This window comes from Poecilia mexicana, unplaced genomic scaffold (genome assembly GCF_051168715.1).
Source record: "Poecilia mexicana isolate PSO_F unplaced genomic scaffold, ASM5116871v1 scaffold_23, whole genome shotgun sequence".
Lineage (NCBI taxonomy): Eukaryota > Metazoa > Chordata > Actinopteri > Cyprinodontiformes > Poeciliidae > Poecilia > Poecilia mexicana.
Genome location: NW_028263392.1, coordinates 5,963,593 through 6,080,058, shown reverse-complemented (window position 1 = coordinate 6,080,058; position 116,466 = coordinate 5,963,593). Strand labels below are relative to the sequence as shown.

The 116,466-nt window shown below is 40.7% G+C and overlaps 8 protein-coding genes across 13 annotated transcripts; 2 read left to right on the top strand and 6 right to left on the bottom strand.

Moving 5' to 3' along the window:
- The first annotated feature begins 1,335 nt into the window (after window positions 1–1,335).
- On the top strand, window positions 1,336–9,645 carry wnt7ba (wingless-type MMTV integration site family, member 7Ba). The gene is made up of 4 exons (XM_014985018.2): window positions 1,336–1,536; window positions 2,410–2,636; window positions 5,791–6,062; window positions 8,700–9,645. The coding sequence occupies exons 1-4, from the start codon at window positions 1,454–1,456 to the stop codon at window positions 9,177–9,179; spliced, it is 1,062 nt and encodes a 353-aa protein (XP_014840504.1). The 5' UTR covers window positions 1,336–1,453; the 3' UTR covers window positions 9,180–9,645.
- Window positions 9,646–11,747: 2,102 nt separating this feature from the next.
- Window positions 11,748–26,171, bottom strand: atxn10 (ataxin 10). Its single transcript, XM_014985016.2, has 11 exons — window positions 26,015–26,171; window positions 25,006–25,200; window positions 23,842–23,927; window positions 23,607–23,703; window positions 23,314–23,478; window positions 22,410–22,490; window positions 22,129–22,285; window positions 21,910–22,027; window positions 21,420–21,604; window positions 18,443–18,506; window positions 11,748–15,111 (listed from the first exon to the last, which is right to left on the bottom strand). The coding sequence occupies exons 1-11, from the start codon at window positions 26,143–26,145 to the stop codon at window positions 14,927–14,929; spliced, it is 1,464 nt and encodes a 487-aa protein (XP_014840502.2). The 5' UTR covers window positions 26,146–26,171; the 3' UTR covers window positions 11,748–14,926.
- A 1,278-nt stretch (window positions 26,172–27,449) lies between these two features.
- LOC106916618 (fibulin-1) lies at window positions 27,450–41,561 on the bottom strand. Its single transcript, XM_014985012.2, has 22 exons — window positions 41,492–41,561; window positions 41,313–41,418; window positions 40,037–40,172; window positions 39,783–39,930; window positions 39,183–39,242; window positions 38,503–38,592; window positions 37,900–38,031; window positions 35,452–35,589; window positions 35,228–35,371; window positions 35,025–35,147; window positions 34,791–34,916; window positions 34,194–34,328; window positions 33,234–33,371; window positions 33,009–33,152; window positions 32,039–32,161; window positions 31,785–31,910; window positions 31,576–31,695; window positions 31,313–31,435; window positions 30,921–31,044; window positions 29,245–29,387; window positions 29,012–29,152; window positions 27,450–28,935 (listed from the first exon to the last, which is right to left on the bottom strand). The coding sequence occupies exons 1-22, from the start codon at window positions 41,544–41,546 to the stop codon at window positions 28,796–28,798; spliced, it is 2,715 nt and encodes a 904-aa protein (XP_014840498.2). The 5' UTR covers window positions 41,547–41,561; the 3' UTR covers window positions 27,450–28,795.
- An 825-nt stretch (window positions 41,562–42,386) lies between these two features.
- Window positions 42,387–55,270, bottom strand: trim24 (tripartite motif containing 24). 2 transcript variants are annotated; one of them, XM_014985006.2, is made up of 19 exons: window positions 54,637–55,270; window positions 53,685–53,803; window positions 53,399–53,546; window positions 52,472–52,604; window positions 52,198–52,314; window positions 50,150–50,264; window positions 49,922–50,068; window positions 49,381–49,495; window positions 48,487–48,629; window positions 48,160–48,405; window positions 47,515–47,628; window positions 47,287–47,437; window positions 47,150–47,207; window positions 46,950–47,070; window positions 46,565–46,857; window positions 45,712–45,823; window positions 45,491–45,565; window positions 44,607–44,762; window positions 42,387–44,489 (listed from the first exon to the last, which is right to left on the bottom strand). In XM_014985006.2, exons 1-19 carry the CDS (start codon window positions 54,881–54,883, stop codon window positions 43,971–43,973), a joined length of 3,129 nt encoding a protein of 1,042 aa, XP_014840492.2. In that variant the 5' UTR covers window positions 54,884–55,270; the 3' UTR covers window positions 42,387–43,970. The 2 variants fall into 2 exon arrangements, with proteins under 2 accessions (XP_014840492.2, XP_014840493.2); XM_014985007.2 differs by having other exon boundaries at window positions 48,160–48,378.
- An 845-nt stretch (window positions 55,271–56,115) lies between these two features.
- LOC106916617 (aldo-keto reductase family 1 member D1-like) lies at window positions 56,116–61,702 on the top strand. 2 transcript variants are annotated; one of them, XM_014985010.2, is made up of 10 exons: window positions 56,116–56,301; window positions 57,310–57,544; window positions 57,630–57,797; window positions 57,938–58,054; window positions 58,162–58,239; window positions 58,413–58,535; window positions 60,732–60,841; window positions 61,201–61,366; window positions 61,461–61,543; window positions 61,624–61,702. In XM_014985010.2, the coding sequence occupies exons 2-10, from the start codon at window positions 57,452–57,454 to the stop codon at window positions 61,664–61,666; spliced, it is 981 nt and encodes a 326-aa protein (XP_014840496.2). In that variant the 5' UTR covers window positions 56,116–56,301; window positions 57,310–57,451; the 3' UTR covers window positions 61,667–61,702. The 2 variants fall into 2 exon arrangements, with proteins under 2 accessions (XP_014840496.2, XP_087859433.1); XM_088003307.1 differs by lacking the exon at window positions 57,938–58,054.
- A 417-nt stretch (window positions 61,703–62,119) lies between these two features.
- On the bottom strand, window positions 62,120–84,598 carry usp15 (ubiquitin specific peptidase 15). 3 transcript variants are annotated; one of them, XM_014985000.2, is made up of 22 exons: window positions 84,376–84,598; window positions 83,633–83,760; window positions 82,089–82,219; window positions 79,951–80,077; window positions 78,440–78,585; window positions 77,508–77,569; window positions 77,030–77,119; window positions 73,784–73,934; window positions 73,534–73,707; window positions 73,232–73,390; window positions 72,190–72,414; window positions 72,023–72,106; window positions 70,774–70,868; window positions 70,447–70,635; window positions 70,244–70,362; window positions 69,288–69,569; window positions 69,141–69,211; window positions 68,292–68,407; window positions 67,048–67,197; window positions 66,789–66,892; window positions 65,815–65,903; window positions 62,120–65,008 (listed from the first exon to the last, which is right to left on the bottom strand). In XM_014985000.2, exons 1-22 carry the CDS (start codon window positions 84,462–84,464, stop codon window positions 64,688–64,690), a joined length of 3,102 nt encoding a protein of 1,033 aa, XP_014840486.2. In that variant the 5' UTR covers window positions 84,465–84,598; the 3' UTR covers window positions 62,120–64,687. The 3 variants fall into 3 exon arrangements, with proteins under 3 accessions (XP_014840486.2, XP_014840488.2, XP_014840491.2); XM_014985002.2 differs by lacking the exon at window positions 77,030–77,119 and having other exon boundaries at window positions 84,376–84,596; XM_014985005.2 differs by lacking the exons at window positions 77,030–77,119; window positions 77,508–77,569; window positions 78,440–78,585; ... (2 more) ...; window positions 83,633–83,760; window positions 84,376–84,598 and adding an exon at window positions 74,627–76,962.
- A 940-nt stretch (window positions 84,599–85,538) lies between these two features.
- On the bottom strand, window positions 85,539–91,645 carry LOC106916612 (sodium- and chloride-dependent GABA transporter 2-like; the record flags this gene model as incomplete). The annotated part of the gene is made up of 14 exons (XM_014984998.2): window positions 85,539–86,281; window positions 87,010–87,180; window positions 87,266–87,366; window positions 87,458–87,560; window positions 88,025–88,162; window positions 88,253–88,365; window positions 88,731–88,855; window positions 88,957–89,060; window positions 89,655–89,789; window positions 89,967–90,099; window positions 90,188–90,275; window positions 90,363–90,503; window positions 90,763–90,897; window positions 91,393–91,645. Coding segments are annotated over 14 exons (1,890 nt in total), but the record flags the coding sequence as incomplete, so codon positions are not given.
- Window positions 91,646–92,736: 1,091 nt separating this feature from the next.
- On the bottom strand, window positions 92,737–111,046 carry kdm5a (lysine demethylase 5A). Of its 2 annotated transcripts, none has more exons than XM_088003380.1 (28): window positions 109,970–111,046; window positions 108,931–109,008; window positions 108,510–108,632; window positions 108,203–108,373; window positions 107,861–108,094; window positions 107,622–107,700; window positions 107,431–107,522; window positions 107,164–107,322; window positions 106,022–106,141; window positions 105,749–105,907; window positions 104,961–105,142; window positions 104,340–104,502; window positions 104,129–104,248; window positions 103,852–104,046; window positions 103,586–103,767; window positions 103,356–103,480; window positions 102,958–103,108; window positions 102,283–102,403; window positions 102,010–102,186; window positions 100,785–100,963; window positions 100,362–100,680; window positions 98,728–99,288; window positions 98,476–98,634; window positions 98,075–98,203; window positions 96,050–96,197; window positions 95,733–95,953; window positions 94,383–94,856; window positions 92,737–93,669 (listed from the first exon to the last, which is right to left on the bottom strand). In XM_088003380.1, the coding sequence occupies exons 1-28, from the start codon at window positions 110,114–110,116 to the stop codon at window positions 93,391–93,393; spliced, it is 5,247 nt and encodes a 1,748-aa protein (XP_087859506.1). In that variant the 5' UTR covers window positions 110,117–111,046; the 3' UTR covers window positions 92,737–93,390. The 2 variants fall into 2 exon arrangements, with proteins under 2 accessions (XP_087859506.1, XP_014840483.2); XM_014984997.2 differs by having other exon boundaries at window positions 107,903–108,094.
- Window positions 111,047–116,466: the final 5,420 nt, after the last annotated feature.

Genomic DNA, 116,466 nt, shown 5'->3' with positions numbered 1-116,466 from the left:
TCTGACTGCTTCTGAATGTGACTCCATTAAAATGAAGTGTCAATCTTGAGAAAATAAAATAAATAAAAATAAAACTTTCCATACTCAAGATTTCTCAGGCGATTCCTTCAGTAATCCTTAGTGGAAGATAACGATAAGAAATGCCTTTGCTGCAAATACGTTTTCTGTGAGTTTTTCCTTGATGTCACCACAAGAGGGCGTAATGTTCGAATACGAACCAGAAAAGTTCAATGACTTTGCAGCTGATGAAAACCAATTAAATGACATTTAATACGGAAATATTGAAAAGTATGCCCATGTCGGTGCTCCTTTTGCATGAATTACTTCATGTAGGTGATGAGTCTGTGGCTCCGGCTGATTAATGGTGACATGGATCAAATGCCCTAAATGTCCTGGAAGATAGTTACATGGACTTTGGACTTTATAGAAACACATTGGACCAACACCAGCAGAAGAAAAACTGTTTTTTTTATTTGTTTTTTTTATTGGTCATAATATTCTAATTCTTTGATAAAACACTGAATATAGTTTAGAGAGGTTTTCTTTACCTCTAAACTATAATTATCTGAATACTGAAATGCTATTATAAATCTTTATGATTAGTTTAAAAAAATCAAGTTATTGTGATTAAATAATCTAGCAAAAAAATCTAATCTTTACTCAGATGCAGCTATAACTGACAACTGGTGCATTTATAGTCGCAGGGTTTGTTTATACATCAGGCTGACTACATACTGTTTCTGCAGTCTGGACGAAGTCAGCGGAAGAATGACCAATGACAAAGAACATCAGCACTAATTATTTTTTATGTTGTAACATTGACATAAAAAATAACTAGTGCATTGAATGACATGTTGCAGTTTTCGCAACAGAGCTGAAACTAAGTCTGCTAACGTTTAAGAGACATTTAGTCAAAACCTAAGGATTATTCGTGTGAATAATTCTAAACGAAACGTGAAAACCACAATGTCTTGAATCGAGATGTGAAGGGAGGGCAGGGGTGTGTGTTTGATGGGTGGGGATGTGGGGGTGTGCAGGCTCATTCCAGTGGGCTGGTGCACTCCCTTCCATCTCCACAACATTCCCACTTTTGGAGACCTGACCAAAGCGCGTCCGGACTCGGAGCCACGTGTCCCCCCCTCCTCCCCAATCCCACCTTCGCCTCCCCTCCCTCCGTTTCCTCTTTTTCTTCCCCCGACCATCACCCTACCAAGCCCTCTTTCAGGCCAGGTGTCAAGAGCGCGCATCGGCCGGGAGATGCAGCGTCTGGTCTGCCGCACACGGACAGCGGGCTCGGAGCTGCCGCAGAGCGCCTCGGCTCCCTCCGGACTGCTTCTAACACTTCTTTGAATCCATATATAAGGACATATTTCTTCATAATCTTTTTTTTTTTCCCAAAAAAAAAAAAAAAAAAAAGAGAGAGGGCAAAGCAGTCTGTGTTCAATGCGCAGCCATGCTTCTCATCTCGTCTCGCAGTGCGCTGCTGTCCGTCTACTACCCGCAGATCTTCCTCATCCTCACCAGCGGTAGCTACCTGTACGTTATTCTGAATGCGCATGCTTCTTTTGAATTTGATGCGCTTTTTATTCCCTGCAGCCTCTGTTACGTGCGTAAATTGTGAGCCAATCACGCACAAACTTGGAACGTCAACACGAGAAACCAAAACATATTTTCGACCACGTTGTTTTAAAAAAAAATCTATTTTAGATCATTATATATATTTCTTTACTTTTACGTCATTTGTTATTGCTGTCATTTTCCTGGGGAATACTTTGGAAAGAACCGGTGGAAAAACGCGCGACTTCTTTTTTTCTCGTTTAGTCATTTTCCTCCTCAGTGGAACACGAGCTGCTGATTTCTCCTCCAACACGCTGGCATTTTCATTCAGAAATTGAGCCATAAAACGGCTGAGTGAAAACTCGATCGAGTGCAGCCAACATTTAATCTGCTGACCAGCTGATGAGATAACCTGCCTTCGTGGATTTACACATTGCACCAGAACCACTCGGTCTTGGAAGCACCTCGTCAGAACCGGGCTATAACGTGGGACAGCAGCATATGGAAAATAGTTGTATTAAAATGATTACTTCATGCTTTTTTAATAGAAAGAGGGGCCTTTGTAAGGAGCGTTTGGGACCTAAGGGCCCCTCAATGAGAGTGATTGCTACACCATATTTGCCTCTCATTGAGAACAAGGGCAGGTTCTGCTATGAAATCTATACCATAAACTATAGAGTGCTTTCTGCAGGGGTGGCGATCAAATGAGCTCAATATCAACTAGCCTGACTTAATAAAAATTATAACCCTCCATCAAATTTGGGTCCCCTTTCTGTTTTAAGAGAGAATGTTCTCCACATTTTTCTATAAGACTGTTCTGGTAAAGTCTTTTCACAATCCTCATTCCTGCAGGGCGTTGTCCTCCGTGGTGGCCCTGGGCGCCAACATCATCTGCAACAACATACCAGGACTGGCACCCCGTCAGAGGGCACTCTGCCAGAGTCGCCCGGATGCCATCATCATCATCGGCGAGGGCGCCCAGTTGGGCATCAACGAGTGCCAGTACCAGTTCCGCTACGGCCGCTGGAACTGCTCTGCCCTAGGGGAGAGGACGGTCTTTGGACAAGAGCTGAGAGTAGGTCAGTCTAGTCTGGGACTTGGCTCCTTTTAGGGGCGGGGGGGTTATTTTTATGGTTGCTTTGTGACGTTTTAACAGTGGGAGAGCGTTAAAGAAAACATCCGTGGCTCAGGTGGGAAAATCTGTCCACCAAATAATTGTTAGTCGTGCTCTCTGCAAATGTGGTCGTGATGAAAAGGTGGTAAGAAGAATCTTGCCAGGTATGAGAGGTCCGGTTTAAAGTTAAGCACCTGAGTTTAGAAAACATGAGGAAGGAGAATGCTGATCTGACAAGACCAAAATTTGACTTCCTGGCAGAAAACTAACACTGTACCTGTTGGAGTCTATGTTGGAAAAGTCCAATCGAAACCTAATTTGAAACTTGTTGCGAGAATAGACGCTTTTATCCCGTCTGACGGAGCCTGAGCTCTTTACAAAATAGATTGTACATAAATTTCAGTTTCTAAATGATACATACCCTAAACCTCTTGGTAACTCTATGGTTGTCTGGTTTACATTACATTACATTAACGTTCCAGAGTTGAAACTTTAAGGGTTTCTTCTCACAGGCGTACATACTTTCAACATTCAACGGAACAAGCTCAAATGCAAAGTTTTGAAAGATTTCAGCACCCAAGCAAACATTTAATCTGAAGCAATATCCCAAAGTGAGTGAAGACATTTTTGTGTCCGGTTTCTTAAATTCATACCTGTGTAGTCCATTAACACCAACTAAAAATTCACTCAGTTCGACATTCTTTAAAATTTGGACTCCTCACAGGCGCCTCTTTGCTCCTAATGTGAACCTCATCCATAAATTGCTTCGGGTCCAGAATGTTTTGTTGCGGTTTTGCTGTGGGTTTGGATGCATGTTTAATCTAGCAGTTCTGGGAGCGATCACTTTCTGCTGTCTGAAGATCAGTTTTCTCAGAGTAAACAAATTTAAAGAGACACTTGAGAGCCTTTTTTTTTGTCAAGTCCAGTTAAGAAAAACAATTAAAGAATTTATGTCATGATCGATTAAATAAGGTCTTTATCAAAATGGGCTGGAACTTTGGGGTTGGCTGTCTAAACCAAGACTACACAACAATCTCGTCCTGTAAGTGATTCTTACACAATTTTACGATGGCGACCTTTAGGGCCTGTGAATTCATTAAGCTTAGACCAGAAAGATTCATACAAACCACTAATTAAAGGCAGATCCAGAAGCCGGATGGCAATGATGGAACCCTGAATGCAACGGCATTCATTCAAAACAAATCACAGCGGGAAGAGATGGCTGTTTGGCCACTGCTTTTGCCCGATACCTTGAGAAATACTCAGCAGCGAACAACTTATCTGAATCGCTCGCAGATTTAGCTTGATGAGGGAAGACTTCAGCGTTTGTGGGGGAACCGCAGACTTGACGGTTTCAACGAAGGAGTTTTTTTATGTTGGAAGGGAGCCATCTAAAGGATACACCATAGATTAATACCCTGGGGTAAACACTCGAAGGGGGAGGATATCTCATATCCCATTAACAACTTTCGCACCAATAAATTAATTTTCCCCCTTTGACTCCATAAACATGAGGCTCTTAGTTATGAAGTTCAAACAGTACATACAGAAAAGTTTGTAAATGGGTTAAGGCCATCCACAGATTATCTGCCTTTGTTACACACCATCATTTGCTGCAATTTCCTTAGTCAGAAAAAGAAAAACACTGTATGACACAACAAAGCACAGCAACTCATAGTCCCAGTGCAGAAAGTCAGCCAGCAGATGTCACTTTGTTTCCTTCAGAGTCCTGATGTCCGCTTTAACAAGCCAAGTACTAACTCCTGAGACAGAGCCATCTGAGGCAAGACATGCAGACAGTCTGCTGCCTGTGTTAAATACTTCTGAGCAATGATCTCAGAGAAGCAACTGCTGCTGCTCATCAATCTGTGGAAGGATTAGAAGGCCGTTTAGAAAGCAACTTGCATTGCGGACTGCTGTGGTGTTGTAGGCAGCGCTAGTGTTCTCCAAAACCAACTTTTTCTACCTGCCTGTGGTCATAATGTTAGAGCCAATATATGTGGAAAACATTCAGCGCAGTTGCCAATGCTTGTGGCTGTTAACATCTACGCAAACTCAACAGCTGAGACCAAGCAACGTTTAGAAAAACTGCTAACAAACCCCAAATAACACTTCCTAGGCTCCAGAACTTGTTTGCACGGTTCACCAGACTCAAGAACAGGACAGCAGAACAAAATGAATCTGAATAAACCACAAGACTTCTGTCTCCTTTAGACCAATGAGGCCAAAGTGGAGATTTTCATAATACGCAGTGCCACATTTGGTGAGTCACACTGTTTAAAGAGCCAGTCATTTTTCCCCCTATTAGGAATATACGACCATTGGTTTTAGTTCCTCAAGACACTACCAATAAAAAAAATAAAATAAAAATACTGACAAAGTGAGCCATCAGAATAACACTGTCCACCTTAACTTCTCAAAAGAGCAGTTGTAATGCACTAAAGCTTTATAGAGACATTAAGAAACTGTAATAACTTCGTAGAAAAAGGTTATATTGGGTCTACCTTAATGAGAGTGATTTTGCCTCGCATTTAGGCCTCACATTGCCAAAGACACTGTGACAGAGGAAATCCAAAGGGGGGGAATGCCTGGCCATCAGCGAAGGGTTTGGAGTGGCTTAGTTATAGTCCAGCTATAAAACCAAACTTTAACGAGGTCGCTCATGCCTAAAAACCCAGAAAAGTGGCCGTGTTAAAACAATTCTGCAAAGTAGATCAAGATAAAATTCCAAGATGTGAAAACGCTCATTGCAAAAGAACTGATTCCGCATTCTCTGTCCACTCATGCAGGTTATATTAAAGTTCAGTGTCTTCATGATGATTCTCATTAACAAAAGTGGCTTCAATGCTTCAAGTCTTTGCTTGGAGCAAAGATTTGAAGTTTCAAGCAATTTTGTACCATAGGACCAAGTTCAGACTGCTTTAAGGTACTGGATATCATTTTAGGGTTATGTGGAAATGCTGGACACTGCTGTGACTGTCTGAATCACTACTTGGTTCAAGACCAAGAATCCCTAACAGTAACCCAAGTCAAAGAAATATCTACATTAGTACTCTAGCCTAGACTCTCAAGTATTTTAATTATTGATTTGTATTCCAGTTCTGTTCTCCTTTCTCCAGGCAGCAGGGAGGCAGCATTCACCTATGCCATTACAGCCGCTGGAGTTGCCCACGCGGTGACGGCGGCCTGTAGCCAAGGCAACCTAAGCCAGTGTGGCTGTGACCGCGAGAAGCAGGGCTACCACGACCGGGAGGAGGGCTGGAAGTGGGGAGGCTGCTCGGCAGATGTCAAGTACGGCGTGGAGTTTTCGCGACGCTTCGTGGACGCTAGGGAGATCAAGAAAAACGCCCGCCGGCTGATGAACCTCCACAACAATGAGGCGGGTCGAAAGGTAACACACCGAGGTCCAATTTGATCAAGCAGAAAGAGGCTATTAACGAGAGGTGTGGACTTGAGTCACTTGACTTCAGACTCAACTTGGACAATAAAAATCAGTGACCTGTGATTTTATTTGTGCTTGAGCTTTCAAAAATACTTAATACCTTACACCAAATAGAAAAATTATTTTGAGTAAGTTATACATTTCTTGGGGGAGTTGACTGCCACATATGACAATTTGCTACGAATTGGGAGATCAGACTCCCAGTGATCTGCCAGATGATCTCTGGAGGTGACTGTTATCCTGAGAAATCTTTGCTTCTTTTAGCTAGATTGTCTGAGAGCTCTCTTTAGTTCCTCTAAACTGGGTGACATAGCACATGATGCAATCATGTCATTACTGACCAAATCCTATGAATGTATCCAATATCTCACTGATTCTATGCCACAACAAATTGGGGCAGTTCTGTTGGCATAAGAGGAACCAACCTAGGTGTACCAAATAAAAAAATGGCCTCAAGAGTTTAAACTTTCCGATAAGTCTGTACTCAAAAATTTAATTCAAGTTGAAAAATACTTTATTGATCCCACAAGGAAGTTAAATAAAATATGAGGAAGGAGTAGCTAATGGAGCGGTTCGTTGATATTTAATTTGAAGGAAATGCGTTTTCTACAAACTGTGACTGTTTCTGTCATTGTTATAGAGGGACTGGAATCAGCAAAAGGAGTGGCTCACCCAAGCTCCATTTTTTCAGGAACCGCCACTTACAACAAATATTTCATGTCTGTGATGTCGGTTTTTTCCCAAAAAATAGTGAGAAATGACAGTCACATTACGTTTTTTTCCCTAAAAGGTCCAATCATCTGTGAAAAGTGTCAACTATTGTTAACTAAAGCTAAGAAAGCATCTTTATTTAGCAACAACATTTACCATTTTGTCACATGTCCTGAATTATTCAGGAATTATTTAGTCTGGTGTCAAGTTTAATGGGCTGCCTTTTTTACTCATTTCATTTGTTACTCCCATTTTTTCAATTTGGAATCATAAGACTCAACGTTTAACAGGGAGAGCCATCACTTGAAACTGAATTCATCGAACTATAATGCCATACTCATTGATCCATCTATCCACCCATGTCTTCCGCTTATTTGAGATAGTTTGTGATTTATCAGGTTCAAGATGGAGAGCAAGAAATCCTGTTTCAGATTAACACTCTTCAGTTCATTCTGAGGAATCCTAAGGGATCAGAAAGGGCTGTAAAACCTCCAAAGGGAGCGACATAGAAGGCATTCAGATCAGATACAAGAACTTTAACTTTATCTCTAAATCTGATCCCAGCCATCCTTACAAATGAAGCTTGTTTCAGTTGCTTGTATCACTCATGATTTGTATCACGTAGCCACAGGTGAAGGGTAGAACATGGACCAACTGTAGAGCCTTTGCATTTTGGCCCATCTTTTTCTTCACCGACAGACGGAAGAAGCATTGCTTTTCCTGCTTGGTTTATCCATCACTCGTGAACAAAGCATTCAAGTCAAAGCAAAGAATATTCTTGCAATCCTCCCTCTATTCCCTTCTCAGCGACCGCATGCCTGCATACGTGTGCGCGCTGATCCATCCGGAGTCGAGAACCGCTTCCAAAACCTTGATAACCCACCTCTGATTTGAATAATGATGTGTACGAACAAGCAGCTCTCTGTTAAAAGAGCTTCAGTGACATAACAGAAAAAATATATCAAGTGTGGATCTTGATCAAAGGAGGCTTTCCTCCCCCCCTTTACATTGAAATCAATCACCTGTCTATTTTGTCATGTGAATGCATTTATAGGACGTTATAATGTATATCTGACTCAAACCACCATGTAAGAGTATACACATGTAAAGTTACGCAACAGTTCTGGTCAGTCGACTCCTGTCACTCCGTTCTGTGGTTTGAAGAAAGGTAATGTTAATTAGAGACTCCAGCTCGGAGCTACGAGCCTTTTTCCCTGGACTTTTTGACACAAAGTTGGCCCGCCAGCTGCTGTGCTGAAAATTAAAGTGGTCGCAGAAATCCCAGCTCCCCAAAAAGAGACAGGCCTGACTGTTTACAATGACGTTACATTTACCTTGCACAGGGTTTATAGTTTTACATTCGAATTCAAATGTAAAACATTTTAAAACCATTATCAGTACAATTTAAGATGCATATCACAGCAGTGATGTACAAAAGAAATACAGGGGGCCAAAATTATGAAATTGCTTGGGCCTTTTTGTGGCTCTTGGCAGCAGCTTTGTGCTTCTCACATGGCATAAAACTCTCTAGCAAGCTAGCAGGCATTAGCAGCTTGTTACCAGTAGCCTTTACCACCTCGAGTCAGAACATAATGAGTGAAGATGTTTGTGCGTGACTCAAACTTTTATCTAATAGAAAGATCACATGAGAAGGATCTACATAAAATGTGAAATTAAATAGTCTTGTCACAACAAACTTTAAGACATGTGATTAACATATTTAAGGTGATCTTACATTTTCTTTAATCGAATTAAGACATCTCAAGCCTTAAAGTTTAGACTAATGAATTTAAGACTCATTAAGGACGCGCAGACGCCCTGCTGTTAGTTTTCTTTCTCTAAAACATGCTGAGCCTTCACTCTCTGTGTGAGCAGATCCTGGAGGAGAGAACGAAGCTGGAGTGCAAGTGTCACGGCGTCTCCGGCTCCTGCACCACCAAGACCTGCTGGATCACCCTGCCGAAGTTCCGAGAGGTCGGCTACCTGTTGAAGGAGCGCTACGGCGATGCGGTGCAAGTGGAGCCTGTCCGGGCCTCGCGGCTCCGCCAGCCCTCCTTCCTGCGCCTGAAACAGGCTCGAGGCTACCAGAAGCCCACGGACACGGACCTGGTGTACCTGGAGCGCTCGCCGAACTACTGCGAGGAGGACACGATCACAGGAAGCACGGGGACGAGGGGCAGGCTGTGCAACGGCACTTCCACTCACACGGACGGATGCAACGTGATGTGCTGCGGCCGGGGCTACGACACACACCACTACACGCGGGTCTGGCAGTGCAACTGCAAGTTCCACTGGTGCTGCTTCGTCAAGTGCAACACCTGCAGAGAGAAGTCGGAAGTTTTTACCTGCAAGTAGGCGCAAAGAAACGGGGACTCGGAAAAGGAAGGGCCTTAAGATATTTATTACATTTTGCACATTTTGGCATTGCATTTCTAAAGAAACAGAAACTCAAGCTGAATTTGAGCGGTGGAAGTCACTGGGAGCAACAGAGACAAACAACTTTGCAAAGGTTTTCAACTTTTTCACATGAACATATTTTTTAGGGATTTTCAGTGATAGACCAACAATAAGTAGTTAGGTGACTACCAGCTTTGCACAAGCATGAAAACATTTCTTTTTCTTTTTTTTTTGCAAAAAAGCTACAAGTTAGATTGAATGGAGAGTGTGGACAGTAATTTTCACAATTTGGAAGATTTTTTTTTTTTTGTTGGATTTAGAGCTGAACTTTGACCGGACCACTAACAGTTGCTGTAGCTCTGGTTGTATATACTTTTACATGGAAAAGTCTGCATACAATTTTCTTTCCACTTCACAATTAAAACATTACTTTATGTTGGTCTATCGCATGAAAACTCTAAAACATATTTAGGTTTGTGCCGATTATTTTTGCTTCCATACTGGTGTTAGAAGACGTTGCAGTACGAAGACAAATTTTTGGCATCGAGTTACGGCTGTTGGTTATTATTTTAACATTTATGTTCAGGGGAACATAACTCAGAAATGTACTTTGGACTGCCCTGGAAGAAGCCTCCACACGCGACCCGAAGAAATGGCAGCCGAGCATCTTCTCACACTGTATTCTGTTTAAACACTGAGAGAAAAAATTAAAACTATTATTTATGTAGAACATCTTGTAGCCGGGCATCTCATACCACTCAAACATATTTCCTTCACATTGATCCTCATTTGTTATTTAAAATGAACTGTACCTTCTTTGGCACATTCAGACAGTCACGTTGCGCTATACTTTGCCTTAAGTTTTACACTAAGGGCCGGTGTTAAACTGGCACATTTTACGCATAAATCACCATCCCAAGGGCAGATGGGTTTGTTCCGCCAACAAATGCATTGCTTTAGGAATCCAACCTGTGAGTCTCAACGGCCCTCCATCCTGACTGCGCTCATTGTCTGGCTGCTGGACGAGCCGGAGCTTAGCAGAAAACCACGCAAGCCTCGTCGGGAAATCCACGGAGGAGCGATTGGGTCCAGAAACATCCAGCGTAGCCGCGAGCAGGCCGAGACGAAGAGTCCCACACGGCGGCCTCTGCTTACACAAAGCCTTCCAGCGTGGTTTAGGCCTGCTCAGGCAGATGGCATCGGACCGAGACCACATGGAGAGAGAGGGGGGGAACGCCAAAGGCTTGCCATTTCTGGACAGCACCCTTAATGTATTTACACTTCTGTTGTTGTTGTTTTTAGGCTTTGTATGAGTTTCAAAACAATTGGAAGAATATATTTTTATATGAGGAACGTGGCACTTTATGTCATTTCTAGCTGGAAAGAGTGTTTCTTATTCATGTCATTTTATTCATATTTGAAAGCTATAACTTATTTGGAATTGATGTTATTTTGGAATAAAGCTCCTGAAATGGAAATACTCGATTGTACTTGAAGGGACTTGTCCACTTAAAACGGGAGTTTAACCTTCTCAAGACGTCCACAAAAGCTGAGTTACGTGATGTTATGCCAGAGACGTTTCCGGAAACATTACTGGGACATCTCAGTCATTAAGAATGCCATTGAAAACTAGACTTATTTCAGTAATTTAATTCAGAAAATGGAAACTCATATTGCATAGATATGAGGTATGACACTGTTAATTTGGATAATTATTTTCATAATTGAATTTCGTAGACAATTATAAGACGGATAGCATATTTTTAAAACCCTCCACAACAAGGGTAAGCTGCTAAAGTGATTGCTGAATCCAAGCATATTCATAGAAGGTTGAGTGGAAGGTAAACTACACGAGGAAGGAGGATAACAATATATATCTTCCAATATATTGGAAAACAGCAGCCTTACAAGGCATTGGAAGCCTTACAAGGCATCGAATGCAGCTGCTTTCTAATCAGAAAGGGCGTCAAGAGGAGTTTTGTCTGTGCTAAGGAGAAAAGGACTGCTCAGTGGTCCAAATTTCCTACAGAGCAACTCTGGAGGATAAGAGACATTACAGCCAACAATGCAGACGACAAGGCTGCTGCTGGTAAAACTTAACACCTTGGCAGAGTGAAGCTGATCGCCTCCATGCCACGCCGCACTGATGCAGTAATTCATGCAACTCCGTTCTTTTCTTGCTACAGAGGTTTTTGTTTTGTTGAACTTTGTTTCTGCCACACCATTTCTTCCACAAAATTTTCCATTTGAATTCTTAGATGCATCGGCTTCTTTAGCATGGACCTTTTACCCTCCTTGTGAAGGGAGTCGCTGGCTTTCCTAAAGACTGCGTAGATCAAAATACAACATTTCTACATTAACAGATTTTCTATCATATTCCTGTTTCTTGTAGAACTGAATTTGGGGTTTTACCAAAGCACACAAGCTTTTCAACGATATCCTAATTCATTGAGATGCACCAGTAGTTGAAAAGTTTGGAAACTTTAAAGGTTCATAAGGCTTGACAACTAAAGACAAAAAAAGCAATTTTTTAAATTCACACACACTTTATTAGACCTTTTCTCCCAAATTTAAACATGATCTGGATGTTATGATGCAAGACGATCTCTGTAGGCTTCAAAACAGCGCAGTAGAGGTCTGCGATGTAAAATGATGACATTGGAAACGGTAAAATTCTTGCATTGTCTGACTTGGCAGATGAACGCTCGGGTCCCAGCCTTGCCACCTCTTTCAGCCCAGCTGACTTGCAACACAGCCCTCTTTCCTGTGGGGCTGAAAAGCATTGCGGCCGGCCAGTCAAGCGTGAACTGTTATGTTGTTATGTTATGTTAGCCGTCTGAAATCCTGACGACCGGAACCCCGTAAAGCTCCCTCTACTGTGCTGCCGGATCGGCGGGGATAGTCCGTCGGATTGTTTCAGCCCATTTTGTCATTAAAAATCGGAGGCAGAGCAAACAGGGTGGAGCAGGGCGCGGGCTGACCCGAATAGCGCCGCATTGTCGAGTTGTCAGAACGGCTCAGCTTATCGAGCAGCACGAGGAGGACAGGAAGGAGTGTCGTTTTGCAAACTTGACACTTCCCATCCGATTCCCCTCGGTCTCTCATGCGTTCGTACGATTTACTCTGTGGACATTTTCGAAGCATGCTGTGATTAAAAAGAAGAGAAGAGCGGGATATAATGACCGCCCATCAAATAACAATAGAGTCAAATATGAGTTGCTCTGCCAAGAGACGTGCTGTATGAATTTGATTTTAATGAGATGGTTAATGATTTATGATGCATGCCATCAGCTTGTTATACATGGAGGACGTAGTGGAAATCCCCACTATCAAGGAATAAACCCTGCAGTGCCAAAGCACGTAGAAGTGCAGTTATAAACTTATGTTAGGCAATTTTGTTTTTATAAATATATATATATATATATATATATATATATATATATATATATATATCTTAAAAGCATGCATATGGACAGATGTTTTTTCAGATGTGCAAAACAGAAATCTTGAATACTTAAACACAAAACAAAAGTTTCAGAAAAGACGACAGTAGTTTAGAAAAATGACAATTACTGGAACAATGATCTAAAATTGTCATCTTGTCTTGCAGTTGCACAAGCTCACACTGAAAAAGGGGGGGGGAAAGGCAATAACTTATTGAATCTCTGTGGATAATCACTGGAGATAAGTTTGAGAGTGCGTTCACACCAATTCCGTCTTAATCAAACTAGTCCGTTTGCGTAAGAAGGTTCGGTTAATTTGGGGAGATGTGAATGCGCAATGAAACTCTGATCCAAACCAAAAAGGTGAACTCTGGTCCACCTAAGAACAAAGCGGATTAAATCGGAGGGATAATACAATCAAAACAAATGCGGGAGACTAGCGCTAGCGACAGAAACGGCTCCTGGTTGTTTACCAAAGACAAAAGAGAAATCCTACAAGTGGAAGTTACGCTGCGTATTGTTCAGAGGTTTCTGTATCGTTTCCTTCAGTGATTCTTGTTGCAGCGCCACCACAAGGAAAGCAGTAAAACAGGTTTTTCAATTGGTTTGGATAGTTTGACACAGAGCAGTGTGAAAGCGAACTGCACCGGCTGAAAATGCAACAAATGTTACACTTTGGTCTCCAGTTGAACTAAAGCTACTGGTCCATCAGGTGTGAAAACACCACATAATTTCAGGATCCTCTTTTAAGATTTCTTCTTGTCAGTCCACCCCAAAGCTTTTCTGGTGAATTCAGGTTAGATAGTTGTAGCAGAAGATACATTTTTGTCTGGTCAATCATTTCTGTGATGATTTGGCTGCATGATTTAGATTCCTACTCTACAAAATGAACCAATAATGGTTGATTTTTTTAAGTTTGCAGTTAAGAGTCCACCAGATTGTTGTTTAAAATCTCCTGCTGTTCCAAAGACTAGGAACCAGTACAGGATTCCTAGGAAAATTTAAAACAAAAAAACAAAAATCACAGGCCTACAGCTTCACAGATCTACCAGTCTTCTTTGTCACAGTCTTTTTGGGATCTGGACAAAATACTGAAACACAATTGCATACACTACCAAAGCACAAAGTCTTGCAAAGTGTTTTTGGTCTAGTTTCTAGTGCCAATACCTTAGTATACTTGAAATGAGACAAAACTAACTTACACATAACTTTCCAGTGAGATAAAGGAGCTTGTTTTGAGTAGAAAAAAAAATAGTTCCACTGAAATTATTTAACTTAAAGACACAACATTTTCCTCATAAGTAAAACAAATCTTCCAGTAGAACTAGTAACAAGATATTTGTACCAGAAACTGGACCAAAAATACCTGACAAGATTCGGTGTTTTTGCAGTGTAAGGCTAATTGGGTGAAATATCTAGTAGACTTTTAACACAGCATTTAAACTCTGCTTACATGTAGCATATTCTGTCAGCTTGATTTTACTTAAATTTTTTCAGTGAGAATATGGTGCTGCAGTAAATGATGAATTTCTAAGCTTCTTACACGTCTTTACTACGGGTGCCAAGAATCTATAGGTTGCTATGCTTTTGTTAAATTTTTTTTTTGGTTGATTTCTGAAAAAAGAGAGGGAAAAAAGTCTTCGATTATGATGCATTTTCCACTTCACAGTCACAGCTTCAAGTTTTATTCGTGGATTAGATGTTTTCTCCCTACAATCCTAATAATAGGTCTAGTCGGACACGCAGTTATTTTAAGCGGTTTAATAAGCAGAGCTTCATCCTGCGGCCATGATATTTTAATTAGGCGAGGCCGCGAGGGGGTAGATTACATCACATTTCAGACATTCTCTTTCATGGTAACGGCAAAAAGCCACGTTTGGGCCTGAGATTAAACGCCAGCTCCTGCTGGTAACCCGAACCGTGTTTGAAAACCCAGAAAGCCTCGACCCCGCGGTGCTCTTGTCTTTGGATTAAACCACAAAACATCGGCGTCTCCGAGAGGTGCCAGCGTGTGTTTGCCACTCACCAACTCCTCATTCCCCAGACTTGGAGCTCCTGACATCTGTGTCTATAGCATGCAGACCTCGTAGGGTTTCAGTCAATGTGGAATAACTTTGGAGAGGTAGAAAAGTTCATCGTACAGACTTTTCTGACTTGGGTATTGCGAGTAAAAGCATCTCTACTGGGTAAATGCACATTTCTTTAGCTGCTCTGCTTTAAAACCTGCTGACGGGTCGAGAGAACCTTCATCTTCCGACGTCTTTAGGAATCTTTCCTCACGGTTTTGAGCAGCAAGCTTCCATCTCGCTCCTCAACGAGGAACCCCAGCTCCCTGAGTGCCGAGTAGTCCACCGGGCCGCGCCTCTCCAGAGCAGCCACCAGCTCCTGGTTCTGCTGGTTGTTTTCCAGAAGGTTCCTGATGGCGAAGATAGCCCACTGGCTGATAACTTAAGGCAGTCGGTTAAGGGAAGACAGAAGACGAACTTTAACCAAGATTCTTCTCGTGTCATTTTGTTTGTTAATATACAGTGCCTTGTAAGAGTATCCCTATCCCTTGAATATTTCTGAATTTTGCCACATTATAAAAAAAATAATAATAATACGTCGGTGGATTTTAAGTACAGAGTTTTTTTTAGGATTCCCCCAATTAAAATTTAAGACTTTTTAAGACTAGTAGTAGTGTCGAGCTTTTTTTTTAACAGAATGAAAGTAGAATCGTACGACTCGGCAACAGAAGTGAGGCAGTCGCAAAGATGAACGGTGTCCAGAAAATTGATGAGAAATTTACACTTAACCAAGATAGACACAAAAAGTTAGCAGCAAGTTAGCAGTAGCCTCAACTACCTAGAGTCTAAGAAGTCTAGGTGGTTGTGTACAACTCAAAGAAAAGTCGAACAAGAAAAATAACCTGCAATATGAGATAAAATAGTCCTGCCACCACAAAACTTAAGACCTGTGATTAATGTGCTTAAGGTCAAAAAAACAGTTTCGATCCAAGACTGTTCATATGTTTTAACTTATTGCTAAATAGAAGGGGCAAAAAAAATTTCCATCTGCAAAACTCAGACGTACCCGGAAGGATTTGCTGCAGTAATTTCACCAAAAGCTGGTCCTACCAAGTATTGACTCAATGAAGCCAAATCCAAATACCTGCAACATTTTGCAGATCGTTTAAGAAGTAAAAATTCAAAAGAATGTGAAGTATTCACTTACCAAAGTGCAACATGTTTCTGGTCTGTGCAGTTATTGAAGAAATTATCTCTGTCCAATCGTCGTCAAATTTGGGCTTTTTTTGTTGTCGAACTAAAGTTTTGAGTCGCCTTTTTGTTCATTTCAAGGGTTTACTCGGTTGGCTTCAAATGCAAGAATCTTTACAAAGTTGAAAAATAAAAAATAAAAACAAAAAAATCAAACAGATATTTCTTAGTTAGAATTCTTCATATCTCGCAATTTTTTTTTCCAGATTTGAAGAATTATGGCAACCCTGAACATGGTACCGCCTTCAAGCACCTGTTCTATTTGAGTTTTGATTTTTTTTCTAATAAGCTGCAGGGAATACGCAGGATGGATTCAAAAACAGTTTCACAGCTCAGAGGGAAACAATTATTCAAGGAACTCGAGCAAACCCCCCCCCCCCCCCACGCCAATTCTCCAGCTTGGGATGTCAAACTCCTGTCCGCACTGTGTTTGTTTTGGGTCGTGGCGAACACAAGCATCCCAACCCAAACAAACCAGTTTTCCAGACGTGTTTTGGGATCTCAGTTTTCCCACTCTTATGTTTTCCAGATTTTTTTTGTTTTTTGTTTTTTTTTTCCTCCCCACTTTGCCAAACGTTTTGTTTTTGAAGAGAAACAAGGGCTGACAACATAGACAGGCAGACAGAGTTAGCACAGTTTACAACAAGTCTGTAAAGAGGGCTGCATGGGAACAAAGGATCCCCTCGGCTCAGACTGTTGGCCTGGTAAAAAGCCAGAATTGCAGAGAAATCCGTTTTAGTGGACTAACAATAGTGGCTGGGTCGACGCCCAGCGCAGTGTAAGCTTTCAGTTATGAGACCTGATGCAAACAGTGCAGAGAATGCAATAAAAGGGGCATAAGACGCTTCTGTAAGATCATAGAACAGATGAATGCATAAGAACTTTTCAATAAAATTTTTTTTTTTAAAAAGTCAATTCAGGATAATTTCTGGAGAAATGATTAGATCTCCTTCCCTCCAGATTCAGACCACAGTGGTTGTTTGAACATCGTAGGTTGAAATAAATTTCATCTCAGTCTATTCGCCTTTTTTACAGCTATCCAATCATAATGCTACAGCCATGGGAAACATAGCTGTATGAAATTATCTTTAACCGCCACAAAGGTATGTGTAGATATAATCATGTGTAAAACTATGCAGACCGCAGTGGAGTTTAAATTACTTTCGTTCAAATTTGTTTACAGTAAGGAATGACAGAAAAGCTTCAAATAAAAATCAAATAATATAAAAAGGAGTATCTATTTTTTTAAGTATTATTTTACGTCACATATTTCAAAAAGAATGGTATGGAAAATACCGTTTTCAATAATCAACAAAAGAATCTCTCTAGGCATTACATCGAAGCCTTCTTCAAAATACTGACCAGCTTTTCTGAAACATGTTGCTAAAATTTAAAGATTACATCTAAATCTGCCATGGGATATGAAAAATTTAGGGCCTAATTGTAGATGCCAGCACATTTTCTCCTTTTCCAACTCCGTTTTATAGATTTGCGATGGAAAAATACGTTTTGAATTCAAGCAGCAGCCTCACATGTTCCTTCGGTCTCCCAGCAACCAGCCTATCCACAATTACCAATCCGTATGTGCCAGAAGCCTAATCATGGTGCTGTGTTTACTGTACAGTGGTTTACAGTTTTGGTTGGACCTAGAGCTTTGGCAGGACACCATGTGCATTGCTTCCACAACAATAATAATAAAAAAAAGCCCTACAGAAGGTAATGACTAATGGGATCCCGGAGAAAACTCCACATTCTGGCCGAAGCTTAATGTTGTTATGTGGTAGTCCAGTAGGAAGAAAGTCTTAAAAATTGTATTATATTAGATTCACATGATAATTATGTGTCTTGTTCCCCAATGGTACATAGTTAATAAAAACAAAAACAAAAGTGGAAGATAGGTGTAATTATTTCCAAATAAAAGAAAAAGACTAATCAATGCGGCTTTAACATCTGACCACATCTAAAAACCTCTACAGCAGAAATAATGACGAACTGACATTATTTGAGAGTATATCATTCGAAATGTATTGACAGTTGATTGCAACATTTAATCTTCTGTGGGTTTGTTCTCCATGATGTTGTGCAAGACTTTCCACATATTTTAAGCCTGACGGGCCACCAGGCTTTACTTGTGCCCCCACCAGGCTAAGCATTGCTTATTTTTTTAAGTCTCTTTAAAAGTTTTCCATTTTTTAAGGCTTTATAAGTTGGTGTTCAGGTATAAATCTCCCAATCTTTCAATAACGAATAATTATCAAGTGATATTTTCAAATTTTCTTTCAACTTTAAACATTTTTTAACTCAAAAACATTCCGGGCCGCTGGATGACCAGGCTTAGCAAGTTTTCTGGCATTATATGCATTTTGTACATTTTTTTTTTTTTTTTTTTTTTACAATTTAACAAGATCTTTCTATGTATAATACAGTGTGGTCTCTCATTCTGAGTGGCATGCTTTTCCACACAGAATAATTAAAGAAAATACTTAGGAAACATGTTGGAATGCACATTTCGGAAGGATACAAGGGTTGTTGCTGTCTATGTTGCAGTTGTCCAAGATGAGCGGGATGCCATCCAGTTCCCTTACCTGAGGACACAAATATTTCAACAAATTACATCAGAAACATTTGCTACTTAAATCAACGGGAAAAAACAAAGTGTAATATTTCTGCTTCTAAGACATAAAAGCTGAAATCCAGATTGAAAAACCCATTTTCATCTCTCAATGTCTTACTTTTCATCTTCTATATTTAGAAGTTGCGCATGCAACTTGAATCTGATACGTCTTCCCTGTCCATTTTTGGCAAATGTTTAAAGCAATAATAATAAAAAAAGTGAATGTAGTAAAAATCCAGACTTCACAGGAAACATGGAAAATTCATTCTTCATTGTGACCAAAAACAGAAGACGAAAAAGATTTTTTTTTTAAACTGGCAACTAAATAAACAAACAAAACTTACTCACCATATAAAACATCCATGGTTTTTTTTTTAAAAAAAAAAACACCAACATTTATCATCTTTCGTTTATAAATTCCAGTTTATTTTATGACTCTCAAACAAAAGAAAAGGTGGGCTGTCTGTAGCAGAGCCTCAAATGTGAGGAAAGGCACCAGTGTTAGTCTACGACCACCACACTGGGTGATCTGCTCTTCATCAGCTGTCTGATCCTATTGGCTTAATGACCATGTGTTGCCATTGTGGTTCTCCTCCAAACAGACTGGCAGGGAGCAGAAGAACGGCACCAAGTGCCGAGTTTCAGAAAATGGAATAGTCATTTAGAGCATCGAGGAAGCTCACGTCTGTGCTTCTTTCCACTTTGAGAACAAAAGCTGCTTACATTACGTCCAAACCCATAAAGGGATGAATAACAAGCGAGCAGACCCGTGACTCTCAGGCCGGTACGGGCCGTTCAGAGCTTCGCATGCACATCTTAAATTACCCTCTCTGCCAAAAGGTGAACAGAATGACATTTGGTTTACTGGAAGAAATCCTCGTGAAAACAGATACGGGGTGATTTCTGACCACTGACGGACCACAGATCAGCATCCATAAATATTACGGAGAGGCCAGCTGAGGGTGGTCATCCCACAGGCATTCCACAAATCTGTTTCTATTAAGTACAACTGGGTGTATGAAGAGGCCAACTCTTCCCTGACTGCTTCGTTAGCCGTCTGCGAGATGTTCACAGGCGGGAAGCAGACAGGATCTCCACGAGTAGCTTCGAGTTGAAACGGAGAAAGAAAGGAGGAAGGAAGGGGAGAGAAAATCATACTTAACCTAAGAAAAGAGAAAAGTGTAGACATGAAAATCGGCATATTTTCCAGCTATTTCTTCTGAAACCCCATCTCAAGGTAGTATTTTGGGGAAAAAGGAGGCACAATCTGAAATCTTAAAAAGCAACTAGTATCAGATCTTTATTAAACTTCCAAACTAAGAATGCAAAAATAAGAAAATTTGGGCCAATATATCATAAAAATACAAACATAAGAAGTCACCAAAAACAACAACCAATCACCAATTTAAAAACAAAAAAAAACTATCATTTTTTTCTACTTTTTCCGACACCTTTGGAGGGAAAAAACCGGCGAGAAGCAAAATGAAATATCGGTTATTAATAATCGGCGCAGTTTCATTTATCGGCCCAATACTAGCGATGTGAATCTTTCAGTGTCTAGCCATTTTATCCAATCCCTATTTCTGGGCCAGATTCAGAAACAATTTTTGATTCAGAAACATAAAAATTGTTTCTGAAAAATTGATTCAGAAACCAATTTTACTATTCAAATGTTTTAAAGATTCTTTAGACCGTTTTATTTAAAATAGTTCTACAAGGTTCCATACTTGTTGCATTAGTTTATATTTAAAAACAAAAAGTGATTTGAGCGTAAAATACTGTTACTTAAATTTCCTGTATTAGCAAGGCTTATCCTTAAATTAAAAAAAAATATATCAAAGTAGCAGTCAAAATAGAACTTTACAAAAAATTAAGCAAACTAAAATCAATTTTTGAGCATTTTGAATTGATTCAAAATTCTCAGGACTAGGAACTGAATTTATTTTTTGCTTCACCTCTAATTGATATGTTAACAAATCCACTGCTATCAGTGTCAGTGTTGATATATCATTTATAACACTTCAGAAATGTGAATTTACAAAATACCTCAAGTTCCGTCAGATTGGATGGAGATCGTCTTCAAACATGACTTTTCAGATTCTCCGTTGGATTTAGAGGAGGGCTTTGACTGAGCCATTCCAACACATGAATTGATCTAAACTGTCATTGTATCCATTTTTCTGTGTCTGGCTCAAATTACAGACATGCTGGTCCAGATATGCTGGAGAAATCTGATATATTCCTATGGGAGACAAGTCCGCATGTTTGACTACTTTAAAGGCAGATTTTTGGCATAACTGAACCTCCATACGTCCATTGCTTTATGCGTGATATAGATAAGACAATGGCTGCAACTAAGCATTATTTTAGTAATCGTTTTGTACAAGTAATCGTTTAATCGGCTAAAAAAATATTTAGTACTTTGTGCAGATTTTTCCTTTTATTTCCATCATTTACCGCAGTAAAAAATGGAAATAAACAATTCAATTCCTTTTTTTTTAAAGTAAGCATTTCATTGCCTAATATGCAATAACAGCATTCCTTGAGTGAACACGTGATAATTTGTAGATTAATTGAATAATTTTTGCATTAACCAATTAATAATTAGATAGCAAAAGATGCTTAATAGATTTTAATTTTTACAGAATTTGAACCAGGTGAAGCTAAAACTATGCCACTTTAAGAGTTCTGGGAGGAACATATTTACAGAGGTTTTTTATGTTAATTGTATACACTTTTGCACAGTTTTGGCTTAATTACTGTTAAGTGATGGCCTTTTTTGGAGTCTGCATACTACTCCTAACAATCAATCGACTACTAAATTAGTTGATGATTACGTCAATAATCGATTAATCTGATTCATCGTTTCAGCACATGATCAGACCTTGTTCTGGTTGCTGGCGTTGCTGTGGCAGAGGTTTCCTATGAGCCTGATGAGGTGGGCCTTGAAGCTGACCACCGGGGAATCCGAGGCCGGGTCTTCCTCTCCGGTAAAGGTGGAGAAGTTCTGAGTGGCGCTGAAAATATTCCTACTGGCCTTCCCGATAGCATGCACTTGCTCCAGAAGCTCTGCATAGGGGGGGGGGCGGGGAAAGAAGAAGAAGAAGGTGGACAGACAGGAAAGAAAAAAGTGAGAAAGCACAAACTTCTACAGTTTAGTTGTGTAAATCTTTCACTCCCATCTCTAAATTAGGTGGTTTGCTCAAAACAATTTTTGGGAGGCGTGGGGGGGTATTTGTGCTCTGATTTCATTACTTATCCACACCGAGGAGGTTTTTTTTGGCAGGAATCTTAAGTGTCTGTCCTGATGAGGAACTGATGGGAATCAGGATCTCTGGCCCCCAGTCAGGGAGCTTGTCTGCTTTTTCATTTACCAACGGTAGTCTCTAGAAGATCGGGATGGTCCTGTAGGAACATGAACTGCTTGTGATCTGAGGTCATCTCACACAGCACGTCCAGCAGACTTATCACTGTTAGCGCCTCCTGCAGGACCTACACAGGATTACAGCAAGCAGATTTAAGAAAAAAAAAAAAATGTCTCAGAAAAGTAGAAATGTTTTGGTACGAATTTAGCAGGCTGCAGCATTTGTGACCTCGTTGCTGGAAGCAGAACCCGTTGCGAGTGTGAGAACCGCCCCGCAACCTTTCTGGAAGGAACTGGCCAGGAAATGGGCCACACTGGGGGGAACGCCACAGCCCTCGGAGGCCTCTTCTCTTAACTGGGCCAACAGCAGCTCCAAGAGAGTTACTCTGAAAAAAAAAAAAAAACATTTATTTTCCCTCTATTCTTCATACGCAAGCTAAATATTTACCAACATTTGAATCCAAATTAGTACAATTTTAGGTCAGATTTTGACAGGAATTTGATCTGTACCTGTCGTGATGGGACATCCCGGAGTACATGCTTTCCACCAGAGCTGAAGATTTGAGAAAATGCTGAGTTGCCATCAGGACACTGGATTTGAAGAAAAAGCAAAAATGTACTCTAAAGATCATTCAGTAAAACATAAAAAAAAAAAAAGAGTGTTTCTTCATAGAACATTAGTTATTTCATTTGAGATTTTTGTTTACAACATTGCAGGTGTTGAGGAACAAATATCTTCCATTACAACTATGCAAAGGAAAAAAGTAGACTTCATTTGCAGACTGTTGGAAATCGGAAAGACAAAAGAACATTCCGTAAAAGAAGCTGGATGTGGGCAGGAGACGTACTTACCAAAACTAACATTTTAACAACATTAGTTAAACAACTGGAGGTCTCACAGACAGACCCGTGTTTATTTTGTAATCAGATTAAGAAAAGGAGGATGGTGAACTAAAAGAGAAATCTCTAAAACATCAGATTTCAAGTCAACATCTTTACCAGGGTTTACCATAAATTTAGACTTAAAGCCAGGCATTAAGCAAACTCAATAAATAAATAATAATAACTAAACAAATAATTGTTTGCAGTTTCTTACGACAGAGGATTAAAACTACTTTTGATTTATGGTTGCTTTCTCTCTGTTAAGCCAATAAATCAATCCAGACCTGAATAACCACAGCTATTCTGACACTTCAGTGGTCTTAAGATTGATGGAGAATCTTTTCTGGGCCCACTCCCTTTGATTTCTAGTAAATATTATTCAAACTGAATCCGATTAAAAAAAAATAAAACTGTCAAAAAAAGAAAACCCCGCAGCAATTCCTCAGTAGTTTCAGGCTTTAGCAGCTTCGACAAACATTCTCTAAGTATTTTGTTATTATAATGAGTTCAAACGTCTGGAAGCCACGCTTACGTCCAGTCCAGGTCAGGCTGGGTCCTGCACAGCTCCATCACTTTGAGAGCCAGCTTGATGTTCTGCGGCTTTGACAGATCCTCCACTTTGGCCTCATCCAGACAAGTGTGGAGAACCATAGAGGTGTAGTTCACCACCTTCTCATCGTCAATACAGAGCAGCTGCCTGTTCACACACAAATCTGGTTTAAACAAAACTACATAAGGTCTATGAGAGCTAAAAAAAATAATAATAAAAAAAAAAACAGTAAAAAGGCATCCATTCTCTTTGAATAAAAATAAAACCGTTCTCACAGGAGGACGTCAGGGAAGCTGAGCTGCCAGACTTCATCCTTGCTCATCTGGTTTCCGACAGCGAGGTTTCCAAGAAACTGGATCCCACAGCGAAGAGCTGAGCCGCAGACGGAGACAAATGAGTAGATGATTAGATGGGAAGACAGAAAAACAAATAAAACACAGATCGATGTCGCAGTAGTCATCTTTTTTTCCCCCCTTTTTTGTCATAATTTAAACACTGCATCAGACTTACGTTCATATAAGCCGTCTTTGGTCTCCAAATTTAGGGTCTGGAGAAAACTTAGGAGTTTAAGGGATATACCAATGAATCCAAGCTCCCTAGAGAATAAAAAATGCAAAGTATTCATAAAAGTACCTCAAAAACAGCATTATTTAAGTTTACTGGAATTCCAAATTGTTTTACCAGCCAACACTTGAACCTTCAACACAACCAATGAACTTCTTCACATTCTGTTTGCAACAACCGCAAACGCCAACGTGTTTAAATGGATTTTAAAAACAACAGAGAAACACAAAGTAGCACATAATTAGAGAGTCAAGGGCATTCTTGAAAGAAGGCTACAAAAAAAAAATCCCATTTGAGATTCTGAAACACGGTGACGGATACATTATGATGTGGAAATGCTTTTGTTTAGCAGCTATAGTAAATCTGGTCGGAGTGGATGAGAGTTAAACACAGGGGAGAGCTGGACAAGCAGATTAGAGGCGAGATGGGATTAAAAACTATAATCGGATTAAAGGCTCTGATTAAATAATCACATTTTTAATCACTATTTATTTTTATTCCAATACATTTTGAATAATGACTGATTTAATACACTGATAACATTTGGATTATGATAAAGTGAAGCAATTTCTACCTTTGTTTAGTGGAATCTGGAATGTTTTGGCTTTGACTTTGTCCCACCTGCTGGATTAAAATGCCTTATGGGGATTTAAACCAGCAGCTCTACACGTCATTATCTTCCAAATTATACATTAAAGTTGAGAAAAATGTTTATCTTCCATAGAAAAAGACTTTCTTCCTTTTAGATTTTTGGCATGTGTTGCTCTTTACAGTTCACTGTGTTTTAGTACAAGTGTGATTTTGGTTTTCCTCCAAAAGGTGGTAGAAAGCATGTTGCTATAGCAACACTAACATATTCAGCAGTCTCACCTCATCAGAATGTCTCAGACTTTCACTGGCTTTAGATTTAGAAGATTTTGCAGTTTACTCTCAAAACCTCAACGTTTACAGTTTAGAGAACAAAATGTGAAGAGATTCATTGGGTCTGATAGAGTCTCACTGTGCGACTGGAGTTTACCAGCTTTAATCAGACGCAACAGGAAGAAGAGGCGGATTGGCAGCTCCATTTAAGCTCTCATCTTCCTGCCGCTGCACTCTCGGCGTAATCACCTGAGGAGATTCTGGTTGCGTGGGCTTTGAACACAGGAGTTCCTCTGGGACCTGAAGCACTCAGCTGCGAGCTGGAGCTGCAGGGCAGAGGGCCGTGCGTCGTCATCGCCGCTTTCGCTCGCACTCTGCAGGCCTTCAAACACCCTGGTGAGGACCTGGAGGAGATCAGAGAAAACGTCCTCCCCCACGGCATCCCTGCGAAGAGGAGAGTTTGAGAGAAAATTAATTAATTTTTGATGAGATTTCAAAACCAAGAATGATATCCTTTTATTTGCAGCCTCATAGAAAATATTTCTATGCCATGACCATCTTTGTGAAACAACCCATTCAATCGTCTTAAATACTAGAAGTGGTGTTGACATAATTAGTGTTGAAATCCTCAATTTAACTTAGAGAGCAGCTCAATATTTCTCTTGTCCAAAGAAAAAAGCTCTCTTCACATGGATTTTTACTGGTCAAGATGGACTGCTTTAGGTTTCAAAAGACCCTGAAGGTGGTGATTTTAGAATAGGCTCAATGTTTCTATCTTGGTTGGCAACCTTCCAGTCCATTTTGATGTCAAACTGTTTCCTCCTTGAAAAGTAGCACAGCAGCTTTCTAACAGATTTCAGATGGTAGAAAATTACTGCGGTTTAGAGAAGAAGCATAAAACGCAATTCTGTGTTTACGTGTACTAAAATTACAGTTTACTAGAACAACGGGGCAACTCATTAACCTTCATATTTTTATTTATTTATCATTGTTGCCTCGTGAGACAGTAATATTTCAGTCAAGCTTACTGTAATAAACTTCGTTCATGCTGTGGGGAAGCAGCTGAACTTGCTCTCAAACCAACAATTTACGAACAGTGTATCAAAAGCAGAAAGGCGTAAATTAATAAAAACAACCAAACATGTTTTCCGGGCATCACATTAAACTGAACACACTTCAAGCTAGCTTTAGCTTAGCTACCGAGCTAACGTCTTCACGTTTATACTAAAGCAAGAGAGAGTATTGAATGAAACAGTACCTGTATTCTGCATCTTTCAACGCACTTGTAAACGTTTCCAACACCTGCAAGTGTTCAGAGCTCTGTTTCTCATTCAAAATGTCAGCGAGAACCGCTGATATTTTCTGCTTGTCATCGGTAGAATCTGCCATGTTTCACTAGCTGCGTCATGAATGTGGGCGGGACACGCAGGCCAAACTCTGACTTCTTACTGGCTCAATTTATCGCGTAGGCGGAGTCTAAGCATGTGCTCATGTTTGCATGTGTTGACTCGCCGCCTTCTGTTATTAGTGACAGAAGTACCGCATTATCAAGCGCAAAACAAAAAAATGCTTTTTAAAATGCAGTTAACTAAAATTATGCCGTAATAAAAAAGTGTATTTATTTACACGTACATATATAATAAATTAATGAGGCAGAACATTTTTAAAACTATTTGTCTTACAAATCATTTTTAATGTTATGTATTTTTATTCAAGTGTCATTATTTTTGTAGAAGTCAGTTTTCACTTTAACACAAAGGTTTTTTGTATATTTTTATTATAACTGTGGGTTTGAAAAATCTATAAAAAAGACAAAACATCCATTTATTAGGTTTAAGCGTCGCTTTTTCCCAGTAACATCTGAAATCAGTATTTGAAAACTTCAATTTGCATTTACTGAAGTTATCTTTGTCTGTTTTTTTAATTCAAATGTCTTAAATGATCTGAAACCCGTGAGACAAAAACACAAGAAATTCATAAAGGGGCAAATAACTTCATGTGATTTGTACAGAAAAGGTATGTCTCAATTATCCCCTAAAAGACGTAAATGATGGCATTTGGAATGAAGGATGTGAAGTTTGACAAATAGCAACCCCTGTAAGCACTTCAACATGACACAGGTAAATCAGAACATTCAAATATGCACCGTCAAGTCTGCATGTGGAGCAAGATCTTATTTTCGTCAGTGAATGTAGAATTTCCCCAACCAGCATTGGAGCAAACCTTACAGCTGGAGCAACAAAATCACATGGAAATCACTTGTGACTTCGAAGAATTGCGTTACACTTCAGATCACAAATCTATGATGTTCCCTCCGTTTCTCCACACAGCCAAAAACAGCACAGCAGTGGCTTGAGGAAGCTTCTCGTTTAGTAGAGTTGATTCAGGATGGTAAAAGGCTTCCACCTCAAGCAATTTGTCAGTTTAAAGAAGTAGTATTAGAAGAAGCAAATTTTCCAGTTATAGAAATCCCATTATTTATACACTGGAGTGGAATAACTGGAAATACACCCACAAACTGGAAGCGGAGCAGCATGATGGGAGGAATCTGAGCAGTTGGATTACAGGAAAGCATTCTATTGGATTTTAGAACTGTAGGAAACCTCAGTCATGCCAACTAGTTGATGGATGGTTTAGTCTGTTGCAGAAGACAGTATTTATGGGGGGGGAAAAAAAACATGAATGCAACAGCACACTACTGAAGGTTTTTATTACTCACAGATGGTTTCACAATTTTTTTATTCTTGTACAAAACAATTGCTTCAGTTAAATACAAGCACTTAAATGCTGAAGTCTGGCATCAGAGGAAGCAAGCCCACAAAACATGGAGTTAATTTCCGGCCAAAACGTTGCAAACAAATAAAGCATGCTGCACACAAATAAAATATGTTTCACAAATTGTTCTGCCAAAAAAACATTGCAAACAAATAAAGCATGTTGCACACATATAAAACTTATCTCACAAACTATCCGCGAGTACAAAACGAGCTCTATTTGCATACAAAACGCTCTGCGCCAAATTTCTGCCAATAGTTATGTCATACCTTAGACAGAACCTTGACAGCACAGGAGGGTGACATTGAGACAAGTGAAATGCTGTGTACTCTATAACCCAGTACAGTAAATTGCTTTGTTGGGATAACAGTTTGCAAAGTATGTTTTATCTGCATGCAATGTTTGAGGACAGTTTGTGTGCTTTATTTGCTTACAATTTTTTTTGGCAGGAAAGTAATGATAACATAAAAACAGGAAGTTAGCCAAAAAAAACCCAAAAAAAAACAAAAAACCTTTTCACAAACAGTACAAACAGTAAAGGCAACAAACTCTAAACTTTTATGATGTAAAGAAGAAATTACTGGATGCATGAGAGTGCAGCATTGTGTTACCTTGTGGTGAAAAAATGAAAGTATAGCATTGTATGAGCAAGTGTCTCTAGAAAGTTACGCAGTGACTAGAGCTAACTAAAATATTACAAGTATGTGTGAGAAGGGGCAAAATGATCACTTTCACTGATTCCAAATTTCACATTTAACATCAACATCCTTCATGTTGTTCACAAAGAATCACAGAAATACTCTAATTCGCCTGGAAATTTAAAAAAAACATTCTGGTTTTTATATTTTTTCCAAGTAACTTTCGTAATATATCTGGGAGATTTATGGCTATTTGCATCTGATCATTTAGAATGACAAAAACGTTCATCTGTAAATCTGCAATTTCCTGTCAGGCATAGTATCATCTTTGCAAAAATAAAAAATAAAAAATGCAGTTTGCCTGAAACATAAACCATGTGGTGCATACGTACGACCTCACAGAGGCTGAAGACTGTGGAGCATAAAAATCTCTCCTTTCATGTTAGTAACCTGCACTGGTTACCATCAACACCTGTAACTGAATTCACTGTATGCAAACAACCTCCACACAAACTGAAATCTGCCACTATTTTCCTTGTCAATGTATATTTACATTAATTATGTCATGTTTTTTTTTCCTAATTTTTTTCCAGTAGAATTATCTAGAAAACATTTACATTCCCTTCTCAGAACCAGAACTCGGAGATGAAGACGTGGATGAGGACGATGTTTTGTTGAGAAACGACTCCTGACTGGACATACTTCATAGTCACCTCCAGAATGAGCTCCTTTGGGCCCAATACGGGCTTGATCTGGCGGATTACCCCTGAGGGGAAAAAAAACAGTAATCAGGACAACAAAGTAAATGTGACTTTATAAAGCGAAATCCCGTGTCTCCTTACCGACAACCATGCCGTTTTGCGCACCCTTTATCACGTCGAAAGAGAGCAGCTCGTCGGTTTCTAAAATGTCAAACACCACATCTGGCTCGTCTGGGAGAAGATCTTGTTTCGCTTCTGCGGACGTCCGCAGCAACACGATCTCTGTTGGAACAAACAGGTAAAATAAAGAAAAAAAAAAAAAAAGGTGGGGTCATCTGATTGGCTGAAGAAAGTTTTTCTTCTGCCGGTCTCACCCTCGGGCTCCTCCAAGCGTTGCGAGGTAGGCAGGGACAGGGCTGTGGAGGTGATGATGTGGACGGGGTCGCGAGCGCAGTCGCCGTCGCTTTCCTGGCACGCTTTGACGCAACGCACCACGGCGGACGCGTTACCTGCGGATCTGAGAGACGAGGAAAGGTGAAGAAGCAGAGTAGGGCAGCGGGTTCTTGACAATAAAGGAGGAATACAAAAATGTAATTTTGAAGTGAATCCTGCAGAACCCTGTTCCCAAATCCAGACATTCCTGGAAGTTGTTTGCCAGACACAAGGTCAAAGTGACAGTGATGAATTTCTGCCACCAAAGTGAAACAGAAAACCTTAAGGTGGAGAATCTAATGATAAATGTATGAGTTTATTCTATATTATTGATGCATCTGAATTACGCAACCCGGCCCACAAAAACAACCACGACAAGATGGTATGTCTGCTTACATTTATCCTGCTGACCAACGCAGGCAGTGGCCACTCGCTATCGCTTTCAGCGACTGAACCAATAGCCACCCAGCGCCAACACTGAAAAGCCCATTAATCATGCTAACTACAACACCGTCCCACCAATAATTGAGCCTCAGTGAATTGGCCGAGCCCCAGGTGCCCCAAAATAAATGCCACGTTTATTTTTCTTGCTGTCCACTAAGACCGCGTTCCTCTTTGATGTTTTGGTAAGGCAGCTTGGATCGCTCGGTTTGGAAATTTTGGTTTTTAGAAGTGACCACAGCAGAGGAAGTACAGGAGAACTGGTGAAAAGGAGACCAGAGAGACATTATTCTCTGTCAATTTTTTTGACTCCATGTACATAAAAAATAAACAGAAAAGAGGCTAACGATCTGCCGGGAAGTAGAGAGAAATAATATAAAGCTGAAAAACTGATACCGGACATGTAGTGCTCCAAATCCAGCTCTTTGTCAAAATCTTCAATATCCAGGTGTTTGTAAATCAAAGTGTTCAATATAGAATACGAATTTGATAGTTTTCTAACACAGAACTAATTCTGATCGCTCAAACTCACAGCTATGAACAATTAAACTAGGTCTAATCTCAACAACAAAAACAGCTGAAAATGTGGAGTAAGTGGTTATCACTGCTAGATCAAAACCAAAAAAAGAAGAGCCAAAACATCAAATTTTGGGAAGTGGAGAGCTGCAGTCGCTCTGCCCCCGTGTGGTGGCTGAGGGGTGTAGCAAAAATATATATATTTAAGACAAAGAACTTCAAATTTTACACATTTAAAATGCTTTAAAAAAATCTTAAGCTGCTTTAGAGATCAGTAATTAAAAGATAGGCGAAACTGGATCTCCACCTGTTGTTCTATTTAAGCTAGCGATAGTGCTACAGCACAGCCGGATGGAGCAGGACGTTAGAAAAGCAGAAGTTTAGAATGTGAAGGTTGTGTCACTTTCATTTAGGCAAGGGATCACTGTAGCGAGCGTGTTGAGGTTTAATGCTCTAATATTAGTGATTGATAGCTACCGGGCTAAAAGCGATGAATCTAACTCCTGCCAGTCGTCCGATTCTGGTAATGCTGTGAAAATCTAAAACAATGTCACTTAGAGACATTGGAAAAATGAACAGAACATAAGTTCAAACTTTCTGTTTGTTGTGTGATGATCTCAGGGAAATATCTCCTGACTTTAGCAGCCTTCTGGTTTCTTACCCTTTTCCTGCTCGGCTGAAGTTTGGAGGACACTCAAAGAACAGACAGCGAAATCCTCCCTGGACGTTAAAGCAGGTCTCCTTGGCAGAACAAGAATGAGTTCCTGCAGCACATTCATCAATGTCTAAAAAAAAAAAAAAAAAGATCAAAGACGCTTAATCAAAGTAAAACTCTTGGAACCCCATGCAGCAGATAATGGTTAGTTCATATTACCGGCCATTACAGCAATTAATTTCAGTGATGCTCAAAATTGCTTAGAGTGAACCACAAGATTCCTGACTTACTGTTTTTTTTTCCCCTCCTGATATTCTGCTGTATTTCTAGTAGTTCTGGTCTAATAATACCTTTAAAATGCTTGTTGAAGATGCTTTAAGATGTTTTTCCTCCCTTACCCTGACAAGTACGTCCGTCGTACAAGAGTGTGTAACCGCTGCTGGGGCAGGTGCAGTTAAAATCACCAGGCGTGTTGACACATTGGTAAGAACATACGTTTGGCAGCATGCATTCATCAATATCTGAGAGGATGTAGACGACAAAAAGAAAAAAAAACAAAAAAACAATGTTAGGACACCTGGCGCACTTCCCAAAATAAAACATCTTCTACAGCCATCTTCGGTTCTCGAGAACGTCTTGCTCTGCTTTGCAGCAACGACACCTTCACAAGTCATCCCGTCGACGTCGTTCAGCTGGTAACCACGGTGACAGTAGCACTGGTACGAGCCGTAGACGTTGGTGCACTCCTGGCTGCAGGGTTTGTCCTCACACTCGTTGATGTCTGTCGTCAAGCAGGCGGAAGTTTGGTAAAAGACCAAAAAAAAATTTTTTTTTAAAAATGACAAAGGTTTCTTTGAAAAATATGTTTACCTTCGCAGTCTCTGCCATCATAGGCCAGCTTAAAGCCGGTTGCGCAGCTACATCGGTACGACCCCTCTGTGTTCTCACACTTGTGGGCGCAGAGTCGACCGGGATAATAGGTGCACTCATTGATATCTGAACAGAACGGGGTGAGAAAAGTAACTTTAAAACTATTATTCGACTTTAACGACAAATTCATAATTCTGTCACATGAAGAAGCTGTTAGTCCTCTAGCAAAATTAATCAAGTTCTTGGTTCTGTACCTTCGCACAGTTTGGTGACGCTGTTGAACATGTAGCCACTTCTGCACTCGCAGCGGTACAGTCCTTCCAGGTTGACACACACATGCTTAGCACACTTATTGCCAACCCGACACTCATTCACATCTGTATTGAAATAAATAAAAAAAAATTTACATATTATTGAAAGTTAAGAGTTTTTCACCAATAAAAACTACAACAGAGAATGAATGTCCTGAAGAACATCTTAAGCAACGACTGAGAAGGGATGAGAATCAGTGAATTCAAGGATTCAGTAACTTTTTGAATCACCATAAAATGTTGATAAAGAAATCTCCGGACATTTTAAGTCAAAATATATGACCAAATCCAAGATGAAATGGCTCACCAGACACACAATCATAAAAAAAATCATTAGACCTAAAACATAAAGACAGAATATGGTTGTTTATATCACATAAAACTGCTGGATAAGCTCGGGCTGGACGATATGGACCTTGGATTTTATCGCATTATTTTGTGGTACTACTACGACAACAAATTATGGTTAATAAAGAAACAAGCTTCATTTTTTAGGCAACTGTTTGGTTGCCATGACACCACAAACACAAATACTGTTCTTGAAAAGAATTCCCCACTTTTGAAATTATCTTGTCCAGATACTTAAAAACAAAATTGTGATTTATATCACCAAACCTCACACAGTAACCGCATTTAATCATACTACTTTTGATATTTATTGATACTCTCGTGGAACACACATGGAGAAAATAGTAAAAATATCATCTCAAAACAATACGAGTTCTGTCTTTTATCCAACATCATTACCTGAAATTTATGGAGTCAATGATAAATCCAAATTTTTATGAGAAATTTGTCATTATAAAAGCCCACTCCTACTCTCAACCCTCAGATTATTTATAAAGCCCACATAAATAAACATTCATAAGCAAAATAAAGACCTGAATGGGCAGCCGTGCATTTCTTAAACTACCTTCACACCGTGTGCCGTTCACACTCAGATGAAACCCTCGTGGGCACGTGATCGCATTGGCGTGGCAGCTATAGGAGCCCACCGTGTTGACGCACGTCTGGCTGGGCTGGCACGGACTGGTGTGGGCAGAGCACTCATCAACATCTAGCAAAAGAGAAATTATTAAGAGAGCTGACCCTTAACCTGGGAGTTGCTTTCGCTTGGAGTGTTGAAAGCTCAACGTACCGGTACAGCCGCCGGCAGCGTCCAGAGTGAAACCGTCTCCGCACACCAGCTTTTGCTCGCAGCGGAACGAGCCGGCCGTGTTGACGCAGACGCAATTTGCCCCACAGTCATGTCTCCCCAAAGCGCACTCATCGATGTCTGACAGAGGGAAATATCTGTTAGAAGGGCTTTCTCCTCAGCAGGGATGTCTGACTATTTCTTTTTGGGGTTATGTGAGAGCAACATGTAACCCTAACCCTAAAACTCATTAACAAGCTGCTAAAATAGTAATAAATAGCATTCTCTGCATCCAATAACTACTTTTTAAAATCAAATATATTAGAAAATGTTTTCACATTGATGTAATTTGTCAGCAAACAGTTAAAAAAAACTCTACTTCTGTCTTGAACTTTCACAAATTTTGCCTAGTTACAAATGGATTTTGTTTGACAGATGAATACAAAAAGCATAGTGGACTAAAATGATTAAAAAGTTTTTGCTTTGTAGAAAAATGCATTTATATTGAACTCCCTCCACAATAAGACTAAATATCTACTGTGTTATCTGGAATATAAGTCACAGGAGCAGGAGCTACTTTTTTACTCTTCATGAGGGATTTCTTTTTGACAATGCGACCTTTACCCTGGAGCAATTTATAGTCTGGAAGATCCGGTAGAATGAAATCCAGTCCAATCAAATATAACAAGCAGCATCATAAAGGCCAAGTACAAATCTGGTAGGAACAACTGCAGCTGAAGGTTATTCTACAATGTTCTGACTTTCATTTGTGAAAATTACTCCAATTGTTTTCCTTTATGCACTACTTTGCATCTCTTTAGTCACATAAAATCCCACTAAACCACACTGAAACACATGGTTGTAAAATGACAAAGTATGAAAAGGACACTTGATATCCTAGATTTAGATACCAAAAGTGCATCTAAATGTGGGATAGAAATCTTTTGGAGGTTGTTTTTCCACCTTGGCAAAAGCTGCCTGTGAGTTTATAGCCGGTGTTGCAGGCGATTTCGCGCTGGCAGTGAAACGAGCCCTCGGTGTTGAGGCAAACCTGACCTCTGGGGCAGTTGTGACGGCCGGTCAGACACTCGTTGATATCTGAAGGAGAAAAAAGAACGTTGCAGTAACCGAGTAAGGTAGCCAGAGCTCAGCCACAAGATACTGAACACGGTGGGACAGTCAAAAATAAAATAAATTTAAAATACTTATTTCAGTCAGAGTCACATACTCTCTGACTGAAAATGTTACTTTCATAAAGATTTGTTCCTTCTACAAAGTCAAAGCAAATAAATTCACATAAAAAAGTGCCAACCATTTGTTGAAAAGGCTTTTCTGCCGCCTGCTGGTACTTTAACTGTTGTAGTCTGATGTGACCTAGTGCCTAATGTCAGGTAAAGTAGAGGACATGTAATCCTGAGGGCCTGCTTCTCTTGAATTAACTCTTTATGTGAAAGTTGCTGTAGTAACAACTGTCGTGATAATATAATTTATAATCCCAAAAAGGAAAGAGGTGCATCAGCCATTTGAAATGTGAAATCAGTTGCGTAACAGAGAGCTTACCTTCGCAGGTCCTTCCGTCCGGAGCCAGCCTGAAGCCGGATATGCACCTGCACCGATAAGACCCCTCCGTGTTCTCGCATATGTGCCCGCAGAGTCGCCAGGAGTAATACTTGCATTCATTTATGTCTGAAGAGCACAAAGCAACACAACAAATTCACCTCTCACATTTACTTGCCGATGCGCGGCAAGTAAACGATTCCCCTCAGAGAAACGAGCCGAAAACTGAGCGAGAACCTTCGCAGGCTTCGGTGACGTTGCTCAAGCGGTAGCCCGCTCTGCACTCGCAGCGGTACGACCCGTCCAGGTTCACGCAGGCGTGGCTGCCGCACACGTTGGCAACGAGACACTCGTCCACGTCTGGAGCGAAAGAGACAGGGAGGACGTGAACGGGCGGAAATTGAAAGGAAAGGTGGATTTTAGACGTCTTAAACTCAGACCTTCACAGCGGGTCCCGTCCGCGGTTGGACGGTAACCCTGCGGACAGACGACCGGATTCCCGACGCAGACGTAAGAGCCGACTGCGTTGACGCAACTCTGGCCGCGTCGGCACGGGTTGGTAAGGAGCTGACACTCGTCGATGTCTGGTGGGAGAGGAATAGTTGGGGAGAAATCATCTTTAATCTACGAGCTGCTTTTAACTGAGAGCGAAAGTAAAACGTACCGATGCATTTTCCGGAAGCGTCCAGAGTGAAACCGTCTCTGCACACCACCTTCAGGTCGCAGTAGAACGAGCCGGGTGTGTTGACGCAAGCGTAGCCCGCTCCACAGTTATGGCTCCCCACAGCGCACTCATCTATGTCTAAAAAATTATATATATCGTATATAAAACATATAGAAATGGTGGTGTTCCAGACACAGAAAAGAATGAACCTCTAGATTTAAGATTGTTACACACTTTTGCAGGCACGTGCAGAGGGGGGGGTGCTTGAGCACCTGCCCTTTTTGCTTGTTTTTTTTTTGTTTCTTTTTTTTGTTTTTTTTTGGTATTATTATTTTCAAAGCCCTCTTCTGACACATAATAACATGTACTAAAATTATTTTTTTATTTTTAATTTTTTTGTACAACATAATAAGCCTTCCGGTCACCTTGTTACCTTTGACCTTTTGCCCGTGACGCATGACGCAGTTGCCTCTCGCGCAGTGAGATAAGGCGGCTAACTGGAGCTCAGCATAGCGAACGTTCCAGATTACAGAACAGTTTTTGGTGAAATATATATATATATATATATATATATATATATATATATATATATATACACACACACGTTTTTGGTGAATAAAGTGGAGTAGACTTGCTACTTGTCAGATGACGGAAAACGTTGAAGTATCGTTTCTGCTTCAGCACGGAGTAGCGGTTTAAGCAGAGAGGTAATGAAATACAACAGACACCGACAGGCCTTTGCGTCTGGCTTACTCTGAAGAACAACTGAGCGGGAGGAGACAGCCAGGTGAGGAAAAACTGTTCTCATCTATTGATTCAGTATTTTTATCATACAGACATTAGGCTGCTGTTGTTGTGCCATTAGCTAGCTGCTAGCTACGACTTTGCTAGCAAAGCTAGATAAATAATCGTGTACGAGGCACATTGCCCGTCCAAAACTTATCATCTCCATAATGGATATATGTCCGATCTTCTAATTTCCTTTGCTGCATAATGTACATTGCATTTATTCTGGCGTTAGGTAAATGTGTCTTGAAAGAAAATAGCACTTAAATAAAAGTCCAACAAGGATATTCATTTAGACTTAAAAATAACTCACCCTGAATTACCATGATAGATATAATGTATGTCATTAATGAAGGGGAAAAAACTCAACCCAGACTTTAAGTTTAGGGTCTGGTTCGCAGAGTATGTAGTTAAAGTTTTTCCCCAATTATTCAATGGGAAAAAATAAACTAACCTCAGTTAAGTAAAATAAAATTGTAATCAAAACTTTTGGAATTGTAATGATTTCTTTTTTTAAAAACAAATTCTTTTGTTTAAAAAACTTTTTTTAAATTAAATAACTAATTTTTGTCTTGTGAACTTAAGAAGTTATTTGCCAATCATAAACTTTTATTTGCACACATCAGAAATCTTTTGTTGTGATTTTGGGTCCTGCCCATGACGTCATGTGAGAATCACAAGCAAAACTTTGAGTCAAACAAAAACTTTGAATATCAAGAAAATATTTCTGACATGCACAAATAAGTTTGTTTTGCAAAAAAATTCACTTCATGAGACAAATGTGTGATTTAAGTGTTTAAAAAAGTTGTAAGCAAAACTCAGCAGGCTTTTCCCATAGTGACATGCATTAACAATTCAATTTTTGCTTTTTTTTTTCTTTTTTTCTGCAGTTCCACCTTAAAGTTTGATGCAGCTCTGCTTTCCTGAATGGACCATCGTCATCTCCACTGCAGCAAACAGGCAGCTCTTTTTTTTTATAGATTACAGTACACTAAAAGGTTGCATTGTGCCCTTGTTTATATTTTTAATAGTGCAATTCTGTAAAGACAAAATATGTAAATCAGAACTAAACCTCCAGCTCTAATTTACATATCTTGCTAAATTGCAGGTTTGAATATTGCAATACTTTCCTATAACAAAATAGACCTGCAGAAAGAAATTACTAATAAAATATCTTACATATGCATAGGTGTATGCTCTGTATAGAGATTTACCTTAGCTTTGATTGTATATTTCACAATTTTGTAATTTATCATTGTTTATTAAACTCTGAAAGCTGTGTGACTTTGTTAATATTCTGTCCTAGAATGCGGTAAGATGTGCCCTTTTTTTTTTTAGCAGCTGCCCTTTTAGTGGTCTCTGCACGGCCCTGCACTTTTGGTATGATTATACTCCTATGTGTTGTAGGCTGTTTGGTTGTAATGCGAAGATAAAAGCAATATAATTAATCGCCATTGGTGGCGCTGTTGCTGTGCACAAGAGATGTGAGCTGGACCTGTAAAGAAGAAGACGAAGTTCCCCGTTCGAAAATAAACGTTGCCATGTGCTACCTCCAGTTATCTGCTTGAATATTATTTTTATTTGACCTAGTGTATCATACACAACAGAAATCTTGTTATTTTTAATTCTTCCACGAAGACTTTAATCTACGAGGCTGCTTACCTTTGCAAACGATGTCGTCTGTGATTGTGAATCCCGGGTGGCAGCTGAGCTGACAGTGAAACGACCCGTCTGTGTTCACGCAAACCTGCTCGGCGCTGCAGTTGTGGCGGTCGGCGAGACACTCGTTAATATCTGAGGAGACGAACGTCAGGAATCTTCAGAGAACTTTAGCGAAACGCTCAACGACGAGTGAAAAACAAACAAAACCCAAACAGAAACGGCGTAAAAACCCTTTCGTTTGCATTACGAAAAAAAAAAAAAAAACTTGAAGTAACTTACAAGTGACTTTTCAAGAAGATCTAGGAGTTTGTTTAAAGTCCATGACATTGATGAAAAAGTACCAGCTGTGAGTGAAATTACTTGTCAGTGGAACAAAATATTTTAACGAAAAATCTCTTTCCACTGGCAGATTATTTAACTTATATCCAATACATTTTCCATTGGCATAAAAAAGTGCCTATATATTGCTCAAAAGTTACTTGTGAGTTAGTTTTGTCTTACTTCTAGCGTACTAAGGTATTTGCACAAGAAACTAGACCAAAGGTACTTGGTAAGATTTTGTGTTTTACGGCTCTTGACTTTTGTGCGTTTAAGATGACTTACCCTCACACGTCACTCCGTCCCTTTGCAGTCGGAAGCCGTCGTTGCAGACGCATCTTCCGTTACCTACACACAGCTGAGAGCAGTTAAGCTCTGAAACAGCAGAAATGTGTCGAGACACACACACACACACACACACACCACTTTGTGTGTCGTTTAAAGACACCGTTTCACAGTTCAGACCACAACAAGCAATTTATTTTTTCCTTACAGTTTCCTAAAATGTTTATTATCTGATAACTGGCTTTTGGAATTAGGTATTTATAGTATTCAGGGCATGACTTTCTGATCTGATCAAAAATTATGTTTTAAAATAATAAAAAAAGCAATTGTTGTAGTACCTAAAGGGCAACAGTTGACTTTAAAAGAGGTCTGAATAGAAAAGCAAGAGCAATTGCCCGTGAGACATTCAATCGACCCCCCCACTCCCCCAACAACAATGAGAGGAACTGATAACGTCAGTTTCTTTGATTGCTTCAAATTGAAGCAAAGAAGGACTTTGATTTTGTTGGGCTTTTTTCTAAGTTTGTGTTTAATTTAAAGACCTGGCAAGGACTGAGTGTCTTATTTTATCTCAATACATGTGACTTTAAAATCTAAGAAACAGAATAGAACCATAAAGAGACTACGACTGCAACCAAAACAATAGCAGAAAAAAATAAAATAAACCGAAGGTGCCAAACCTCTGCAGGTATTTGGTTCGTCTGAAGGCCTGGAGATCAACACTTTAAGCTCTTCTTGTCCTGAGACAAAAACATGAGTAAAATTAAGAAAAAAAAGTCATATAGAATGTCAAAGGATATAGAGCACACACTCATAATGAATGAGTGTTACCTTTGTTGACAAAATAGAAGGAATGAACTTACCAAGTAATTATTTTCTTTTCGCACTTGAAATAAAAAAAATAACTTACAAGTCACTTTTCAGGAACATATAGGGACATCTTAACTAAATCAATGAGAAAAATCTCTTGTTTCACTTATAGCTAGCATGTTTTCATCAGTACTAAGGAATATTTTTACTTAAAACACGCTCCTGTATCTTGCTAAAAAGTTATTTGTAACTTAGTTTTGTCTTATTTCAAGTATACTAACATATTTGCACTAGAAACTACACCCAAATTAATTTTATGTTTTTGGAGTGTGACAGTGGATTGTGTTCAAACACCCAATGTTTGTTGATGTCGAAACCCTACTGTTGCACAGCCAGACGGTGACGTAAGGTAATACCGATAAGCGGCGAATAATCAGCGCCTGAAGCACAAGATTGCTTTGACCTTTCACCTTTAGCAGACGGAGTGATGTCCTTGGGTTTCTGACAGCAGACTTTAGCCGCATTAGAACATTGCTTGTCCAGCTGCAGGTCCTGAAAGTCACAGCTGAAGCCCATGCTGTCTGTTTTCAAACCCAGTGTGCAGCAGTCGCAGCATGACTAAGCAAGAGAAGGAAGTTTAAGGAAACAAAACGTGTGTTAAAGAGAACAAAGTGTGTGTTTTCCAACATGCCGCTTGTGTTGGGAGGCATGGAGGAGAGCACACCTGTGAAATTTGCGCTTCCCAGTTGGATCCTGTGAAGAGGGGCCGCTCGCAGACCCCGTGACCACGGGCCACCTTAATGCCAGTGTCACATGCTCGCTTTCTCGCTAAAGCGCGACAGCAGTGCTCCTGGGCAATGCTGAGAAATATAGAGTTAAATGTGAGACTGCAGTTTAAAAAATAAAGCACAACGTCAGGTAGAACACTATTTTAGTCATTTCCTTCTGTGCAGGAAGTGAGGAGCTTCTGGTGGCTGAAAATCAGAGTAACTAACCATTACGTAAGAGGCAGTAAAAAGGATTTCTTTTAAATAACAAATATGGTATAAAGAAGGACAAAATAATAAAATCACAGCCAGAAGTTATGAGTCTTACAACAGTAGTACAGCTCACTGCTATGGGAAGTTAGAAAAGAAGTCAACTGTATTCAATTTAGCTTGGCTCTGGGAGTAAAATCAGACAGAAGCTAATCATTAATGCTAACTATTGGCAACACAAGCTAATGCTGACTATTTTATGTGTTCCAAGTAGAGACAGTACAGTGCTTTTCATAACACCAATTCAAGGACATGCAAAAGGTCAGAAGGACAAAGTAGTTTTCACATCCCACTTCTATGTGCTTTACATGTGCAGCAGCCATATTGAATATTGGACTCGGGGTTGAGAGGCTTCCTACTTTCCAAGAAGGAATCACCGTCTTGGTGCATTTCCAACAAGGAATTTGGCAAATACAACTTCCAAACTGAACACAACCTAAACAACCTGTATATTTTTTACCATCTTGTCTTATTGTTGGAGATAGTTATAATATCCCATTGATGACTGATGATTTCAAAACTGGTATCCAAGTTGTAACTTCTGATTAGATTTAAGGGTAATTTGAGCCTGGACTGCATTTGGCCGTTTTAGTTTACAATCTTTTATGTCCGGGGATTATCCTGCATGAAATTCAGGTTTGTTCAAATCCAATTCAGCTATGAAAGCTAAAGAATAAACCACACATACCACAATAAACCTCACAGCAAATATTTAATCATCGTATGAAATTATGTAGAACCTCCTGTCGGCAGCCCTTGAAGCGGTCCTCTTAGTTTTGCTTTGTTATATTAATAGCAATCACAATGCACACGCATACACAACAGACCAGGGCCCTTTGGGGACATGCTCACTAGAGGCCTCTTAGGACCTACAATAGGAGATTCAATATGCATTCCTGAAGGTATGCTTTGCTTTTTCCAGCAATCCCTTTACGTCACAAGGAGCGTCCAGGTGTTTCTTACCTGCAAATGTGGGAGCTGAAACGTGGAAGCGCCGTGCAGTCTTGCTTCCTCAGGGCTATCACCCTTCCAGCCTCACAGCACTCGTGCACAGAAGTAAACATGCTCTCTATAAAGCAGGAATGACGAAGACTGTAAAGGTTTTAATGCGGTACGAAATTTAAAGTTGCCGACTTCCTTACCAATCCCCGTCAAAGCCGCGCAGAGGGAAAGTAAAATTACAATCCCGTGCGCCATCAGGCCCAGTTTGAACCCAGCCAGCGCCCAGTGGATGAGCCGATATTTAGAGTCGGACAATTATCCTGAAGGTGGCGAGAGATGAGCCTGAAGCGTCGCGGAGCGGGCCTGTACGGCGGAGTGGGAGGGCTCCACGATTAAAACACGGCCGATAATAAGTTTGTCAAAGACGTCACCAGCGAGATAACCTGAAACCAGCAACAACATCACAGTGCCTTCCAAAAGTATTCATAACACTAACTCACTCATTCATGTCACACTTTCGACTGTTTTGATGGGATTTTTAAGTGAAACGACTAAGTTTGTCAAAAATTGACAAATGTACGGAAGCCCGTTTCCACCAGCTGAAAGAAAAAAATCGATTAAAACATATCACCTCTTAAATTTGAGAAACAAAACCATAATTTCTACTTCCAAAGTCACCATTTTATTATGACTTTTAGTCATAATAATGCAACACAATGTCATAAGTCTGGCTTTTAAAGTTAGAATTTTGACCTCAATATCGTTGAAATTGGTCTAAATTATGAGATTGTCATTATTTCGAATTCACAATAATTCGACACCGTGTCATAAATAATTATTTTAAAGGTGAAATTACGACTATAAATGTGTCGTAATGATAACATTTTAAAACATGTACTGAAATTGCTAATGGTATGTTTATGTATTTTTACACAGATTTCACCAACAGCACAATACCGTCATCATTTCCATGTGAAAAGCTTTGTTTACCTCTTTTGCTATAAATGTGTAATACTCCATTCCAGCAACATATTCCACATCTCTTCATAATTATTTTTCTTTTAAACCCATAAAAAAAAATTGCAAATATAAAACTTTTGACTTTCAGTTGTATGTAGGCTTTATTTCGATAGGAGCAAGTGCAGAAATGTGTCTGCAGTATAAAGGTTGCTGCAGTTTGTCAAGTGACATCATCCGAAAATAAATCTTAAAGGGAAATGAACAAATGCCAAATTTTGATAGCAAAAATAATTCACTATCAAATTATTAACATCATTATATGCTATTGCTAGTTCTGTGCCCTGGATTATCCACTCATACACTGAACATATTTAGAAACTGAGGCAAAAATGAAGATGGTACATATGAATTTGTGATGCAAAAGTCAGTTGTATGTCATGTAATCTGGTTTTATTACAAATATTATAAACTCAGGAAGTCTTTTTATGCTCAACATTGATTTTGTTGCAGATTAATGGCATCACGTAGCGACCTTTAGCAGTAAGGTGGCCGTGTAAACCTTTGCTTTCTAAACGACTCCGCTTTCATACATGAGCCAAAATTTATTTTGCTGGAGGTGAGCAGTCTCTCCATCTAATCAAAATGAAGGAATCAAGGTCAAAGGTCGGAAAACTCTGACTGAGGCATTGAATATCAGATCTCTTAAGTTGGGAGCGATAACAGTTGAGCAAATAACATCTAGGATTGCTGCAAGTTTGGGAAACTGGCAGCACAGAGTGAAGTGAAACAACCAATCAGCTTTTTCCCCCAATTTTGTTCAGCTCTAAGGTAATTTTTTTATATAACAAAATCAAAAGAGACCCAATAATTATTTAATATAAATGTAACCGATGCCATTTTCAGATTTTTACTTTGGCTAGATATGAAACAAAAGTTTTTTCATCCTCTTGTTAAAAAAAATAAAACCCTGAATCAATTCATTTCTTCTTGAAGGGTTTCGTCCAAGTCATTGAACGCACTTAGATAAAGTTTGAATTGTTCTAAAAAAAAAAAAAAACATTCATAATGAGAGATTATGCTCCTCCAATGAAAGCGCCTGTTTAGCTCTTCACCAGCAACAAATGTTGCTGGTAAACACAAATGGCAACAAATGTTGCTATTTGTGTTTATATACATGTATATTGTACATATGCCACATTGTACAAAAATCTACAGTATTTAGCCATCCTATACTTGTGCTTTAATACTATAAATAAAAATAAAATACTACCGCAGAAGAGTTAATCTTGAACCAAAATGGCTAGAATGCATGGGTTATTGATATCAAGAGCATATTTCATGCATTGAAAGTCCAAATTTGGCGGTTTTTTTTTCCTACTTCAGAAACTGTGCTTTCATTATTAAGACGCATTTACAGTAATTCATAACTTAAGCGCGATCCACAGAGAAGCTCACGTGTGTGTGGCTTTTCACAGTCGTCGTAGATAAGAAAGAAACAAAGAGCTTGTTTACTGTCTTTGTTGTGCACCAGCAGCATAAACCGCCGTTAAGAGTCCGTCCCACGCAGCAGCGGCGGCAGCGACTCTGCTTCAAACTTTATAACTGCTTCGAGTTATAAAAAAGGATCTAATTGCATCTAATGGCGGCCAACGCCACGGCCATGACTCTGGAAGACTTCTCTGGTCTTTGATCTATCCTCCTGGAATCTGGGGGGTCTGTCTATCCCTGTTGCTCCGAGGCTGGATTCTCCGAAGTGTCCGGTGTGTCCTCAGCTTCGCCTGCAGGCAGCTGAGCCTTCTCGTCCTCGCCGCCATCTTTAGGTTCCGTGTCAGAAGCTGGGCAGCTTTCCGCCTGCTTACCGTCGATGCTCTCATCTGGCTTCGCCTCTTCTGCAGGAGGAACGCCTCCCTCTATGTCTGCAGTCGCTTCCTCTGTCTCCTTTTGAGTCATTTCGCTGCTTTCCTCCAGGTTCTCGCTCTCTGCCGGAGCCATCGGCTCTTCCTTAGGAACCATTCCGCCGTCTGCGTCTCCTGCAGGGCTTTGTGGTTTCTTGTCCTCCGCTGCGGCGGCGCTTTGCTCCATCGGCTGCTCCTCCTCTTCTTCGATCTCGTCCTCTAAAGGAGGGATCATCTGCTCCTCTCTCCCCCCTGGGAAGACCTTGTCTGGGTAGACGAGCTTCAGCTGCTCCTCGAAGTAATCCTCCAGGTACAAGCCGGCACTCCCAATCTCGGATGTCGCCTTGGAAAAGGTAGAGGGCAACTTTAAAGTTGAAGGAAGAAAAAAAAAAAAAAAAAAAACACGAGAACGGAAGTAACATTACATTTTTTGCAACAGAGGACTGGAAGGGAGACCCACCTTGTAGTACTTGGCACAGTTGAAAAATATGAGCCTGACGTCAGAAACGAACTCCTCTGGGCTTCCGTAGCACTCGTCCTCCTTTGACTGCAGTTTTTTCTTCACCATCGTCAAATCCATCGGCGTCTTTATTAGCTCCTTGTACCGCCGAGTTTCCTAAAAAAGAAGCACATCTCTGGTCTGCTGAACTTGTTTTTGGCTGCGTCTCCTCATGGTTTCTCCGCCATGTGGCGTAATCCAGGACTTTTACTTTTAGTACAAGTACAACAAGTCACTACGGATTTTGAATATAGCAAAAGAACAGGACAGATGGACAACTGAAGTTATCAATCGACTGGGCTGAAAGATGATGGAAAGTTCTGGACGGAAGAGCAGATGCCTCGGCAAATAAAGGGATGGATGACTGGGTTATGTAGATGGACATTGATGGACAGACGTATGAATGGATGAACAAATGGTGGGATGAATGGTTAGATAGCTGGTTAGACGGACGGACAGATGAAGGGTTGGATGGATGAACTAATGGATAAATGAAGGGTTAACTGGAAGGATGGAGAGTTGACTGGTTGGACAAATGAAATTCACCCTAACATAAATATAACTAACATAATAAATAAGACCTGATGTAGTAAATAGAAAAAAAATGACAAGAACAGACAGAAAGATGGTTGGTTAGATGGAAAAACGAATGGATTAACAAACAAATGGATGGATGGACAAACATCTACCCATGGTTGGTTGGACAGTTGGATGAACAGATGAATCAATGAAAGGTTGACTGGACAGAATGACTGCGATTTCCCGTAATGTAGACAGAATCCGTTCGTTCACAAACAATAATTAGTACAAATAAACTGCATGAAATATCGACTGCGGCGGGTTACCGATGGAGACGCAGGGTGCTGGAAGTCTGTGCTGAAGTCGTTACTGAACAAGCGTAGCAGCAGCCGCTCGCATTTCTAGAATCAAGAAAAACATCACAGTCAAGAGACACTCCTTTATTTATCCTAAAAGAGTATATTCTTCATTAATGTATTGATAGGAAGAAGTGAGCAGCAGTGTTAAAATAGAGTGAAAATGGAAGTAGTAGAGGGTTTAAAAATACCCTTTTGTCCACGGAGGAGAAGTTTTCAGAGCCCGGCCCGCTGCCTCTGTCACAGTCGTACTCCATCTCTGGTGACTCTAGGTCCCGGCAGAATGAGCAAAACCACTCACCGCTGAAGAGAAGGAAAGACACAGAAAGATCATAGATGCTAAAAAGTGTGCTGCAAACGTTGGAGTGTGCTCAAACAAGGAGTCTTTCACCACAAAAATAACTAACACATTTTTACTGATGTTTCAATGGAATTACGATTGTTTTCAGTTGCTGGATGAACGCAGAAAAACAACCGGACACCAACACCTTTTGCAAAATGCTAAAGTTTTTATGCCAACATGAGACGTTTTTTCTGATGTATTGAAATTAATGTATTTTTGTATCACAAAATAACCAGATGTCTCTAGTGGAGGAAACCACAAAGAAGACGACACAGAGTAGTTGGAAGATGATGCCGCAGCTTGTTTTTCAATTACTTATTGAAAATATTCACATGTGATTTTAATTGCGTTTCTTATTTAATGGAAACGCCCCTATTGCAAAATTGTGCTTTTTGACATTAGCGGACAAAGTTTTGCACACATTTGCAATGGGAACGCAGCTATTGATGCTCTCCTATTTAACAAAGAAACTTTTGAGTGTCTACAAAATATACAAATCTGGTACAGATTTACCCTTAAATTATCTCAGTGGAGTGGAATAGAAAAAAAAAAGCAGCACTTTTCAAATTTTTATAAGCAAAAACTTTTCAAAACCATATGAAAATTGTTGGTCAGATTGCTGACGTTTTCGACTGAGACATAGCAAAAGGTGACGGTTCATAAAAAAGTTTGATTCTTATAAAAGCCGATCCGTGTCTCACCTCGGCGACTCATTCAGAGCCGGAATGTGGCAGGAGAGGTGGAAAACTTTGGGGCACTTGTCACAGCAGAGCAGCTCCCCGCCGTTCTGACACACAGCGCACCAGTCCTCGTTGGGGTCGTCCTCTGGTTCCGGCTTCTTTTGGGGGTCCGGCTGCGACTGGGTCTGATTGCACTGGTCGATGGAGGTGGACGCCGGGGCCGTGGACGCCACCAGTCCCTTTGGCGGCGGCCGGGGCTTCGACTGAGCGCCGGTGCTGCTGTCTGGGAGGCTCGACCCGCCGCTGGATTGCACCTGTGGACGGCAACAACAAAAAGAATACGTCGTCAGCACGGCTGGGGGTGGAATTACGTCTGGATTTGAAAGAACCGGACCACTTTGCTTACAAAACGAACTTCGTCCTCGTCCTCGGGTTCGTCCTTGATGACGATTACAGGCCCCGGAGACATCCTCCTCCTCCGCTTCGGCGCGGGGGCCGACGGAGGCGCTGACCTCCAGGACATCGACCTTCAGAGTGAAAATTGAAGATGCACTAAGATTCTGAGTTCTGCTCAGAAAACTCCTGATGAGTCCAACGCTTTCTTACCCCGCGGTTCTGTCAGAAGAGGACGGCTTCGCCAGCGGCGAGTTCTGCCCTCCGTGACCTGAAAGCAGCGTTTAAACAACTGGATGTCACATAAAAATAAATAACTTGAGATAAAGTTGGCAAACAAAAGCACAAACCTGTCACATGACCAAACGAGCTGCTGCTTTTTTCTGAGCTTCCGGCTGCCATCCCCAAACCCACCATGGGTTTGGGGATGGAGATGCTGACGGTGGGGACGGGCAGACCTGCTTCACTCCTCTTTATGAGGGACGACTCCGGCATGCATCTCTGAGGGACAAATTTTTATTTCAGTAAAGCCTGAATTAATACTTTTCACGTTCATGTTGGATTTTCCTGTTACCAACCTGGTGCAGAGCGGCCTGGGGAGCAGACAGAGGCTGCGAGAAGCGGGGAGCGCCCTGCGATATGTCGATGGGTTTAGGGGGGAACGCGTTGCTGTGGATTAGTTCTCGTAGAGACTAGAAGAAACGCACAAAAAAAAAAAAAAAGAGTTTATCCTCCGATATGATACGACTCCTTTTTTTAATACCTCATTAAGTAAGAAAGAGGTTGAAAGACAAACACTGACTCATTTACAAATTCAGAAATGAGACATTTTAAAGGTATCACATGATAACTTTAAGTAGTTCACCTACTGATAGTGACACTATAATCATCAGTATGTCATAGTTTATATGGGCTGCTAAATGTGTCATTTTTACTTTGGAGAAAAGAAATAGATAAGATAAGGAGATGACACAAAATGTACGTCATTGAAGTACTGTACTTATGATAAATTTCCTATCTTAAGAACTAAAAATTGCCACTTTTCAGATTTTTTTTTACTCGTCAAACAACTTTGAAACCAACGCATCATTTCCCTTCTGCTTCACAATTATGCATCACCTTCTAAAGGCTGCTTGTTTTCACATTGCCAAATTTGAAAACTTCTTCAAGGGGCATGAATAATTTCGGGAGAAACTGTACAAATGTACATCCACCAAAATTACCTGTGACGCTCCGTAGCCTGGGCTCTGAATCATGGACGCCGGAGGGCTCCTGGGGTTTGGATGGCTGTTCCCGTACCTGCGTCCAGGCTGCACCAAGCTGGGGGGAGCTTGGGAGGGAGAAGACCCCCCATGGATGGGTCTGGTAGGTGGAGGAGGGCCTGGAGGAGCTGAGAGCCTGACATTTTGATACCAGGACCAGTGGTTAGGAGGGGGCTGCCTCTGAGGATGGTGGGAGAGCTTGTCAACCTTGGACAAGGTGGTGATTCAACAGGTTAGCCTCTAGTGAAAATCTAGCATTTAAAATGAGTAAAACACAATTAATGTTACCTGCATTTGGAGCTGAGCTAGAGTGCTCTGTCGCTGCTGCGCTGCTGCGAGGGAAAGACCCCCGGTCGGGGCCTCGGGTCTGGGACCCTGCTGATGGTTGGGGATGGGTGGCCTCCCCGGACATCGCTCGACCACCAGCGAACCTGCAAGAAAACGACGACGACGACGAGGAGGAGAAATTACCAACATGTTTCTATAACAGCTGCAGAAGAACACACATTCGGTTCTTTATTTCCGTTTCCATTCTGTTGGAATGGAGGTTTTTCTCTCTACCGTCTCCAAGTGGAATATTTCCCTTCTATAATACTAAAAGTAAATGTGTAAATAATTTATCACTTTTATCAGGCTTTGGATAATTATGTGAGAACAAAACATTTCAAAGATAAAAAAGGTGTGATAAATGAATGAAGAATTATTTTACTTTAATTTTTTTTTCTACACTTAGTTTTGTTTATATATATATATAAAAAACACAACTGAAGAGTGAGATGTGTGATGAAAATGATCTTAATCCAGTTTAAAAATTGCTACAGAATTCAAAACAACTTCTTCTGTGATGCGTTTTCCTTTAAATCTGTTTGGTTACTAAAAGCTCAGAAATAAAAAAAAAAAAAAGAGAGTAGTTGAAAAACAATAACAAAAAAACAACCATCATGTAGGTCAGATAAGATTAACACACTGACACACATAGAAAAAAGAACAAAATGTCTTGTAAACTAGATCTGGATGCATCCATGAGAAAACCCCACAGATAAAAACGTGAATTGACCTCACAAAGAACTGAATGTGATGACATGTAAACTTACATTCCTGTTTAGTTTTTTGTAACTTTAAGTCTCTGATACTAAGACAGAAAAAAACAAAAACAAAAACAAAAAAATAAACAAGACATACCGAGGTCTACGTTTGAGGCCCAGAAGCCCGACCGGCACTGGAAGCGAACAGAGCTCTGCGGGACGATGGACGGGTTGTAGCTCGTTCTCATCAGGTAGTGGATCTGATAGAGGATCTGAGAGGCAGAGAGACAGGAATGTTAAAACTAGAGATCAGGCATGACGGAGAGTTTTCTGATGCAGCCCACAACTCTGAACGAGCATCTAAAACAACCCAAAGGTCCAGCACAATCCAATCAGTGTTCAACAAGACAAAAGAAAAAAAACTAAACATCTAAATTCAGGGTGATTCATCTCATTCCCTCCACTAAATAAATGTTCCAGGTTAAAACTAATTTGCAACTGATTAATCGTTACAGTATACAGAATCTGAAAAAACACTGAAAGAACAACACACTCAAAACAGTCATTCAGCCAAAACTGTACAAATAATTGCATTTAAGATGGAAACATTTTTTTTCCTGTACATCTGCCTCAATGGGCATAGTTTTTGCTTCACCTAGTTCAAAATCTGTAAAATAGCCTATTAACAGAAACAATACCAGTCTCTTGCAGTACAGCAGAGCTGTTCCGCTGTGACTCGCCGTCGCCCACTTGGTGAAGCTGATCACGTGATCCAGCTGCCTCGTCAGGGCGTTGATGTCGTCCTGCTGCTTCTTCAGAGCCAAATCGTGGTCCTTAGTAAGCGCCTGAGGGCGAGAGCGGCGTTCACTGAAACGTCACCAGAGGACGTCTGGTGGAAGCGGCTCAAAAGGGAAGCGCAAACGCACCTCGAGCTGGTTTATCAGGATCTTTCCCTTCCTGTTGATCTCCATGATCAGGTTGCAGATGGACTTCTTTATTTCGTTTGTCACAGCTTTCCGGTTTTCCTCCACTTGCTGCAGTCTGCGGAAGTTGAGACGGAGAGGGAATTTGGCATTGTGAATCCAAATTGACTCCTTGTGATTAACTAGGACTAAAACTGTCAGCTGTTCAGGTAACAATTTATTTGAAGGAGGGCGAATAGGACTGACATGACACTGTCATAAACATGACATATCACATGTCATGAACATGAATATTTATGACTGTTGTCATAAAGCGTCATTCGGTAAATCATGACTTTTAATACAAAGTTGACATTATTAAAAATGTCTTTGTTACGATAACTTGACATTACCCAAGACAACGTCGTCATGACAACTTGACATTACCCAAGACAACGTCGTCATGACAACTTGACATTACCCAAGACGTCGTCATCATGACAACTTGACATTACCCAAGACGTCGTCGTCATGACAACTTGACATTACCCAAGACGTCGTCGTCATGACAACTTGACATTACCCAAGACGTCGTCGTCATGACAACTTGACATTACCCAAGACGTCGTCGTCATGACAACTTGACATTACTCAAGACGTCGTCGTCATGACAACTTGACATTACTCAAGACGTCGTCATCATGACAACTTGACATTACTCAAGACGTCGTCATCATGACAACTTGACATTACTCAAGACGTCGTCATCATGACAACTTGACATTACTCAAGACGTCGTCATCATGACAACTTGACATTAAGCAAGACGTCGTCATCATGACAACTTGACATTAAGCAAGACATTATAACTTATGAATGTAATAACAGGTGAATTTTAAAATGTTATCCTTATAAGACAGCATTAACAAGTCATGAACATTTTCAGCTACCTCAAGTAAAGTGGACCACACTTACTTGAGGTGACTGGAAATGTTCATGACTCTGTCATTAAAGCGATAGAATAATGACACTCAATGACATCTTCAGTACTAGTTTACTGTGATAAAGAGATAATGTCACAATTATAATGGTCTCATGACAGCAAAAGGTATGTGTAACAACAAGTGACTTGTTAATGCTGTCATACAAGGATAATATTTTAAAATTCACCTATTTCATTCATGACTAGTTTTAATATCTTGCTTAATGTCAAGTTGTCATGACAATGACGTTGTCTTGGGTAATGTCACGTTGTCATAACGAAGACATTTTTGACGAGGTTAATGTCAAGTTGACATTTTTAATAATGTCAACTTTGCATTAAAAGTGTCATGATTTACCGAATGACGCTTTATGACAACAGTCATAAATATTCATGAAGATTTATTCATCATCATGACAGGTGTTTATGACAGTGTCATGTCAGTCTTATTCACCCCCCTTCAAATAGAGTGTTACCGCTGTTTAAAATCAAATAAGTGAAATAAGAATAAGTGGATACTTTAAATGACTACTGTGGTCTCAAAATTATTCAACTCTTTTCTGCTTCCTTGAGGAAGAAGAAAGGCAAGATAGAACAACAGCAAGCAGACATTTAGCCTGGTTTTGTTTCACCGCGTCACATCAAACAATCCCAAAACCTCTTTGGCTAATTCATACATTTGTGACAAAATTGGAGCCCATTTTTCTTCGGCTTTTGGCTCTGTAGTTCTGTATGAGTTACTTCTACGCTTAATATGTATTTTACTAAAACCTGTCAGTTGTCAACAGCTTCCTCTTTCTCTCACATCTTCCTTTTCTGAACTTCAGCAACCTTTAAAAGCAGAATTCAGTCTAAAAATTAATCTTATCTTGCATAGTTTGGGTATTTAAAAAAATAAAAAATAATTTAGAACTGTGAAAAACCCAAATTTGCTGCTAGAGGTGATGTCTAACTGCTGATAGGGATTAAATTCAAGTCAAAGAAATTCCAACTGTAGCAACATTACAAACATTTTGTAACCAAAGCCCAGTGAATCAGAATGAATCCTTTTAAAGATGCGTTTGAAACCAGCCGTGTTGCAGAACTTTACCCGGAGTTGATACAGCTCGACACTTCTTCAATGGCTTTTCTCTTTTCCTGCAACTGCAGCGTCATGGTTTCCAGATACTGCTTATGGTTCCTGTACGCGTCCTCCAAGAACTGGTAGCTAGACACAAAAAGAAAACAGCATGAGTGTCGGACTTTTTCTTTTTTTAAATATCTGTCATGATTAGTCCTGTTCGGTTTGTATATATCGCCGCATCCCATGTGCAAAAAAAAAAATCAGCACTTTTGCTAAATCATCAGCAGGAACGCAATGTTACTTGTGGTCCTTGTGTTTGAGGAGCTGGCAGTCTCGACACGTGAGCCGGTCGCACGTCTCGCAGAACAGCTTCAGCGGCTCCTGCTTGTGAACGTCGCAGAAGACGGGCTTCTGCGTGGAAACGCCTAGGGCCTCTGCGCAGGAGGAGAGCACAGGAGGATCCGCTCATGAGAAACATGAAGCCTGAATATTTACATTTCTTTCTTCTATCCAATTACTACTCTGTTAATCAAAACAATAGTAATCGACACATCAGGTTAGAGTAAGTCAGGAAGAAAAGGCCGAGCTTTTCATATCTTATTGGAAGTAGATGAGTCCTTAAAAAAAAAGCTGTTTTTTTGCATGTTTGGCAATAAAATGTTTACTTTTGTTCTTTAAAAAGGGAAATGAATTATTTATTTGCACGTTTTATGCATTTCTTAAGCTTTAATAAAAATACTGCAGAATGTGCCAATTTATTTTATCCGATTAATCGTCAGAACGATAAATTACTAAAATAATCATTATTTTAGTAGATTGGAGAGAAGAAAAGCAGCAACTATTTAATCAAACTTGGATAAATTACAACCAGCTACACACAGAGAAACAAAATGTCTGTTACCAGCAGATAAATATCACATTTTTAGATCTACTCAAATGCACAATTTGAGTAGTTGTGCATTTGTGCACAACAATTTGAATAATTGTGCACTGCTTGGTTTGAAACCGAGCCGACTGGACAGTAGCAATCTAATCAATATCAAAATATAAAAAAAGGAATACTGTGCTTGCTTGTTTTGCTTATGTCTCCCAGCTGTTGCTCCATATTGACATTAACCAGTCAAAAAAAAACAAACAAAAAAAAAAACAGACAGTGCATTCGTTCATAAAAAGAGCAAACGTCAAGAAGGATGAAGGACACAAACGATGCGATGCGTCTGCGCCCCACCTGGAGACATCTCCTCCTTCTGGCGTATGGTGTGGTCTCGGGTGAACTTCACCCTCTGGTGCGCCTCGATGCACGTCAAGCACAGGAACTCCACACACTCCACGCAGTAGCCCGTCGCCTCGGTGTTGTCGTCGCAGCTCATGCATACCTGGCAGAAGCAGAGGGACGCAGAGAAAAGAGAAAAGAAAAGATGAGCGGGAAAGGCGCAGAATTTACAACACATTTTTTTTTTTTACGAGATGATCCGCTCAGACAAGAGCGGGGGGAGGGGGCTGTGAGGCAGAACCTGGCTGGTTTTCTCCACTGTGCTGCTGGGCACCTCAGCGGAGTCCTTGACAAAGAAGTTGTCCAACACGTCGACCTCCCAGCATTCCTGTCCGCACACTGGACACCGAATGGAACCAACTATAGCAGGAAGCACATATTATTGTATTATTGGGTTTATTTAACCAGCAATACTACTTTAAATAATTATGTCAGACAATGATGTGGACTTGGAATTTTATCACAATATTTTTTGGTGCTATTGTGATAACGATAAAGTTGATCATTTATATAAAGGTTTATTACAGTGTTTTTTTGCCTGTGACTGAATGGATCAGCATTCACTGCACCACAAACACACACACTGTTCTTTAAAAACATTCTCATTTAAGATAAGCTTCTTCAGGATGCCACTTTTTTTTTTTTTAAGTGTTTTTTATATCCATAAACTGAACACAGTAACTGCATTTATCATGTTTTTGGATTTACTGATACTTATCGATGCTCTCGTTGAAAAATCAGTGTAGAAAACAGCAGCATTTGCGATCACACTGTCAGTTTAGTTTTTTATTAACTCTAATTTATCATCAAGATAAATCAAAACAATTTTTCCACGATAAATGATAAACGATAAAATAAATGCTCACCCCTACGTCAGAGTGAGGCGGTATGATCTGAGGTCCTAAAATAATCCGGAAAGCGCAAAATCATCACCCTCCACATACTCAAAACTTATTTTTACAACTTTACATTAATGCACCACTTTCTATCCATCACATCCAATTTGTTACTGCAGTTTGGAGTAAAACCGCACGAGTAATAATTTGATTTTCAATGAAATACTGATATTACATATTGTGTATTGTTATTTTGGCTTTAAAGTCAGGCAGATTAATGGACATATCTTGTCATAACACGTAGTTAAAGGGTGATAAAACTGAGCTCCGTCTCTGTGGGTGAGTGAATATTATCACCTGGACCGTGCGGGTCCCGCCTCGGCTCGGCGCTCCTCAACGGGGGAGGCAGGCACCTCCGGCAGAAGGAGTGCAAACACGGCAGCAGTTTGGGCTCCCTGTTGTGGAAACTCAGCTTGCAGATGGGACATGTGTCCATGAGCCCGAAGGCGCCCAACTGTTTCACCTTCTCTTCCCCTGCGGGCAAACTTTCAGCCTCGTTCTCCACGATGATGACGAGGTCGTCGTTATCGACACTTTCATCCATTTCTGTCACGTCACGATAACTCCAGCCGGTTAATCAATGTAGCTAGCCCTTCGCCTAGCATCGAAAAGATAGCCTTTTGTTTCACTCATTTGGATTAAAAGAGCAAGATAACATTGCATATAGCGGCATTTTCAATCCTGAGTGAATTAATTGAAATAGTAAATCATAAAATAAAAAGGAAACAACACGAATTAGCTTATTGCAGCTCGTTTGTAAAGCTAAATTAGCAATGTAGCTTACTTCAAACGCATAAACGTTAGACAAAAACACTATTTCCACTTTGTGGCGGTTATTTTTTTTAACCTGCAAAACAAAGAATCCAGTAGTCCCATATATACGGAAAATAGGTTAGACGCAAGATATTTTCGGCTCACACGTCCATTAGGGATCGGCTAGCCTCCTTGCTTTCTTTTTTTTCCCTCAAAACACTGGCGATGTGTCTTTAGTGGCCGAGTCGGATTGAAATACCGGCTCTTCGAGGTGAACGATGAAAGCCGGTGTTCGTTGGATTCTTAAGGGCTTGGACCACATGAGTGGTCTGAAACATTTCCTTTGAAGTTTATAGTTACTTGCTTAGAAAGGTTCTAATAGTAAAGAAATATCAATATCAATTATAGTATGAATACACATTAATAAAAGGGTGTGAAACGACGAAAGAGCTCTTTCAGTGAAGCCATTTGATTCGGATCCCCAAAACTATCCGTAATTCCCATCACACCAAAACCACAGTACTTGAATCATACGGCGCAGCTGGATTTTGCAGCTACGGTGTCCCACTAAGGACAAACTACGCATTAAAGTCAATAGCTTTAAATTCATCAATCTCCTACACACGTATATGCGGAGTATAGGCGAAGCTGGGTAACCGGCGAAATAGATAAGAGACCGAAAAAAACAGATTAAAGGAAAGAAAGGCATTAGTACAGAAGGCTGCCAAATGTGAAATACTCACAGACATATTTTCCAACAAACTCTAGAGGCATGTGGGAGATATAATGTTAGGTTTAATTTAAGTACAATATTAATCATGACGCTTATAGTACATTATGCCAGGGGTGCCCAAAGTCGGTCCTCGAGGGCCGGCATCCTCCAGGTTTTAGTTCTCTCCCTAGTGATAGTAACAACCTCCTCAGCAACTCAATGTTCTCCTTAGACCTTCTAATGAGCCATAATTTGATGCAGGTGTGCTCAACCAGGGAGAGAACTAAAATATGCAGGATGCCGGCCGTCGAGGACCGACCTTGGGCACCCCTGCATTATGCTATGCTAGCTAGGCAAAGATAATTAGGTCTCTAAATCACTAACACCATGTTCAACTTAAAACAGTAAGGTGGGCTTAAAAAAATCACTTACATTTATTCCTGAGGAATAAATGTATATGCCTGGCATTCATATGCTTATCTGCATTCTAAGCAGAGGTGGGTAGTAACTTATTACTTTACTAAGTTAATTGAGCAAGTTTCTGGACAAGCTTTGTTCTGCTCTTAGTTTCTCTCTGCGAATTCTCCTGACATTTGAAGGTGATAAAGATACAATAACCTATATATTGTCAATAGTTTTGAAATATATATATATATATATATATATATATATATATATATATATATATATATATATATATATATATATATATATATATTGGAGAAGTGTTTTTTTTTCTAGTGTGATTTTATATTTTGTAATTGCTTTTACATTTTTGTTTTTAAAAATATTTGTCTGTTAAATACAAAACTTTCTGTATAACTTTATACTTTATGTTCTTCTGCCATCATGTATGAATTTTAAATGAGATGCTCTGATCAGTTATTCAGAAATTGTGAAGCATTTCAAGTTGTTCCTTGAACAAAATGTAAAATATATTGAAGTAGTGCTACTCTATTTTATGGATACTACATTCTGACCCTAATGTATTTTTCAAATTTTTGCATGCTTTAAAATGTCGACATTTTTCAAAATCATTTTATTGTATTTGAATGCATTAAAATCGACGCTATGTACCAGTTACATTTTCTAATAAAAGTTTTCTGATAATATCTCTTATTTATATAAAATTATAGCAGAGTAAAACATTTTATAATTACTTCTACCTTGGTAGTCCTTAATGTAATTAATACAGGTCAAGTTTGAGCTTTGACGAACGTAAAAACTGAGCTGAAAATAAACAAATTGTCGGTTGGTTTATGTCAGCAAACGGACCTCCAACGTCCGCTGAACGTCCGCAAGCGCTGTTCAGCGGACGTTAATTTCATTTAATTTCTCTTCATTTGAATTTCGTCGTTTAGTTTCACTCATTTCATTTCGTTTTGACCCTAGGCGAACGTTCGTGGCAACAATCAGGTGACTGAACGTTCAGTGCGAGCATGGCTCGTCCCGTTTGCTTAGGCAATGTGTCAGATACGTCAGCTTTATCAAGTCTGTTTGTGCAGGGGAGGCTGGCCGCTTTGTCTGGGAGGAGTTATTTGCCTGATCTTAAGAGGAGAAAAACTACTCTGCAGTTGGTGTGATTGGCACACCATTGTTGAAGGCTGTAGCTCTACATACAGTGTTCAGGAAAACCTTTGATCAAATATGGCACTGACACCCAAAAACCACTCAATTCCTTTGAGTGATGGAAACAGCATACCTTTGATTGGACTGGGCACCTATTCGAATCCTCAAAACGTAAGATTGTTATGTTATCCGACAGTTTAGCACCATGATGTTTCCTTTAAGATTGTGTACTCATGGAGGATACATTTATTGACAGACTCCCAAAGGAACCGCCTTGGCAGCTGTCAAACGGGCCATCGAGGTAGGATACAGACACATTGATGGAGCCTTGATCTACTGCAATGAGGACGAGGTGGGTCAAGCAATCCGAGAGAAAATTGCAGATGGGACTGTAAAGAGAGAGGACATCTTCTACTGTGGAAAGGTTTGCCTGTTTGTGAATTGACTGTTGAACGTTTTCCACCCTCAGGATAATGTTCATGGTCACAGATATTACCTATCCTGAACAACTAACACCCTTTTTGTTATTTGTTGTTTTTTTGGGGTCGCACTGATTTTTCATAGTTGTGGAACACATTCCATCCTCCTGAGTTGGTACGACCTACTTTGGAGAAAACCCTGAAGGAATTACAGCTGGATTATGTGGACCTGTACATTATAGAAATGCCCACTGCTTTCAGGGTTCGGAACATGTTTTGTGACATGTATAGGGTCAAAAATCTTATTTCTGAGTTTTTCGTTTTGTTTTGCTTTTTTACCAAATTGAAAGTTTCTGTTAATGTTTGAAGCCAGGAGATACGTTCTACCCACAAGATGAGAATGGGAAGTGCGCTTATCACAAGACAGACCTTTGTGCTACATGGGAGGTGAGAAATCCTTGTCATCTATTTCATTCATACGTATGGTACAAATTTGAGACTGTAAAAGACAATAGTTTATAGCAGTTACAAGACAGAGATCCAAGGTCAAAGTAAGAAGCTTGTCATCAGGATTTATGATCTTTGTTTCTATAAAAATGTTTATTTTATGTCTTGAACAGGCTATGGAAGCTTGTAAGGACGCTGGGCTGGCAAAGTCAATCGGCGTATCCAACTTCAACAAGCGCCAGCTGGAGCTGATCCTCAACAAACCTGGGCTGAAACATAAACCAGTCACAAACCAGGTACTCCATCATAGCACTGATAAAATAGATTGAAATTTTTGAAGATGGGAAGCAGGGGCGATTCTAGGATATCATCTTTACGGATGCTTAGCCCCCAGCAGGGCTAAGACCCATGAGAAGAAATTTGTTGGTGCAGTTTTCTAAATCTAGCTGCTTATTTACATATATTCACAAACATTAATGAGAGACAAGCATCTGTGGAGTGACACAGTCCTGGTGTGGTCTGCTCCCCTGGAAATTAAAATAATATCTACTCAAAACTATGCATTTCCACTCATTTGAAGAACATTTTTACTAAATTCATAGGATTAATAAACCTAAAACCAGTTTATTATCAAGGTAAGAAGGTCAGGTTAATGATTAATTTTCACAAGTCATTGACCTGACCTTTATTTGAAAATCATACTTAGAAATTGCACTACCCTTATTTTTACCTGAACATTATGCGGGTGCTGGCCTTTTTCCTTTAAACAAGAATGAATGTCCTTCTATGGAAAAGTGGAAATTATGAGTGAGTTTTACTATTTCAGTTCACAGTTCACGAAGTGGACCCATCACAGTTTCAGTATAAAACACCTTTCTTTTCACAGACAAAGAAACAGCCCGACGCTGACATTCTGCACTGTTCTTTAGTTGTACCTTATTTAAGTGACTCCAGAGAGGTTTGGGAAATTAATTACAAAACACAACAGTCAATCAATCAATCAATCAAATTTTATTTGTATAGCACATTTCAGCAGCAAGGCATTTCAAAGTGCTTTACATAATTAAAATAAAAACAGCATGTGAGAAAGAGATTTAAAAAGCATAATTAAAACGTAAACAGTGAGAAAGAGAAATAAAAAGCTGTAGAACTTTAGTTGTCACTAATCAAACTTAAAAAAAGGGCAACAAGAGTAATTAACAAGGCAAAGGACCAGCCCCTGCACCCACACACATTTCCATCAATACCCCTGCTGCTGTCCCCCCTCTGCCCCCTCAGAGTCCTTCAACCCCATGCGAGTCTCCTTCCTTTCTCTCCTACTCTGTGATCCTCGCTCCACTCTTCAGCCAGCCTCCTCTACAGTAAACATCACCCTTGAAGATGTTAGAAGACACCCGGTGAGACTCCACCCTGGAAAGCTTGTGACATCCAGCTCTGTGGAGTCCTCCAGCATATCTTCAACATGAGCCAGCATCTACAGAGGGTCCCCTGTGATGTAGAAAACACCCCGCATTGTTCCGCTGCCGAAGACACAGCGTCCTTGTGACTCCAAGGATTATATGTGGCGCTGACCCTGGAGTCTTATCCTGGAGCAGCTCTGGCCTCTGGTCCAACCACGTCCTACCAGCCCAAACTTGGAGCTTAGGAAGCCATTATCTTCCTGCTCAACTGTGTATACACTCCCCTGAACTAGCCGGCAAGCACAGTGAGAACAATGTTGGTTTGGCTTCTCCAGTGCATTCAACATCATCCGTTCAACTCGAATGGATGAGAAGCTGATGGTGATGCAGGTGCATCTTCTCCTTGTGTCCTGGATTGTGGACTATCTGACTGGCAGACCACAGTTTGTTCGCTTGCGACACTGTGTGTCAGAAACACAGGGACTCCACAAGGAACTGTCCTCTCTCCCTTCATCTTCACCCTATATAAAACCAACTTCAGCTTTTGCACTGAGTCCGCCTGTCGTCCATCTGTCCGATGCATAAATAGGTAAATAAAATCAGTAATAAACAGTGATCACCCATACTTAACTATAGAGGGAACTGTTACAAATGGACAAGCACATATTCAACCATTACAAATGCCAGGTACTACACCTCTGCATACTGCCGGCTGTTCTAATAAAACATAAAGCAAATAAGGAAACAAACTTGTTTCTGAAGATACAAAGAATTAAATAAATGTGTACCATATAGAACACTAAATATTGGCAAGTCAGTACGATTTTATTATAAACATCCCTCATATGTGATGGATAACATTGTAAATAACTAACTAACCAGTAGATAGCCATTAATTAAGCTTTAAACAGTTTACAATCCATTATTAAGCAGTTATAGTGCATTACTAAAAAGTAGAGGCAGTACATTTCTCCAATATAAATACTTGAGTGTCAATATGTGGACAGTCTAATACCAGGGTTACTAAATAAAGCATTTTCTAATTTCCAAACAAAATTTTTTTTTATTTATTTATTTATTTTTTAAACACAGGTTGAATGTCACCCGTATTTCACCCAGCCAAAGTTGCGTGAATACTGTCAGGAGAAGAACATTGTGATTGTTGGTTACAGCCCACTTGGGACAAATAGGGATCCATCGTGGTGAGAACTTTTTTTTATTATTATTGTTTATAATAGTGAATAATGCATTGTTCTGTTTACAAAAAAAAAAAAAAACTAAGCTCGCCCCATAGATATATTTAAATTAATAAACACTTTCATTCATAAAGTGGGGATGAGAAACAACGTTCTAACTGTAACTATCAGGCCAGTAGTGACAGCACTGCTCTGCCTACATCTCCCATAATGCTGTGCGGTTCTGGATCGGAGTGCGGTGAAATTATCGAATATTCTATCAGACGATAGACACGTGACATTAATCACGTGTCTATCGTCCACATGTCCACTTAATACTGTCTGAAACAGGTTGCTTATAGTATCATCTTCTTTTTTTTAAACAGGGTAAACTTAGAATGTCCCCCAATGTTAGAAGACCAGCTTCTGACCTCAATTGCCAAAAAGTACAAAAAGACCACAGCGCAGGTGTGCCTTAGGTTCAACATGCAGAGAGGAGTGGTTGTCATCCCGAAGAGCTTCAACCTTGATCGCATTAAGGACAACTTCCAGGTATACTTGCTTTACTTCTGTTTATTGACGAATCCAAACTGGTTAAAAACAAGATGCAAGGAATTAAGTTCTGGCTGATTTGTCAAAACTGCAGGTTTTCGACTTCTCTCTGTCAGAGGAGGAGATGAAGGCGATCGAGGGGCTGAACAAGAACATTCGCTTTGTGGTGCTCCCCTTGTAAGTATGTCATTAATGAAACTTAAATTTTTGCCTTTTTTGAACACAATATTCATATTTCTTTTTTACTGACTCAACAGTTGGGCTGATCATCCAGAGTACCCCTTTCATGAGGAATACTGACATCCCAAACATTGAATAAAAATATTCAAAGCAGGACTATTGATGTCTTATTGATTCAACTTAACCTGGGGATATCTTTTTCTTGCACATTAAACGTACAATTCCTCAATCCCACTCTGCAAATGCAAATATATATATATATTTTTGGAGCTCTGGCATAAATTCAATTAGTTCAAAAATGATAACCGAGAAAAACTGTTTATCTTCCATTGTAGTGAAGCTTTTCCATTTATTGAGGCAAATAGTCTTACAAAATGCCCAAATCTCACAAATATATTATTTAAGTCTTCATTTGTAATTTGGATCCTGTGTGGAATAACCTTGTGAGAATCCAATTCTTGTCTTTAACTTGGAAAATGAAATGTACAAATAAATCAATAAAAGCCCAAAACGAATGCAGCATCCACACCAATGATTGGTACGTGTAAATATACATTTATGCAAGACACATGAGAAGCTTTACACAACTTTATTGTAGATTGTGTATAAATACACATGCACAATTCAAATGTAAACCCAAGTGAACTCAAGTGCAGCCAAACCTGGAAACCCCCATACATCATCATGCAAGAACATCTGAATTATTTTTACAAAACAAAAAAAAGTCCCAAAAACAACAGGGAAAAAAAAAAAATCCTTTTATTTAAAAAAATATTCCCTCCCTGGGCAAGACTTTGCAAACTAGTGTATAACTGAATGCCCCGACTTCTCCGGGTCTTGCCAAGGTTTTAAATATATTGTCTGTTCATTATTAAATGCTTACATATAAATAAATAAACTTTATCAAATGTGCACTCACAGAGTGAACTCTTCTGTACAATATCATATAAGCCTATTGAAGTGATCGCGTCTCACTCAGTCCGGATGGGGTGAGTCGTCCTAAAGGGGGAAAAAAAAACAAAAAAACAAAAAAAAAACTGAGGCGGCCCGTTGAAGCAGAAGCACAAAGATGCTCGTAAAGGCGTGGTCTTCTATTCTGAGGGAAGAACAGGTGTGTGGATGTCGTCTGCAACAAAGCACTCGCGTCGCAAAGAACGGCCTCAAAACGAGTCACATGGATGGACGATTATCCTGCCACGATATAATTTCACTGCATCATGGTCCTACAAGCCGAAAGGTGCGTTAGGCCGACTCACCCCACTGTTTTCAGTTGATTCCCCCCCCCCGCCGTTTCCCTGCTTCAAATCAAAGCAGCGCACACACACATACACACACATACAAGCGGAAATGTTTTCCCAGAAATTCAGACAGCCAGCATCAAAGGCGGAGAACCTGTTAACAGAAAGAATAAGAGAGGGCCGGAAAAAAATGTGGGGGGAAATTTGTAAACCGAAAGGCATCATTCACATACGTGTGGTCTTTGTTCATTCAGTTCACGGTACATTCTGGCCCTCTTGTGGATTAAAAAGACAAGACATCGCGGCGATGCGGACATGAGACGGCAGCAAGCAAGAATGGAACGGACATTCGTCACGCGACTTTTTAGACGTGAGAAGTGGGGTAGGGGGGTCGTCGTGCGAACAACAAGGCGACTGGTTTCACATTTCGAAGTTAAGGCCGAGGTGATTTCAACGACGGATGACGCATCGGATGTCTGCGAGAGAAAATGGATGAACGCAGGAATCGGACGATTAATCAGCACCGATTCTTTAGATGTCAGTAGCAAAAGAAAATAAATTTTACCTTTTTTTTTGGTCAGTAAACACATCGTGAAGTTATTCTTTAGTAGTGTTAGGCGTTTAAAGTTAGGAGGGAGCAAACGGATGTGACAAAGAGCAAGATAACAGGATCAAAGTCCGTTTGTTTGACCTTTTTGAGCTTCTATCCTCCATGTAACGGATCATGCTTTATATGGAAATGTTACACATCCACAATCTATAGGGAGTACACAGGGAGTGCTAGCCGTGCTAACTGCTAATATAAAAATGCTAAAGACGATAAAATGTCAACCGTGCAATCATTTCGTCCCAGTTTTAAGCGCCTGCTCTCACACACGGTGTGACGTCACCTCTGCTCAATAATTAGCGTTTGCTCATGACAGGATGGAAGGAAAGAAATATTCTGAATCTTAAAGATTTAAATTCAGCCAGAATCACGTCGAAGCAGGCTAAAGCTTTAGAAAAAAAAATAAAAATCTGGAAATTGGCCGAAAAATTGTGATCGGTGCGTCTCTGGTTCTCAGTCCCGGCACATCTTGAAGATGAAGACACGAGAATACAGAAAAGGACTAAAGCTTCAGATAGATACATTGACGAGAAGATTGGCAGTGTAGAACTTTCTTTCTAGCACATATCTACTGCAGAAAAATGCACAGTATTGGCTAACACAGGCTGCGTCATGTCTTAACACATTTTTGGAGTTAAAAAGCAGCCAATCACGATGAGGAATACAACTACGGGCATCGCTTGTTGACGTAAAGCCTGGGTTATAGACCACGAAGGCGGGTCGCTGGAAGCAGCTGCTGCAGTTTGTCTGGCGTTATCAGGAAATGGGAGAGGTTGTGTTTGTGCAAGTTCAAAAACGTTTCAGCGCATCGTGACAACTCAACGCAATTCAGTGTTTTAAAAATATTTACAAAATTGAAATAATACTAATAGGATATGCAAAACAATTCACTGCTCAAATGATAAAAAAAAAAGAAAAAAAAAAGCGGAGATTCAGAGCGCGGCGCCTGCTGGAGGCGTCGTAATCGGTCTCACTTTGTTCTGTTCACACAGCAGATGTTTAATGGCGACACACTCGCTCAAAAACACACACGCACACGCACACACACACACACACACACACACACACACACAGTGATTCACCCACAGGAGGGTCCTGATTTCTTAGAGTTGCGTACCAAGGCAGCTCCTCTCCCCGCCCCCCCGCCGAACAGTCGTCGTCCTGGCAGCGGCTCAGTCCGCGCCGTCGGGCAGGAGCGACGGCGCCCGCTGCCACGCCATGCGTCCATATGGCTTTTTCATGGACAGATCCCTTTCTCTCTCTCTCTCTCTCTGCTTGTTTCTGTAGGCATTTACCTCAGTTGGTTTTCATGGTAATGTCTCGATTGGATACCTGTTCCTCCTCTTCTTCTTCTTCCTCCTCCTCTTCCTCTTCTTCTTCTTCCTCCTGGTTGAGGTCTTTTTTACTGCTCTTGTTCTGGACTGGCTCGTCCTCCTCGTCGCTTTGCGCAGCGGCGCAGGCACCCTGAGAAGACGAGACAGTCCTTCTTTCTACCAGCTCTTCCGCTTCGTTCTCATCATCCTCACCTTCCTCTTCCTCCTCGCGGTCGAGAGCAAAGTAGCCGGTGCCTTTGACAGTGTCCTGGCGCTGGTAGAACAACACATAGCCAGCTTTGGACTACACAAACACAGAACAGGGGAAAGGTAACAACAATGCCCAATATGTAAAAAAAAAAAAAAAAAAAAAAAAAAAAAAAAAGATTTTTCTAGAAAAGAAGTTTCTATAGCAACATTTTTGCACAAAAGACCCCTTTTGTTGTGTTACGGTAAAAAATAACCAACATTATATTCTACAGTGAAAAAGTTCCTGCCTGTATGCAGAGGTTTTCTCCAATACCAAAGTGACACCTAGTGGCAGAAATGAGGTAAGACATGAAACACAAATTGGCTGCTTCTCTGATTGATTATCTTTAGGTGGATGACGACGTGTTACCATTTTCTTTCCATTTTCATATGTTTTGACGTTCACAGTAAAATTAAAGCATTTTTCTAGCATTTCAAGGCAAGTTGTGAAACTTTTCCTTTACAAAAATCCCCAATTTTAGTAATCTTTAATTTTAACTACACATATCAATAAGTCACTGTGTCTTTAAGAATAATACATATAATTCAATAATTGAAACAATCCAAATAACTCGTGTTCAGGTAAATGACCTTCCTGCTCAAATAACATGATTAAACACAACATACTAAGAAAGTTAGAAAAAAAAAAATCTCTAAAATACGTTTGTGCTAAGTTTTCTGGCATTTAGCAAATAGAAATAATTCAAATCAGATAAGCTAAAACAATAGACGTTTGGTCCAATTTAACTTCAAGGGAAAAAAAGGTGGACGATTTTTATTAGGCGTACGAAAATATCAGGTTTCAACTGTAAATTGTGTCCACATTTTTATGTGAAAGAAACTGAGACTAAGGACACTCACCACTATTTGGTCTTCGCTGGCAGGAGACACACTACTGTCATCAAAGTTGTACCACTTGCCATCTTCTTTGTTCTTAGCATACGCAGTGTCTGGGAAGAAAAGCTCATCTTAAATTACAATGGAATAATATTACTAGATACTAAAACGTTTGCCCGGTTTGATCCATTATATTTTCCAGATTATACAAAACAACACCGTTAGGAGCGATTTCCTAATTTTTCTGGGATGTGGAAAAACTCTTAACTTGTTGAAATCTACAATACGACAAAATCTGGACTGGATTGTCCACAAATGTTTTATTCTGTAATGCTTTTATCTCACTAAATTAAAAAATAATTTAATTTATTAAATTAATTTATTTGTTGAATTCATCAGGTCAATGAATTCAACAAAGACTCAAGTTGTGAGAGGCACAAAATGGAAAAAAAAAAAAAAAGGTAATTTAAATAGAAAATGTTTTTTTTTTCCCCAGATTTTCCTTTTTTTTTTGCTTTCAGATAATGAAGCGAGACCTCCACCTTTTCATTTTTCTACACCCAGTTTGGATCTTATTAAATGCACTAAGATTTTTTCCACTTTTACTTTTTTTCACTAAATTTTTTTTAAATTCCATTTTAATATGTTTAATTTAAGAAGTAAACATATTCTAAACACTTTCAAGTGGAGAACATTTCAAGAGTTTTTAATAAAACAATCCATTAAATTAAACATAAATTATTGTGTTCATAAACCAATATTTTCATCATGTTTAATCTGGCAGTAATCAGATTTTTAATTTTTATTTTTTATAGTTTATGTCTAGGAAATGCCTAAATTGGCACAAACATCTCCAAGTGGTCATCAAAAAAGTGAGTTATGTTATATAATAAACTGGAAATCTGTAAATTTCAAATGGTAAAAAAAAAAAAAGAAAAGAAAAGAAAAAAGAATTATATAATTAATGTAAAGGAATTCAAACTGGGTAAAAGTCTTACAATGGCCGCCTCCCATCCCGCCATAGTGGTTGGACACAGCGATGAGGTCATAGCGACAGGGCCCGGCGTTGGGGTTGATCAGGAACTCTGACATGTCCAGATCTCTGAAAATACAAAACCAGCAAACAAACAGTTTCAACCAGTGACTGACAAGGGAATACATGTCAGCAAAAACAAAAAGAAACATCATCTAGAAATAGTATCATATTAAACAGGTGCAGCACTAGATGTATGTGTGTGTGTATGTGTGTGTGTGTACCTGAGTGGGAAGTCGACCAGCGAGTCCAGCTTGTCCCTCATGTAGCGGCTGTAAGAGAAGCGCTTCAGATGGACCACCAGGACAGGCGGCAGAGACCACAAGTCCAGCTTCTTGGTGGCCTGCTGATGCTGCTTGCAGTTTGGACAGTACCTGTAACATCGGGACACAGGTCACCAAGAGGTTTCTGGACTGTTACGGAAACACAGAAGTGCAAAAAAATGGGTCCATGTAAAGATGAATGATAATTTGTCGCTGGCTTGTTTTTTCATTCAGAGATTGGTATTCATGTTTTTTTTTTACAGTATGCAAATTATCAGGCATAACATTATGATCACCTACAAGGGATTTTCTCTTCACCTTGGCACTTGTAATGTGTTGGGCAGAGCTGGATTTAGAAGGATAATGGCCCCTGGACTAGAACCAGTTATGGTGCCCTATCCAAAAATAAATAAATAAGCATTTTACTTATGCAAACTATAGTGCTTTAAAAGTTACGTCTTCAGATCAGCAGGTTTAAAGCGTGATGTGCTCCATGTTGGTCCCAAAAAGATGTATTATAAGTAGGGGTGCAACTAAATCATGTTAGTAATCAATTAATGAATTATTCTGACAATTAAGAGGATAAAAATAGGCACATTCTACAGACAACACATAAGCCTAAATACATTAAAATACACAAAAAAAAAAAAAATGTTTTAAATAAAAACATTTTCTTTCCTAAAATGCAATAAGATAGCATTCCTTTAATAAATCTGAACTGGATAAAGCGAAAGCTGTGCTACTTGAGGAGTTCTGGGTAGAACCGAACATTGACTTAAAATGATTTTCAATCCTCTGCCTGTAGAAATGTGCTTTGGAGACTCCAAAAATATCATCTACCAGCATGAAGTCTCTTCGGTTTTCAGTCATTTTTCACCCATTTGTCATAGTTTGTCCACAGGCCAGAACCACAATTAATGGAAATAGGATGCAACACAAAAATCTTCAGCAAATAATGTGCAACAAAGCTGAAAATCATAATTTTACATTTCCACTAATCATCAAAAATACCTGAAATAAAAAAGGCCAATGGTTAAGTTGATGAATACAATGTGGTTTGTTTACTTGTATGAAATTAGGTAGAAACTAGTAAACAGAAAATGAGATGTTCATGTTTACTCCTGAATCTCTGCCGAAGCCAACTGCAAACAATGTAAAATTCAAGTTGTTTTCCAAGTGATCAGTTTCATGGTTTCGCTTCTCACCAGGGATCCTCTGCTCCCAGTTTCTCCTTAGTAGTGAAAAGCTCGATGCAGTCCTTCAACTTGAAGAAGGCTTTCTTCTGCGGCTTGTACTCCATGCTCTCGTGCTTGTCATAGTCCTGCACAGATCCAGGATTACAATCATAAGCAGTCAGGTTTACATACAGATTTAGCACTAGGGAAACATCCGCACTACATTCTCCTTCCACTGAAACCTGTTAATACATCTAAAGAGATGATATGAAGATGCATCAAGCGTTAAATCAGCCAGTACTGCTGGAGTCAGCCTGAACAGCAACAGAAAGCTGAAGACAGCTTGCGCGTTAGCTACGCGCCGCTGGAGGAACCGATTCTGATTACATAAGACACTCTGCGCACTGGGCTTTAAATTTAATTTGCCTGCACCGTAGGTGGCTGATGGAGTAGAGAGATGTGACGACAAGTCAGCACACGCTGGTTAGAAAAGCTGGTTTGCATGTTTCTTTAAGGCCTTCAAAGTACAAACTGTCTTCACGCTGCTAAAACACAAAATCCTACAAAGTTTTTTTTAAATCTACTTTCTATTACAAGTATCTTAGCACACTTCAAACAAACTCCTTTGCAGCATAGGAGCTTGTTTAGGTCGATAACTCATTAATATTGATAAGGGCTGTGACGATTAATTGTGTTAATCGTGATAATCAAGGAATTATTGACTTAAAACAAGCTCCAATATCTTGCTGAAACGGTACTTGTAAGTTAGTTTTGCCTAATTTCAAGTGTTTTACAATAATTGCAAGAGAAACTAGACAAAAATACTTTTACGTTTTCATTTTGATTGAGCTTAAAAAAATAAAAATAAAAAAACTTTACCTCAACAACAGTCTCGTCAAAATACTTTTTCTTGATGTCTGGTTCCCAGTCCAAAGACAAGTACGAGCGGTCTGAAAACAGATGAAGATGTAAAAAAACAGATGTCATCAAGAAAGTCTCTCAAATAAACTCCGGGCCGTTTCCTACCGCTCAGTCTGAGATGCCCTTCGTCAAAGCGGATCAGCTTGGAGTCCTCCTTGATGAGCGAGAAGTCCGTTTTGCCCATGTTGTTGAACTGGAATGTGAAAAGCCTCTTTCTGTTGAGGCCGGCCGTTTGCTGGCCCTTAGTGGAGAGCTGTGGTGCGACCACGCCGTTCTCCAGCTCGTTGTCGCCTCCCACAGAATCTTCCGACTGGCTGTTCTCGTTCTCAGACGGCAGCTCCTGATCCTGGCTCGACTCGTCGTCCTGCTCGTCTGTCTCCATCTCGCCTGGAAAGCGGGACAACATTTTAGATCAGTTTGAACCGACACAAAACTGAAGTTATTATCTTTGGACCACAAAGCTTCAGGTATTACAGTTAGAAACTGGTGATTAGACCCAAAATCTAGGTGTCGTGATGGACTTAGACCTGAACCTTCAGAGTTACATACAGATGGTTACAAAGTCGGCCTTCTATGACTTGAATAACAAATCCAGGAAGGTAGAGCACATCACCCCACTTCTTAAATCCTTATCCTGGCTGCCTGTAGCTCAGGGAATAGACTTTGAAATATTTATGTTAGTTTATAAATCACTGAACAGCGTAGCAGCTGTCGTTGTATCGACCTTCCAGACCTCTCAGGTTTCTGGTTCTGCTCTGCAGCCCCAGAACCAAACAAGGAGAAGCAGCATTCAGCTTCTATGCATCTCAAATCTGGAATCCCAGAAAACTGTGAAACAGCTGAAACACTGAGTTCCCTTAAATCAACACTAAAAACCTGCCTTTGATTAGCAGTAAGTAGAACATTGACTAACATATTTGATATGAACTTGCCTGATGATGGGATTCGATAAAAGGTCATATTTATTGCTCGTTTCATAACTGATGGCTGAATGATGTTTTCATGATGTAAAGTACGCTGAACTGCCTCCTTGTTGAAATGCGCAATACAGATAAACTCACTTGGCGAGCCCTCCTCTAGCAGGCCGTTAGTGGCATTTCCGTTGATAGTGTGTTGCGTGGGCGGTTGCGTCTCTTCGCTGTCCTCCTCGTCTTCCTCTACGGGAGACCGAACAAACCGGCTGCAAGCAGAGAAGCGGATGGGGTTGCAATCATTTGGGTCTCATCCTGATTATCGCGTGCGGTCGTTCATCTGAAAAACCTACCAGAGACGAGAGAGGAGCATGTTGTAGAGTTTGTCTTCGCTTAGTGTTCTCGGGACGGCAATGAGGAAGGGCAGACCGAACAGCGGCGTGCTGGTGTGGTTGTAGCCCGACTGTTTGTATTTTTCCCTCAAGTGCACGGGGATCACTACGTGATCGGCGTCTTCTACTCTGTTCACCGCAACCTCGAAGCTACGGGGAGGAGAGGAGGTCTTCAAATTACACACAGTCAATGTTTTAAAGCTGTATTATAAAAAAAAAAAAAAAAAAAAAAAAAAAAAGAACAATGAAAGGTTGGCAACATGAATAGTTTGTTAACTCGACACTAACACGTAAATATCGTCCCGCTCCATGATGCTGCTGAGGTTTTCGTTAGTGGCAAAGATCCGGTGGAAGCGGTGGTTGTAGATGTCGGTTACAATCATCTGAGGGACAAAAACACAAAAATAGCAACATGATCGAGAGCATGTAGACATTTAAAACTCCTGGTTTTATTTCATTCAAATGATTTTTGAAGCTAACACTTCCGAAACTTTAACACTCAAACTCGTCTTGAAATTAGCATGTTGTGTGACTGACGCTGCACCGAGTCGATACAAGTGATTACTGCCACTGTTACGTTCATTAAATATACATCTTCAGATAAGGGACGTCAGCAAAACGTAAAGTGGTTAAAACAACTGAGGCTATCCTGTCAATTTTATTTCTAATTTTTAGCTAGAAGTAGCCCAGACAGTAAAATTTGTACAAATCTGTTTTGCATCTTTAAATGGAAAAAGTATTGGTGGGTTGAGCGACAGAGTTGAACAAATGGTTTTACTTTTTACTCCTCATCCTTTCTTGCCATCTACAAGAAAAAGATTAGAGCTGGAACGATTAATCGTATTAATCATGATGAATTGATTATCGAAATAATTGTCAACTAATTTAGGAATTGAGTAAAATTGAGTACTGGAGCAAACAGACTCAAAGAAACACAACTTGCTGCAGAAACAACAAACCCAGAGCAGCAACTAAGACTAAACTGTACAAAGAATATATACATTCAACCTGTTACACCTCAAGTGGCCTAGTTTTTGCTTCACTCGGTTCAAATACTGTAAAAAAAAATCTCTTATTAAGCACCCTTTTCTATTCAGTTAATTAAAAAAAAAATCAACAAATAGCTCTATGCTGCATTGATGGTAAGTCAAGTAGAAAAGGCTGAGCTTTTCACATGTTGGATGTATTTTTTAGCTGCAGATGCATCAAGTGTTCAGTAAAGGAATGCTGTTATTACATATTCATCAAATGTTTACTTTCTTTTGCAAAGCAACAAATAATTTCCGTATTTCTAATACCACATAAAAACAGACAAAAATATCTGCAGAATATTGCCAATGGTTTTTTTTTTTAACAAAAAAATTACTTCGATTGGACTTTTATCAATTAATTGGATAAAAAAGTCTGATTAATTGATGTTTGTGACGCTTCCCAAGTCGGATTGATTACAGATTATTGATTGATTTATTAATGAGGGTAAAGATGACATTTACCACGTTTTAACTGCTCAGAAAACAGCCGACAACGACGTCCATACCTTCTCAGCAGGCACGCCAGACAGGCTGGAGAGGGAGGTACAGAGGTCAGAGATGTAGCCCACCTTTGGCACGGTCAGCTTGTACTGAAAAGCAAGAGGCACGGGCTCAGAGCTCCGCATCGCTGCGTGGCGTCACGACGCGGCGTTCAGCGTCTGTGTTCTGCTACCTGCGTAGGTTTAGCAACTGGGTCCAGTCTGACGAGGTACACCTCCAGAGTCCGCTCTTTCTTCATGGGAAGCGGCAGGGTCAAATAGCAGAAGGGGTCAAAGGTCACGGAGACCTTGGCGCACACGGGACAAACCAGAGTCGACTTGAAGAGACCGTGGAAGATGTCCACGATGATGGAGTCGTTCCTCTTGATGTGGTTCTCCCACGCTTCCTCGGCCACCACCTGGAATTTTAAGCCGGAATATGAGGATATTCCTCTAAAAATCAGAATTAGGGATACAAGATTTACCGATTGGTCTTTTAATCTGAAGTCAGTGGAGCTTATCGGTCGACCAATGATTAATTGGTAAGCAGTTATTTTCGTAAAAACCTGTGTTAAATAATAATATAAAAAAAACACCACTTAACTTTAATATTTCGTCAGCCTACCAAATAAACTGAAAATTGTGGTTTTCTTGCGTTATTAAACTTAGACCTATTAATGAAATATTACAAAACAGAAACCTATTGGGTTGCTAAATAGAAAAATAAAAGACAAGAACTGCTTTATTCCCCATTAAGAGAGAAATTTTCATATAGAAGTAGCCCATGGTTGCTCTTGAAGGAATGTTAAAACTTCACTCCATGAAGTTCGTTAACTCACAACAGCATTAAAAATCAGACATAATAATTGGCATGTTTTTTTTCCGCTCCATCATGTTACAATTTTTCTCAGTTATGCCCTCCACTTTTCTGACATTATTTTCGCCTTCGTAGCACATCAGTAATTTTTGAGTGAGGCGTTGAACGCAGCTCCGTCATTCTGCATGGTTTATATTTCAAAACAGAACCACACAAAGTGATTCTGCATCCAACACCAGACTCTGTTTGGAGCGTTTTCTCTTTCCTGTTTTAAGTGTGACCAGCGGCGCCCTCTGCTGGATGGTGGCCAAATTATGAGGTGGTAGCCAAACAAGGTCTAAGCAGACGTTGGTAGATCGTAGGTCGATTAATTGTCTGCATCAAAGATTTGGGAAGATGCAGCGTTTGCGAAATCCGACCTTGTCCGGCCGTCCGTTGGCGTCCTTGAGCTGGATGTAGGGTTTCTTCCGGATGCGGTTCAGGTCCTCGTGAAGGCCGTCCAGGAGGAAGGCCAGGAGCTCGTGGGAGTCCTGCTGCTGGTAGCCTGAGAACTGCGGGGCAAAGCGCCCCACTTGGGTCTGAAAAAGAAACAAAGAGTAACTTCTAGACTAAAATAATTTTGCTCTTTGCTCTGGGTTTGGTCAGTTTTCACTTGCTAATACGAATGCTGTATGAACACCAGAGACGCTAAGAGAGCCAGCCATCTCAAAGCGGCTCTTACCTTGAAGGGTCTCGGGGTGACGTAGCTGTATTTGCCCGACCACAGCTGCTTGATGAGCTCAGCATAGGCTCTGGCGATCTCCCCCTTCATGCCCAGGGGGTTGTCTTCGTTCAGCTCGTCTCGGTACTTGTCTTTGAGGAAGTACTCCGTCAGAGGGGTGATATTGCTTAAACACTGCGAGAAGGAAGGAGCAGGAAATGAGAAACTCCGGACAAAGACGTGGCTGTGAGAGGCGACCGATGGCCGATACCTGCACTGCAGAGTTCATGAAGCAGGTGTTTCCCAGATTGGAGAGCCCACAGAGGCCCGAGCGCTCACTGTGCCGGTTCTGTTCCGAGTAGTCATAGCTGTTGCTGTAGGTTGGGTACGAGGAGGGCAGACTGTAGCTGGAGTTCTTAACACTGCAGAGTAAAAAACATGCAGATACGAATCACACGACGTTCAGGAGACGTTTAAAAACTGCTGTTCAACTTAGCGACTTTCCTGATCGTTTAAACCCCTTGAACATTTTTTGCATTTTTTCCCATGTTAAAAACCAAAAAATTCTACGTACTGCTTCAGGATTCAGACCCTTTCACTATCAATAAAATAAAACTTAATAGTGCTACCAAAAAGGTAATGGCAGTACCATGCTGTGGGGATGCTTTTGAGAGGAAGGTGGGTAATCCCAGAAGAAAGCCTTGAAATTGTTTATCAAAGCATATTCATGTGTCAGAATGGCCTAGTCAAAGTGTATCTGGTTGAAAACCTTTGTGAGAGGCTGGTATAAGCACATCTGGAAACACATGGAGGTTTTACCGGATATAAATGCATGCCACACTTTTCAGATTTTCCTCTCTTTTTCTAAAAAACGTAATGCCTTGCAACGTTTTCCTATCACATATTATGCCAATTAATTACATTGAACACCACAAATACGAAAATATTCACTATTTTAGTTCATTAAGAAAAAATAAAATGTTACTTTTAGTACTGCAGCGTTTGCCATTTTTATGAGGACGTCCTGTCCTACTGGCTTCCTTGAAAGTACGCAACAACAACAAAAAAAGTAAAACTTTCAAGCAGAGCCTTTAAACCGCAGCGATCAGCAGACCTCTGGGAGGCGGGCAGCGCAACGTGAGACGTCTCCGGCTCCCATTGACCGAACGACGCTGTCGTGATGGTGGTGGATGTCGGGGCTTCGCAGGTTAGAACGCGGTGGTCCACCCTCCGGCTGTCCAGCTCCACCGCCTCAGACCTCAGGCACCACCAGCAACACAGGAGCATGACATCTCAGCCCCTCCCCAGCCCGTGCCGGCCCACATGTCAGCATGGAGACAAATCGGCTCGAGTCCAAAAGAGAAATAAAGAAAAACGTCTCGAGTCGAGCTTTTTATAACCATGGGAAGGTAAAGTCCTGCTACTTCCTTCTGCTGTCGACTCCAAATGTTGATGTTATTCCCGTGAACTGATGGAGTCTTCCGTTTTCTGCGCGCATGCCCTTGTCTTGTTGTCCTCTGTACCCTCGGATCTTCCTGGCTCTGTCCTGTCCACCGCTCCTCCCTTCTGCTGCTCTACGGGTCCCCGCAGATATTTATAGCAGCAACAGCAGCAAGGATGCTCAGGACTGCTACTGAAGCACGGGGGTGTACGGGAGAGAGGAAGAGGGAGGGAGGCGGGGAGGGAGCGAGGGGCTGACAGAAGAGAAACGAGATGAGCAAGGAGGGAAGCAGCTGATTCACTGCATTCAGCTGAGGCTGCAGTCTCACTCTCGTCTGCTATGTTGCTCTCTGAAAAAAATCTGATGGTGGTTTTTCAATTCAGTTCCCCCACTCTGTCCAACCCTTCCTTGCAAATCCCTTCCGTTTCTGTCATGTTTGCGTGACGAGTTAAAAAGAAAAAAAAAAGAAAAAAGGCTGCTAAACGAATCCCCCAACTGCCTGATCAGTATGCGGGAGCAAACTCCGGCGATGAGAAGACCGAGCGGATGGAAATGCACGCTGAAGGTCGGCGAGACTCTGCAGAAGGTGCGGTAAAGACACCGAAAGGAGGAGGTTGGGAGGGGGTGGAGACGGCGTGGGGAGGTGGGGGGGAGAAACTTGCTGCCGGGACTTGAGCAGGACCGCGCGGACGACCGCAAAGTCAGGGAGACGGATAGCGCGCAGCACGGGAGCGCTTGATATGAAAAATAGAGGCTGCATGCATAATTAAGAGGAAACCACAGCGCTGACTGGAGTGAATCAGGGATAGGAGAGCTGCTGAGAGAGAAGATCCGATTTCTCCAAGTCATCCAGTTTGTGTCTTTAACGGCGAGCAGAACAAAAAAAAAAAAAAAGAAAAAAAAGTGCCGCTTCGGATGCACACAATGCAGAGCTGAAACAGGACGATTTATGGCCACAGTCTAAGTAAGGACCATAACAAAAACCTTCTCTGTTTATCACTATTGATCTCTTCTGAGGGTTTTTATGAGTTTCTACCTGCCAAGCAGAAGCACAGATACAAACACGCCCTGAAATGTGCAGTACATCTAACATGAGTCAGGTCAAAGGTCAAGAAGCTCTGGCAAACAGCTCATTTAGCCTCTTGGCTGCTGATTCGCAACTCATCTGCAAAGCAGGTCAGAAGTTTACATACACCCATGTTGGCCAGAAATACATTTTAATATTTTAAAGTTTATAACAAAGCACTTGAACTTCTCTTTATTTCCGACGTGGAATGAAAAACAAAACATGCATCTTAAACGAATCAAATTGTTTGTGGCGAAACTTTTCTGGTTTTGGCACAACTCTACAAAAGGCTGGTAGAGTTATGCCTGTCGCAAGAACAAATTTTGCTAGACAAAAAATTCCTCCGGTAATAACTGCAATAAGTGATGATATATTAATAATGGCATAATAATGCAGGTTGGCCCTCTCAAAGGAAAACAAACAGTAGTTTTGTGAGGAACGCTTCACACTGAAACCAAATCTGCTTTACATATCTGAAATAAAACGGAAATAAAATCCACACACAATCCAAAACAATAAATAATATCAATCATGAAGTCTCTATAAACTAAATTGCAGTTCAAAAAAATATTAATCAACACAGTTAAAATGATAAAGCTTGTCTTAACTTATGTGATTAAATGATTTAAACTCTTAAAGAGACAGTAACTTAGATCGAGTTTAGATTCAGGCTCAAGCTACGCCAAACACCAATGTGTGTGTGTGATCATCGTCTCACTGGAGCCTCCAACTGTGTCTAAATTCTCAACCAAAAACTTGCACGTCAGAAGATTTAGCTTAGATATTTGGGTATAGTCTCCCTTATTTTGCTTCCATCAACTTTACTCCAGTTTTATGATTCACAGCATTCTGAAATTCCTCATGCAACTCTGTAATGTCACGTTTAGGCATCGTTTTGTAGCGGAGATTTTACAGCAAGGCTGAATAGAGAGCCGGAGCAGATTCAACACCCAAACACCCCACCCGCCCAAAACCCCCTCCCAGCTATTCAACCCGCAACTATGCCTTACTTCCTGCTGTTGAAGCTGTTGTTATGATTGTTTGTGAGAGATGAAGGCGAGATCTTTGGCAAAGCAGAGAGATTGGAAGCGCCAGATGACCTTCAAAAAGATAAAAGAATAAGATCATGAGTTAGAGCAGAGAAAGAAGGTGTGCGCGCCTCAATCAAATTAAACTGGAATGAATTGGAAGCAGAGGGGGTATGTCAGCAACAAAAGGTCAAGCAGAGGGAGGCAGGAAAACTTGGAAGCTGGTGCAGTGGCAATAGATGAACAGCTTAGAGCTGAAAGCTTCGCAAAACAGGAGAGATGGTGCCATTTTATATTATGTAACCTTTTTTTTCCATCCTTCGAACCGGCTCCAAATGGGCCGTTCAATAACACTTAATCTGCTGTTATCTGCACATCGCAGTGCAGGTACCTGCAGTCTGTTTCAGGTGGAATATTCACAAAAAAAATAAATAAATAAAAAATTGTATTCTTTACTCACTTGGACGCCATGGAGCCTCGGGGCCAAGTGCCGTCCTCGTTCTTCTGCTCTATTACGAGCACCTGTGTGAGACGATCCACAGAAGAAGAAGAAGAAGAGAAAAGGTTCTCCATCTGTTGGCTTGAAGGTACTAAATGTTTAACTATCTGCTGTTAAGCTGAGGATGCCTATCGGTTGTAAGCAAAGGAAGATATATGGTGCCATGATAATAGGACTCCACACAGATTTCCTTTTTTTTTTTGTTTTGTTTTTTAGCCTTCTTACTGTTGCCGGGCAGGATTTATTATTTCAAGCAGAAATCAGAAACGTGAAAATGCACACAGTGCTTGGTTGGTTTTCAAAGCTTTTATCTCTTAATCATGTAATCATTTGAAAAACTGCTTTTTGTATTCCAGACCAATCTACTCTGACGTTAAACTAAGTTTATCTGAGACCTACAAAGTGCTCATTCAAACTATGTGTCTACCTGTAAACATTAAAATGACTTTATTCCTCTAGTAAACGCCACAAAACAGTAAAATGATCTTAAAACATTTCTACAGCAAACTGTGCTTTATTATGTTCTTTACATCAAATTTAGAATCCCTATTAGTCAACCTTTTGTTTTTGTCAGTTTCAGTATATTTACTTTATGTTTGCCGTTATGCTCATAACTGCACTGACTGAACACGATAAAGTCGTATTGTTTTTACACATCTGACCAATCTTGTGTATTTAAATGTGCTGTACTGGTGATGAGTTACCAAATATATTTGTAATTGAGCACATTTATGTCTTTATTTAAAAGAAAAAGATAGGTTTTCAGTCAATTCAGCACTGTTTCTCTGTATCGGATCGGTATCAACCGATACTAAACCTCACATATCGGTATCGGAAGTGAAAAAGGTGGACCAGCACGTCCCCTGTCTCTGGAACAGTGGAGAAGCTCCTACCTGCCCTTGATAGAGGCCGGCGTCTTGGATGGTGCTGTCAGGCTTGTTGAGCGGCTCGAAGGTGTTGCTCATGTACCTGTTCCACAGCCTGGTCTCCTTCTCGTCAGGGATGCTGAACAGTTTCCGCATTTCCTTCTCTATCATGTCTGCAACATCACAACAGTTTATGATGTAAAAGTATCCCATTTAAACCCTGTTAAAGTGCTTATTTGACCACTAGAATGTTGCTTATCGCCATAATTCAAAGTCTTGTTATCTAGAAGAGCATTTTTAAAAAAGATAATTTAGTATCCACACATGACCCCCCTAGAAAGAACTCCAAAATTCAACCGCTTTAGAGCAAAACTACGTTTCTGTAATGAGAAACTAGTTGCATTTTGTAGCTTAACAAACTACCTAAACATATGAAATATTATTTTTCTTTTTAATAAATAAAAAACACGAGAAACTTCCAGTATATTCTGGTCATTTTGCACCTGCTTTGTCAACTGATGATTCAAAAACATTTTCAAAAATGTGCACATATAAATAATAAATATCAAAAAAGCAGATGGTTTTAAATCAGAATAGGTTAAGATCGGTTTCAGCAGAAACACCGAGGATCGCCACCGTCGCTTCTTTAACAATTTAACCCTGAGCAAAGTGATTGATCCTCCAGACAGGATAACTACTGGGACTGTTTCAAACTGATCAGTTCTGAAAATGTAAAAAAAAAAAAAAAAAAATCTGACCACCATTTTCAGATGACTTTGGTTTGAAAAAGAAACAAAACAACAACAAAAAAGAAAACAACAACAAAATAACATAGATAAAAGTATATCTATCTGCTGAAACGGCTCTGTCAAAGCCCAGATGTGAATAAATTACAATCAGGCATATGGAGCGCAACTGAAAAAAAAAAAAAACAAAACAAAAAAAACGTGTTGGAACATAAATAGCAGCTTGCAGAAGTATTCATACCCTTTGAATCATGCATAGTTTGTCAAAACTGACAACAGCCCAAACATTTGCATTGTAAAACATGGTGGTGGCAGCATTATACTGAGGAAAGCTGGTCAAACGACCCCAAACGTCAGCCACGGCAACAATGCAGGGGTTCAAATCTGTGTTTACATTTCAATGGCCTAGTCAAAGTCCAGACTAAAATCCAATTAGAATCTGTGGCCAGTCAAGAAACGAAGCTCTCCATATAATCTGACTGAGCTTTTGAGCTGCTTTGCAAAGAGGAATCAAAGCTCAGCTGGTGGAGACGAACCCTCAAAACTGTTCTGCAAACCATTCAGGATGGAATACAAGTTACACTACTATGACTTCAATTTGTAAATAAATAAATAAATAAAATAAAAAAATTCCTCCCACTTCAAAATAACTGAAAATATGCACGGAAATCTGAGGTAAGAAGACAAAACGTCAAAAGGTTCAGTAGGTAGATCTCTGCAAGGCGCTGTGAAAACGCACTGAAAGAAGCTGAAACTCAGTTTAAAGGTGACCCGGAGGATCCTGAAGCATACCTATCGTGTCGGCTTTACTGAAACGTCTGGTGATCATGTTGTCCATGTTGCTGTCTTCACAAAGCTTCAGCTCTGTCAGGTACACCTCCACCTTGCAGTGCTTCACGAACATACCCTGTTCCACCACCTGCAAACAAACAAAACACAAACATGATTACATCCAGAAGACTGGAAACTTTTTCTTCTTTTCCAGCGTCTTATTTGTTCCTATATAGACCGCTGGGTTATGTACAAGGATTTCTCCACTAAACTGAACACAGATAAGTTGTTTTTGTCTCTCAAGTAGCTCGTCTTGCACAATGAAGCAAAATCTGCTGCCCTGGTTGAAACCTATCAAGTGCTATGACAGAATCAGAGTCGAATGCTTAATTTAGCTGTACCTCGCGGAAACAGCTGAGGAGTCCCAGCCTATTTATTTCACCGCTGAGCCCCCTCTCTAACACACACATGCATAAACACACGGAGTACTAAGTTCACAAATGTCACTGGGGCCGGCGACACGCAGCTTGGGTTCTCTCCACAAACCCAGAGGCATTTTAGCGGACCGAATCGGGGTGCAACCGCTGTACGTCTGGGAGTTTGGATCGGCCGAACTTCTAGCCGGACTCCGGCTGAAACAACTCGTCTCACCCTCCTTTTCTCAATCCCCCCATCCCCTCGAAGTGGTTATGCCTCTTCTTGCACTCCTCTTGAAAGCGTTCTCTCAGTGTGACCTCGGCTGGCATTCCTCCACTTCAAAAAAGAACAACAAGGACGCAGCAGCTCTCCGCCGGCGTTGGCGGTCAGGACTGCGTAACGGACCGCAGAGCCAAACCTCTGACCACGGCCCTCCCGAGACTTTGTCACCCACTTATGCTGCCTTCAGCTCACAACGCAGGAACACAAACCAAACAAAATCAGAGAGAGAGACCAAGAGAGAGAGAGAGAGAGAAAAAAAAACCTAATGATGAACCTCCTGCATGTTGTGTCTTGTAGCGCGCTCCATGTAGCGTTTCTGTCACCCAGAACCGTTGCCTGAAAATAGAAACCCTGCGGCCACCCGATATGAGCCATGGCATACATGGGAAAAGGGGGAGGGTCAATGGACAGGGGAGAGAGAATGAAAGAGAAAAATACATGAGAGAGGTGATGGCAGATAGGACCTCATCCGGGGAGGGGGCAACGATGCCATGATTAACGAAATTTATAGGGAACAACTTGGTCCTCTACATTCCCTCCTGAAGCCCTGGACATACTAATTATCACCAACATTACCGAATGCCATTCGTATGAGCAAATACGCTGCACATGCTTGTTACAGCTGACTATTTAACAGCAGAAATGAATAGAAATGACTGTCGCTCATACAGCTCCAGACAGATGTAAAGATTTGTGCAAAAACCATCATTTACAACCAATCTAATGTCGGATTTTTTTTTTTAACTTCTAAAATAAAATGAGTGTACTTATATTCTGTCTATAATGTTTACAAATACTAGATGACTCACTTTAGTGCCTCTTGTGATGTCATCAACACAAATCTACATAAGTAGAAATAGAGGGTTTGTTTCGTCTCTTCGTTGTTGTTTTATTGTAATAATGCATTAAAAAATATATATATTACTAAAGAGTTGGCGGAAAATAAATACATTAGAGGAGTGTATGTTTAAAAACTGACTACGTTAAACTTTAAACCAAACTTTGGCTCTACAAGTTTCAAGTTGAACACTTTCAATATCATTATAGTCTAAATTTACGACTTGGATGAAAAGTGGCTCCAGAGAGTTAACATAATCACCTGAGACTTTACAACCCACATTAAAGCACAAGTTCATAACATTTTTTTTTTAACACACTCTGGTGTTTTCAGCTAGTGAATTATTTTTACACCCAGGTGGGAAGCAAAACTTCAGCACCTCTAAACACTGTACCAAGTATACATCACATAGTCTTCTAGTACGATCCCATTTTGATGAAATCAACACAGAACAAAACGAATGAGGTCAGCATACTTCCAAAAGAATAAACTGAAGGAGGAAGGACTAAAAACATTTTAACAGCCTGCTAAAACAAATACTGCACTTTGTGCTGGAAAGCATCTTTTTTTTCCTGAACCACACAAGCCTTCATGGCTTTCAGGCGACAGACAGAAAGTCTACCTTGCGTGCGATTGGCTCCTGGCCTTCTGTCAGCCCGTACCAGCTGACGAGCTTGTTCCAGCCCTCCGTTGGGACCAGGATGTAGTCGAGCTCGTCGATGAGGTGCTCCTTGATTGCCAGCACGTCCCCATCTAGCGAGGAACAAGCAGGCAGACAGCGCATTTAGTGGGGGACCCTTATATCACAGATCCAGCGAAACAAAGCAAAGAAAAGAGGGCGTGCTGGAGAGCTTTCTATGAACCCACCACTCAAAAGGCTACTCTAAAGACTCAGACAATGTTCTCTGCATTTCCAGAATGATGACACTGGCTGCAGGGTTTTATTTTAACAGTCAAAATATCAAAAAGTCGAGATGCAACGAGAAATCGGCTATAAGATAAGAGAAGGCGCTGCACCAAAGAGATACCAAGTCGCGCTGACGACAACCCTCTTTGGTGAGGAAATGGTGACTGAAGGAAGAATATTCCAAGTTAGCCCTTCTCTGACTTTAAAATGAAGCAGCAGGAAGCACAGAGACGAAAGGAGCTATTTAAAAAGAAAATCACTTTTGCCAAAACACGCTTGGTCTGACGGTTTTGTTAAAAAAATAAATAAAACAGTCAGACCTTGAGAGGAAGTAAGAATTCCAACAGGTAACAGGAATAGTGAATAGTGTTTTGTCCTTCTGAGTGTTCAGCCTCATTCTGCCATGGAACATGTCACATCGGGGAAATGTTTTGCAGGGATGTGTGAATCTCAGGTAAGGATTTACAGTCTCTTAAATGTAAAAATAACATGATGCTAATGCAAAATGTTCACCAAATTGATTTAATAAGACAAATGGTATATTCATTAAGAATATAAATAGATCAGTTGTGCTTGTTGATATAGCCTGTTTAAGTGTTTGGAGCAATGTTCACCTAATCCAAATAGTGATAGTCGAGGTCACTCGGCTATCTGTCACTGATTTGGGAAGCGTTGCTATGGGGACACACTCCTGTTTACTCTCCCCATCCTAATAGCTAATATACATTGCTATGGACAGCTGAAAACACTCTCTAATCGTATTGTACGTTTTAAATATCAGCAAACCCTGATTTATAGGTAACTCATCCCTCACACACAGAAAGTTGCCTCTGACACTAACACGAATGATCAATTCACAGCAAGGAGTAAAGGAAGAAAATATTCTCATTGTTGTTCTTGTATACCAATCAATCGGGTGCAGATTAATATTGATGATTTTACCGTGATCCCTACTAGTTATCAACAGGTTGAAACAGGAATTTATTTATTTTTTAGAAATTTAGTGTTCCATATTCAAAAAAAATTTAACTATAAACTCCCACTGTTCTTAAACACGTAAGTCAACAGCATGTACTTCCTATACTGATGCAGGTTTTAATTATTACAATAAGGCACATCTATTATTATGCACCTTTAAATGAAATTTAATCAGTCAAATATGGAGATGGCACCTCAGGCCTCAAGGAAACCCCGAAATCAGGATCGACCAGAAAATACTCTTACGTTGCAGCTTTTAGAGAGCAATCGGAGTGTCTTACCTTTGAGGAGACCTGAGTTGTCCACCGGTCCTGGGTAGACATTCTGATCTCCCATCTGGTACTTATCCCAGCTATCGAATCCCACATATTTCTTCCACTGTTTGAACCACCGACTATCCACAAGATACCTGGATAGAAAGCAGAATCCACTGTTATAAGGTGACCGAAATTGCGTCGAAAGTTTCCTGTTTTTGCCATACCAAAAAAAAAAAGAAAAAAAAAAGAAAGAAAAAGAAAAGCCTCCTTAAGAGGCTTAAAAACTGTAGCAGCAGCTTTATTGACACAGGTCTGAGTTCAGGTTGCTGCAAGCCTGGCCAGCTGGCTTCGACACTTTGACAGGTGCTTGTTTTCCGACTCCGCCCTGCTAAAGTCGTCTGAGGAACCCTCTGACTGGAAAACCACTCGGAACGACGGTTGCTAACCAATTAGCTATTAGCTTTTTACTTAGCCGGAGAAAAGCAACCGGCTCTAAACTGTACGAGAACGTATTAGTCAAAATAAGACAAACGGGTGTTTTTTCAGTGTTTAATATGACAACACAGGTCCGTCATTTAATAGTTATGTGTGAGTTTAGTCGTTCTTCATTTAAGTGTACCAGCCAGGCTCCCGTTAGCTCCCTTGGATTCAGCTCACTGTCAACACGGCCCGTTGGCTTTCTCATACCCTTCGAGGCGTTGTCAGCCCCAGCCGGGCCTGCAGGCGGCCACGCAGCAACACCGAATGCGATTTAACTCAAGTCTTACCAAGTGTCTCCCTTCCGTAACTGTGTTTTCAGCAGCGCCGCGATCTCTCCTCTCTGGGTATCCAGATCAGCCGCTCCGCCTTCCGCCATCTTTCCTCGGACATGACGCGTCGCATGGTAGGGAAAGCGTGGGGCGTCACTGAGGCACGTACGGGGAGACGCTCCGGCAACAGCCAATCCGTGAGCTCAGCGGACAAAAGCGAGAACACGGGATACCCAGTGGTGTAAATATTCTAGAACATTGATTGAAAACTGCTCTATCATTATGGCAAGCAATTGTGTCATATAAATGTAAACCCGATAATACAATTCATTGCTGTCAAAATTACGTTAAGGTCACATGCCATTGACGGGGGGTGCAAGCAGGAGTACAACTAACACTAAAAACGCTGCACAAAATATTTAAGAACAGCAGCAAAATGCTGTTTGTCCTGTCCTCAATTATTTAAACCATCCAAAACATGACTTTAAAGGCATCTACAGTGCAAATATTTCGACACGTGTTGCACTATTAAAGGTTATTTTTTGCAGTAACTTCATCACTTAGTGAAACTCGTAGTTACACATACAGATGCTTACAACACATTAGAGTGAATATTAAATCAAACCACATTTTGATGATCATCAGTGTAAAGTCAGTTTGTTGTTCAGGTCATATTTGGAATGAATACAAAAGCAGTTGATAGTAATTAGTTACATTTATTCAGTTCAATTTACTTGAGTAACTTTTTGGAAAAAAGTATGCTTTTAGGAATATGCTGTGCTTTGTACTTTCACTTGAGAAATATTTATTATGAAGTATCGCAACTCTTACTTGAGTAATATTTCTGGATACTCTACCCACTGCTTGTTCTTCATTCATTCTTCACTGAATGAAGAAAAAGTTTGACTTACACAAAAATTCACCGGATACAGACACACACCCGCAGTTTTTCTTAAAGTTTCATGGAAGAAATTTCTTTGCCTGATTTTTACCCAATTTTTGGGTAGTTACACATTTTATTTGATCTCCCCCTATAGGACGAGAGGGAGAACAGCAGCCAGAAAAGCCCAGTTCCTGATGACTACTAATAAGGAAATCTGGTTTTAGCATGGCTGAAAATAAAAGAAAGCAGGGTTTGTGTTTTCCAAAAATATAACCAACATTTACAAAAAGAAAAAAGAAAGAGTCAAAGACAAGTTTATTTAACACCATACTTACAGAATTCACATTTTTTGTACAGTTAACATATGTTATAAAAACAAAGCTACAGTTTATGCCTTGTGTTAGCCTTTTGCGACGTAGTAATAGAATAATGTCTATAGCAATTTTATATTTGTTTTTCTACAACAAAGGATAACAAACTAACTCTAAATAGTTTAAATACCACAGAATGACTTCTGCAAGCATTTATTAAATGAGATAAAAGAAGATATAATATAAAAGAACATTATGATGTTTACTTTATCAATCCTATAGATTGTCAATATTTCTTTAAATTTAAATAGTTTAAAAATGGCACATTGCTTTTAAAAAATGACTTTCATCCCTACTTTTTCTGTCAGGGAACAAACACACCAAGCCCAGTGCTGAACTTGCTCTGCGTCTCCTGAGTCCTTAATTTCACTTTTAGGCATGATTGCGGGTAAAGATGGTGACTTTTCTTCCTTCTTCTTCTTCTTAATGCTTCTGTATTTGTGAGGAGGATCAAAGAACTGTTTGATATTCTCAGTTATTTTTCGTTAAGACAGGGTGCTTACGAAGCACAGATGGGGCTTCATAAGGTAGAATCTCTCTCCGACACAGGAAAGTAGCCGTTTGTCGTTGCGGTCGAGTCGTCCTCGGGAACAAAGATAGCCAGCAACCTCTCCTGCTCCCTTTTGGTTTTAGGTAAATCATCGGATGGCGTGACGAGCGCCTGGATGCGCTGCAGATAAATCGATAAATAAATCAAATGATACATGAAATAACTCAGAAACAACTAAGAATCTTTGGCTATCTTACAAAGATGTATGAGGAAGTTCTTTCTTAGTTCTGCAAAGAAAGAAGCAGTTTTTCCACATAGCCCATATGGGCAAATGCCCAGGGCAACATTTGAAGGGGGGGAACAAAAGTAGAATAAAAAAAAAAAAAAAAGCAGTCCCCACCCATGGTGACATTCGGGCAAAAATTTAGGTGTGGATGATAGTACCACAAACACCACTCTTGAATAACAAATACTTTTGAAATAAGCTTCTTTTTTGCACGCCGCTTACATAAAGAAGCATGATTTATGTGACCCACAGAGACTTAATCATATTTTTGAATTTACTGATATTTATTGACGCTCTGGTGGAAAAAAAAAAACAAACAAAAAAAAAAAACTGTGGGATAGGTAGCAAGAATAGCACTTTAGTCAGCTTTTTTCAACATTAACTAAAATTTATGGTCATCAAAATTTGCATCATGATAAGAAATTTTTTTGCGATAAATGATAAAACAATACGATAAATGCCGACCCCAAGAAGAGACGTCAGTAAACGACTCAGGAGGACTGAAGACAAATGCACGCCACTTTTTTCAGATTTTTATTTGTAAAAAGAGCGCAATTACTTTTGCGAGACACTCTCGAGTTAGTTTAATCTTAAAATAAACGCATCAAGAGGACCTGCATACCTCTTTGAGTGTTCCCTGTGTAGTGCTGAGCTTGTAAACCATCCATAAAGGAATGCAGACCATGGAGGAGAGTGCGAGCAGCCAGCCTATGAAGTATCCCCACCACGGATAGATGTACACGTTGTTGTACTTCAGAGGAGTGTATTTTATGAGGGAGAAGGCAAATGTCCCCTGCAAAGGCAAATAGACAAGAATTTCAAATGTTACACTGGAAAAATCGAAAAATCCCAGCAACTTAAAAGGCGATGCTCCTCACAATGCACGTGGCTGGGGTGAAAAACAGCCAGCAGTACTTGATGTAAGGTCCTGGGCGGTAGCCAATCATGTCCTCAATGTTGTCGTAGAAACGGTCTGCACCTGCAGAGATGCGACGAGGACGCACGTCGCAACACGGGGTGTTAAATCCCGAAGCATCGGGTCTCCAGAGACTAGTTTGTTGGTGGCTCACCATAAACCCAGGCGATACAGACGGTTTCAAAGATGGACATGAGGAGAAGACACATCCCGCTGGCTGCGTAGTAATCGAACAGCTGGAAAACATACATTCCTCCCTGGAAATAAATAAAGCCGCGGGTCATTTTGTGACAGATTTATCTTTCAGTTTTCTTTCGGAAGGCACACAAAGAAAAAAACGTTGAAGAACTAAAATTTCATTTTGAATTCATTTCTGTGAGAAGGAACCTTATTTGCAATAACCCTTTAACAATGTTTTTAACCACCGTGGCACTGAGAAGTAGCGCATGCAATAAACTCAGCTCATGCGTCTGCTAATTGCTACTGGCTAGTCTGAAGGAGCAGGTGAGTCATGGGAGATTCAAGGACTCCTCAAACCCGCATGAAAGAATCAAAGCAACACCCCAGGGTATGTTTATAACATGATGTAAAGCTAAAAAAAGGACATTTTATACAATACTTAGCCTTTAAGATATATCAGTTTAAGACACACAGTGTACAGAATATAGTCATATTTACAGACATTGTTCACGTGAATGCATTTGTTGGCCCCGCCCCCTACCTCCATCAGCATGATGAGGCCCATCAGGAAGGAGAAGAGGACCACCCCTAACAGGAACAGTTCCCTGCGATTCTTGCGCCGGAACACAGTGGGGTACATGTCAACGATGGCCGTTACCAGGCTTTCCACGCACACAAACTGTTAAATAACCAAACAATTGGTAAGTACGGCAGAAAACGAGGAGCCCCTTTTTGTCACGTCGGGAGAGAAAGGTGCCAAGTCGCCGACCTGGCTGTCCAGACCCAGGAAAACTATCATGACGAAGAAGAGCGCGGCCCACAGGGGGGAGAAGGGCATCATGGAGACTGCACGGGGGTAGGCGATGAAGGCCAGGCCGGGTCCTTTTCAAAAGACAAAAAAACATACTCATACAGCTTCAACTTTTTGTTGAGATTTCATGCAAAACAAAAGAGTGCACAATTGTAGAGCAGAAAAACAATGAAGCAGTCCTTGGTCTTCTACACAGACGGAAAAAATAGGTGAATTCCGAAGGCAATGGCTTGAGTTGGATTCTTCTTTTTCATACAAATGGACACCTATTATTTCAGACTTTTGTTTGTAAAGAACTTTGAAAACGTGGAGAATTTTATGTTTAATTTGTGGTTGCAAACGTGATAAGAGCGTGGAGGTTCACTGTGGCTGAAGCACAGAACGAAATGGTCGGAAAATCCTCGCCGATGCTCCAGTGCCACGTTTCTAGTCTCACCGGACTCGGCCACTTCGGAGATGGGAACATTTTGCTCGTAGGACATGAAGCCCAGGATGGAGAAGATCGCAAAGCCTGCCACGAAGCTGGTGCTGCTGTTCAGGAAGCACAGAGCCAGGCAATCTCTACCAAAGCACACACACACGTTTGCATCATCAGAATGTAAAAAGAATGAAAATATTTGCTGTAAAATTTATGAAAGAAATTTCAGTATAAGTTGAGACACCTGTAGCAGTTGTTGTTATATTTGTTGTAGCTCCCCAGAGCAGTCAAGGAGCCGAGGCAGATGGCGTAGGAGAAGAAGATCTGGGTCCCGGCATCCATCCACACCTGTCATCAATTTAATTTTAATGTGCCACGGAAATTCGGTGGAGCGTGAACTTATCTTAAACATAAATTATTATCAATGGCTTAGACTGAACCTAGACTTTTGGTAGTGCAAAATAAAACAAACAAACAAAAAAAACCCTCTTGGTTAAATAAAAAAATACATGATTTTGCACTAAATTAATAAAAACATAATATAATATTTGTTCTAACTAAAATAGATTTTTACATTAGAAAATATATATTCTTTTGTTGATGACCAATAAAGAGGAAACTCGTCATCAGGTTTTTTTTTTATTTATTTTTATTAATATTTGACACTGTAAGTAAAATATCTGAAATGTGTGAGTTATGCAACTAACAAAGCGGATCAAAAATGACTCCCGAAGAAATAAAAACAAGATTTAGCAGATTGAATTCTCCAACCGACAGTGGTTAAAATGAGATGCTAATGGCCCAAAGGTTTCAGAGCATGTTAGTGAAACAAAGCTGTAACTGTAGGTGTCATTGGAATCATTTTAACAATTCTTACTTTTCAATTTGATTAGAGGGTTTTTCAAGATGGATTAATGACATGTTTCTTTCTTGAAACCGTACCTGCGGATCAGCCAGTCGACCCAGATCGGGGTACAGATAGAACTGAATGCCGATCCCGGCACCGGGCAGAGTGAGTCCTCTGACTAACAGCACAACCAGCATCAGATAAGGAAAGGTCGCGGTGAAGTAGACCACCTGTATCGGCGAGGGACACGAGGGTAAGAGACACGAAAAACAAAAATCCTTCCAAAGCAAACAGCAGATGTTTCCCTTGACGTGCCTCCCAGCCTCCCCCCCTCCCCAAAAGGCACATCTGCGTCTTGTATTCGAGTTCAGATTGGGACGGTGCTTCATTTTCTGTTCCCGACCCACCTTTCCTGTGGATTTCACCCCCTTCCAGATGCAGAAGTAGCACATGACCCAGGCGACGAGCAGACACAGCGCCATGTCCCAGTTCAGAGAGCCCATTTGGTCGATGCCGGAGGAGATCCTCAGCGCTCTCCTCCTGCGCGATCGGGCACATTCGGATGAGAAACGGTCGACGGGAGAGAACCGTCCGGAACGGACCCGGAAGCGGCAGCTCGACAACTCACTCCCAGAACTCCATGACGGGAGAAGTCGTGTTCAGGTTGACCTCTTCGGCGACGGAGGCGTTTCTCCTCTGGAACTCGACGCAGTTTTCTGCGATGGGGGAAAGGTCTAGGAATGATGGCAACTTGATGGTACAAAACGGGGCATTTGAGACGGTTTTCCCCCCATGTTCCTCACCTGTGTTCCACGTGTTGTTGCAGGACGACCAAGGCAGGTCCCAAGAGAAGGAGTAGTAGAGGTAGAAAATCCCCCAGGCCAGGACAATAATGTAGTAGAAGTTCAGCAGAGTCACAATCACCTGAGTGCCGTAGCCAAGACCTGCGGAAAGGATGATTACGCAAATGGATCAGCAGGCATGTCTGGAGTGGTCCAGTCAAAGTCCAGGGCTGAGAATCGAAAGAATTGAATAGTCTACAGCGTATCTCAAAAAAATGATTGTTCACAGATGGGCAAAGAATCCAGAGGTGCAGAGCTTGTAGAGACAGATTTGTACTACATAAAGTCCCAATAAAATAAACTTTATTTTGTGACTGTAATCTGAGAAAACTTTAGGGGAAGTTTCCTGCTCTTTCCTTACCTTCGAACAGGGGACTGATTTTTCTCCAGCAGGTGATTCCTCCCTGGCTGGTGTACTGACCCAGCGCGACCTCCAGGAAGAAGACGGGAACGCCGCAGGTGAACAGGAAGATCAGGTATGGGATTAGAAACGCACCTGAGCGTAGTAGACGGGAGGAGCTGCATTATTTATTGCACACGTTGCCTTAATGTTGCAGTGTTGTCTTTGTACTGAAACTTTATGTATAAAAAGAAAAATAAGAAAGAAAGGTTGGAGGTTACATTTTTTTTTCCCCTCTACAAAACTTTGGGTGTGCTCAGATTTCCGGCTCTCTGCGGGAACAGCTGCTGTGAAAGCGAGGGGCAACAACAGCTGTCTGACCCCGCTTTATCCTGAACTCTGACCCTTCCTGCCGCCCCGTGGAGGGACAGGGAGACGGGAGGGGAGCGGGGGGGGGGGCGGGGGGGGACGGGACGGGGACGGACGGACATGGTGTCCAGTTCGGCAGCTACACCAACAACCTCAACCAACAATTTCTTTAACTAAAGAGGAAAATTTGCCCTTCTTCAACTGCTTTCAGTTTCTATGCCAGCCGTTTGACCTTTAACCTTTTCGCAAAGCCTGCGTCGTGTGGCAGGCATCTCTACTCACCTCCTCCGTTCTTGTAGCAGAGGTAGGGGAAGCGCCACATGTTGCCCAGGCCGATGATGGAGCCGGCCACCGACAGGACGAACTCCAGCTTGTTGCCCCACTGACCCCGCTCCTCCATCTTCTCCTCCGAGGCTGGAGGCACATCCTTGACGCGGTTGCTGCCGTTCGGATGGCCTGCCTTTGCTCCTGTGTGAGACAAACCGGCGGAGAAAAGCTGATTCAGGTTGGGAAAATAGGAAAGAAAAAAAAAAGATCAAATAATAATAAAAGAACGTCTACCTTTCATCGCGGCGTTACCTCTGAAGCGTCTCTGGGGGCTGAGGACGTTTGAAGATCTTTATCCAGAAAAGCTCAAAGTTTTAGTATTTAACGTGGCTGGCGAAAGGAGTGGGGGGGGGCGGGGCTTTGTAACGCTAAACCCGAGGCTGGCCTTACGCTCTCTTTCCCCTCCATCTGCCCCCCTCGGGTGCAGAGTACATCGCCGACCGCGTCTCGACAGTTAAAATAAGGTGCAACATAAGAGTCAGACAGGGCGACCTTTGACCCGCCCGGTCTCCCGTGTCCGTTTCAGCTGCAGCGCACCTCTGCTGAATAAATGTGTTACGAAAGAAATTGAAAATGACTCGGATGAGGGACGTTTGCAGAGCATAACCACATTTTAACCATGTTTTAGAGGGGAACTGGTGAAGGGTTGTGACATAAGCAAAAGTTAGGCATCCTTAGTGTCCATTCCATTGATGTGCTTCATGACTCCTCCTGTCAGTACATTGACCGAGGTGAAACCACTCACACGGAGGAGGACAGAAGCAGCTGAGGTCAGTTTCCGCCAGATTGGACTCGGACGAGTCGGCGCCGGCACAATCATCAGACTCCTCCCCCCACCATCCCGTGCTCCCGCTGTTGGATGAAACTGAGATTTACCGTTTTAAAAGACCTGCAGTCTCACAGCTGACGCCGTCTTCAAGGTAACTTCCAGGGATTTGTTTTTTTTTTTTTTTTTAGTTTTTCAGTTTACTCCTGCAATATCTACATTGAATTTCCACAAAGAATGACATTAAAAGTGCTAGTAAGATGCAATTATATCAGTTCTTCTTGTCATCAGGTTAAAAAACTAAGTGCTTTTTAAATTTGCTTGCATCATTTTCCATCCGACAGACAAAAAAGATCCATCTTCTTTTTGCCTGTGAAATCATTTGCTTGTGATTATGTCAAAGGTCACAGCGACCTTTGACATAGTTTAGTGTCTTTACAATTATTTTTGGCGCAAACAAACCACAAACCATTGACACGGTCATATTTCACACTGGTGTTATATGGAGGTGCAGAAAGAGGAAAGCAAATATGTACGATTTGACTAGGAATCGTTTATTAAAAGGTGAGAAAACAAAAAGCCACAAACCATTTTTTTAACTGTTTAAAAGTTATATACATTATAAATAATTCCCACTACATTTTAACTGTTTTTTTTTGTTTCCTCCTAGTCTTGAGTCCTACACACTGAGATGTTTTTTTTTTTGTTTTTTTTTAAATCAGAGAGTCAGAGGGCAACAGTGAGTGGGACAGAATGTCCCAGGATTGGGAACATGTTCATCTCTAAACCAAGCAGCTTGAGGAAATATGTGAGTGCTTCACTGTAAATTAATAAAACCAGAGAATTATTTAACCCTCCTGCAGTCTTAGCGCCATGTTCCGGAAGAGCTCAGCGGATATCACTGCTCCGCCAGTTCCCAAAACCACGAGAGAGAAAAAAAAAATCCTAAAAGCACTCGACCTCTCTTAGGGCTGCGGGAGGGTTGAGGGAGTGAGTGTCGTTGTAGACCGACACCTTTTACAGGAGGAGCATCACCACATCTCAGACGTCAGAGAGAACTTTTTTTTTCTCATTAAACCACGGAGAATTCATCACTTCTTGTGCTTCGTAATCCATATGGTACCAGAAATCCTCCGAACAAGCCTCCACGCAGAGTTCTTCTAGTCGCGCTCGCCCCGGTTTTAGCGCTAGCTGTCCTGCCGAGGCTCCTGCTGTTGGTGTGAAGCTGCTGGGTTTAAGAGGGACGCGGCGGACCACGGAGCCACGGCCGCTGCGCCGCACGGTGACAACACCACGATGCTCTCCCCCGCCACGTCCTCCAGGGTCGCTCCGTCGACCGCGCCCGCCACCTTCTGAGAGCAGTCCACGCAAATGTAGTCCTCGTTTTCCGCCATTTCGCACGACACGCCCACGCAGACCTGGTGGAACCACTCGTCGCAGCCGCCGTCGCACTGCACCCAGTCCACCTGGAGACGAACGGAAACGGAATTAGGATGTTTGGATAAAGATTTTAAAAGAGGAGGAAATAAATGAAACGTTTTTTTTCTCCCAGCCTGTGTGGGTTGAAATGTAACAAAATGTGGAAAAAAAAAAGAAAAAAAAGAAAAAAAAAGAAAAAGATTGTAGGTCAATGGATTCCTCAGCTCTGATTGGCTGCCGGGTTGGACACACAGAGCAGAAACTGCCACTGGCTAACTTGGAGGAAACTATTAAATGGACCGCATCAATGGGACACGTTAATATGTAATGCGTGACTCTCTTTAAGATGTTCCAGTGATGCTGTTATGTCAGTTTCAAAATAAAGGATGTTGCTTTACTTTGTTTTGAAAGGAAGAAAACGAGAAAGAAACCAAGAAAAAAGAAAGAGAAAAAACAAACGAGAAGAAAAACAAGAAAGAGGAAGAAAACAAGACAGAAAAGAAAGAAAGAAAAAGACAGAAAAGGGAGGAACAGGAAGTAGTAAGAACGCTAGGAAATACAGAACTTAAATTACCTACTTTTCATAAATTCTAGCATAATAATATTTATTGAAGGAGTTTGTATTCATAAGCAGAGCTTCAGTTTTATTGAGCCTGGCCTGTCTGCCCTCTGAGCTCTCAGTCTATCAATCATCTATGTTTCCCTGTTTCTCAGCAGGACGGGTCTGGATCCACAGCGAGGGAAGTGACCTTATCCTCACCTTGTCTTTACACGGCCTCTGGCAGTTCTTCGCCGCGCACACCGCGTTCTCGTCGTTGGAGTCCTCGGCGCCCGACCAGTCGTATTTGGACGGGATGTCCAGGATCTTCTTCTCCTTCCTCTTCTCCAGGACGTCCTTGATGGCCTCAGCTTTCGCGGCTGCCTTCTCCTTCCTCTTCCTTTCCTTCTCCTCCTTGGCCAACCGCTTGGCCAGCTGTTTCATCTCCCGGTTCTTTTCCAGGTTGAGCTTCAGCTTCTTCTTCTTGGGCTTGCCGCCGAGGCCGAGCTCCAGGCCGACCCGTTTCAGCTCCTTGGACTTCTGCAGCCTCATGTCTCCCATGGCGGCGGCGGTCGCGCCACCGGCGGTGGCCATCAGCATGTGGTGCTGCTCGGCTCTCTCCAGCTTCCGCTTTCGCTTCTTCTCGGAATCTTTAAATTTGATTTTGAGCGGTTTCTCCAGCAGCGAGTTGTCAGGCTGCAAAAAGGGATGGAAGGGACAAAAAAGTGAAATATTTTTCCAAAGTTTGACTTGCAGAAGTAGCCACGCCCCTAAAACGGCTCCACATTTGGTCTCGTTCCAACTACATACTGGAATGTAGTTTATTTGGGTTCTTTGTTCTGACCAGTCAACAGAACACAGATCATAATTATTACATAGAACAGTATCATAGATATTTCAAAATGTTTTACTAATAAAGATCAGGGCAGCAAACTAATGATTGTGCAAATAAGCAATTACTTTTTTGAATCAGAAATAAAAATATATATTTTTTCCCTATAGCGTTCCTTTAGTGCAAGGTTGAGCATTTATAGCAAAGGATGTATCCCTGTCAAAAAAAAACAAAAAAACAACAACTTTAAACTCGTCTGCTGAATAATTTTGGATGAATAAACGGTTAGTAAAATATATATATATATATATATATATATATATATATATATATGTATATTCTTTTTACAAAATTTGAAACTGAGGAGTTCTGGTTAGAATATATTGACAGATAATACAAACTGTATATATTTTTTGTACAGTTTAGGCTTACTTACTGCCCAGACTGTGTTGCTCTTTCAACAAATGACCACTTTTAGAGTCTGCATACTTCAGCCCACAATTAATCGATTACTAAATTAGTCGACAATTATTTCAGTCGCTGATTAATCACAATTCATTCAATTAATAATTTCAGCCCGAATAAAAATCTGATAATGTATCGGGCATTTATAGCTCAAGACGTACAGAAATACACATAAAGCATTTCAGTTTGTTCACACACAACCCCAGCACTCTCCTCCGCTGTTTTTCTATTTTCAAGATGTTGCAACTAGTTGCACAATCGATGAGCTCCCTTACCTCCATGACCTGCAAGAATCTCTCCTCAGAGGGAGGGTGCGTGGCTTGCAGAATCCTCCAGATGTGCTGGGTCTCGTCCAGGGACACCTCCAGCAGGTCTCCCAGCATCATCAGGTCCTCCAGCTGCGCCTTGGCCTGCAGGGACAGTTCCAGCACAGGGGGCTCCAGGCTCCGGGGGACCAGTGGGGTCTTCCGCGGTTGCTTTCTGGGTGTGCTGAGATCTGAAGTGCAAAATATTTGGAAGTAAGACAAGCTACACATCTGAATGTAAGGAAAATGTGTGTAGAAAAAAATAAAAAAGCGTGCCAGTCACTCACTTTGCACACAGGACTTGGAAGCTGACGAGTAGGCGTGTTCGGCGCAGAATGAAGGTGTGGCGGCGGGCCACATGTGACTGACCACCTCCTCAGACTTCACGGGGATCTCTTCATCACAAAACAGGTAGGGCTTCACCTCACCTGGGTCCTGGATAGCACACGTCACAATTACAGAGGAAATTTGAGATCATTTGAAGGCATCGCTTTCCACACACAAATTACACTCAACTTTCCAGAGTTCTCAGTTCCTTCCTGTTCATTTTATAACATAAAACAAATCAAGTTCATACTTAAAGTTGTGGCAAACTGTAAAAAAAAAAAAAATAGAGCCGGCCTGTAACAACAAAGAAATAAAAGAAAGAGAGGAGGAAATAAAAGGAAAAAAGAAACAAAGGAATAAATACAGAATTTTTTTTCCTTCTTTTGAAAGAAACAGAAACGAAGAAACAAAAATAAAAGAACAATAACAAAAGAGAAAGGAGGTATGGCAATACCTGACTTTAGAAAATATTATCATGCTGCCCAAATAACTCCCATAATATATATAAGTGCCAAAAATTATTAAGCGAAATGGAAAAATATTGAACAAAATGTCAATGGAAGAGAATTAAGAATGTTAATGCTATTACTAATTTTTCACTGGGTAAATGGTTATATATAATCAGAAAATGCAAATTAGAGAAACAATTATGTCTGATCCAGTGGCCAACCTACAATAAATATTTTATTCAAGACCCACAATTTAAACAATGGCTAGAAAGAGGCTTAACAGCATTATGTGTAGTCCTTAAAGATGGGCACTTTAAAAGTTTCCATGAACTACAGCAAGAGTTTGCTCTAAGAACTCAGGATCATTTTAGATACCTACAATTAAGGGACTTTTATATCAAAGAAATAAAACAAAAAATGAAAATGGGATTGTCAAAATGCTGATCGAGACCTATAAGGGTAAAAAACACAGAATAGTGTCTTTACTCTATAAATATCTGTTAGAAAATAGAGGCACTAACACATTGAATATTAAAACAAAATGGGACAGGGAATTGGATATTCTGCTAACCGAAGATGGCTGGCTGAATATTTGGAAGACCCAAATGAAAACATCCTCTTCCAGAATTTGGAGAGAACATTGTTGGAAGAATATAATCAGATTCTTTATAACAACCCAAATTACTAGTAAATTCAAATCTAGAGCTCAGCCATGTTGGAGAGAGTGTGGAGCACTTAATGTTAATCACGCGCATATTTTCTGGCTTTGCCTTAGAATTACACAGTTCTGGAACGAAATACACAATAAGATTGTAACAATACTGGGTTACTCAATACCTAAGTCCGGTCTGGTTTTATACCTTGGTCTTTTGGACAATATTGTACTTAATAATGACTGTTATTTGTTAAAAATTCTGTTGGTGGCAGCCAAAAAGGTGATAACCAGAAAGTGGTGCAAATCTGAACCTCCTACCACAAAGGAGTGGATACAGACTGTGAACTCATTTTCTGAGATGGAGATTCTAACACATAGACTGAGGACACAGGAACAGCAATGCCTGGTCAAATGGGAAAAATGGACAAACTTCACATCAACGATGCAGGACTAATTTTGGATATGAATGATCCCCTTGTGTTTTGTGTTACTAAAATAGGAGTCTCCCCCTGGTGTGTGATTTTTGTTTCGATTGTTCTGTATTTTTTGTCTTTTGTAATTTCTATGTATTGTTTGACCTTTCTTCTTGAGTGTACTCTAATAACATCAACAAAAATAAAAATAAAGTTATAAAAAAAATAAAAGAACAAAGAAAAAGATACAAAGTAACAAATAAAGAAAGGAAGGATTGAAACAAGGAAGAAGAAAACACACAAGGAAGTAAAGGACACATCTAGATAACATTTCATAGGGTCTGGAAATACAAATATCTTTCAATTATCTTCTTTCCTTTTTCCATACTTTTCCACAACTAAAAAATGCTGAGATCATATCCCAGACCTTTGTCAGGCTGTGTAGGAAATCTTTCACCCATCACTTACCTTCATGTCGTAACCGTAAGTCTCCCTGATGTCCTCGTCTGAATCCGTTTCCTCGTCATCGTAGTCCACAGACGGCCGAGGTGAAGCCGCTCTGCTGAAACCGGACTGCTGGAAGGTCTGGATGTGACCCTGCAGAGCGGAGAAGGTTACAGCGTCTGGCTTCAGTTCAACGCTGGAAAACTCAGCTGGGTTTCAAATCAATCAATGGCATGATAAATTAAAACGAGGTAAATAACTTCCATTTTGACGATTATTTTCTTTGAATGGTGTTGATGTTTAGATATTTCATCGATTATCATCTATGGTTTTGTTTGTGGTTTTTATTTTCATTTTATTTATTGTTTTTGGCTAAAAAGCTTAACCAAACAGCGGCGACTTCTTCACAGACATTAAAGGGTCACCTGCAGGTCAGGGTTGGCGGCCGCTTTCAGCAGCTCGGCGTTGATGATCTTCTCGGTTTTCTCCCTCGCCGCCTGCTCCACCATCCGCTGGCTGAGCACGGAAAGCTTCGCCAGAGCTGAGGACAGCTCCTCGGTAGCCAGAGCTTGACGTGCTCGATCCTGAAAAGGCAAGTGGGCAAGAAGAAGCAAGTTAATCTGAAATCAAACACTGAAAAAAAAAAACGTAGAAGGAGAAGAGTTTGGCGTGAATACCTGCCAGCTCATAGCCCGCTCCGTTAAACACTGCAGCGCCTCTCCTTCCGGCAGACGCACCGGCAGCTTCTGCAGAGAGACCAACAGTGACAGGATGGTCTCCAGTCTCGGCCTCCTCGACCTCTGGCACAGCGGACACAGGAACTTAGAGTCTTTGCTGTTGCTCTGCCAGCTGACGCCCACTTTCTTCTGCGTCCCCATCTTGGGCAGAGGGACGCAGGCGCCGTGGAACCAGTCCTTACACAGCTCGCACTGCAGCATGAAGCCGCTGGCCGTCTTCCGGCACAGGCAGAACTTGACTTCCTCGATGTGGTCCGCCATGGCCATCTTGGCCAAGTTGGCGGCGCGGAGCGAGTGGATGGCCTCCACTTCCTTCTGCTCCTTGGCTTTGAAGGCGGCCACCACGGCCGAGGGGTCTCGGACCTCCTCCAGGCTTTCCTCCAGGTCGCTGAGGGCGTCGGGGTCGTAGCCGCTCCGCTCCTTCTCCATGAGCTCCTTGACGCGCTTCCGCTTGCTCTTGCTGTTGCTGTACACGCCGATGTCCACACGAGGACTGAGAACCTTCAAAAAAATAAAAAATAAAATAAAATAATGGAATATTTTATTTTGTACCCCATAATCACACCGGATGTAACCTGCTTTATATGGTTTATACTTTTAAACTGCTATTACCCGAGTCAGAAATACACCGAAGTACTGAGAAAAATATCTAAATATTGATCATTTTTGTTGAGAATTCTATATGATGAATAAATAAATCCAGGTACACTATATTCAAAGGGGCAGCATTATGTATTTTCCAGGTACATACTGCTATTTTACAGCACAATCAAGTAACTAGAACACCTTCAGTTGTTTTAAAAGTGGTATGGCTTAAACTTCATCATGACTTCATCTTGAAATTGGGCCTCTGTCTCTTTAAGAAACTCCTCATGAAACAGCTCCTTTAGGGACTCATCACAACATTGCTCCTGTATTAACCCTTTGACGTCAACGATGTACTGAGAAATCTTCCAGCAGATACACAGTTCCACCCGATGTTTGCCAATTGCTGTTGGCTAGTCTTAAGGAGCTGGATGGGGCAGATGCGGGGAAGGGTTGCTCTGTGAGGCGGAAGCTTAGAACCTGCAGCTTAGAGGAGGAGCTGCACCTCGAAGGCGTTTTGCACAGCTGAATGGTTGCCATGGGAGACTCGAAGTACGCTTTTGATGAGGGAATAACATGACGTAAAGCTCAAAAAATGTCAATTTTACATCACACTGTCCCTAAGAGGACTAACATTCATGAATACCATCGCACTCATTAACATCATGGTAAATGTCTTAGAATGGCCTGGTTGAAGTACATATCTAAAATAGATGAACTTGAAAATAGAGCTTTTTTTTTTAAGTGACTGAGCTTGAGCTCATTTATTTTGAGCTGAATTTTCTGGCGTTTGATGTGCAGAGAAATAACCCAAGAGTCAGGAAGCTCGTTCTATTATCACCGTATCGACTGAAGAGGGTTTAATACAAAGCATTGAACACTTTTTTTTATTTTTTATTATGAATATTCAACAGAATTTTCCTTCCACTCCTCACTTTAAACAGATATGTGAAAAAGTTCAGAGGCAGGGAATCCCAGGGTTTCCCTACCTGCAGCAGAGTGTAGGTGGAGTTCTTCTTGAGGAAGGTGCGGGCGGTCCGCTCCCTCCAGGCTCGAGCCGAGGCCACCTGAGACTCCACTTGTCCGAGTGGATCGAGCCGCACGGGGATGGAGCGGCCTCTGGCCAGCAGGCTCTCCAGCTGCTCCAGGTAGGCGTAGCTGCTTCCGCTCTGGATTGCCTCCACCTTACAGGTCCAGTCCTTGGCCTTCTGCAGGGCCTCTTCCAGAGCCAGAACATTAGGCAGATACGCCGGGATGTTCCTTGCCTCCAGCACTATGCTCTCCAGCGTCACCATGCTGTGGCGAGGCCTGGGTTTACAAGAGGACACACAGGCAGAGGTGTTCTACATCGCTTCGCTTCAACATCCGAACATCAGGAATTCAAAGCTGTATTTTAGGATGGTAATCGTTACCTAGCGTGCAGGCAGGCCCGTGCTTTATCCTCCCATCTCTCTGAGACGGTGAGGACTTCCTGTAGCTCTGCCATTGCTTTCTCCACAGCGTGATGCGGCGCTAAGCCGACTCCTGAGTCTATCAGCCGCTTCATTAGCTCCAGAGTGACGCGGTGCGGCTCAGCAAGGGTGCCACGGACCTTCGGTTTCAGAAAGATGGCAGAAGAAGCATAAATAAATAAATAAATAAATAAATAAATAAATGGCTTAGTTTGTTTTAAGTTATAAAAATATTGTGCAACTCTGTCACTGCTAGCAAGTGAAAAGAAGCATCTCCCCTCACAGACATGGGGTTTCTGCAGGTTTCACCAACTCAAATTTAAGACTTTTAAAAGCCATTGTGAATGGGATTTCAGTGCATTCAGTACACTGGTGATAAATTTCCACCTAACCACGATAGACGCAAAAATACACAAGAGATTTCTCCAAATGAAATTCACTTTCATTTGATGGATGGTCTTAATTATGCTATTTGGGACAGAAGAGCTACAAGCTGAAGATATTACTCTTGACACACTTTTAATTTTTGTTTTATTAAATTCATCATAATACAGAAAGTTAAGTTTGGATTTATATTTGTTAATTTTGCCTTCAAAAGCAAAATTAACAAATAAAATATTAGCTCTAGCTAATAAGATTAGCTAGAGCTAATATTAATAATTAGCTAGAGCTAACTAGCAAGGGTGTATTAGCCACTAGTTAGCAGTAGCCTCAACATCTCGAGTTATAGAACACAATGAGGATTTCTGAGTGCGACTAACTTTTGCCTGACAGAAAAGTCCCACAAGAAAAAAAAAACATTAAATGGTTCTGTCAAGAAAAAAATTATGATATTAAAGGCTAACTTACTTTTTAAAATTAATTTAAGACATTTTAAGGCCATAGATTTAGATATACAAAGACTGTTTTAGGATGGTTGACACCCTGTGACAGAATCGAACCCTTTTCCAAAAGTTCACAGTATTTGCCACATTAATGATTAGCAACACCAGGGGTTAAGAACAACCCACATACGGAGGCCTTTGTCCTCGGCACGGCTGTTGCAGGTTCGATTCCCGATCTGGTGACCTTTGCCGTATGTATTCCCCCTCTCTCTTTATCATACTTTCCTGTCTTAACATTTTCCAATAAAGGTCACAAGAGGAAAAAAAAACAACTTTAAAAGAAATTTGCACCACCAGCCCACCTCATCAAGCCAGCGGGCCTGCTGCAGCTCCTGCTTTAGCTTGGGCAGCTCAGGAAGCTCCACATCCAGGCCGCTGCCCAGGTCCAAAAGCTCCTGCAGCTTGGAGGAGTCGGGCATCTCGTCGGACAGAGCCACCTGCGCTCGCTCGTGGAAGTCCTCCACCGTCTCCAGTAACTCCTGGAGACACAGAGAGCATTAAAAAAAAAATCCAAAACAGCAGGTGTTCGATGCTGCTGAATGAGAAGGAGGAAGGTTAAAGGATTTAATACGAACTTTGACTTGCCGCGCCTGGCTGATGATGCAGGGCAGCCGGAAGAGCTGCTCCACAAAAGCCTTGAGCTCGTCCACGGTCAGCTTGGTGCGGTTGCGGCTACTGTCGGAACGAAGGCGGCTGCTGCAAAGACACAGAGAAAACTCCCGGTTCTCATTTAAAGCAGATGAATACATAACATGAGATAAAAAAATATAAATAAAAAAAAAACAGCCAACAACGCAGCACTTTCTTGATACAAATGTGACTAACCAAAGTAGCTGTGATTACACAGAACCATCTTTACTGCCCGATTCCATTAGCATGAATACAAAGTTTCACTCTGAGGGAATGGCAGATGTTTTTACAGTGATTACAAACTAAAAGAACCTGCGAAAAATAAACTGTGGGGGAAGAAAGAAAAAAGGAAAGAGAATAAAGCACGGAATTAGGACAGCTGAAAAAAAAGTTTGATTTTAATCTTCTGAGATCAAAATACCAAGAAAAAAAAATAAGATTTTTCAGTGGGCCTAATCATCTTCTATATGGACAGACGCGAGGATGGATGGGTGAAAAAGATAAATGGACATGGAATAAAGTCTAGAAATAAAAGTTTTCAGTGATTCTCATGGTCTTCAAAACACTTCAGACTGAGTTTTCTCAACCTTTGGCGTTTTGGAGCAGTGCTGGGAACCAACCTGTGCCTTTGCTTGCGGCTGAGCAGCAGCTGGGCCACAGAGGAGCACGTCTCTGCCTCCTTCACCATCTCCCTCAGGCGGCGGAACAAAGCGTTCTCGGGATACTTTCTGTCCTCGGCGTCCTCCAGCAAAACCTTGAGCTCTATTAGATCTACCACAGAGGAAGAAGGAGGGAGAGACGAATCAGTCTGGAAATCAGTTTGCTGGTGTTAATTAAACTCTCACCCGCCTCTGATTTTAGCTCGTTTTTTTATACGTATAAAAATATTCCAGGAAGGTTCCTGTTCTGTGAGAAACACTAAAATCAAATTCCAGTCTTTTCTAGAGTCTACAGAAACTCTATAATATCAATTTTATCATCATGTGGATGTGTTTTTTACAGCTGTATTCGGGTCTACCTTTCTTGTTTTTCTGGTCTGCCGCTAGAGCCTCTGCGACCCGCTTGGCCCAGGTGTCGTAGGACTGGGCCCGCGTCTTCACGCCGTACAGCATGGACGGAAACTCCTCCAGATCGTAACGGTACCTGAAAGAAACCGCGCAATGATGCAGTTACACATATTTGTCCATTAAGCTGAAGTTCCACAAAACCCAACCTGAGCTGTCGTGCAGGAACAAAAGAGGATCTCACCGAAGACACTTGCTGCCGAGGGGACAGTCACAGAGGTCCTTAGCGTGATGGAGACAGACGAGCCTGTCCGGGCTGCAGGAACACGTCAGCGCAGACAGGAAACACGTCGTCTTACACTTGTAGCACTGGCGCTCGTCGTCTGGAACGAGCTCAAAAACCTCCTGCTCTGATGAGAGCACTCCCTTTGAGGAGAGATAACAGAGTGGACGATGATTACATTCACGTCTGACGATTAGCGTTCAGCTAACTGGGAAGGAAAGACTCACCATCTCCTGGACAGCCTGCCTCAGTTTTGTTTCCTCCTCTATCATATCGTCCATTTCTTTGAAGACAGCCGCCGCCAGCTCCACGTCGAGGTTCTCGGGATCGGCCGCCATTTTGCACAAGAGCTCCTCGTGGGAGAAGACGCAGTAGCGGTGGAGGCGGCGGTAGTGGGCGACACACTGACGACCCAACGGCAGCTAGGAAAGCAGAGAGGATGTGACGCTTTTCTAAACAAAGAATGGAAATAAAACCTACAAGAGGAGTTCTTGTTTTCCTAACCCAGTCTGCGGTGCAGAAGTTCACAGCTTCTGCAAAGTTGTAGCCTTGGTTGAAGCCGCTGTGGTAGGCCCTTGGGAAGGTTACCACGAACTCCCCTGCACACTGATTGGTTCGGTAAACCTGGAGTAAGAGATTTTTTTTTATTCACGCGAGACGACCCGGACATCTCGTCGAGTCAAATATTTAGACCTCGGGTGTTTCGGATACTTACGGGGACGCCGTGATCCATGAGGACGTTGGGATTCATGATGGTGACCAGCTGATGCAGAAGGTCTGGCTGAGAGTCAAAAAGCTCCGGAGCCAGCTTTTTCATGACAGCCTCTAGTTTCTCTGCTGCAGAGGCTGGCACTCCATACCAGGTTTTGGGTTCTCCCCTGGAGGCCAGACAAAGGAAAGCAACGGATTAATAAAATAAAAAAAGAATAATAAACTGAGAGGAAAAAACATGTAGTTTATTGTAAAGTTATACTGCTTATATTTTAAACGCTCATTGAGATTAAAATAACTCCCACCAGATTTCCAGACAGCCAATGAGGCTAAACAACTGCATTGTTGTCAAAAGCAATCCATAAACACCACAAATGATATCTAAAGGCGTTCCACAAGGAGCCATTTTAGTTTCCATTTTGTTGTTTATTTTTAAAATGACTTAGAAAGTACTGACTGCAAACAAAGTCAATTTATTTGCTGATGATGCATTCATATACATTTCCAAGCTAAAATTTTTGACTTTTAATCATAAAAAAATGTTTTTACTTAATTTAAAAGTATCTCCCCTCTGAAACACCGCTCCAATGCAATAATGGTCACCTCTAAATCAAAAACCTCTCACCAATGAAGGAAATTGATAGAGTAGCTCCAGTGGTCCTCGATGTGCCAGCAGAACGAGGAGAAACACATGCCCACGTAGAGCCAGGGCACCTTCATGCCTGATATGTCAACATTAATGTGTGTGAGAACGGACTGCTCCAGTACTGGCATGTTGTTCAAGTTCCAGCCTGAGTTTGCATATTCCTGTCAGAAGAGAAAACGAGGACTTCTTTACTAATGGGTCAAAATACAAAAATACATCGTCACTTTTTTTTTCCTTTTTCCCCCAAAGTGATTTTGGAAAAAAAATTAATCATCTCTTTCTTTCCAAAAGACGTTTGGAGCAAAAAATCCCAACACCTTAGGCAAAAAATGACTTATTTTAGCAACATGGCATTATTACAATACTATATATTTTTCATCATAACTGATAAACGTTATAGAATAATAAGTAATGTAACAGGATAAGAAATTAACAAACTTGAACATATAAACATAAAAACATTACATTTTTGTTTAAGCACAAAGCCTTTAAATGAATCAGAATCTTTCTTTATTAATTGTATTACAATGAAATATTCTTTTTACAACAAATTTAAACTAATTTGACCAAAAAATGTGTTACAGTGAAACAAGTTATAGTGCTTATATGTGATTATTGTTGATATTATCGCCACCTGGTGGCTAAGACTAAATATTTCAGCAGTTTTTGTTAAACAGGTCAGGAATGATATACATATATATCAACCGAAACATATTAATTACATAATTCAAAAAACACGGCCATGTGAGACGTATGGGTGTTGTCACCTCTTCATCTCCCAGAAGCCTCCTCTTGCCGTCCTTCATAGGAAAACCACTGCCCACGTCCTTGGAGCTGATGTCAGCGCCATACTCTACGATAACGTCCTCCTCGATGCTGCTGACCAGGCGCCAGAACTCCTTCTCGACCAACTCTGTCGGAACCATCTAATAACACGCAGAGGACTTTGTTGAGCTTTCAGATTGAGGCGCAAACTGCCGTGACTCCATTTCCCCACCAACGGGTCAAACACACCAACTCAAAAGGTTTGCTCCACTCACGTGAACTGGCATGTTGAAATAGTCGGATTTAAAGTGGTCGGCCATTTCACCGAAACTCTGCAGAGTGTACTCCCTCACAGCCTGCTCAAAGCCAAAAGCCTCTCGGGGCTTACTGCACTCCTGTGAGGGAAACAGAAATGCGCATGAATTTGAAACAAAATACACAGCAGAAGACATCGCGAGTATCCAGCCACACAAAACTCTGGTTTTGACACACAAAACTGGCTCCAATCTTATTTGGCAGACAGGAACTACTTTGTTTCATTTGGTAATTAAAATTCTGGCCAAAAAAATGTGAATTGTGAGGTTTCCAAAGGATCCATTGTTGGACCACTTCTATTTCACACCAATATGACTTCATATCTCTGTGTCACAGCTTAACCCTAGTCCTCTATGCTCACTGATACAGTGTGTCCATAATATAAATGAAGCCGTGGGTCTACAGAACACAGAACTTGCAAGAGGCCTGACAGTAAAAACTTTGCCCTGCTAAATAAACACTTGTTTAATGGCTCTGAAGGTCACATGATTATTAAGTAAAATGGTTTTCTCTAAAATTTAAAGTTAGCTTTTTCTTGATGAAAACAGTAATTTGAAAATAGTTCTGGGTCATTATGTAATGACTGATCAGAGTAAAATAGAGTTGGCCCTGTTTTTTGGATCCAGTCTGAAAAAAGAAGTGAAATGAAAAGAATAACAAATGTTGCTGGATGATAAATTGTCCAAGAAGTTATTGTGATAGACGATGATGTTGTTTTTAGATCATTTTTAAGTAATATAATGGAGATGGCATAATAATGATAGAAACCATTCTCCAAGATCAATAAACTTTAAATTCTAATGAACATTTAACACAGGAACCAGAAGACATTTTAAATATTCAAAACAAATAAAACAAACAAAATGAGTCATGAAGAAAAAGCAAAATTGCTCTTAAAGAAAACAATAAATCATGCATATGGAAATCAATGAAGTCGTTTAATTCATCATACGATTAAATAATTTGTTGATAATTGCATCAGGGCTAATTCTGAAGCAGTGAGAGAGCACAAAAAAACAATCCACACAGTGATAGCATACGAGACCAAATGTAAAAGCTCTAGCTGAAGGTTCTTGAATTTATCAGGTGTCTCGTAGCCTACCTCAGCGACACACTTCGGGCACCTCCAGTCTCCTTTGGGCACGTCTTGCAGGGGTGGAATGAGGCAGAAAGTGTGGTAGCTGTCGTCACAGCCGTCACACAGCAGCAGCCGGTCTTCCTCGTCGCCTCGTCCGCACACCAGGCAGAAATAAAGATCAATCTTGGGGGGAAGAAAAAAGAGGGCACGAGAGATATAAAGACTGTCACAGCTCATCTAACTCAGAAAAATAAGACTCAGATTTTGAGCAAAGATGACTGAAACTCTTACAAAGTTGACCTCCAGAGTCTCCTTGCGTGGTCTCATCTTAATGGCGAAGGCCTGGGCTTTGAGATGCCGCTGCCTCTTAATGAATCCATCGTCTACGTAGAACAAGAGCAGTGCAAAAGCGGATGAGTCCGTCTGATGTTTGCAAGTGGCATGTTTTAAAAAATAAATAAATAAAAAAAATAATAATTTACCAGCTGATACAATCTCCAATCCGACCATCTTGGGACTAGTTCCGAAGATTTTGAGACTTTTGGGCTCCTTGTTTTCCCTCTGTGGGGACAAAAACAGCAGAAAACTGTAAATCAGACGGATTCCAATGAAAGGCAGGAGCTTAATACAACTTATACCATGTCATGATTTACATTTTATCATCACAAGGAAGAGCAGCAAACATACAGTGGGTGAATGATGAGCTCATGATTTTCTGTACCTGGTCTATGTGATTGATGTAAACCGTCGCTTTGCCTCCTACCTCCGACTTCAGTCGTCTGGATCGCCTCTCTGATGGAAGCCGATCTTTGGTTTGAGTCATGTCACCCTCTTTGTCTTTCTCCTTGTCGTTTTCATCCTCCTCTTCTTGCTCCTCTTCCTCCATCGCGTCCTCCCCGACTCCCTCATCCATTTCTTCCCCATCTGCTCCCTCATCGTACAGCCGCTGGATGCCCTGATTAAAAGCGACAGGGAGAAACAAACCGACGTCGTTTTCAGGTCCAACGTGACCGCTTGCGTTTTTAAACAAAACTACATCAGTAGAACGACGGGCACCGCTTACGGTAAGGGTAGCACCAGACTGGAAGAGTTCATAAGGGTAAAGGAATCTCTCATAATGCGAACGCAGAAGAGAACCGGTGCCTTTTCCCGGTGGGAAGCCCATGCGAGTCGCCACTTTGGACCATCTCTTCTCTTTGCACACCGTCTCAAATCCGCCTTCAGACGACACAATCTGAAAGGGACGCAAGCGTCCAACATAAGGACATTAAGTTATTTGAATGTGTCCAGTAACTTTTAGCTGTGTTCATTGTACCCACTGAGTGCAGCAACAACTGTCTACTTAAAAAGGGCAGAAAATCTGGCTTCACCTTGCTGAGCTGATAGAGGTCCAAAATCTTTCTCTCTACATGAGGGAAACGAATCTTGGATCCTTGCAGCTCCCAGAACTTTGCGATCTGATCCAGGAAGTTCAGTTTAACTCGAGTGAGCGCCTGTAAAAAAAAAAGAAAAAAAGATTAGAAATATAGACAAAAGAGTGAGCGTTTTAAGTAAAACTGGTGTAGAAGTGCAGCTAGTTATGAAAGGCGTTAGCGGAGTGTTTCTACTGATCCAGATTTTAACAAGGACAGTATAAATCTTCACATAATGTTCCCACCAATGGCTGTGAGCTTTAGCATCTCAGCCACTACCAAACATTATATTTGGCGAGGACATTAAAGTTAATTTGATTTCATCTAACTGGTCAAATATATCCTCAATTTGCAAAACAAAAAAAACAAAAAAACTCACCTCAAGTTCATTGAGTCTCTGCACTCTCGGGGTGAAGCGGAAGTTGCGAACATCACAGGCAAACGGAGGCTGCCAGTCCTGACGGACAGAAGAGAAACAGTAGGTACTCCCAGAACTACTTCAGAAATGAGGAAATGGAAACGATCCAAACTGGATCTAACGCTCAAAGCAGCAATGATTAAAAAAATTTAATTAAAAAAAACAAACAAACCTTTAAAGATACAAGGTTTCCCCCAGAAAACTTACAAAGCCCAGTGGTTGGGTGTTAGGGCAGTCACTCATACAGCGGCCTGTTTTGTTTTTGAGTTGAATTTTTTTTTTAATTTCACAGAAAATTTGAAAATATCACTTGATGATTATGTGTTATTGGAAGATTGGAACATTAATATCTGAACACTAACTATAAAGTCTTAAAAAATGCAAACATTAAAAAAAAAACTTAAATAAGCTATGCTAAGCCTGGTGGGGGCACAAGTAAAGCCTGGTGGCCACAAGGCTTATAATACACTGGGGGAAACCCTGTGATAATAATAGCTATACAGCCAATTTACAAGTGTCCCACTCTTCATTTTATTGGAATGTTTGGTTGAGTTTTAATGAAATTAAAAGTATAATCCTGGAGTTGTAGATTCAAAATATGTAAAGCCATTTTTTATTCACATAAATAAGAGCTAACTGTCACTATTTCTGAGCTGACATGAGCATTAGGCCTGTATTTCCTCCAATGTCATCATCGACATTATTGATCTATAACTTAGTCATCAGGACAACAAAAACAAAGCATTGGATACAGGAGCTGTATAAAGCCTTTTTCAAAAACTTTTCATGACAAAATACGGAAAGCAAACAAATGACACAAAGGGCTAAGAAATTAAGCTCTGCTTGACCTTTGTTAGAGTAGCCAACTAGTAGTTGAGTTACACAAAATTCAAGCAGGCCTACAGTAAACCTCAGCTGCGCACTTTTGATATCACAAAAGGATAAACCCGTTCAGATTTCAAACAGAAGGGTTTTCTCGTGCTCAAATGGAAGAGTTTACCTGGGGAGGTCTGATCTTGCAGATGCCCGTTTTCTCTGCAATCGGTCGGATCTTGTTGATGAATCCTAAAGGATCCGAGAATTCCTCCCAACTCGGCTCAAACACCGGGCACTCGGGAGGGGGAACGAACTCGGCGAACGCAGCCATGTCGAAGTGAATCCGGGGAAGCAAGTCATTCACAAAAACAAAACAAACAAACAACAAAAACAAAAAACCAATACGCTCAAAATAGAAGAGTTGACATCAAGGATCCATGATTTAACAGCAACCGTCTTGGGGAAGTTCCTCCACGTCCATGATTATTCTGCAAACCTTCCGTCGATGAGAAATGTATCACATAGCAGTGATCATGTCTTGATTCATAATGAGGCTTGTGAGAAAATCCAAAACACAGAAAAAGGCAGCAGCTAGTGATGAGTGTGCTCCCATCCTCCGTAAACAGTCGGGTAGGCCAGGCCGGGAAGTGTTCACCTGAGATGTAGGGCAGGGTCAGTCCGACACGCTATCATCTTTCTTCCTTCGGGTTTCTGCGTTTCCAACAAAGTTATCAGCGCCTAGCTCACACTTTGCTTCTTCTTAAGAATACCACCCAAACTGTATGCTAATAGCAAGCTCGCGTAGTCGGGTGATGCATTCACCCTGTTCAACTGCTCGTACTCAAAGGGGCAACAAGCAGGAAGCTAATTAAATCGGTGCTAGCTTAGCATTAGCTGTCTGTTGCGCACCTAAACATTGCCGTCAGACGAATAAAGTCGCCTAAGCGAGCTAGTCTTCTCTTATACATTCGTGTTAAATTAACATACATTATGAAAGCACAGACACATTTGTTTTATGCCTTAAAACGTTTAAGAGTGGTAGGTTTGCGCATAAATGAACGTCGTCTACGAGTAACATAGCTGCATTAGCAGACATGCTAACTAGCACTAGCAAGGAAGAGAGAACTGTTGTGATGCCTCCAGAGAAACTCGGAAAAAACAGCTTTTTCAGCGCTAGTGTTGATAAAGTTGAGAACAAAAACATATAAATGACGGTATTTCATCAATTTAAGTTCAAACTGATTTTTCTTTAAAAAGTGTCCAGAAGGTTTTTGTTTTTGCCTTGCTGCTTATGCAAACACTATACTGGGTCTGGATGTTGATTTTAAATGACAGAAATTCCGAAACAACACAATGCAAAATGAAAAATAATATTGATTAAAAGACACATATTAATACGAAGAGCAGATGTTTAATCCAGGGCTATAAGTGTAGGAATGCTATTATTGCTGCATTACATTTTGTTCTACGGTTGTTGGGGAAACACAAAAACTGAATATTGTTTTGGACATTTAAAAGGTGGGTTAGGAACATACACCCTTATACTTTTACTTTTTTTTTTAAAGAAAATGTAATTATAAGAAAAGCTACAATTATAAATACATTTTAAATAAATACAAAAAAGTAGGCGGAGATATTGCTCATGCTGAAAAGTTGACTATCAAATTAATAGAAGCTTTCAGTCATTTTTCTTTCTCTTCCATTGTCCTGTTTTGTTCGACTTGTAACTCACTTTTGCAGGTAAGAAATTAAGTTTATAGTGGCTTACACAGAACTATATCGGATTTCATAGCCTCAAAACTTCTCGGGTAGATTTTTATTTTATAGAAGCGACCAGCAGGTGGCGCTCGCTGACAGTTTTTCTTTCGGCTGACGTTAGGAGGCTCTCAACAAGCCCACCCCTCACCTCACAGTCCTCAAACCTGTGACGTTCCCCGCGAACTTCGTCCAGTAGCACTCCGCCACATCCGCCCATTCACAGCTGCACCGAGGATGCGGAGGGAAAACTCGTCGTCACGTCTTCATGGTTTTGGTCGCATTTGGACGTTTAGGTTCGCACGGACTTGGGGCTAAACAAACTCCCCACCCCCCCAGCCCTTCAGCCTCTCTCTGATGCAGACTACAAAACAAACTCTTGATGCGGCTGCAAAGCGAAGAACTGGAAAGGATGATCAATTTGTAGACGTGGATATGAGACATTCTGTGTCATTTACTCATTGAGCAAAGACTGTACATTTTGTGCAAGGATTTATCCCCCCCTCTTTTTTTTGTATTTAAGCATGCGTAATTATATTTAATATCTGCAGAGTGGAACATCGTCTCGTTCTTTTGGCACGCCTTGTTTCTTGTGCGCTTTTACGCACGGACGCAGACTAAAACTGGCGCAGGTTGAGGTAGTAGTTTGTGCTGTTGGCCGGGTCGACGTGATGCCCCATATGGAGATGACTGCGCAATCTACTGCCTTGCCGGCGCTGGTGACTCGCTGCAGAGAAGACTGAAGACTTATTTGAACTACAATCTGGACTCGGGTTTTTTTTTTTTTTTTTTTTTTTTTTTTTAGATAAATGTGTGATTGTGGCGTGGTACAAAAGCGCCATTATCGGTTAACTGGTATAAAACTTGCACTAATTTCCCTCAGTAGTTATTTTCTTAAGTTTTGGTCCTTCTAATAAATTATATTTAAAAAATCCAAATGTTGTTAAAATGGAAAAATGAATTTGTATTTTTGCACATTCTGAAATAGTGGGGAACCAACAAGTTGGTGTGGAGAGATTAGAATAAGAAATTTTTGCACTTTTCCTGATTGAACCCCCCCTTTTACCCCCCAATTTGTCAATAGTGTTTTTTGTTTGTTTTACTATCTTTCCTTTTCTAATTTCTCAGTGTTTTCGAACCTGCTGTTATGGATTTGTTCAATGTAACCATGCATGTGTTTGGTCAACTACTTGCCTTTATAACAACATAAAGTGACATCCGGCTTAACAGTGTTTTGCACCTGCTGGAAAAAGCATATTTGAACTGTCTGAGATGAATAAACTAAGTTTTGAGTAACACAATTTATGACCAAGTTTTCAAAGAGTACTTTTAAGTTTACCCCACCTCTTTATTTGACACCTGCTCAACGACTAAGACCTAAAATAACTAGTTTTGCATGGATAAAGTCAACTGTAACAGAGAAGTTTGTAGTGAAACGGACACAGTTCTCTTGTAATTGAAGGTCACACAATTCAGAGAATCACTTTTACACTTTAATCTTTAAAAGCTCATCACAATAGTTCGGAGTGTTCTTCTACAGAGGCCTGAGTTGTAAGTGAACGTAATTTCTTGTGATATTAACTCGACGTGCTTTACGCCGGAGTCACATTTACCGAATCGTGCTTTCAGAGGAGGAGGAAGCTGGAGCTGAACCAACAACGCTGCTCCACCATCTTTCCAATCACTTAAACCGATAGATGACATTTTAAGTGGATCTTCCTCATGAACTGGAGAAGCTAAATGCCAGATTACTGGCACAGAGATTATTTCCCCCCTTTCAAATTCAGATGTTTACATACCATTCCTGAAATTACCATCAAACTGTAAAGCTTGGGTCAAACATTTTGAATATCTTTCCTCAAGCTAGCAGCTCTAAGCTAGCAGCAGATAAATCTATAACATAAACAGCATCAGTAATGACTGGCTGTACTGCGAATCCTTTGTGCTTGTTCTTTCTGAGCCTGCCTGAAAGCAGTACAGATTTGAGCAACTCATTCTGATTGGTAGATTTGAGTATTCAATTATCTGACTAAGACAAATTGTATTGTTTGACATGGATCTTTATTGTCTTTTTTTGATTCCTGGGTAAGAAACACCGAAGGTAAACATCGCTCGTCTCCATCCGACGTCAAGCTTGTGCGAGGAGACATCAAAATAGTAGTTTATCACTCAATGAGGTCGTGTTCCTTTATAAAATTACATCTCACATTCACATTGAAGTAAAGGTAGCACGATAGTTAGCTAACAACAACCCCCAACTAGGCCTCAAAGTCGATCTTTGCTACAAAAAAAAAAATCCCCCTCAGCTTTACAAGTTTCTTAACCTGGTAGTGTTGCGCAGGAAAAAAACCAAACATTTGTAGTACAGCAAAAACGACAACAATCAGGTAGATGGAACTGGACTGAAGACTTCATGTACAGCTAGTTGTAAATGACTGCATTCAGAAAACCAAACATAGGTAAATCATAACCGAACCTGAGCCGATGTGCAAAAGTTGGGTGACGACACAAATAAATCGTACTTCACATTCTTCTAAGAAAGGGCCTCAATCACGTTCAGATGATTCAGGGTGTAATATAAACATGTCATTAATTAGCTAACGAGATTTCTTCAATGGAAAGTACAAGAGGAGCACGGCACCACATCATCTGCAGGAAACAAAAAACAGCTGCTGCTCTGACATAATGCAGATGGTTTCAGTTATGTTGGGGGGGGGGGGATGTCCAAGATGGTTAACTTCAGTGCAACAAATATCGGACAGCAGAAGGAGTATGAACTGTTGATTTTAAGTGCATTAATAAGAAATTACATAAACTTTTAGTGTATTTCAGAGACATCGATAAATGGTTTAATTTCGATTTACCCGAATCTTAAGGCCGAACGAAGTTAAACTAGCTAAAATAAGCTGTGCTAAGACATTTTAATCGAAGCATTTGATTGTTTTATGGTGATAAGGTTTTCAGTTTATTGTTCAGAAACAATACAACTCTGAAAATACACTTCTGAGTTTAAAGTTTTGTTCAGCCGCTTGCAGAAACTAATTATAAGTTTTACACTTAATTTTTTGGAGATAATTAAATTTTGAAAATACACTTTGCATCTAAAATCTAACATTTTAGTGCATTTCAATTAAGCTGTTATTTACTCTTTTTTTTTTAGCTAAATAAGAAACTAAACAGTGTTATTCTGCTGTAATATTTAGAGGCAATATTACACCTTGTATCAATGTACTTTTTACAGGGTAAAAAAAAGTTTATTTCAAGGTTGGGACCTTCCCCAATCTCAGGGCAAAATTAAGTTAAATTAGCTAAACTAAGCTACATCAAGAGAAAAGCTTGTTGAAATTTTAGTCAATGTTTTTGTTTATTGACATTGGGAAACAATAGTACTGATTTAAAGTATATTGATACTTTAACTTTACCAGGGTAACCATCAACAACTTAACAAAATCCATCAAAAAGGCCTGTATTTAACTCCTTAACTTTTAGCTGCTAATGCTATTAGCTTTATAGCCTTACTGTTTTCATACGTTTTATTCTCTGCAGATGCTCCAGGCATTCAGATGTATTCACCAATTTTAATTTTTTTCTTAAAATGTTTAGTTTATTTAACTGTTTAAGAAACATTTTTCTATTTTTTTTTAAAATAAGCTCCTTTAAAAACTTAGCAATTACCATTTCTTTTGTTAATGGATGCTTCTCTTATCTTCTGCTAAACTCTTTAGACTCAGTTCTCTTTTTGAAGCCCAGTAAATAAACTCAAACTGACACAAGCATGCAAATATTGTCTCTATTAGGATTGTACAAATCCATACGCAACTTTTTTATGTCATCCTGTAGCTTTTGCAAGAAATCTCTGGTTGCATCCAAAGCTAATGGAAAGCCAACGGTCTTATAAACATCTTGTTCGGACATTCACAACAGAAATTACGACATACATTACATAAATAAAAAGCCCATAAAAAAGAAACAGCAAAATTAAACCATTGCACCGTCGCTCATCCCAGGCCTAAAATAAATTACTGCATATACTAAAACTACATCCACACATCGAGATACTTTCAGCCGAGGCAGCGTCGACTTAGAGCTTCTGAAAACATAAAACAGAGCAAAACAGGAAAAAAAAAGAAGCTTTTACTTATTTTAAGAATGATTGTATTTTAGGTTTAGTTATGTTTTACATTCTCCCTGCTGCAGGGAATATTTGCCTCCACGCTTTTCATATATTGGCTCTTGAGTGCAGCTACACTGGTGCAGAAGTCATTCAGTCCAACATGGCGTCTTTGTAGGGATTTATATACCAATGGAAATTTGATGCTACAACTTTTGTTGGGCTTAGATTGGCACGGGAAAAAAAAAAGTGTATTTGAATGACGGATTTTGAAATGTACAAAAACTTCACTTTTTCCCCTTTGCTTTTGTCCTAAGAAGAAATTCTCCAGTCATTTATGAAAGTTTTCATTTGGATGTTTTTAACCAGAGATTCATAGGGTTTCTTCTGAACTTTGAATCATTCTAGCGTGTTAAAAAGCTCAGTGTTAACTGGCCTAATAGGACAGACCCAAAGACACAGTACGTATAAATAGATCAGGTATCGGACCGATAATGATTGAACAGCAGACAAAAAAAAAAAAGGAAAAAAAATCTTTGAAAGACTTTCAGGAAGCATGGAAAGCTACAGCTCTAAATCACTTTGAAAGGTAACAAGAAAATCCGACGCTTAGGAAGGAAAGATACAAAAAAAACAAGGAGTAACAGTTCAGTAGATGTCAGGTTAAAAAAAAGAATTTTTTTTTGCAAGACCCTGACTTTGAATCAAAAGTATTCATACACTGTTTTGGTTAATTTTGTATTAAAAAGGAGCTGAAGATGGAAGCTTGGAAATAGAAAAAGGATGGAAGAGTACAAATGCATGCCATGGCAAAA

Bases quoted from the DNA above. Each gene is read 5' to 3' on its own strand.
- wnt7ba (XM_014985018.2), top strand. From the start codon at position 1,454: ATGCTTCTCATCTCGTCTCGCAGTGCGCTGCTGTCCGTCTACTACCCG. The intron at 1,537-2,409 runs GTACGTTATTCT...TCATTCCTGCAG, and splicing joins CTCACCAGCGGTAGCTACCT to GGCGTTGTCCTCCGTGGTGG. The intron at 2,637-5,790 runs GTCAGTCTAGTC...TCCTTTCTCCAG, and splicing joins TGGACAAGAGCTGAGAGTAG to GCAGCAGGGAGGCAGCATTC.
- atxn10 (XM_014985016.2), bottom strand. From the start codon at position 26,145: ATGGCAGATTCTACCGATGACAAGCAGAAAATATCAGCGGTTCTCGCT. The intron at 22,028-22,128 runs GTCACAAATGCT...AATCCTGTGTAG, and splicing joins GTTCTGCTTCCAGCAACGAG to GTCCTGCAGGAGGCGCTAAC. The intron at 21,605-21,909 runs GTAAATGAAAAA...CCCCCTATGCAG, and splicing joins TCTTCTAGAGACTACCGTTG to AGCTTCTGGAGCAAGTGCAT.
- LOC106916618 (XM_014985012.2), bottom strand. From the start codon at position 41,546: ATGGCGCACGGGATTGTAATTTTACTTTCCCTCTGCGCGGCTTTGACG. The intron at 35,590-37,899 runs GTAAGCAGCCTC...ATAATTTTTTAG, and splicing joins AGACGACATCGTTTGCAAAG to ACATAGATGAGTGCGCTGTG. The intron at 31,696-31,784 runs GTAAACATATTT...GCTTGACGACAG, and splicing joins TGATGGCAGAGACTGCGAAG to ACATCAACGAGTGTGAGGAC.
- trim24 (XM_014985006.2), bottom strand. From the start codon at position 54,883: ATGGATGAAAGTGTCGATAACGACGACCTCGTCATCATCGTGGAGAAC. The intron at 50,265-52,197 runs GTAAAGTTCTGC...CAACTTCCGCAG, and splicing joins TCGAGCTGTATCAACTCCGG to ACTGCAGCAAGTGGAGGAAA. The intron at 49,496-49,921 runs GTATTGTTTCTG...TCTGCCTCTCAG, and splicing joins TGCTGTACTGCAAGAGACTG to ATCCTCTATCAGATCCACTA.
- LOC106916617 (XM_014985010.2), top strand. From the start codon at position 57,452: ATGGCACTGACACCCAAAAACCACTCAATTCCTTTGAGTGATGGAAAC. The intron at 58,240-58,412 runs GTGAGAAATCCT...TGTCTTGAACAG, and splicing joins ACCTTTGTGCTACATGGGAG to GCTATGGAAGCTTGTAAGGA. The intron at 61,367-61,460 runs GTATACTTGCTT...TCAAAACTGCAG, and splicing joins GCATTAAGGACAACTTCCAG to GTTTTCGACTTCTCTCTGTC.
- usp15 (XM_014985000.2), bottom strand. From the start codon at position 84,464: ATGGCGGAAGGCGGAGCGGCTGATCTGGATACCCAGAGAGGAGAGATC. The intron at 82,220-83,632 runs GTAAGACACTCC...GTTCCTCGCTAG, and splicing joins CAACTCAGGTCTCCTCAAAG to ATGGGGACGTGCTGGCAATC. The intron at 69,570-70,243 runs GTGAGTTTATCT...CCCGCTTTCCAG, and splicing joins GCTAGAGGAGGGCTCGCCAA to GCGAGATGGAGACAGACGAG.
- kdm5a (XM_088003380.1), bottom strand. From the start codon at position 110,116: ATGGCTGCGTTCGCCGAGTTCGTTCCCCCTCCCGAGTGCCCGGTGTTT. The intron at 109,009-109,969 runs GTAAACTCTTCC...TCTGTCCGTCAG, and splicing joins GCAAGATCAGACCTCCCCAG to GACTGGCAGCCTCCGTTTGC. The intron at 108,633-108,930 runs GTGAGTTTTTTT...TTTTTTTTACAG, and splicing joins AGAGACTCAATGAACTTGAG to GCGCTCACTCGAGTTAAACT.